Source organism: Semicossyphus pulcher, unplaced genomic scaffold (genome assembly GCF_022749685.1).
Source record: "Semicossyphus pulcher isolate SPU_LCO1_2020_fin unplaced genomic scaffold, fSemPul1.0.p SCAF_21, whole genome shotgun sequence".
NCBI classification, from domain to species: domain Eukaryota; kingdom Metazoa; phylum Chordata; class Actinopteri; order Labriformes; family Labridae; genus Semicossyphus; species Semicossyphus pulcher.
The window spans coordinates 15,737,590-15,857,146 of record NW_027211695.1 but is presented as its reverse complement, the minus strand read 5'-3'; the positions used below and the strand labels follow the sequence as shown (position 1 = coordinate 15,857,146).

The 119,557-nt window shown below is 41.9% G+C and overlaps 1 protein-coding gene across 3 annotated transcripts; it reads left to right on the top strand.

Moving 5' to 3' along the window:
• The first annotated feature begins 9,524 nt into the window (after positions 1-9,524).
• LOC138600522 (phosphatidylinositol-binding clathrin assembly protein) lies at positions 9,525-115,719 on the top strand. Of its 3 annotated transcripts, XM_069671942.1 has the most exons (20): positions 9,525-10,653; positions 35,827-35,969; positions 62,167-62,242; positions 62,570-62,672; positions 64,239-64,332; positions 64,954-65,065; positions 65,449-65,555; positions 71,057-71,098; positions 76,303-76,388; positions 76,470-76,593; positions 84,454-84,587; positions 86,614-86,714; positions 89,410-89,520; positions 99,893-100,030; positions 100,405-100,435; positions 100,844-100,994; positions 103,674-103,697; positions 112,533-112,589; positions 113,623-113,739; positions 114,433-115,719. In XM_069671942.1, exons 1-20 carry the CDS (start codon positions 10,524-10,526, stop codon positions 114,445-114,447), a joined length of 1,896 nt encoding a protein of 631 aa, XP_069528043.1. In that variant the 5' UTR covers positions 9,525-10,523; the 3' UTR covers positions 114,448-115,719. The 3 variants fall into 3 exon arrangements, with proteins under 3 accessions (XP_069528043.1, XP_069528044.1, XP_069528042.1); XM_069671943.1 differs by lacking the exon at positions 89,410-89,520 and having other exon boundaries at positions 113,623-113,799; XM_069671941.1 differs by lacking the exon at positions 103,674-103,697 and having other exon boundaries at positions 113,623-113,799.
• The last annotated feature ends 3,838 nt before the right edge of the window (positions 115,720-119,557 follow it).

Here is a 119,557-nt window from a genome sequence, read left to right as displayed (position 1 = left end):
TTTTATGTAATCCCACGCTTCACCAGAGCACATTTTTTTCCAGTAATCGATACGATACAATACGATACAATACGCTACAGCTTGATACAACTTGATATGATACAATACGATATGATAAAATATGATACAATATGGTAGGATACGATACAATACGATACGATTTTATAGGACAGAATATGATTTGATACGACATGATACGTTACGATACGATACGATGCGATGCGATACGATACAATTTCATAGGACATGATACGATACGACATGGTTCGATACCATATTATAAAATATTATACAAAACGATATGATAAAATACGATACAATACATTACGATACGACATGATATGATAAGCTTTATTGTCCCAGTAGGTAAATTTGTCTTGGACTCACATTCTGCACACATTTATCTGCCTCCACAGTAGTACTAATAAATAAAACATTTTAAAAAACCACAATCATTATAAAAACAAAGAAGCACAAACCAATGAAAACCACAAATGACACATATTCAATTTGGATACTTTGTTTTGGTATGTAGAAATTATTTTTGTCCCAAGATAACTTCTTAGCTTATTTATTATTTATTTTTTATTTTTTATATCAGTTTATTTCTTAACTGAGATTTAAAAATAAAAATGCACAAAACAACAAACCTGCACCATGTGCAAAACAGTACAACAAATGTAACTAAATCTACAAAATGACACATAATAAATATATAATATTAAACATGACAAGTAGATAGTTGAACGATTCTTGAGTAGGTACTGATTGTGGTTTTGCAAATGGTTAATAATAAGATAATGTAGGAAGTTGGAATTTTGTATCTACTGAAGCATCGTCCTGAGTTATTAGTGTTTGTGAACTTGTTGGGTTTGCTAATAGAATTAATGTCAGAGCCTTAAATCATCCCTGGATCTGTAACGTGGGTTTATATTGGCTTGGACAGACTGGAAAGCACTAACTCTGCTCTCTGTCTTTCTGTTTGGGAAAAAAATTCAGTTTTCTGCTCATTTATTTAAAAAAAAAAATCAATCATCCAAAGGTTGCTGACAGTTAAAAGAGGAGACAGGCCTTTCCAATTAGGAGACACTTACATCAAACTGAGTACAGAATGTATATTTTAATTTTAGCTTCAACTAAACGTATAAAAGACACGAGGAAATGAGAACGTTTCATAGAAAATTAATGAGGTCGTTTTCCTTCCCTTCTCTTCAGTCTGAAATGCACAACAGCTTTTCTGTTCCAAGGCCGTCTTTCTATTCATTTTATATAAACCCTCCATAAACAATTAAAGCTCTCTCTCTCTCTCACTCCCGTCTGTATCTGTCTTTGAATAAAAATGACAATAAGGTTACAGATGAGGGATGAGTCACCTCACAGTCTGCGTTCATAATCAAAGCTAAGGCCGTCGAGTTCTGCATCGTAACGGGTCCAGTTACAGCTCACCAAACTCGTAATTCAACAGCCTCACAGCTCCTGTAAACCCGGTGAATGAATACGTGATGTGTGAGAATCCCGAGCAGGCAGACGGCCTCGAAGCAGCGTCAGTGTTTAATGTAATATCTGTGATTTATGCCTGCAAACACGCGTCTATGGTCGCTTTAACAAACATGACGCGCATGAAGGAGCCCGTGTTGATCGAAGGATGTTTCTGAGCGCTGTGGAGCAGAACATAACTGAGGGAACTTTATGATGCTGCATATGAGGACAGCTTTATTGATTCACTCAGTGTTTAACATTTATGACTCATTCAGATCGGGAAGTTCTGCCTGACGTGACTGACGGGGGAGAGAAAACCAGTATGGATAGTTTATTGATTTCTCCATAAGTCCAGGTTAATATACTCCACAAAAACACACAACCTTCTGTATACTGACAACAAAACTTGAGTGGTCAAAAACTGAACCAACACCTGACCTCGACGGTGAACTTTCACCTTTATCTTTACCCACTATTGGCTCCTACCAGGCCTAAGATGTTTTCTATATTCACCTTTTTATTGCATTGTTTGAAACGTTACTGTGGTTCGTGTTGTCTGAAGTTCAGCCGATCCGTTTATTTTTATCTCAAACAGTTGTTCCTCCAAGAAAATAACGTTGGCACCATCAAATTATGAAAAAAACAGGAAGAATATGGCGCATCGGCTTTGCTTACTCCACTTGTTACGAGGAATGTACCAAATTCCAAATACTTTATTTAGGGAAAGCACAAATAATGCGAGGGAAACATTTATTTCTTCCAAACAAAGTTGCAAATAAATACTCATATAAATATGGGAGATAAGGAAGATATTTAAATATATTTCATGATTGATTGAAAGCCAATAATACATCTATTTGATGCTTTGAATACGGTGGCCCTGAGAGCTCAATGCACAGCAACTTAAGAAAACATCTTCATCAATTTGACAACACATGCGCAGCATTTGAAAAACAAGCAACAAATAGAAAAACGACAACAGAAACTGCGGAAACTGTTTCAGGGCACAATAAAAGGTGATGAACTCGACCGCACAGCTGGGACACGTTTGTTGTTGTTGCCATAGTTTGTGACTCATTTCGGCTATTCGTCAGTGGTGTTGGAAAAGGTGCTATTTGCAGCGTTTTTCTATTTGCTGCTCGTTTTCTAAATGCTGCACATGTGTTATCTAATTGATGAAGATGTTTTCTTAATTTGCTTGTGTTTTGTGTATTTGCGTGCGTTTTCTTAAGTTGCTGTGCGTTGAGCTCTCAGGGCCACCGTATTTGAAGGAACAATTATCACACTACCAATGAATATTAGGTTTCAAACGTCAACATTTGCAGGATTTAGTACAACTTCCTGTCTAGTTCTTTTTTTAAAGATTTTTTTTGTTGGCCTTTTATGCCTTTGTTAAGGGAGAAGGCGGTGAATAGTGTTGGATGTGGGGGAAGAGAGACTAGGGGAAGGGGAGGGTGGGAGGTGAGCCGCATCGAGGACTTCTGCTGTGTCTGAAATGCCATACTATACTAGCAGTACGTACTGATTTGGCCAAAATGCATGTGGCATGCAAACAAAAGCAAAATACCCAGATGTCGTACTGATTCAGAGAAAATCTCCAGAATGCATCAGACCAGTCTACCTCGCCTACTGTATCCCACAATGCAAAGCGCTGGAACGTCACAATGGCAGTTAAAATAGCGGACAGCAGCAGCGTTCCCCTTGGCTTTTGTTTACTTCCGCTTTCCAAAACCGGAAACTGGTGTATCAAACTGGCTCCTCCATACTACATACCACCGCTGAACGCAGCATGTAGAATCCGATTTTGAACACAGTCTGAGTCTGGGCTTCAAGATTTAACCGGCGCCCCCACTTCCTGTCTTCTGTCCGAATCAGAGACAGACAGTTTTGTTAGTTGAACAGACACAGATGCAGTGACAGGTGGTGAGGTCTCTGTACACCTGTAGTTGTTATCCAGCCTCTCTAGTTTGATAAAAACTTAGTTAATAACGTTTTCCTGTGTGAAAACCTGCAGGAAAAAGCTTATAACAATTTTTCAGTAAAGTCGGCGACATAGATTCTTCCAACCTTATTATTCATATAATATTATAAAGCACAGTGTATTTAAACCATCTCAGTCACTGAACATGTAAGAATAACCCAAACTAATCAGAGTCTCCTCTGTTCTCCCACAAATCCTGTTAATGACGAGCCGATAAAATCCACTCTACAGAAACAGCTTTTAGTCTTATCCTCTTTAAAGCTCTCGGTGTCAAAGTGCTCCGTTCAGAAATCCAGAACATCAGGAGAGAGACTGGAGTATTAATTTCCTTAAAATAAAATGGATTAAATTTAACAGCCATGCACAGCTGGATTATAGCCGGGCAAAGTGCCGCAGACCCCGAGGATTCCCAGAAGCCCCGGATCCTTTGGTGGCTCAATTCTGTTTAATGTGTTTTACATTTGTGTCCATTCTTTAGTCGCTTTATGACTCTGTTCAGGAATACCATGATTAAAACATCTGTTGGCTGGTTTTCAATGTTTTCTCTCTTTATTTTTTATTGCTTTGCTTTTGTGTCTTTGACTAAAGTTGCTGTTCATCAGCCTCCAACCGTGTCTGTCTGCTGATTGATGCTGAACAAGAAGTGCACGGCTGGTTTTAATACAGTTTTCATCAAAGACTTTTTCAGCCAAATATTACATCGTTGCAACAGTTCTGTCTTACTCAATCAGGCCCATTTATTACTTAAAACCTCTCCAGACATGCTATTCCCCCTCCATCCACCAGATGGCGTCGGATTTTCCCACCATTCCCAGTCGCTTGCCTCCCAAATCCACCGTCTCACGAGTTCCTCATTCCCAAATTCCCTTTAAGTTTTACCTCAAGCCATTACAGAGAGTCGAGGGACAATTAAAACAACACATTTGGGATCTGACAGTCAAACAAGGCGCTAGAACCTTCTAGAAAACATCCGCCTTTCATATTGCAAAATAGTTTTCACAACATTTGTATCATAACAAAACTAGGTCAAAACCTAGTATGTGGCTCACCACATCAGTTCAGTGTGCGCAATGAGGCTGATGACTACGTGTTTGAAAGCAGGTGCGCGCTGCGGATGTAGGTGAGGACAGCAGCGGACGAGCAAAGTATCCAGAGCTGTATAGACAGAGAGTCGCGTCAGTGGAAGTCCAATATGCTCCATGATCCGCCGCTGCGATGTCGCAACTCTCTCTCTCTACGGCTCTGAAAGTAACGTCACTCACTCAGTCAGTCACATACAGACGCGTGTGTAGGGCTGACCCCGGCGGTCACTTACAAGTTAAAGTTGAAGTTGGGTGTTGGGCATATGATGAAGAAGGTGGGTGTAGGAAAGAGGCCCAACAACACATTTCTGCATCCAGGCCTCTTAACAGTTTTCATTAGCCTGAAGATATCCATCCCATACTCCCCTCATTGCCCTACACAGGTGTATACTACCACTCTAATGCCAGATAATCATTTCTTTCTTGTTCGACTTAAGTTTAAGAGACTTTATTTGCCAAAAGTAATCAATGTGAACAAACCTGCTTGAATTCTCTGAGTGATTTAAAGAAGGGAAACAAAGTTTGATTCTCGTCCCTGAAGATTTGTAAATCTGCTCCTTCATCTTCATCAAAAACAAATTATGGATCATTTGATTAGTGGATGTCTTATTGCTGAATGCTGTTAAGTTATTGTCAGATGAATTGTTTGTTCTTCATGTGAAACGTTTTATGCTGCTGTCTCGGCCAGGACTCCCTTGTAAAAGAGATTTTCTTTCTCAATGGGATTATTTCCTGGTAAAATAAGGATAAAAAAACAACAAAAAAATATGTAAGAACAATTATACATCCAACCTATATGACAGTTAAACATTTACAACATCGTAAGTTCACACAAGCTCTGTAAGGACTACATGTTTCGTTTCTTGGAAACAGTACGTGTAGTGGCTTTGCCACAAGAGTGAAAGAAGTGAAATCAGTCTTAGGTTCAAAGGTCAACATTAGTCTCAAGATTTTCAGAAAACAAGAGCGATGTATCCTGGGAAACTACAGAACTGAATGTGCTTAATGATATTAGTAAAATGACGCCCACCTCTTGCACACTAGAGTCGGAAAGCGAAGGAAGAAAAGCATGATTATGGAGGAGCTAAGAAGGAGTCAATTATATAATAATCCTGCGTTATGATCTGATGTATTAAGACTGAAGAACTTTTGATATGTCGTGCAATCATGTCACACAGGAGGGAGTGCGACTGTACCGAATATCAGCACGGCCGTGATGTGGTCACAGTCGCACAACAGCACGATCTGGAGGGTGTTATCTCTTTTATACAACAAGCTGCATAGGAGGAACAACGTGCTCGCTTCTGGGGTATTATGTTTTTATTTTTGTAGAGCAAGGAGACGGAGACGCGTCGGCCATCTTTATATACAGTCATTGGTTTGTTGTGTCAGCCCTGTGATTGACTGGCGATCAGTCCAGGGTGTACCCGGACTCTCACCCCCCTTTTTATTTTGAAAATCAGATAACTTATGGGAACTTGCTTGCTAGAAAATGTGGATTTAATAAAAGGAACATAAAGCTTAAGACACTCAAGAGCTGTTATTATACAGCTCTCCTCCACTCCCCTCCATCGATCGCAACCATGGTAATCACAGTGATAAAACCCCCCCTCCCTTCCATCCTTCAGCCCATTTACACATAACGTCTGAACTGTGAGCACCTTTGGGTCCTCCTTCCTCAGTCTCTGTCTCTGTGTGAGCTGACCCCGCTCTGTCTGCTGCTCCGTAATGGATTTATTCCTATCTCTCCCAGCACATTGGCCCTGGGCGAGACAGCCGCTCATCCCTGTGACTGACAGCTGCTGATGGGACCGAGAGGCTGTTGCCAGGGGCTACAATAGGGGGCTCCCCGCATCCTCGCTGTTGCTATGGAAATAAGGAGTTCAGGCTTTCCGCCTGCAGATGGCAACACTACACTCCGAGTCTGTGACTGGGATGAAAAGAGGGAGGGTAGGTCCGTGGTGTCTGAGAGGTGAAATGAGTACACGGGAGGCAGAGTCAGTGTTTGCAGGATGGAGGTGGGATTTCAGGGTCTGCATGAGTTCACCTGAAGCCCCTTTAAATTACATTCAGGTCAGGTGGAGGCTCTGGATTCCCCGAACACATCACTGTGCCTGTCTGCCTGCCAATCTTTGTTCTGCTGTGCTTCAATTCTTCTCATTTTTACATGATGCAACAAAGCCGTGTGTTCTGTGTTTTTTTCTTCTGCTTCCATCTCACGGGCCCGGAGAAGAACATGCAGTAAAAGAGGGCTTTTATTCTGAAAAGCAGTTGATTGAGCTCAGTGCTGCAGCTGTTCTGGCACATGAAAGCTGTTTTTTTGTTTGTCCTTCGAGCATCTCGACAGTGACATAGAACAAAAACAAACAACACTGCTGCATTCTTCGCTACATTACATTTTGCAGAAATAAGAGAAGAAGCTAACAGTTGCCAAATTTTGCGCATTAACGCTGGTTTTTCCGACCCAGGAAGACCCGCTAATAAATGCTGATTGTCTCTTTTCCCATTGCCAGTGGCGTATACTCCTGTCGGTCTCTTTTCTGCTGCGTCACCGTCTGACGTCAACTCAACGCAGACAAATTTGGAACGATGTTCAAGCGCTGCTCGGACGTAGACGGGTTGAATTTGTAGCTGAGATGATAGCCGAGATTAGCGCGTCGACCCAGGTCTACTGCAGAGTCATTTGACCCGGGTCTGAATGCCGAATGTAACCTTGTAACGCCTAAAAAATCCAGGTGTTAGCGGGTTTTTTGACCAGTGGGAAAGGGGCTTTAGCTTCTATACTGACCAGCTGGCAGCTTTCTCATCTCCATTTTTTGGCAATTTCATCCAAAGCGTTCTCATCCCGGGTTTTCGAATACCGACACTGTCTGTCTTTGGAGAAATGTTGATGTAACTGTATTTTAGCCTGGTGAAAAGTGCGTAAAAAAAGATGACTACAAACTAGACATCAACTTTGAAGTCCTGGTTGGTGCTCACGTTACTTTAAAGCGTGATGCGACAGAAGCTAAAGGGTACCTTGTGTACCTGTATGTGAAAAAAGTGTCTCAACGCCGGTCTTTGAAGTCTTCTTTATCGTATCGATTACCACATGCTGGAGAGTCCTTTACCCTCCTGTCTGGGAGGAGTAGAAAGGTCACAGGGGGTCAAAGGCAGCAGAGGATTCTAGGAATTCACCTGCTTGTGTTTCTTCTTCAGGCGTCAGTGTGCAGAATTTCTCACCCAGGCAGGAAATACTGCAAACTGCAGCGAGGTCTCTGAAACTGAAGGTAACTGTCTGAGAGGCTGACACACACACACACACACACACACACACACAGGCTCTACATGTGTTAGTTTATGGCCTCTCTCTTTCTCTCATAACTCACAATCCTCATGTCCTCGCAGGTCATGTCTTGATAAAATAAGATTTTTCAATAAAGCTTTATTGCATCATGCAGCTGAAATCAATGTGAGCCACTTCACATGTCTGGGAGCAGCAGCGTTGTATCTCATATCATCTCACACTAAGTGTGAAATACAGCCACATATTTGATTTATTCAGCTCTCAGATCCGCCGTGGTACCCACCAGGCTGAGCTCTGTGCCGCACGAGCGTTTCCCCGCTGATTTTCCAGCACACCGTGTTCCACATAGTCTGGAGTCAAACAAGGACACGGCGTCTGAGGAATAATTTAATACGACCTTAAATTTGGATTACAGCGGCGCGAGAGATGCCTATATAAAGACAGGGCGTGGGGATTTAATGAAGTTTGCTGTTGCGTGGAAGGAAAAACGCCTTCATGACGTGAAAAATATGTGAAATTTGACACTTTTGTTTCACAAATTCCGCTACAATTTGAACCGTGACACCTTAAAATCTACTCTCACTCCTCAGGTCTTGTCCAATAGATTAAGGAGGCATTCAAGGGCTATGGGAAATATAAGCTTTCCTTTTTGAAGAGTCTGATTTGAGGAAAAAATTAATATAATTTCATTCTATTTTAGTGTTGCTCTCATTTGTACTGTTTTATTTTAATTTATGGGTCTTTTTTTTTTTTTTACTTTCCCCCGTTTTACATATATATATATTTTTTTGTAAATTCCGTTTTTTAAAATGTGTGATTTAAGAATTTTGGGATACTTCAGGCTTCAATTCCTTCTTTCTTTCATTAAAATTTTTCCTTTTCTCTTGCTGTGTTTATCGCTATGCACCAGGTACAGATGTAAATTTCAAAAATTTTATGTGAAAACATACTTTGCTATAAACCTCACTCTAATTCTGATTAAAGTTTTACTCTAGTATACACCTCTACGTTTACTCTTGTTTAGCTTTATCTTATAAGATGAATCAATTGAAACGTCAAAAGCGCTCAGGGATGTTAAAAGTTTATTGAACCAGTTATTAAACTGTAGTAGCAAACTCTATGTCTTATACAGGGTAATAATAAGCCCAGGCTAAAGACTGGGTTGTCCAAGTTCCTATAAGACTTGTGTCCATCATATGCCATAACTTTCAAAAAACTATAAATATTTCTTTGGGTGAAAACGAATTATTATTTTCACTATCAATTAATCTGTCTGGTTTTTTAATGTTAACAGATTAGCTATTTTATCTAGATTCCATTTAAAACGAAGAAAACAGCTAAGAAGCTAAAGAAAACTAGCCTAGAATAAGCTAATTTTAAGACTTTTTTTGGTAATCCGACAATTATTGATCGATAAATCACTCATTGAATAATCATCTGAGACTTATCAATAATATACAAGATGAAAACACATTTTTTGTTTAGGGGTTGTAATTTAGTTTAATAATTGCAAAGACAACATAAAAAGATACTATTAAATACAAAATCAAGAGGAAGGGTGAAGAAAATGAACGCTTTGGAAGTCGTTGGACTCTAGTAGTCTAAATTCCGAGGCTACCAGATCCACGTGAAGGCAGCACAGTTGTGAGATCAGCTGATTTTTTACGCTGCCATTTTGTCCGGCAGAGAGCAAGCATCCAGTCAGTCCGTTAAGAGAAAACCACTGGCGAGACTTTTTTTAGACAGCAGCACAGGACCGGACGGGACTGTCTGTTCATAAAAAACAACAAAACGAGCCGGTAATGTGGAGCCAGCAGCCGGAGGACAGCACCAACTGAGCCGGAGGGCCGTGAAGGGAGCTACTGGAGCTGTCATTTTGAACTTAACGGGTCCGACCGCCGGCTCGTGCTCTTCCGTCTCAGACTACACGGCACGCGCCCGCTCGTTCATTCGCTCGCTCGCTCGGTTGGCAGGTTAGCTAACCCCGCTAGCTTCTCGGCTAACATCCAGCAGCACCTTCCGTTTTTTCTAAAGGGGAGAAACTACACCTGTCCGGGCTGTCATCTTCTTATCACCCTCTTATAAACTCTTAACAATGTGCTGCTCCATTTTTAACGACTTTTTACACCCGTTGGTGGGTTTAAAACACACTTTTCCAGGCGATTACCAGTGATAGCTTAACAAGCTAACAAGTTGACGTGGAGGAGGAAGGAGATTCTGCAAGCTGTGATTTCACACGGATTACTTTTTTGTTGTTGCCTGATCTAAGGGGGATCCTAAATCAAGATAATCGTCCGTGTTACAAACAAACCAGCCAGTTAGCTATGTTTATTTGTGGCCAGAAAGTAATTTTCAGTGTTTACAACTTCCAAAGTGGGACTCTTTCCTGGTTCGAGTGCTGCAACGGGAACATTAGCTAACACAGACTAGCTCAGATAAGTGTCGTCGTGTTTTGTTTACTAGATAGATAGAATAAATTGTTGCCAAACTACAAAATAAAACTGCAAATCAGCTGTTGATTCTTGCACCTCAAGACACTGCACAGGTTTTCTACGCACCTGGAGGATAAAAAAAACCCCCTCCTATTGACAGTGCAGTCACGTTGAGTTGATCCATTGATCGGATCGTTATTGAGCTATTTTAGCTGATTTAAGGAAAAAAACAAAGACACAGAGAGAGAGAAATAGAAGCAGAGATGTCGGGCCAATCTATCACGGATCGGATCGCAGCAGCGCAGCACAGCATGACCGGGTCTGCCATCAGCAAGGCTGTGTGCAAAGCCACCACACATGAAGTGAGCGGACCCAAGAAGAAACACCTCGACTGTGAGTGTATCCTCTGTTTCTTGAAGCGGTGTTGTCGTCAGATAGGCAGCTGCAGGGCTTGGGGAAAGCAGACAGACCGGTCTGATGCACATTCCTTTACCTGGCTGTCAGTGAGACCATCAGACAGACGGCCAGAGGATGAGGCAGGCTTATAAAGATGCGTGATCATATTCAGACAAATTGTTTAAGACGAACTGTGGTGATCCCTGAGTTGATTATTTAATGTTAAATTTAAATCAATAATTTTGTCTAAACATGCTTTATAAGATGAAATGCAAACCGATGTCTATCAACGCCTAAATAGTATTCTACCAAAGCTAGCCTACACCTAATACATGCTTTCATTAGTGTGTAACCTCTCAATTACTTTTACAATCAGTACATACATTTCTTTACTCTTAAACTATTGGAAAATTGTCAAATAATGTCTACGTTTTTGTGTTTCGCGCAAAGAAAACCTAGGTTTGAAGCGCTCTGGGAAATTGTGATTGTGACATTAATCATGTGAATAATCTACAGATTAATCTATATTAAAAAGTGATCTTAAATGGCAGCCGAACTTGCCAATAATGTTAATAATTGTGTATTAATTTACACTTCCGTATCCATAAAATCTCACACTGTTGCAGCCCTACTTTCATGACTGAGTTATATCTATTTATATATTGAAAAAGAATCAAGAAACACCAAAAACTCAGTATTTTTCAAGGCCAAATCACTAACCATTTGCCAGACAAGTCGTGACTTCCATTAAAAACATCTTGTTTCGGGGCCTGGCAGGTTCCTGTTGTACACACTTCACACACACTGATAACCAAACAAGTGACAGAAGCTGCAGAAGGCAGGTTTTTCATCAGACCTGCAGCCCAGGAGGGACACGCTGTGCTCACCTTATTCTTCAAGGCAACAAGACAGAGCTGTGAGCTCTGGAAACAACATATCTCATTCCTTGGTGGCTTTTATTTTGTTGGAGGGAAACCTCTCAAACACAACAAATTCATGCACGTCACTGAAGAGAACTTCTTTTGGCGGTTGACTCCTGGTTGTCATTTCACATTTTGCTTCGGTAATAAAGAGCAGATAAAATCCTGCAAATTGCCAAGCACAGCCCACTGACATTAAAGTGAGTCATGGTGAATGTGTTGGTGATACGACTGGGACATAGAAAGACAGAATGAGTAAATACATTCATTAAAAATACGAGTCAATAAAGGCCATATGCGTACAAGCTTGTGTCAGACATTACTGGGACAAAATGTGCTGCTCTTCTGTTTCTTGGAATCGGCCTTTTGTCGGCACGGGATGCACATGTTTGATCGATGCTTTCGGCTCAGCTGCCTCGCATCCGTCAACTCCCACTCACTCACAAGGCTCAGCTGCTGACGCTCAGCTAAAGTCATGTATTGTCTCCGCTTCTTTTGTGAACTTGGCCAGACCTTTACAGCCGATACGCCACATCGAGCTTAATCATTGTTGGATATTGATTTCTCTGTGGGAGCGACGACCTCGGTGCCGCAGGGGGAAACGGTCAGCGAGTGGCGCATTGCACGACTGTCCTGGTATTTGTCCCGTTTGATGATTCCCCCATGAAGGTAACATCCGGTGTCGTCAGGCTGTCAGGTTCATTGTTAAGTCAGTATTGTTGTAAAGAAGGCTGGCAGACAGGAATAAAAGCAGGTTATAGGTGAGCTCGTCATTCAGTCAGACGGGTATTCAATTTGTGAATCGGTTAGTGGGCCAGGGAGGCTGGCAGGCAGCGTGTACGATCATTACTCAGTCAACTAGCCAGCCAGCTCGTCCAAACATTCCCAGTCATAATAATCACGGGAAGCAAGGTGAGATAGTTTGCCAGCCTTAATCTTACTGAACAATGAACATAATCCGATCGCACAGCTCCAAGAAGTGCAAATGCACAAAATATGGTTGGGGAAGTCCAAAGGGCCGGTTCAGACAGGTGTAGGAAATGCCCTGTCTGGGGCCTCAGCCCTCTGCTTGTGCACATTTTAGATTGTTTACCAAAACTACAGCCTGAACAATACGGTATTTTTCAGACCTATTACTATTTTAGAAAGGAAAAGTTCAACTGCTACGGCTGAAATAGTAATGGAAATGAACCTTTTCTATGCGATTTGCGCTGATATCACTGTGCAAAGGTGCTCAAATTGTTCTTGACCCTTTACCTTTTTAACAGAATACATTAAATTGTTACATAATGGCTCATTAGATATCAATTACTATCCAGATTCTTCAAGGGAATCCGCACTTTAAGCTTATTTGAATCCAGAATTATGGTTGCAAAAGTCAATTTGCAACTCGACTTATTGTAACAACGTACGCTTAGCGGGTCATGTTTTTGGTTCTGCCTTTTTGTCAGTTGGAAAAAAAGACCAGATTTCCTTTAATCTTAAGAGCCGTCTAATCTAACATTGGCCAAATTGAAACACTGGTGTCAATGGCAAAGTGAATGATGTCATGCACCCATTCTACAGCCAACCAAAACCCCACTTCAGAAAGAAATGTAGCAGGTATGTAAGAAATGCAGGTTTTCCCAAGTTTATATAAGACTTCACTTTTGGCCTTGGTGGACGTCTGCGCTCTTTTATTTCCCGTCTGGTTCTTAGAAGCTTTTGAAATCTGAACTCATGCGGAGTTTTTTTAATAACTGCCAAAGTCTGCAGCAGTACTTCTGAGAATTGCAACATTTTTTAGACAATTATGACGAAGGGAAGTGAAAGTTGCTAACCAAGACACATTTTGAATGCAAGCAGAAGCCAGGGCCAAACTACAGTCCATATTGGCACAATGGGGATACATCTGGAAACAAGATGCTGCAGGTTTGAACAGGATCTATGATGGCAAAGGGGCATTTGGCAGCAGCAGCGAGCCAGATATCTAATGCTTGAGTCAGTTAAGTCCACAGGTTGGAGGATTGTATGCCTGCAGAGCCATTTATCAAAATTAGGAGAGAAACCTGACATTAAAAGGTTGGGTTTTGCTGTTGTTTTTCACGCAGAGGCCCCCTACCCACCTCCATACACAGACGAACGCATGATTTCTCCCACTCTCCCCTTGGCACCATTTCACCGCAAGCAGCTGTGACTGTCTGACAGCAAGCTGTGAATGATCTCACCAGCATATTTGCATCTATTCCCAATAACCGAATAACCCTGGGAGAAGCCTTTTCAGCGATACCGGCCAGTGGCGACTGTTCAAGGGTTCGGAGGTCCACTGTTAGCTCGAGCAGCCGTGACATTCACGCACCGCTGGCAAAAATAAGTGCCGTTTTAAAGCCATTTAGTGTCACGATTGGGACTGTCCGCCTCAATTAACCCCGGCTTGTGAGTCAGCGGCAAATATGACAAGTCCTTCCCATCAGCTCTGAAAAGCTCTTCTATTTATGGAAATTAGCATCATAAAAATCAATGAGGGATGGTTCAAATGTGCTCGAATATGTCTCTGTGTGCTTGCAGTCTGCAGGTTGTCAAGGTGAGAGTTATCGTGTGTTTAATTCAGCCTTTTATAAGCGGCTAACTGATTGCCATGGCAAACACACAATGCACGCTCTGAAGGCCACTTCTTTCTACTTTAGCGCCATTGAAACGCTCGTTGTTTCACCGTCTTACAGCTGTTAAGAGAGAAGTTGTGACATTGAAACTGGAATCTAGTTGCCCAATTCACCGGCACTCTGTTGACATTGCAGCAAACTGGCTTGTCCTAAATGGACTTTCTTTGACGGGAAGTTGGATGGTGAAATTTGCTGCAGCCTCAGCAATGGTAATTGAACTGTGTTTGTTGAGTATTTCTTGAATAAAACTCCTCGAACTTCCAAGGTATCCAGGTAATGGAATATCTAAATGAAAGGCTACCGTGAGATTTACTTTGCTCTCTTGCCATTTCTTAGATTAACCAAATCAGTTGTTGGAATTTCTCCAGCACTTAACCTTGTTAAGGAATTAGCACCTTACTGACAGCCATTTCAGTCACATAAATGGAGGTGTGAATGAACTGATGTAAGTGGCAGCCGCTTAAGGCCATGTCCACACGGAAACGGAGCCGACTTCGCTTTGAAAAAGTTTTCCGTAAACACGGCGCCGTCTCAGGAAATGTTTGCTTCCCCACGAAACCGCTGAAACGCTGTAATATATACAACCGGCCTGTGGGTGGCACTGTAACGCAGCCACACAAATACAACAAACCGGAGAAGAAGAAATAGAGCATGCGTTTAAGTGTAACACAGGCAGAAGACGATGGCGCAAAATATGAGTGGAACTAGAAAAGAGACCTTTGTGTGGACTGACGAACGAGCTCGACACTATAGTCTGCCATACTTGTTGTTGTTGTTGTTGGTGGTGGTGGGGTTAACGCATGCGCGACGTACGGAGGCGGCGCGATTCAAGAAAGATCCGTATAGGCTGTACACACGGAAACGCCAGGGTGGCGTTTAGGGATTTATCTACTCTGGGAGGCGGTTTAAAAAATTAGCGTATACGGGCTCCTGAAACGCCGGTTCCGTGTGGACGAAATGACCATACGACAAAAAACTTTGGCGTTTTCTCCTAAACCTGTCTCCGTGTGGACATGGCCTTAGATTAGCCAAATCAGTTGTTGGAATTTCTCCAGCACTTAACCTTTTATTAGCACCTTACTGTCACCTGATAGGAACTGACAGTCATTTCAGTCACATAAATATAGGTGTGAAGGAACTGATGTAAGTGGCAGCCGCCTAAAACCGAGTGCAATCCCACTCCGTTTGTTCAAGGATGGCTGATCCAGCTTGATGTTCTGTTGGTGGCCTTCTTCGCACCTCCTCCAAACCATCTGTCTTCTCTGTCTAATATGGCTCCTTCCTTGTTTTCAAAGAAGTCAATGAGAGGAGGGAGTAATTCAGAAAAAAGAATCGCACACAAGAAGATCTCTACTGTTTCACCATTTTTAACCAGCATAGAGATATATGATCATACATTTCTTTGTCTATCTAGTCCAGATGTACCCTAGGTAGAGAGTTGAACAAGCTGTGGTCGCAGAAATGTGTCAGGGATGGGCAAAAAAACCTGAAACCACTTCCCCCATTCCCCCCGCAACACATTTGCAGTGTCCTTATCAGAGGTGCGTCGCTGCAAACCGTTGAAACTCTCCGAAAACAGAAAATACAACGAGCCCATGTCATTCAATGATTGGCCAAAGGCAGGAAAAGAAAGGGGACTGGATTTTAATTTCATACCGGAGCTCCATTGAGGAGGGCTCACAGATATCTTAATATTTGTGTGATTATTGCATATGCGCCTTACTTTTAAAGACAGACTTTCTCCACTCCACCTTGGCGTGCAGCAGTTTGGAAAAGCTAAAACACTTGAGGCTGGTTCAGGCGTGGTTGGATGATATGTAATACTCATTAGTGCGTGTTCCTTAAGCTCTGTACAAACAGGGTAAAGTAAATGGCAGAAAAGTCGTCTGGAAGGAGGAACTATTTTTCCGGCAGTTGTATCAGCAGGTATCCTTCATAGTAAAGTCCCTTTACCCAACACAAGGAATCTGTCTTATTACAAACCAAAAAAAAACTCTACTAGGTAGGGCGTTCTTTTCGTTTGTCTTGACCTTTGACCTCTAAGAAGGCAAAAACAGGTTCAAAAAGAGTTTCCCTGATGGGCAGCACTTTGAAAATCGAAAGATACATGTTTGTTGTGTCTCTAATGGGCAGCAGTTCTTGTAGAGTTGCCTCTGTGTTGCATCATTAGAAAGAAAAGTTGTGTTGCCAAGAAACATTAAGTAAATGTTTGAACCCTTTTCTGGCTCTAACTGTTGCTTAGATATACTGTCAGTTTACTGTTCAATAATTATGTTGAAATCGACTTAGTCTAGGCGACCTGAATGTTGATGTTTTATCTGATCATTTCAACCTTATTCTAACCCATGCATTTGCCTGTGTATTGTTTAAACTATGTGTTGTTGCCCTTGTTGGGCAGGTCTCCATTTTTAAAAGGCGGTTACATATAACTAGGCTAAATAGAGTGTCAACTGCTGCTGCAGCTAAAGGGCAAGATGCATTCAAAAACAGACCTGCACACAATTCTATTTATACCTTGTTGGGTGTCTGACTACTTCTGTTTAGTGTTATTTCTGGGCACGTTTAGATATAGCAAAATTACAAATCTTACACTTCTTAAAGCGAAGGTTAAGCGATCCGTTTTTGCTGGTAGGATTTGTTTTTTTATTCTATATCAGGACCTCTAAAAGTTGCTGTCAGGGAAGCAAACTTTAGCGTCTTGTGCTCTTGTACCGCCTTGGTCAAACAGTATATTACCACCTAGATGCCATTCCTCACAGAGGCCTGAGCTCTTGGCAGCCAGTCCTGTTATTGAGGTCATTTTCAGGCTTTTCTCCTCGGTAGCAGCTGAGGTTCTGGTAGTTTAATACAACATGCCACATCGCTTTTACCAGCTGGCTGAGCGGCAGGCCCACACGTCCTCTAACGTCAGGTTGTGTTGAGCCATTTTTAGCCAAACCTTAAAACTAGGTTACACTTACATGACAAATTGATGCGGTGCTTGAGTCGTCCTCTACACTAACACTCAAACTGTCTCTGTCTGGGCCACGGTGTTTGTGTGTCGGTGGGTTAGTTTTGTAGACACACGGGGACACTGTGTACAGTAGGTTATTGAGCTCAGGTTTATGTGGTCTCTGTTTACGCCTCCAGAGAGAGTCGGTGCCCATTCAAACTTTACAGCTCTATTTCAGACAGCAGCCTGTGGGTCACCTTGACGGATCTGCTCATTGTGTACAAATGTGTGTGTGAGGGTGTGTGTCTGTTAGACTTGGATGTGCATATGGGTGTGTAAGGATGTGGCAGTTGATAATTAATAGGCTTTTAAGAGTAATGTGGTGTTCTAACTGTCAAATGAAGGCTTATAAAATTCCCTAAAATTAAACTTAGAAAGCAATGAAAGCGACACATTGCACTCTACCTGACCTTCCTCATTTGTGTAACGTGACACAAGCACGACTGACTGTGCAGGTGCTTACTTAACAGGTGTTAAAACAACATGAAAGAACATTAACATGTCATGGGAATCAATGCTAACCAGGGTCTTAAATTAAATCTTTTTTCCCCTCTTACCTGCTTCTTTAGCACTGCAGATATCTATGTAAAACACCTTCGTATTGTAAACAATGACTCACTGGTACCTGACAGCAGTAATGTGGACTATTATGTAACTTTAATCCCTGACTGTTCTTAAAACCTCTGAAAAAATGAGCTCGAGATATTAAATATTCATGTATTACATCAAAGTTGAGTTTCTCATTAAGCAGCCACAAAAAATATCCCAGTGAAAATTAACTTTCATAACCACTAACTAAAAACATATAGGTTAATGAATAATCAGATAGCTCCCATGTGAATATGCCTTTGATTAGTTTGTAGAAACAATTGCGCATTTTTGTACTGGATGTCAGAGCTTAACCACTGTTACTTCAAGAAACTTTAGTGTTATAGTTTGATTTATTATTTACATTAGACCCTAAATTAAATAGTTGGAAGGCTTTTGTGGATGTGGGTTTACCAACCTGCCATGGTGTTGGGTGAAGCCAAAATTTACCCTGTATTTGGCAGGTAGCAAACCCTTGTGCTAATGTTAGCAAGCTAGGCTAACTACTCGACTCAACTTTATTTATATAGCACTTAAAAAACAACCACAGCTGAAAACAAAGTTCTGTACACAAATAGACAAAATAAAACAGTTAAAAGCAATAGAATAAATAAAATAAAATAAAACAATAAATAAAAACACACCATAAAACAATAAAACAAGAGCAGAGTCTCATGCGGGGTTGAAAGCCAAGGAGTAAAAAAAGGGTTTTAAGACGAGTTTTAATAATGGACATTGAGGAGGCTTGTCTGATGTGCAACGGTAGCTCATTCCATAATTTAGGAGCAGCAACAGCAAACGCTCTGTCCCCTCTGAGCTTCCGTTTTGACCTCGGTTCCTCCAGGAGCAGCAGGTCAGCTGACCTGAGGCACCGAGCAGGAGTAGGTAGCTTCCACTTTCTGAGTATAATATAAGCATAACAGCATGAATGGTCTCCCCAAAGGTTGCAGGTTTTTAAGCGGATGGATGTTTTGTTTTATCAACGTTTCAACGCTAAACTAGCCAAAAACATTTGTTAGCATCTATTGTTACATTTGCATATGTCTAAACTGGTGCTCCTGCTGGAGCTTTCTGGCTTTGCTTTACCATAATATTGAAACTAAATGCATCAGTCAGTAGTGCCAAGAACAGGTAGTTTGTCTTACAAAAGTAGCTCTTAAAGTCAGGTAGATAATTATATGGGAAAACTGCATAAAAAAGCCTAAATGAAAAACTGAATAATATGGTCAATAGCGTCAATTTTACATTATATTAATTCCTCACCCAAAAAGTGTACAGAAAGTAGTTTTTTTCCTACTTTAAAGACCAACATATTCTGACTCCTCCCCCATTTTCAGTGTCTTCCTCCCTGCCATTATGTCACTCCATCCCCTTTCATTCTGTACACAGTGTAAACACATAAAGTGATTCATTGCTGAACATCAATAAAGAAAGAATTCAGGGTATTTAAAAGGTTGAAGGATACACACAGAGCAGCTTTACTTCCTGCCATTTGTGTTACATTGATCCCAGCCCTGATAGACCTGCTGCAGGGTGTAGCTGCTCAGTAACGCGGTGGGGACGCCTGTGTCTTAAGCGATTGTAGGTGAGTGTAATGCTATCTAAACAGAGCGGGACCACCCCTCCCCGGCTGCAGACACGAGATAGGCCCAGTTTAGACTAGCAGGCAGGAAAAAGGCTGACTGCTGACTGTCTGGCTACGTCTGTTTTAAGTGAAACCCGGGGGAGTGCACGTCAAGTACTGAGTGTGTGAGACTGTGTGTGTGTGTGTGGGAAGAGGGAGAGACTGCAGTGGTGTTTCTGCCTCTCTTAAGAGTGCTTCAGTCTCTAACATGCTACACGCTACATAGTCGGTGAATATGTAATACCCAGTGTGCGCTCAAGTAGTGATTGATTGAACAAATATTACTACAGAGCTCACATTAGAGCACACTGGCACCTAGCATGACTAGATCATGCTATAAAACAACGTGTTAGTAAGACTCTTAATGCGTAATTCCTCTTTAAAATATTTGCTACATTAGTCATGTTACTGCTAGATTTTGCCAATGTAATTAACTTTCTTTTACACAATTTTACACCTCATAAACTCCAATTCTTATTGTGCAAATAGTCAATGTAAGCACTTTTGAACACGCATCTTGAACACACCAAATCCCCTCAGTCTTCTTCAGTCATGGCACTTAATGCACAGCAAGAAATAAGATGAATGTGCACCTTTGCAGAGGACACTGCTCCATACCTACCTAAATTATAAATGTGTCTTCGAAGGCAATATTGATGAGCAAGTGGCACGGTACCATTCTGCATAGAATTTGGTGTCATCAGAAGTGCTGCTGTAGAGAGTACTTAACCTTAAAACTTAACCTTAAAGCTGCAATAAAAGATATTTTCATATTAAAAGAATTCAAGGAGTCCTTCAAAACAATAACAAAAGATGTAGTTTGATGTAAAAATAGTGTAAGATCAGGGGGGTTGTCTTCGATCATGTTCCCATGGGTTATAATATCTTTAGATGTGTTTGCGTTACACTTATGTATATTAATGGTTAATCACATCATGAGATTCTAATGCTAAGTGAAGTTAGCTAATGATAACAATTCTCCATCCTCCTTTCTGACTTATTGTTTTGTGTTGGCTTAAATAAAGTAAAGGTTTCTATGGGTTTGAACTTTTTTGGTACCATTTTCGATAATGTACTTAACTTAACATACTTTGTAATATTGGGCTATAGGGCTAGTTTTTGGCTGACCGCCGGGGTAAGCCCAACACATGGGTCTGTATGTGACTGAGTGAGTGACGGTATTTTCAGAGCCGTAGAGAGAGAGAGTTGCGACATCGCAATGGCGGATCATGGAGCATATTGAACCTCCACTGACGCGACTCTCTAGATACGTCTCTGGATACTTTGTTCGGGGAGTAAGAGGGGCTGCTCGACCGCTGTCCTCACCTACGTCTGCAGAGCGCACCTGCTTTCAAACACGTTGTCATCGGCCTCATAAGGACAGTTGTTGTAACACATTGCCCACAAAAGTGCACATTGACCTGACTGACCTAGTCTTGTTTTTAGCAATTTTGAGTGACAAGAAAACATCAACCAACTCAGCAGCCCTGTTTCCCGCAGTGCTTATGGGGCATTTTAGCTCTTTTAGCTCAATGTTTTGGCATTCTGAGCCACATTGTTGCTGCTTTGTCACCCCAGCAACCAGCCGCAGGTGACAGCTTTGAAAAACCCACTGAAGGCTACCTGGCATCTACCAATTAGTGTCAGGCAAAGTTAGCAGCTAGCTGATAAACAAAGTGCAGAATTCAAAAGATGTAAATATTTCTCTCATTAGAAAGAGAAACAGAACTAAAAGAAAATGGACTAGTGGATGAAACAAAGTCGGCGCTTGATGGTCCTCTGTCGTCGGGAAGTATAAATTGGCAATTATTTGCTTCCAAGTGAACCAAAACAACCTCAAAAAAAGATCTTTATAAAAATGTTCTGTTTTCAACTCGTTCTGGGAACTTCCAGCTGCTAGGAAAGTCCCTTTTATGCAGTTTGTTGTTTTAATTTTTCTATAATTGGGTTGAGAAAATTCCTTATCTTTGATCAAAACACTTTCAGAACCAATTGTATTATGTTAAAAATGCTGTTACATTGGGGCGCTGTTTGGCTCGGTTGGTAGAGCAGGCGCCCCATGTACAGAGGCTACAGTCCTCGTCGCACTGATCGCAGGTTCGACTCCCGGTCTGCCGATCATTTGGTGCATGTCATCCCCCACTCTCTACCCAACATTTCCTGTCTATCTTCAGCTGTCCTATAAATAAATCCCATGGTCAAAAAAACAATCTTATAAAAAATCTTAAATCAGCACCTTGAGAAAAAAAAAGTGCGATTCTCTTGAGGGTAGACGGAGGAAAATGCACATTAACCATACATCTTTAATTATTCTGAACATTATCAACTATAAAACAAGCCACAAACTAGCGCTCAGCTAATTTACTCTTTGTAAATATATGCAAGTTTTCTAACAAGCTAGTCTACTTGTGGGACTTTTATCTATTATTTAAGATCTGCTGTGAAAAGTGAAGTAATTAGCACACTTATTTATCCAAGAAAACAACTCTGGACTAGTTGGGGTTAAGTGCCTTCTGAAGGAAACCTTCGCCGTCCCCTCATCTACACAATGTTCTGTACAATACAGGAAGAAGGCTATATTTTCACTTTGCACATTTAGTGTATTAAGTAATGTTGATACGTAGTTTTAAATAGGCTTTGTCTGTGTTTGTGTGCGTGTGTTTGGGAACATTCAGTGCTTCTGTTCCCATCCCGTTTCTGATGTCTGGTTATTTTTAGCCGAGTGATCTCTGGAGCCTTTGGCTGAGTTCAACCGCTTGTTTTTCTTCTCTACCTGTGTGCATGTACGTCTGCCTGCCTCTTTCTGTCGGTGTCACTCTCTTTTTTTTGACAGAGACCCGTAGACACCCCCCCCTCCCCCCGAGGCGTTTGTGCAGAGACACACTCTCGCAGAGACTTCAATCCTATTCACTTGACAAGATTTGCTGAATCCCCCCCACAAAAACACCCCAGTTGGAGTGTGTGCGTCCCTTATTCTCCGTCTGTCTTTCCTTCTGTATGACTAAGAGAGACGGAGACACAAAAAAGAGGAGAAACTGCTCTTATTTAAGAGCTCAAGGGGAGAATTAAAGTTATGGAACCAGAGCTGGTCTATTAATAGACAAACTTCTGGTGACACTTTGTCTTAGTGTCTACACTCCCTGCTTCTCTTCTCTTTCCCGTCCTCATCGAATCATCCCTCCTTTCATCCTGATGTGATACCAGTGCCCTCTCTTTTCTTTTTCAATTTAAAATCTATCTATCTCACTGCTTGGGATCATTCTTCTGTGTGAGGCAGCATAAGGCTGTAACCCCATCATCACTTCTTAACTTTTAATACACCAATGTTCTTTCAAACTTTACTTTCAGGGCTCTTCCCAGCGTTCCCGCTGTCCTGTATGCATTGTAAGAGAATGGTGAGAGCCATCTTTGCAGTTCAAATTGCAGAACAACGAAAAACTGGTTGAGGTTGTAGGTCACAATGAGTATAACTGACGTGTTTTAAAAGCTTGTTGTTGAGTGATTTGAACATGTTGACGCAGGAGAACAAACATTGACCCGAGGAAAAAACCTTTGCTGAGAACCCTTTGAAGTGTCTCCTTAAAGAGTTCTATTGGGGGATAGCAAAGAACCATGGGAACATGAAAACATGGCCAAATTTTTAATTGTTAAAGCTAACTGCTCATGATTAATTTCCCTTGGTAATAGTGTATTTGTTTAGGTGGAAAGATATCAGAAGATTGTAGGAAACTGTCCATCAGGATGCTCATTTTCTGTGAAAAACCCAACGTTCTTTGATCATCACATAGGACGAAGAAAAACAGAAAAACCTCAATTTTTTTGGCAATTTTTTAACATGTCCGAGCTCTTTAACAAAGAGACGAAGTACTGGTACACTGGATTTGTCAAATATGGCTAGAATCTCAATCCCACGTTATCGGTATTGGCCGATATTGGCTTAAAAATGAACTATTAGTATCGGCCAACGTGTCGATATCCGCCGATATAATTAACCGATAAAATAATGGGCTGCTGCATACTTGATTAAATGCTCGACACCGGCGCGAAGAAGACCTGCGCGGTGCAGCGTGATGACGTCACGTGTGTCTACCTGCAGCATGAGAGAGTTAGAAGCCAAAATGTCCGTGGTGTGGAAGTTTTTCAAAGTGTCCGAAATAGATAGCAAAACTGCTATTTGCAATGACTGCTCAGCTTCGGTGATGCGAGGAGGAGCCAAGGCAAAGTCTTTCAACACTACAAACTTGATTAACCATCTCAAGACCCGTCACCCCGACCGTTGTAACAAATGTGATAAGAGTATCACCATTATACTGTACGCTAATTCCAATACAGAAGAGGGTTGATGATCTCTGCAATTAGGTGTGCGGGAAAAAAATATCGGTATCGGTATCGGTAATCGGCTAAATGAGTTGTAAAATATCGGCATATCGGATATCGGCAAAAAATCCAATATCGTGCATCCCTAATATTACCTTTATCTAACAGTAGGAGATTCTGCTATTTGGATATTGCACTTTGGCAATCCATCCATTATCTATACTGCTTATCCTGTTCAGGGTTGCGGGGGGGTGTAGCCCATCCCAGCTGTCATTGGGCGAGAGGTGGGGTACACCCTGGACACTGTGGTCGCCAGTCAATCACAGGGCACTTAGGCAACATTGAGATTTTAATAATATTTTTTAAACTGTGCAGCCCTACTTCCATGCAACCAGTGCTCAGGTATTTCTTCACATTAAGACGCCAGAATTGTATCAAACAAAATAGGTGAATCCCTTCCCCTCCCAATGTGGGCCGGTTGTGCAGCTTTTAATTGGTTTGTTTGTGGCTGCCTAGATACACAATTAAGTGTTTATCTTATGACACATTCTCCTGTTTCGGTTGTCAGCAAACTGACTGATCAACAACAAGAATAAAACGGCACATTGACGGCTCATAAATGTTACCTGGGGACCATGGTAAAGCACATTCACGGTTACACCAAGACGGTCCATCAAATGCCCTTCAATGCTTTAGAAGACATCTTCCAAAACATCTGTCTTCATACAAATGACTGGAAATAAAATGATTTGTTGGTGGCTCATAAACGTTACCTGTTGAGAAATAACTGCTGTGCTGCCGCCCAGAGACAGTCCATCAAATCAATGTTTTATCTCCAAGAAGTTGCCTGACAGCATAAACATAAATACAGATCAGCGGTGAACCTCTCTTGTGTCATCGACTGTATTGGCAGCAAAGTGAGCCATCATAAAAAGTAAACGTTGTGACAGAGATTCACAGAACCGTGTACTTAAAGCTTTGTTTCCTCTGACAACACAACCACACATGAGTGGCGGCTTCATATTCACTTTTTAGAGTATTACAAAAATCACTGGTATAAAAAAAGTCGGCTTAGCGTGATCGTAAAGCCTGAAAAGAAAGGAAAAGATCCTTTTTTCAAATTTAGCCGGCTTACAATTCTTCACACCTCTTCCTCGTTCTTCTCCGTCTGCTATCTGAAGGATTTGAGAGGGGAAGAAAGGCGGAGGGAGGGGTGGACGGGGAATCCTCTTTTGAGGCAAACCCTGTCTGCGGTCCCTAACACGGAGACAGACAGAAGAGAGAAGGAGATTACGAGTACACGCCAGACAAGGTGCTGATACTGCCGAGTGTTAATCTTTAACAGATTGGGGCTGCGCTGCCCCCGGTGCAATCTGTGCCTGGCTTTTCAACTGTGCGCTGTTACTCTGTACCTGTGTAGATTTTGAGTGAAGGTCGGTTAAGACTGCGGCAGTAACTGTGTTCAGTTAGCAGCATGATTACACCTTAATAATCTCAAGTGCCGGGGAGGTGTTGAAGCCGTTACAGTTACAGACGTCGTTCTTTAACAAGCCTTTTTGCCGGCGAGAATTCAGGCTGCAAATGTCCTTGAGCAAGACATTGAATCCCAATGAGCAACAGAGGTCATGCTCTGTAGTGTAGCTGACCTCTGACCTCCACTGGAGACGAAACAAAAAAAGAAACAAATCCCCTTTCTGGTACTGCAATCATGCAGGAATCCTGCAAACATTTTCGTTAGAGATAGACCGATATGGTTTTTTCAGGGTCGATACCGATACCGATTATTTGTAGTCAAGGAGGCTGATAACAGATATTTGAAGCCGATATTCATTTGCAGTAAAAGTGAAAATATTGGCGTCAAAATTTTGAACAATACAAACTCCAACACTTAACTTTGTTTAAATGCCTTTAAGCATGTGCATCAGAGCCAAAATAACCCAGTTTTAAATTGATCTCTTATCGGCCTTAGGATTAAAAAGAAAAAAAAGCCGATGCCGATATGCGTCAAAATGTCGAATATCGGTGCCGATAATCGGCCCGGCCGATAATCGGTCTATCGCTAATTTTCGTTCCCCATACAAATACCTGGCCTTTGGATATCAGCTAATACCCTGTACCGCTCTGATATCAGTGTTAATTAGTACAATGTATGCCTGCTGTGTTGAACATCATGGGGTCAGTATGAAGGGCATCAGGCTCCACTTAAATGTTAAAAAGAAACTGACAGGAAATACGGCTCGACATGTTCTTTGGCATCATGCTCATGGAGGTTCTTGATTTAGTTGGCAGTGCTTCCGCCAAGCCTTTAAAGGTTTCGCAATCTTTGCAGGTATTACAAGTAGCCGCAGAACGTGTTGGCTCCAAACTGTTGAAGCTTAAGCTCCTTTTTTCTGTCGAGATAATCTTGGTGTCATTTTTGAAAATGATTATTGTTTAGCCCTTGTTCAGATACTCTTACAATGATTGTGTAAAGTGTGCCGTTGTGCTGATGCTGTTGAAATCACTTCATTCATGCAATTCTGTAAGAAACTAAATGAAGAAAGCTGTAATGAATGTTGTAGTAACTTCTTGCCAAAGGCTGATTGGACGGCATTGTTCTCAGAGAGGTCACAAGTTCAGTGATTATATTGGCAGTCATCTGTCCGTTCAAAGTATTTAAAAGCAGAACTGTGTCAACATTCGGTCTCCTCCTCATAAGAAATTAAGCCGTAAAGCTTCTGAGATTAGTCCAGATAGATTCTCTCCTGAGACGTCTCTTTAGGAATTCAAAGTATGTGGGCCTGACCTTCCTTTGGTGGTCTCTGAAGGGACTGAACTGGGGAGAGATTGAACACTCTGGAGCTCACAGAGCGATGCGCTGGTGCCTGACCACGGTTTTAAAACATGTCAAGATGGGATTGAGAAGCTGATTGTAGGACTTTTCAAAAAGGGTTAATCCACCTCCCACCAGGGAGGCGGTTGAGTCATCTAGATCAAATCTAAGTGTTCAGACTGAATGTGACCACTTTAATGCACTTAAGGCTTTACCGACTGATGTCAAAGATTTATGAACACCAGACTAGATTGTGTATTGGACAAATTTTAAAAACTACCATTTTTAAATTTTCATCAGTGAGTCACTTAATTAAATTAGCTACGATATTTTTTTTACATATCAAAACAATACCTGACTAATTCTACGTGAAAGTAGTGCTTGTAGTGATAAAGTCCCCTCAGCTCTACAAAGCTCCTTGTGTTGGTTGGTGGCCGACATCAATGGGCCTCATTTACGAACAGTGCGTACGCACGAATCTGTGCTTGAACTGTGCGTACGCACGTTTGACGCACAAATCTGGGATTCATCAATTTGTTCTTACCTAAATTTCTTCGTACTCTGCGAACAAATGTAGAACTCCCTCAGACCATGCGTACGCACAAATGATGAAAGAAATGTCCTAGGAAATGTTAACACACACCATTTTAACTAAATGCATACTGTATTAAAACTTCATTTATTGAAAAACAAAGGCTCTACTAGACAACAATAAATGCCGTGTCATCCTCATAATTTATTGTCATATAATTAAAATCTTCAATAATAGCAGTTGAGTTAGTTTATTAAGTTTACAATAGAGTAGACCATATGAAAATGTTCATATTGAAATGTAACACTTACTTTGTTACAATTGTTTCTTTCTGCTGATGTGAAATTTTTCTTTTTTCCTTTTGAGGCCATCTTTCACGTTCTTTCAGCTTCTCCGTAACACCGCTCTCTTCATGCAGCACCAAACAGATGTCCTTTTATAGAGAAATAGAGGCGTGGCAGTATGCTGATTACAGATCGCGGACACGCACCTGTCAATTTAGAATGGTTCTGATTTACTAACATACGCACGGTGGTGAGAACAAAATTAGCCGGTACGCATGTGTCATGAATCCGACGGTGATTTTGCGCATGTACTTATTTTTTGCGGAGAGTACGAACATTTCTGCGCAGATATTAGTGAATGAGGCCCATTGTTATTTTGTTCACTCTCAATGCCCTGATCTTTGTTTTTGACTGCTGAAAATATCCACTGTGCTGACCTGTCCTGCTCAAAACGACAGACAGGCACAGGTTGCGATGAGCCGATGAACATAGCGTAGCTAAATAGCCAGATATGCCTTCCCCAGTTGGTTGAGACCAAAAATGGAGCTAAAAGATGATGAATATAGGACTAATGTTATGTAGAAATGATGCCTTGCTTGTTGCAACTGGTTGCTTAAAAATGATAAATAAGTTGTACTCTACACATTTTGGAACATAAACATAATAAGAACACACGTGTAAAGAAGTTAAAACAACAATTGGTTTAGACGGTTTATAAGAATTCGATGTAGCCACACAGTTTTCCGCCATTGGTTTGTGGACTTTCATATTACGGCCTCAATTTGGAATTTTGGCCGTCGCCATCTTGGTAATTTTCTAGCCAGATGTGACCATATTTGGGGATTGACTCGTTTTTGGAGCCAGCCTCCAGTGGCCATTTGAGGAACTGCAGTTTTTTCATTTTGCTGCTTGGATATACTACATCCTTATGGAATAAATTCTTTGATTATGTTGTTATCCACAGTGACTATTTGATCGGGAGAAAACAAATAACACTCTAGGACTCTGATATTCTTCATCAATAACAATAAAAAGAGCATGCTGTTAATACTTACAGTCCAAGCATGCTCTGGTGTGGTGCCCTTGTGATCTGAGCTCTTGAGCCATTTTTGGTACTTTTGTGTGGTGTTATAGTGGGGCATTGGGTCCCCTGTGGCTGAAATGGATTAACTAAAGGAGACGGAGAGCAAAGGGAGAGAGGGAGGGGATTTAAAGTGTTAATCAGAAAGAGAAAATTGGGTCAGGAGCAGGAAATCAGTGAACTAATTTTACACTAGTAACACATGAAACTGGAGAAAAACAGAAAATAGTTGTTGATGCAAAAAAGAGGATAAGAAATGGAAAGAGAGCCAGGGACTGGAGTTCAGAAAAGGAGATGAAAGTGGATAGAAAAGCAGGAGTTGCTCTGTGTCTGTGTGTGCGTGTATTGCCTGGAAGCGGGTGGATATGGGGGACTTAAAGGTGGATGAAGAGACGAGAGGGGAGCACAGATAGACGGTAGCCAGCTGGGCCAGATGTGATCTCTGTCTCCTCCTTCTGCCCTTCTTCCCCTGCTTGATCTGACCACCTGCTTTCTCTCACAAACACACAAACAGCTCAGATGCTCACTGGCACGCCTGATAAAATAACCTCACCAAAATAACAACCATGGCACAGAATATTGGAAACTTTCTCCTGGTTTGTCGCAGCTCTCACTCACCGGTCCCTCGGTACCAGGAAGCCTCTGGTCCATTGTGGTCCAATCAAAGGCCACAGAGGTCAACAGATGACCAGTAACAATGGACCTCAGATTAGATAGCAACAAAGACGGCCACTGTTGGGAATGAGATCACATCTACTCAGCATTCAGAAGATTTTCCGATGAGGAAATCTAAATGTAAGGGAGAGGAGAAGGCCTAAACAAGAACGGTAGAAAAATAGAGACACAAATTAATACAGACAGTGTAGACACATTTCAATTCAGAATACTTTATTCGTCCTTCAAGGGGCAACTCAAGGCAAGCCAGCATGCAAACAGAATTACAAGTAGACAATTCAGTTATGCACATCTGAAATCACAATATGACAATGTTACGAAGAGTTTAAATACACAAGGATTAGGTGTAAAGCAGTGGCCCGTTATGGCTGGATGTAATACCTAACGACATGAAGGCACCAAATATGTTAAAAGTGCAAAAGCAGTAATCAATCCATACATAGAGTAATCGGACCATCTCTGGTGATATTGCTGTTCACAAGTATAACGGCTTCTGGAGCAAAAACTAAATTGAAAGTACCGAGCTTATTAGGGTCCATATCTGCTTTTTTTTCTTATGAAATAAAAAGGATTTCTCCTACTACTCCTGGATGATGGCATCCGAATACGAGATCTTACATCCAGCTGGACTCTTTATTCCTGTCAGAAATGGTTACAAATTGGGAACCACCAACAGTCTCCAGAGGCTACAGTCCTCAACATACTGATCGCAGGTTTAAAACCCGGACTGCCGATCATTTGGTCAATGTCACCCCACGTTCTCTACTCCCCACATTTCCTGTCCTATATAAAAAAAGGCAAAAAGCCCCAAAAAATATCTTTAAAATAAAGACAAACTACCAATCCATATTGTCTACGACTGCCACTGAAGCTAGCAGGAAGTTAGCTTAGCATAAAGACTGGAAATTGGGAGAAACACAACTTTGACATATCTATGAGTACAGATGGAAGAAAGGAAATAGAACATTTTAGTGATTAAGCTTTAAGGTAAATTTTGTTTTCGGACATAGACATGCTCGTTGTTTTTGTTTATGCTAAGCTAACTAGCTGCTTGCTATAGCCTCTTATTTATCAAACACACTTGAGTGTGGTGTCAATCTTCTCAGCTAATTCTCAGCAGTAAAGGGAAAAAATGTGTTTCCCAAAATGTTAATGTGTTCTTTTAAGATCTAATCACATGACAAATAAGTGATTTGTTGATGCGCAGCTCTGTTGCCAACAATAAACTAAATGTATGTTAGAACAAACATAATGACGGTTGACATAATGAGTGCTCAAAATGAGCCTATAGCAATGGGGGATAACGGCATAGAATAGAAAGCTTTATTGTCAACTGTATTAAACACAATGAGATTACGAGTGCATTACGACAGACTATTCATCCAAGTTAGATAATTATTAGTAGGCATTCTGAGAATTACCATGCAGCTTCATGTAATGCTTATATCTCTGGGTACAAAAGCCATGTATTACAGAATTAGCCATGTTGCCATGTCTTATACAAACAGTACTAGGTTCGACTTTATGCATAATAGACCAATTATATCCATCCAGTACAGTCACGACCCTTCAGCTCAGCGTTGAAGCCCACTTGTAGCGAGGACAGACTTTTGACATTGAGTTAAATTTTCTCTACAACATGTTGTTTAACTATCACGTAATGAGTCGGCGTCAATTTGCCGGGTCAGATTCCTTCTGCAGCTGTTGTGCAGGTAATTACTCGCAGTACGTCGATGTGTCGGTCAGGGCCTTGCAGTTGAGGATTAGACTGACTCGTATGCATTTTTTTTCCATATCTGGTGAGAGTAATTGCTCAGGCTTCGCTTTAAAGAAAAAAACTGCTGCAGACCACGCCAGGAAGGAGAGGAGAGATAAAAAGAGGAGAGGACGCTTGTCGAGCCGTGTGTGGATTCCTGCAAATTGACTGGATGAAGAGACTCTCATGTCTCACGTGTCACATATGACTATCTCCTTCTCCTTTCCTCTACTCACGGTCACCTTTCTCTGCCTCTGTATTTTTATCTAAGTTTCTTCCTGCTCTGTTTGACTCATATCCTTCCTCATTTATCACTCTTTACCTCTCTGTTCTCCTTCCCTCTCTTTACCCTTCTTCTTTTCTGTGCCATATGTTTGCCTCACTCACCTCGCCTTCCCCTTTTTCTCTCCCTGGTCTGGGATCAGTGGCATCTAATGCTTTCCACTCTGCCTGATTAAGTCAGCGCATGTACCCTCTTTACATTATCACCCTCACACACACACACACACACAGTCGTGCACAAGCGTCCCCACAGACCTAATCAGTCCTTCTCTTGGTTCTCTCCCTCTCACACCACTCCAGACCTAATGAAAAAACATGAGCTCTGTGAAAAAGAAGCAGAGATGGACAGAAGGAGGGTGGATAGAGATAAAAAGGAAAGGTAGCGAGAAAATAAAAGAGATGGAGAGGATGAGTTTAAAGCACAACAGGAAAAGGAAATTGATTTGTTAACAAAGCCACCAGTAGCTTTTAATGCCTTTTTCCAGTTCAGAGACTCAACATGTTCCCATACCATTTTCCTTACTGATACAGAGACTGATACCTACACTTGAGTATTGGCTGATACTGAGTCAACTGCGATACCGGTGCGATAAAGAAGAATTATTGTTATTTGTACAACAACTTATTCCGACCAAGTAATTTAATTGGACAAGAGAATTCAATGAGTGCTGAACTGGTATTGTGCTATTAAAGGAATACCACACCCTAAGTCGTGCTGTTGTACTGAATAACAGCACAGCTGTTCTGTTATCTTCCTATGAATCACAGCCGTGCCGATATTCAGTTCAACAGCACTGCCTCCTGTGTGATATTGAGTAATGAACCGCTGTAGTGCTAGTAAACTACTAACCCTGTATGGATGGGATATGACTGCTATCACTGTTGTACGGCCTGGCGCAGTACAATCCTTACCCCCCCAACAAGTTAAGCTAACATTAGCGATAGCTCAACTTGCGGCCACTCCTGACATCCTGTGTCCGGGTTGGCAGATTTTTATTTTTTTTATTTTTTTACATAATACTGCTTTGATTTTTTTTATATTAACTGGTTTACATTATGCTTAATTAAAAAATACAGCAGCTGGAAAACACATATTTTTGCATTTTTGCTAGCCAACATTAAACTCTTTGCTAGCAGCTCACTTTTCTTGTTTGCTGCTATAAAACAGCAGTTGCTAGTAGCAGCGCTAGGCTACTGTTTTGAAGAAGAAACATGTAGTTTGTTTAGGAGGCAAATTAAGCATGGCATTGGCTCAGTGCATTTACTGGTGTACTCGCAGATATCGGATACCGCATTTTAGGTGGGCTAATTTCTGATACTGCTATTGGTATGGGAACAACTCTATCAGAAATATCAATTGCGTCTAATTATAATTGCTAATAAGATGTAAGGACGCAGTAGGAGCGGAAAAGAGTTGCAGATATTCAGTTAATTATCTAAGCTAAAAAATAACAGCCTTTAAATGTTTAATTGCAAGACACTGTTGACATTTTAGCTAGCCTTTTATAACTTGTATTAATCCCTCAGCTAGCTACACGCGGTCCTTTTTTTGGTGCTCTAAAACACATTTGAAAGTGGCGATGCTAATATTATATAATGTTTTGGAGAAGAAGAAACAATTTTAGGGGGTTAATAAATTATATCAGATCGATGCTTTGACCAGCATAGCCTTTGCTAGCGCTAAACTCTTTGCTAGCAACCTCTAAAACAGTAGCTGCATGTGGTAGCACTAATATTTATTACTGTTATGTAGGCTTCTGTTTTGGAGAAGGAGAAAGATTTTTCAGCAGGCTAATAAATAATGGTACCAGTTTGGTGCATTGGCTGGCTTACTCTCAGATAATGCATTGTAAGCTGTATCAGAGGCATTTCTGATGCTGGTGTCAGTATTGGAACCACTTTAACAGAGAGGTTAATTGCTTCCAATCAGCATTAGTAATATCATGTAGGGGTACAGTAGGTGGGGAAGGAGACAAAGACGAGTCTGCTGTTGAACAGCCTCAGTCAACATGCTGATGCACTCATACGGCTGGAACATTTCCTAATAGGCATGAAATGCTGTGATTTATCCTCCTGCCACTCTGCGTGCTGAAAACCGCAATTCAAAAGCACTCAGTTAGCTGCTAAACGTCGTTCTGGTCGGCTGTCGTTCACACCACTAAATGGATGTATTGTGCTGTAATGTACCTTGTGTATTACATTACTCTGCAGTCATTTGTATCGACTAAACAGCCCGGTATGTGAGTGAAGGAAAAGAGCCAACATGGGCTTTATTGAATGTGCGCGTGCTCGTACGTGCACGCACGACTGATTATGATGATGAAGTCTCCCGACGGGACTCTCCCTGCTACAGTTTGAGAGTGCGTCTAATGAGAAGCTGTTTCCGTAGTTACCAGGTGTGAGAGCCGGCAGCCCATAATGTCCTGTGGTGAGGAACAAAGGATGGGAAGAGGAGGTGGATGAAGGTTAGAAGGAAGGGGGGGGGGGGATGCTGGAGAAATGAAACAAACAAAAAAATATATGTAGTTTCAATGATCAATGTGTCTGCGTGTGTCCGTATTGATGTTTGTGCTTGAGAGGATCCCTGTGTGTGTGTGTGTGTGTGTGTGCGTGCACTACCTGTTGTGAGTGAAGACACTGAATCTTTATAATAAGCTCGGGGACCTGAATCAGTTCAAATCAATCTCTACTAAAGTGGGGAGAACAGCGAGGCGGGGCCAAGCTGTTAGTATCTGCTGAGATCATATCGGCCACATTTGGAATGAAGTTGACTTGTTGTAGATGAAAGAGGGTTTCATGTGTTCACTGCTTTGTCTGCGTGTATTTGTGAAGGAGCCGGTAATCATTCAGTCACATGTAACCGATGTTTAGCTTTTAGGACAAACTTGATGGAAATATTGTTATAAAAATTTGTTTTGATCAATTCTATGTACGATAACAATTTGTAGTAAATTTTGGAGATATTGCTACCTATGTGCATGCCTACCCATGCCAGTTAGTTTGGAATATATCGGTATTTATTACTTTAAAGTTTCCCTTATAATTTTAGTTTTTGCGTTAGGGCTGAACGATTTTGAAAAAATGTCTAATTACGATTATTTTGACTTTTATTGCAATCGATATGGTTTTACGATCATTAATCTTTTTTTCATTCAAATGATTACGATCATTCTTGCGGGGATCTGTACCAAACAAACATACTTACCTCTGTGTGTGACGTGCCGGCCAGAACATCATGGTGCATTTCACCTTTAACAAACGCTGCGCCTCCCGCGATTTGAAAATTGCATCATATTGCGATTTTGGTAAAATTACGCTTAATTGTTCAGCCCTATTTTGAATATTGTCATGCCAATTAAGTATTTGCGTTGAATAAAATTTATGAACAAATCAGACTTTTTACAGAAGAAATCAGTTATTCCTCGGTACTTAAGAAATGTATGCATCAAAACATCTCTACTTGACCCAAAGGCAATCCAGAGTTAAAGATTGATGTCACAGAACACACACAAAAATATTTACCTTTGAGAAGGTGTAATCCCTGAGGTTTAACTTTTTCTGTTTTTAAAGTGATTTTCCTTTAAATAAATGTCTGTTAAGTCTCTATCTATCGCCGAATGAGGCAACACAATGGTGATTGAGCCTGTGGCCCACTGATGAAAGCCTTTGCATTTGCAGTATTACAGACTGGGTGTCTGTGGCGACCCAGTTAGTGACGCGTTTTCCATCAGCCAGCAGTGGTTGGTCTGCCAGAGAGGGTAGGCGGAGCTAAGCGGCTGCTTTTCCGCTCTCTGCAAGTGTTGCGAGTAAACAGTAATCTACTATGGCTGAACAAACAAAGAAAAGATGGATGACTACAGATACAACTTCAACAATAAGTGCCAAGCCAAAGAAAAAGAAACAAATTTGGCGCTTAGATGACCATCAGCGAGGAGCCGTTTATCGCCACAGGTGGCGCCAAAGAGAACAAAGCTGAGATCTTCGAGATTACCACTTTAAAAAAGTACTTTTACAATTAATTTGTCATAAATAAATGGCCAACAAACTTTAAGTTAATCATGATTCGTAGAACTGTTAAAAGCAAACCTAAACAATGCTGAAACCACTTCAGTAACGATGTGAATAACTTTAAAAGGATACCATAAAGGATTGACCTAACACAACATTAAAAACTCGGCCGTGTCACCAACCTTAATGCAGATAAAATGATGCACAATTTGGTCGCTTGCTGACATTTAATCAGTACACAGAGAAAATGAACACCTGTTTGCTTCTGTATGACAAAAACCTAATAGCATCTTTGCAAGCCGTCCTTATCTCTGCTTTCTCAGGCTTCTGTCTTTCGCCTGAAGGTTCAATTTTCCTGCAGGTTCAGTAAGTGAATGACACCTGAACTTCTGCAGAAAACAGAACAGAGCGAGGTGCAGCAGCCGAGTGGAGGAGGAGGTTATAAAAAAGTTCCTGCAGCTTAGAATCCGTCCTTCACACTTCATTTCAATTCAGCTGAAGTGTGTTTGTCTGTCCTTGGTGTGTCTGTGTGTCTGAATTTCTCCGACTCTGCGCGAGGAAAGCAATTTGCCGTTGTTGTCGATCAGGGTTATCAAACCTTTTTAAAAAGCTTTCCTGCCGTTGTGTAACTCCGTGTCTTTCTTTCTTCTCCGCCAGATCTGATCCACTGCACCAATGAGATGAACGTGAACATTCCCCAGCTGGCCGACACGCTGTTCGAGCGCACGGCCAACTCCAGCTGGGTGGTGGTCTTCAAGGCCCTGATCACCACCCACCACCTCATGATGTACGGCAACGAGGTAGGAGGCTAACAAGAACACACGGATTCCCACACACAAATACGCCTTCAGGGCAGTCAATGGAGGCCGCATCAATAAATCATGTTATTACTGAAGTCTGTGTTGCCCACACGTCCATAAATACAAACATACACATTCGGATCATTTATTCATGTTTATATCAGCGTCAGGATCAACATACACATTGGACACATGGAGGGAATAATCGAAATAGCTGCAGAGTGCGGAGAAATTAATTAGCTCAAGATAGGGGACAAGGATAGAAGCGAATGAATAATCAGATAAATTAACTTTGTGAAAAAACACAGTTGAAAGCTGGAAGAGTAACACGCTCCCTCCTTGGATTTGAAGTCTCTCAAACACAATAATTGGGAATTAAAATTCAACCAATCCCTGCAATGTTTTTTCTGAGAACTTTCTGGATTTTATTAATTGTGATTTCAACCAGACGTCACTGTTGTTTTTTTGCACGAAGAGGCCTGATCGAAACCCGCATCAGCAAAATGTCTCAATTTATATGCAGCAGCATTTCAAAGGGAGCGGAGAGATGAAGTCAGATGGAGTTGTATTAATTTCTAATGTGATAGAGAGTGTGCTCTGCTCTTTAAGTAAAGCCTTGTAGGACTTATTCCCTTCAAACACAATATATTTTTACATTAGAATACACTTTGATATTCAGATGGACTGGTGCTCTTTGCTATACTGATATATTGTTGAATGTATATTTAATGAAAACAGTCCCGAGCGCCTTGTGCTGCTTTGTTGTGACACGTTTCCTTTGATCCAAACATACGATGTATCAAGCGTTCCTCGAGTGTTTGCAGTTAGTTGTGTGACGTGCAGTTTGCTTACAATGACCTAACTCGCGATGTTTGCTTTCTTTAGTACAGCCGACTGCAATGTGAGAAACACTTTTACACTGTCAAAGGGAGGGAGGTCAAGACTGGAGATAGAACCCTCACTTATGGTACCCACTAAAATTAGCAACATGAATACTACATGACGATATCTAAACACAAACACACTGTAACGTAACACTGTACACTGTAACACTTAATTAAAAGCAAGGCATATTAGCTCACTTCCTTAGCAATAACATTCGGAGTCTGCCCCAGTGCATGCTGGGAAAATACCGGAAGTACTCCGGGACGTTACACTGTACTTCTTTTTGGCTAGCTAGCTACTATCCGTAAGCTTAAAGCTCCTGTGAGGAGCTTTTGGTTTGCGTTGATGTTGGCGCCCCCTATGGACAAAGCCGTCCCTCTCATCTCTTTGCTTAAGTGGTGGTTTGTTAAAGAAAGCAGGATGAGATTTTTCTTAAAGTCCTATGTGTCACTCACTTTAAATTTCTGCTCTGGAAAATGTAAACAAAGGCAGCGTGAAGTTAATTGCTTCGTCTGACACCTTCCCCCCAGCAGTGTCAGGCATTAAAAATAACTATATACAGTATGGTCTGGTTTGCTTTTGTAGCTCATATAGAGTCATCAGAATAAATTCAATCTGTTTCATAACCAGCGAAAAACTCCTCACAGGAGCTTTAAATAGACATACAAATAAAAATAAGCAACTCATTTACTGTAGATTGTAGCGATTTTTCAGCCATGTCTTTCACCTAACAGCTGTTTCATGTGGCATCACTATGACTCTAAGGACACTGCCTACAGTGAGCAGCTACTATCTGCAGTGGAAAAAGGAAGGCGGGAAAGTACAAGAACATGTCCACAGCCAGTAGAGTCAAGTAGAGCAGATATAATGCAATTGGAATAGAGCCTGACCAATATCAGATTTCTGAGACCGATACTAATACTGTTGCTAGGTAGAGGGGTTTCACAGATTACCGATATAACGGCCGATAAAGTGAATTTTTGAGCTTTAATTTGCATCAATATGACTCTTTAAACATACAACTTTGTGAAGGGATGGGTCATTATTCTTGAATATCAAATAGTTATGTTTAAACAATCAAAAAGTTTATGCGACTATCTCATCTTAGAAATAAATTTGTTCCAGTGTTTTTACCGGCGCCTGGTTGTAATGAGGTACTGTCGCAGGTGGTGGCTGCAGCGGCTCTGAAAGCTGTTTGCTAACCACCACCACTAACCACACCCAGTTCCCAGTAAATATTGAATGGTATTTTTGCTTGAAATGGCCATCCCTAATGCTTCATTATTGTACATTATCAGCTATTTCCTGTGCGGACCACCAGCTGCTGCTGATGCTCTGCTACATTTGCTGCAGACAGCTTTGAAATCACCTTAATTATTGTTTTCATAATCAAACTGTCAAAAAAGTTTTTATATCAGCGCATAACTGAAAACATATACCGATATCAAAATATCTGTAAAGGCCTGTATCGACCACCGATATCGGTAGACTGATATATCTGTCAGGATTTAGTTAAGAAAAGGTGTAAAACTGAGCATTTGTGTTCCCTGCAACCAAAATAAGGCAACGCTATGAAGTAACGAGCAATAACGTTCATGTGTACATATACATTGTGTACCAGTACAGGTCTTGATTGCAAAGATTGATACACCGTATCTTCTTGTACACAAACACACCCACAGCAATCAGACGACATCCGAAAGGCGCCCCGCCCTGCGCCACATTCCTCTCTAACTTCATTAGAAAAGAGAAGCACTGCTTCCTTGTTTAGTCCAGAATCAGTTGTGAGGACATTACGTAACGCTTCCTGCTGCTGGTTCCTTGTTTGTTACGTTAATCTAAACTTCCTCTCAAAAGAGGAAGGCTCGGGTGTGAGATCATTGTGCTTTGGCGTACGAAAGAATCTGACACCAAAACAGCAGCCCGGCTGATTTCACTGCTGCTGAAATGGTATTTTTAGGCGAAGAGAATTAGTCAAAACCCACTAAAATTAGATGGCATGTCGGCGGTGTAGGTGCATAAGAGATGAGCTGGCACCTTCGGTAATGAGACTCTTACATAAGCCGAGACCTCACACGCAGTTCAAAGAGACATCAGGTCATCAGATGACTGAGCGCTAAATGTTTTCTCAAGCTGTGGAAAATCCCGCAACATTTTTGAAGAAGCCAAACATGCTAAGTAGGTCACAGCAGAGCGGCAGGAAGTGGTGTAGAGGTATTCCCAGGATACACAGGCTGAGTTTTTCACTGTCAGATTGAACCTTTTTGATGTTGTCGAGTGACTTAACAGTGACTGCAACATTACGTTAACACACAGCTTCTGCACGGCAGCTGTGTAAACTCTAAATAAGCTAAGAGCAAGACAGACCTTTTTTATATTAAAGGAGCTTTATTTTATTGCCTGTAAAATAAAATATTATTAATGTGCTAAGCAGCATCTTATTTGTGTTTTGTAATTTAGAACAGAAGCAATTAAGGCCTGTTATTAGATTGTATTTTCCCACAATGCCTGTAGCGAGTAAATAAGTCAAGGATATAAAATGTGAATGCTACACAAGGTAATCTTGTTGCTTTAAACACAGAGCATGCTTCGCCTGCTATATTGAAGCTGCTGATAATTAGTGCAGCGGACATTTATGCAGTGTTTTATTGTCAGTCTGCTTCCGTTTGCAGGTTGTTAATTGCAGAAACTACCACTGTAATGTGCAGTAATTGAAAAACCTACACCTACAGTGCCGCATTCTGCTCGAGCCCCGCAGAGCGGGTCTCCAGACGCTCGTAGTGTGCACTCATCAGCCCGCATTCATCAGGCCTGTCAGGACGGCGGTGCTGACTGAGGCTCGGGCGACCAGGTGTCCCCGCTCCCTCACGGCCGTCCCATCCATTACGGTCAGAGCATGAGAGAAACCTGGCCGTAAAATTAGAAAGCACGGACCCACAGAATTGGGGTCAATAGACTGTACGTTCCTGTTCGGATCAACACGCTGACCGCTTCCAGCTCGGCCGGCGCGCTGAGGACGGCCTTGTGAGAAGTCTGATAGTAAAGAACATTTAGCGACTGATGTAAAAGAAAAGCTTGAAGGCCTTTTGCAGAACTCTTAAAAATCTTATGATGGATATGAGCTTTCACAGGCAGCTGATTTGTGTCACTTTATATAAAAGATATTAGTCTACCACTGATAAGTTGAAGGCTACCTCCTGAAATGTTATTATCTCGGGTCACCCTGCCTTAAAGAGCTGCTAGGCCTGATGTAATTTCATTTGTTTAGGATTCAGTGACAGTGTCTTAGTCTGCCAAGGACTCTGAGCGCCGCTTTCACAGGCTTTTCTACGCCGATAAGAAGAAGCTCATCAGGAAAAACTGGATGCTTATTGCAGAATAAAAACAAAAGATTAACATTGATAAATTGTATAGTGTGTTTGAGGAGAGAAAGGGAGAGGAGGTAATGAGAAAGAGAAGGAAGTGGAGAAACAAAAGAGAAGAAAAGGAAGGGGGTTACAGAAGGTAAGGAAAAGGGAGGTAATCGATAGAGCAGCCAGAGAAGGAAGCATGGTCGCTAAAATAGGATGTGAAGAAGCGAAAGACAGAGAACGACAAAAAAGTAAGAATTAGGGAGGAGGAAAGGAGGAAGTAAAAGTGGGGAATTAAGGTAGGAGATAAGGAAGGAAAGGAGGATGGAGAGAAAGGGAAAGAAGGTAAGAAAGTAAAGAAGAAAGTTGAGTAGGAAATGGAAAACAAAATGGGTATAGGTAAATGGAAAAGGAGGAGGTAGGAGAAGAGAAGAAAAATAAGAATTAGGGAAGTAATCAAGGGCATAGGAAATGATAGGAGGATATGGAAGTAAAGGAAAGGAGGAAAGTAGTTGGAAGTACAGAAGGAAAGGAGGTATAGATGGCAAGAAGCAGGTTGGAAGTAAAAGGTAGGTAGGAGGTTAAGAAAGAAGGAAGTGGAGAAACAACAGTGAAGAAAAGGAAGGGGGTAACAGAAGGTAAGGAAAAGGGAGGTAATCGATAGAGGAGCCAGAGAAGGAAGCATGGTCTCTAAAATAGGAAGGATGGGAAGAAGCGAAAGACGGAGAAGGACAAAAAAGTAAGAATTATGGATGAAAACAAGGGTGTAGAAAAAGGATGGGAAGGAGGAAAGGAGTTGGAAGTATCGATGGAAAGAGGGAGACAGAGAAGGAAAGGAGGAAGTAAAAGTGGGGAATTAAGGTAGGAGATAAGGAAGGAAAGGAGGATGGAGAGAAAAGGGAAAAAAGGTAAGAAAGTAAAGAAGAAAGTTGAGTAGGAAATGGAAAACAAAATGGGTATAGGTAAATGGAAAAGGAGGAGTAGGAGGTAGGAGAGGAGAAGAAAAGAATAGGAGGATATGGAAGTAAAGGAAAGGAGGATGTGAAGGAGGAAAGTAGTTGGAAGTACTGAAGGAAAGGAGGTATAGATGGCAAGAAGCAGGTTGGAAGTAAAAGGTAGGTAGGAGGTTAAGAAAGAGGAGGATGGGGAGAAAGGAAAAATAAGGTAAGGAAGGAAAGATGAAAGTGGAGTAAGATTGGAGGGGGAAATGGAAAAGGTATGTAAGAGAAAAAGAAAAGGGAGGTAGGAGAAGAGAAGAAAAATAAGAATTAAAGGAAAGGAGGATGTGAAGGAGGAAAGTAGAAAGTACCAAAAGAAAGAGGGAGACAGAGAAGGAAAGGAGGGTAGAGAAAGCAAGAAGCAGGTGGGTAAAAAGTATAAAGAACGCGTAGAGAGAGAAGTAGAAGGAAGGGAGGAGCATGAAGAAAGAAGGCTGAAAGTTGGGAAGTAACGGATTAAGTGGTGAAGGAAAGGTCATGGAGAAGCTACGGAGGAGGTAGATATGGGAAGAAGAGATTTAAAGGAGTTCTTCAGTTCAAAAGTTACAGGTATCATCAGCTTCCACACCTTTAGATTTTACCTTTAAGTGCTGGACTTCTCTGCACTTTGTGACATCACAAAGAGCTGGCCAATCGGGAGAAAGCAGACTTGTAGGGGCGGGGTTTCTTAAAGAGACAGAGTCGTTTCAGGCAGAGGCTGTATGAGGGCCTGCACAGAGCACCAGTGTGAGAAACATGAGGAGTTTTTTAATTATGCTAAGCTACTAGGAAATTAGCGTAATACCCTCCCTTTAAAATGTCACATAACAGACATTTTATCAGTCAATGAACAGCAGCCATCTCTTGACCAATGACAACAGGAATACACATAAACATTTAGATGCTGTAACATGGATAAATAGATATTTATGGTAGCGTAGGTTTGTTATTGTCGCTATTTAAGTCGTCAAATGAGTGAAGACAGCAAAATATGCACTGTGTGATACACATCACACATGGCTAAACTCTACAAGGTGCGGCCTAGTTCAGGTTCGTAGCGTTTTGCCTTCAACTCTGTGGTCGACAGCTGAATGTGAATCAGCAGACTGTAAAATCAGAGCGTATTTATATTGAGTCTGCTGTTTGCATTCATTGTGAGCCGCTCTGGATGTCAGCAAAATCCAGCCGTTTTTTAAAATGCATTCCTATTTTGTTCCTGGTGATATATTCATCGCATGCTTTCAAATGAAACGTGGGAATTTACCATTCAGAGGCGGTGAATTACGTTTTAATATTTCTTCTGCCATATTTGTCAAAGGGATTGGGATGGTGATTGGAGTAATAGCCCACTTTATATATATATGTGTGTGTGTGTGTGTGTGTGTGTGTGTGTGTGTGTGTGTGTGAGGAGACAGTCGACAGGCCGGTATTGAAAGTGATTCAGTTCCTCACCTCCGTTTTTTTCCTCCCTGCCAAGAAGCAATCCTGGCTCCCTCCCCGGTGACACTCTGAATCTTACGAGCGATCAAGAGTCGGTCAATATCTCTGATCGGGATTTCACTTTTGTGCTGGTACAAAGCCACGCGTCAAAGACACACCACTGCAGGATCTGGGGTTTGCATTGCTTCTGGGTGTTCGCTACAGATCAGAAAGTGCGTATCTACGAGAAGGGGTGTGATTAGTTCTGACTCCTCGTCTAGCCATTGTCTCTGTTGTTATCATTTGCCAGCGTGTGCGTCTCCTTCCCCGCCTTTGTACGATAGGCCGATATGACCAACAACAATCCAGCAGGAAACCCAAAACAATGGCTGGGAGAGCCGTTTTTCCACCCCCAGCCTCTTTCTGCCATCCCTCCCCTCTTTGAAGCCCCATCCTTGGACTCTCCCATCGGATGGGGCTGCTTCCACGACCCAATCCCTGAGCAAGGTTGTATGAAAGTAGAGAAGAGGTGATGGATAGGAAGAAAGGAAGGTTAATATGCTCGGAGAATTAAGACAATTGGGGGGAAAATGTTCCGAATGACCGTGCAAGAGATGAGTGTTCGAGTAAAAGGGGTCATTTTAAAATCGATGTTTGCAAGGCTGAAAGCAAATCCTCCTGAATTTCTTCTGTTTTAGAGGATTTTTGATTCTCTAGGACTTATTGATCCCTAAGTTTCAATATCGGTGTTAATGGTGTCTTCGGTTTGGTTTCCAGTGAGCCTTTTTCACAGTAAAACATCGATAATACAAATCCCTTAAATAAAACAAGATGTCAAATGATATTTTCCCAACAGGCACTGAGAATCATCTCGCGTAACTTTATAAAATTCATTCTAAAAGCCGGACTGTGCACGAGTTTCTTATCCGTCCAGGGAGGAGGAATTTACTGAGTTACACATGAGCCAGATGAGTTGCTAAACGGTTGGGAAAAAATCTAATATTTCAAACACATCGAGGCCACAAGTTTCAAATTTCATTGTTCCTTTTTCCAATAAATGGTTTGGTAAATAGAAACAGCTGTCAAAAGTAGACAAAACAGACCCGAGAGAAACTGGACTGAAGAGATTGTCGGAACAACTCTTCAAACGCGGCTTCAGCAGCCCACAGTCATGCTAGCAGCTCGTCCTCGGTGTGTTGTGACTTCCAGGAATGTCACAGCCCAAAGATTTGCCAGCCAACAAGCTACAGTGTTCCCCTTTTGGGAGTTTGTTTTCAAGGTCGTCGGGTCCTCATAAACCACTGTGCTTTCCTCTTCAGCACAGGATAGTTGTAAGTGTCGACAGGGGAAAATTACAGTCTGATTGATTGCGCCGAAGCACACCAGGAATCGGGATAAAGAGCAGTGACTGTACATCAAAACTGAATGCAAGCAGAGGATGGAGTTCATTGGAAGAAATGTGGTCAGGCGAGGGAAGGAGAAGATTGAGAGAGAGAGAGAAAGAGAGGAGGGAGTCATTAAGGACATGAGAGGAGACGGGGACGGTCTGGCGAGGACACTGGTGAAAGTGCTGACGGTTGCAGGACGCCGCTTTCCTTTTTCTGTCCGTGCATGTGTGTTTTCTTTTTTGTGTGTGTGTGTGTGTGTTTGAGGTACAGTAACGTCCCAGATTGCAAACGGCCCATTTGTTTCAGTGACGTCACCCCGAGCACTCTCATCACTACACTCCTTCGCCTCCTACGGGAGAGCGAGGACGCAGAGAGGGGCAGATTGAAGCTGCAACGACACGTGTGTGTGTGTGTCAAATGTATTACAGAAATGTGGCAGCGCAAAAGACGACAAACGGGGAGCAGAGAAGTTAAAGGAGAAAGAACACAGAGGGAGAAAAGAGGAGCGGAAATGTGCTGATTCAAGCACCGCTGTGTCAGAGGGAGCAGGGACAGGGAGGATGTTATTTGTGTGGATGTGTGTGTGAGGTCACCCTGGCTCTAATAGGGGTCACTTGTGATAATCTGAAGTGCCTGGATGCACACACACACACACACACACACACAAAGTCGTCACACGTGCTTCCTATCAGCTGCTGCCGAGGCGAACATAAAGATGATTAGTGTAGAGGCAGATTGCAGTGCATGAAGGGTGTGTGTATGTGTTTGAAATGTAACTTTAAGGATATATTGCAAAGAATTAAAGCCAAGATCAAGTACATTTAGTTGCTACTACTGCAGTCCTTGGTGCGTGCAGCCAAGAAACAAACTGTTATTTATTCCTTATATAGTTGACCTTGGTTATTTTTGTAATATTTGTATCAGAAAAATCTACAGAAAGTAAGAAAGTCTGCAGTAACAAACACTCATACAGTGAACAAGACTAAGTCAAAACCTAGTATGTAGCTGACCGCATCAGGTCAATGTGTTACAAGGACTGTCCTTATGGGGCTGATGACGACGTGTCTGAAAACAGGTGCGCGCTGCGGATGTAGGTGAGGACGGTGGACGAGCAGCGGAGGAGCAGCCCTGCCTACTTCCCGAACAAAGTATCCAGAGATGAGTAAGAATTAGGGATGAAAACAAGGGTGTAGTAAAAGGATGGGAAGGAGGAAAGGAGTTGGAAGTATCGAAGGAAAGAGGGAGACAGAGAAGGAAAGGAGGAAGTAAAAATGGGGAATTAAGGTAGGAGATAAGGAAGGAAAGGAGGATGGAGAGAAGGTAAGAAAGTAAAGAAGAAAGTTGAGTAGGAAATGGAAAAGAAAATGGGTATAGGTAAACGGAAAAGGAGGAGGTAGGAGAAGAGAAGAAAAATAAGAATTAGTGAAGTAATCAAGGGCATAGAAAAGGAAAGGAGGATATGGAAGTAAAGGAAAGGAGGATGTGAAGGAGGAAAGTAGTTGGAAGTACCAAAAGAAAGAGGGAGACAGAGAAGGAAAGGAGGGTAGAGAAAGCAAGAAGCAGGTAGGTAAAAAGTAAAAGCAGCCCCGCCTACTCCCCGAACAAAGTATCCAGAGATGTAGAGACAAAGAGTCGCGTCAGTGGAGGTCCAATATGCTCCATGATCCGCCATTGCGATGTCACATACAGACCCGTGTGTAGGGCTGACCCCAGCGGTCAGCCAAAAACAGGGTACAGACGGTTCAACAGTAAGGTCCCCTCTTTGATAGGTAAACAAACCTGCAAGTCCCCACTTGGTAACTTCTAAATAAAACGCATCGTAATATAATGGTAAAAAAACAAAACACAAGATACATTTTCTCTTTGATTTTTGCTTTTTTTAACGACCAGAAACAGAAGTCCCCACTTGGTTGGTATAGCATCATAGTCCACTCTTTGTATGGTAGGAAAGTATGTGTGTGTGTGTGTTCCACAAGGACTCCTGCTCATCCGTGATATCCAAACATCCTATCTGAAAAGTAAAAACTCCAGGGTGACCCACGATGAGCGGACACACTCTCTACACATTTCCCTTAAGCCACCTCAGGCAGATAAACAAGTTTTTCCAACCCAAGTAAATTGGCTGCATCGTTGTGATCAATAGATGAAAGTAGCATGTGTGTGTGTGTGTGTGTGTGTGTGTGTTAGCGGTGTGTTTGTGTGTGATGCCTACTGGGCTCAGCAGGCTCAGCCATCCAGAAACTTTCAGGGTACAACAAGCTCAATAGATTCTCCCAGGTAGGGATGTCTGCCTCTATTTCAATTACTTTATTTTGTCTTCAATACTGATTTGGGTTATTGATTTTGAGTATGAGCTGACACATGACTGATCTCATTTATAAGGTTGCAGGTTGGTTTCTTTTAGCAGCCTTCTATAAACCAAAAGGAATAGATGTAAGATGCAATTGTTAGCATGGTCTGCTATCTAGCTTACAACCAATATATGCGATTAAGCCACATCCTCACTATTATATTTTCATTTTAAAACAGTGTTTCAAATCTGTCTACATGAGCTTTTTAGCAACATTTATTCTACTTGCTAGAAACATATGACAAACTGATAGAACTTCTTTACAAAAGAATTGTCGCTAATTGCTTAAATATTAGCTTTCCTCCGGCGTTAGTTTCGTATTAGTATCATAAAATGCAAAATTGAAATGCACAACAGCAGCTAGAGACAACAAGGTCAGCAACACCTGTATTTGTTATGCTTGTTGAATAAACAGCCTGTAGCTACAAGATTGTTGCTTTAATACAAATCAACTAGAAACACGAAACAGTCTGCTAGTGAAAGCATTTTAAACCAACTCATGGAGCTTCTGTTAGCTTTCAGTCAAGTCAAAGTTTATTTATATTGGTTGACCAAAGTGCCGTACAAGCTTAAAACAAAATATCAAGTAACAGAACAAATATGAGTAAAACTTAACAATAAATACACAATAAATAAGAGTCAAATATAATAATAAATACTGGAATGAAAGCCAATGCAAATAGGCACTGATTTTTTATTTATTTTCACATTCTGGGACATGTTAATGATTAGTGGCAAAACTAATTTTATGGCATTTTTTTGTACAGTGTCAAAAAGTTAACAGCTTTAATTTTCGCCAAATCCTGATCTAAAATGTCTAAAATTCATCACCTAATATTTTGAAAATGACAAAAATTTTATGCAACGTAGCAATAATTTGTAAAGGGGTTAAACTACAGTTTAATTATAGTTTATAGTTAGTAAAAGGTTTAACGATGTTAATACATGTTATGCATGTTTTCTGTAATTTATCCCCCTTTTCTATATTTGTATATTTAACTTATGCTGGTGATATTTTGCTGTAATAAACTTTGACCTTTACTTAACAAAGGTTCATTTGAAAAAAGTATTTACTTTTATACAACATTCTGTACATTAAAAACTACAATAAATTCAGTGAAATAAAGCTGGTTTCTAGTTTATATCTGCAGGAAAGCCCAGTGTGGTGACATCTTTCGTGAAATACATCCTCATCCCTTTCTGTACTTCTGAGGGAGGACAGTGTCTGACCGTGTTTAAAAGGCAAACTATACTGTAGCTTCTAATGTTCCATGAAATTAGAAAATCCCACATTTCCCCTCCCCCGAAAGCTTCCGGTCACGCCAGGCAGCTAACTGAATAACACTTCTCTTATTTAGTTTTTTTCTTTTTGGCTTTTTGTTATGAAGTAATCTTGTTTTTACAACAGCTCCTCTAACGTTGCCCCCCTTTTACTCACTCCCTCTTAAGAGCCTGAGAGAAGTCGTTTTACTCCTTCCACTACTCTCTCCTCAAGTGCCAGGTTTAATTAGTAGTACTGTAATTAGCTCGGCGGCTTCCAACCCTCGATACAATAGTGCTTAAACCATTACAATTAGCTGTTTCACTGCATTTGATCTCTTGCCTAAAGTAGTAATATAAAAGTCATAGCATTGCAGAGTGCAGAAAAAAGACTCTCCATTTGTATCTTTTTAAATTAATGAAAAAATGATTGAACATGGCGTCATCAGGCTCAGATTCAGTTGACAATAAAGTTTCAAATCTTTTTGATCAACAGAGACGCACGTGCTAAACAGATGTTTCTAACCTTACGGCGTTATCAAACACCTGGGTGTTACAGCCATATTTATGTCAGGCGACGCTCATTATTTAGGAATGTGGTTTCTGATTGGTTGAGTTGTTGGCTTGTCAAACTTAGGAGAACATTTTGTTAAATCAAGACACAGAGTCCCAGATTTGGAGAACCTGCTTATGCCAGATTTTTAGAGGAACTTCCCATTTGAAGGTCCCTTTCCTCAACATACAAACTTGAGATACTCGTGGATGATTGATTTTTGTTGTATGGTATTTAAGTTCTGTTTTCGGGTTGGGGTCTATTTGTTTGCAGCATGTAAGAAAAACTCCTGGCCCTACTTCATGAAAGGATAAGGCTTGGGCCAATGGAAGAACCATTACATTTTGGTGTGGCAATAATAGTGGAATCTTACTCTCAAGGGTCAATAAAAGAAGTCAGTATTTTTCAGAGGCAGAAAGCACTTCAGAAATGCAGTCCATTTACTATTTAACAAATCCAGCCCTCTTCCACACTTGGAAGTGGGACAGATCACTGCATCATAGTAGAGAATTTAAAAGTGAACTGCTTTAAAATGTTGAGTTGTTTGGTGTTGGCGCTGCTAAAGCAAAAGCTTGTACTCTGCAGAAACATGGTAAAACATTCAACGCTCCGTGATGAGAGGCTCATTCCTTAAATGCTCTTTGAGAGTCGGAGTGAACTTCTCAAATGAAGCTTTTATGAATACAGACTTGTACCTTTTTTGACCTTTTATCACAGAACCAGATATTTTCTAAGAGTCACTTTGTACAGTTTCGGTGCAAAGTTAGATTTTCTCCAACTTCCAGTCACTAGAGTTTGTATTTACGAAATCCTTTGATCTTTAATGCCTAGGCCATTAAATCTCCTGTGAGACATTCTGTTTGTGTCAACTTTGGAAACCCCTGTGGACAAAGTGTTCTCTTTGCTGATCTTGTGGAAAATGTAAAAATGTCGTCTGACAACGACCTACACTTAGCTTAAAAATAACAAGCATTGAATTGAATGGGTGCGATCAACTCCGGAGGTCGCGGCGCACACGGAACGTGCCGGAGACGGATCCTGTGGGATTTGAGGGTTAGGCCCTGTGTCCAAATAGCACCTCTTCCTGGCAGAAACGCTCTGACAGAGTGCTGGGGAGCGCTGGGACAAAGCACTTGGGCGGTCAGAGAAAAAAATGCTGCACGCGTGTTTTGATTCTATGACAACAAGAAGTTTTAGGAGATAAAAGCACAACGCTTACCAGCAACATTTAGTGTCCGGCCGATCTGCTCCCACAAATTGGCTTTTTCGGTCTCTATTGTGATACTGTTTGTTTGTCTTATCGTACAGCTACGGGTAAACAGAAACAGCCAAAACAAGTTGCTCCTCCATGTTTGGTGGTAGCCAGGGTGAGGAGTGGCGCCTTGTCTGATTGGTTGCCTGAAAAAAGCAGCGGTGATGACACCAGCTCGGAGAATTCAAAGATTTTCAACTCCAAGCGCAAATGCTCTGGTATGCGCTATGTGGACACGAGGCCTTATCCGCTGAGCTGAACTGGTGCCCCCAAAATTTGACATTTTAATTACTGAAATCTTCTAAACATTTAACACAATAACAATTCTTTAATTCTTTTTCATCTGATAGATCTGTTGACGTATCGGAATCAGCTTTCTTGGCCAAGTGTGTGGGCGCATACGAGGAATTTGACTCCGGGTTTTCTGTGCTCTCAATGTACAGACACGCATACTAAACAGACACACTAAACTTAAAAACAAGGACAGGTTAGACACTAAAAGCTAAATCTAAAACTACTACAGACCTAGACAGGAGACAACAGACATCTAAAAAATGATAATTGAATTGATATGTGGATCCATATTGATAGATGGTTACATAAACGACATAAAGAGCTCTAGAAGACTGAAACTAACAGTTTGAACCAGTTTTTTTTTTAACACTTTATAAACTAGATGATTGATTGTGAAATACCCCAAATCTCTGCATCCTTTAATGGCACTAAAACATGATCCTGTGTAGTGTATTATCGTCGTAGCAACGGGGCAAAGTTACGGATTATAAAGCTGGGTAGATTTACTACGCGACTCTTTGCACTTTTAATTCTGACAAATATGTACAAAGGCACGAGGATCATTGCACATATGGGAAAAGACTATACTAATACTGTGTGTGTGTGTGTGTGTGTGTGTGTGTGTGTGTGTGTGTGTGTGTGTGTGATGAGTCATGTTACTCGGCTGCATCATTGACCTCGCAGACACACTCATCCACCAGCAAGACACAACTGCTCCCCTGGGAGAGGGAGCCCACACACTATTAGCCTTGTCACCTTGTAGCTGACACACACACACACACGCACACACATATTGCAGACGCAGGGTGTGCTCTTGCAAAAACCTTTTTAAACGTCGACATATTTCTTTAATCCTATCACTCCCAGCGTCTGTTAGCGACTCTTTCACGCTCGGATCGGATTCAGGAGCTAAATGGTTGATTATGTAAGAGGAGGAGAAATACTACGAAGGATAGAGGAGGAGAAGGAGGAGAAATGGGAGAATCCCAGGCAGGATTTAGGCTGCCAGGAGAAGGAAGTTTTGCGAGTGTTATGTATCTGTATGTCTCCACACGCCTCGCTCCCCTGTCCTTGTGTGTGTGAGATTCTGTGCTTGCATAAGAGCTGCTTTCATTCAACGCCGCCCGATCACGACTCATTCTTCTCGTGTGAGTCATCACCTTTCAGTGGAGCTCGGTCTGCAGTCAGTTCTGACGATTTTGTGCATGTGTGTGTTCGAGGGGGGAAAAGCAAAGCCGAGCGCTGCAGCCAAAAATAAATTCCCATGTGGATTTCCTGGCCCCCGTTTGGAGATGAAAAGACCTCACTGAGTCTTTTTGAGTCCCTGTAAACATTACGCACAATATGTGGAGACTTTAAGGGAATAAAGGAGGTTATTTTCAGCGTCCTTGAGAGAGTGAATCTCTAACAGTTCTGTCAATAATTCCTGAGCTGGTAGACGTCCTGGTTGTTCATTGGCTCCGTGTACACGCTGGCAGGTCCGAAGAGGGCCGAGCGGGAACTGATTCAACTTCCCAGATAGCGTGTAACGTGACGTCAGTAAGCTGCACACAGCACACTCATGTCTACCAACCAGGCAGATTTTTTTATACCAAAGGGAGGAGATGAAAAAGATCTGAAGTCAGTGGGTTCAGCTTTCCCCGAGCAGCTTACGCACGTCTCTTTAAAGAGCAGTTCAGCCTTGTGTTACCATCCATTACTTCATGCTGCTAGAAGAGGGTAAACTTTTTGCACCGCGCTTATTTGCATGCCTATTGCTTGTTTATTAGTGATCTAATTAAGGGCGTTTTCTATGTAAATAACAGTGTGAGTTCACATTAAGCAGATTGTACATCCTGTACAACATGTTGCTTACTTACTTCCAATAAGCAGTAATAAGGTGGTTAAAGAGCAACTCGCAGGTTGGAGACCCCCGTGAATCGATGTGTAGGAAAATGACTTAGCTATAATATTTAATTAATACACGACAGCGACTTCTGGAGCCATTTTTTGTACGTTTTCTTTCCGCTTCAAAACAGACAACCGGATGTGACGTAACAGAAGGGAGTCCCGCCGGTTAACGACGGATGTAACATGAATAAATACGGATCTAAATGCCAGTGTTGTCACTTAATTATTATGCATACGACGAACCACAGGCTTATAATTATGAGCCTGTTAGGCGTCAAAGAGAGCAGGAACAGGCCAGGATGAGGGGAAACAACGGCCACAGGAGAAACACTGAGTTGTTGGAGACCTGGGCAGGTGTCGTAATGAAGTTTATCACATACCAAAGGCTATTACAAATCATGAGTAGTAGGGAGCATTAATACTTACCCATTACAGTTACTGGGCGAGTGTCGGCTTGTATCAGTTGTATTTGCCTTCTATACGTATCAGAGAGAGCGACTGATACTTTGTTTGATAGGTGCCCTGAAGTCTCGTCTCTTCGCCTGCGCAAAACGCACCCAGGCACGAAAGCTCGCTCCGTTCCTCTTCCTGTCAGGAGAACAGCGGCTCCGTGTCCCGTCAAGCTGGAATTGTTGCAACCGGCACAAACTGCAAAAATTAACCATCGCAAGAAGTGGTGAAATGCAACGATAGACTTCCGAAATAATAATCTACACGATGCGACACGACCGCTCAGACTCACCACCAGCTACTTCTGCATGTTGAGCTAAGGCAGAGTCGGACACCGCGAGTCCTGTCTTGTGACGTAATATGACGCCATGTTGGCCACGTTTTCCTCTAAACTTGTGCCCTTATGTCTGTAAATCATATGAAAAAAGGGACAACAAGATTGAGTTTTAATGTAGTAAAACATTTTACCTATAAGTCTATATGTCTTGCCTCATAGTATTAGAAAAATTAGCTTTTTATGATTGATAACAATCCAACATGCTGCTAATATAAATGCTAATAGGCAACTAGTTAATGGTGTATATGTACCTTAATATAAATTGTTAAAAAGCAAACTGTAATTTTATTTATGAGGGTTTTTATGCTTCAAAAAAAGATGTTCTCATATGGTTCAATGCTGTTGGAATTTGGGGGCTGTGTCCGACTTCGGAAAGCAACAAATAATCCCCCTTCAAGTAGTGATTGGCCCGGTGTCTAGACATGAAAAATCAAGCAAAGGTTTTGACTCTCTTCCCTCTTTGTTTCTAACTATTTCTGTCCCTTTTCCTCATGTCAAACGAGTGCTACAGCACGGATGCCTTTGAGGACAGACTGACCTTACATTTATGTCGTTATCTCCGTATTTAAACAAATATTGTGTCTCATCTCTCACTGTACTCCCTTTCACACGCGCGCGCTGCAACCCTGTACTTATCTCCACATTCCCCAAAGAAATGCAAATGTTTTTATCAGCCGGACTGGACATTAAACAGACTTGAACCTGCCTGCTACCTCGCACAAAGTCCATGTAATGTCCGAGTGAGCCGGCGTTTGAGGAGAGCCGGTCATGTCCCTTTCACCCACAAAGGTGTTTGATGATTCCGAGGTCATCGCTCCGCACAGTCCGTTCGAGTTCAATGGGAAACTTGGGAAACCATTTTCCCAAAGTTTGAAGCCTGCTCTTGTGAAAATGAATGCAGAGGGTTGTGGGGTAAAAAGTTGAACTTGTCATGAGAGCGACAGTCATCCTGAGCAGTTATATCCTTCTTTATAATGTGATACAGCGCTGTTTAGTGCTGCAGCGTCAGATAAGCCTTCAAACTCGGGGATCTGTTACTCAAAGTGGATTTCCTGGATTGCAGTTTATAAGCCCACCTGTGCCTGAAATGCATTCTATTTTAAGGTGTTAATCTAATTCACAACACAATACAATATTATATCTTTTCTTTAGACAATAATATAACGTCTGCTAATATCATCAAATCTAACGATACGATTCGAATGTATGTGAGAGACCTGTGATTGATATGAGACGTGCGATACAAGCATATTTAAAAATCTGCTTGAATCTTTTACAACATTTACGTAATTACAAAACTCTATATCCTTTAAATAAAAACAAATAACAGGCCTTTTCAATTCATTATATAGTGCCACATTTCTCCTGTTTGTTACGTGCATGGTCTGGCTTGTTGTGGGCTTTGACCCATCTTTTTCTATGAAATCCACAATATTTCTTTACTCCTATTTTATTCCACTGAGGAGAGTAACTTCAAGAACCGGGCCGATATATTGGTCGGCCGATAAAAGATAAGAAAAAAACTGTATTAATATAGAAGGAAATTCTTGTGCCAAAATAATAAGTGAAAAACAAAAATAACCATTGAGCTAAGCTTTTACACACACAAGCACGCAACCCAACGTGCTTCACAGATGAACATTGACAACAACAGAAAAAATGAAACAAGAAAGAAAGAAGAAAGTAGTAAAAATAATAATTAATTATTCATTACAGTAATTAATTTAAAGTAAGTAAAAGTTTTAATCAGACAAATTAATACCAGGGATAAAGCAATGATAAAAACTTTGACCAACGCTTTAAAACAACGTCTTTAATTTCCCTTTTAAAACCACAATACTCCTGCACTATATAAAGTGTATATGGGTTAAATGTATGAGACAGTGCCTAACATAATAACACAAGCACTATTAGTTACAAAAGGTAGCTGTTATCAGGCTTTCCCAGGTAGCTTGCAATCTACCTGGCATATTTAAATAAAGGCATACCTTGAACATGTGTCAATGATATGGACTCCTAATCACATTGCATTTAAATGTACGGCTGTTTTCCACTATTGGCACTAGGGATGGGCATTTCCAGTTATCTCAATATTCAAGTAACCTTATGAACGAGTAATCGAGTACTCGTTTTTTTACAGTAAAACACGTCGGACACGAACGAATAGTCGGCTATATGCCCGTAAGAGAACATTCCTATCTAACACTTTCACATTAATGTAAATAAATAGCCAACAATGGAAAGCAAGAGCAATTTCAAATGTATTTATTGAACAACCTTAACAGGCTCTTCAGTTAACATTGTAACTTTCCGTTGTCAAACGTCACAGTGGTAGCGGACTGTATGGACTTCTGTTCTGTGTTGCTTCACACGTAACTCGAAAACAAGAGCAGAAATTCCAATTTAAAATAAATATTAAATTAAATTAATTTACGTCAGTTTTAGCCTTAAAATAAAAAAATGTCATGTTTTCCTCATAGTGCATGTTTTCCACTCTCGTAGCTGCTCTCCGGCGTGATGGTGGCTTGTACTCACTAACCCACCAACGGCATCAGCTCACGGAAGCCTTCTCCTTCCACAACACGTAATGGGAGCGTATCCCCAGTCACCATGTCCGTTCTTAGCAGGCTAATCTTCTCCGCTCATCACAACGACGTGTGCTAACAGGGCTAGCAAATGATGTGATCGTCTCTGTCCGCTGGCTTCTCCTTGTGCTTTAAGCGCGTGTGGTTAAGCATCAAACTAGTATTTCTATGACCTACAAGTTTAGCACCACGTATCTTGTACAGCATCGTCGTTTTTTTTTTGTCAAAGTTCCAGACATCACTTTTCCTGGTCACAGCTGACGTGGTGCATGTAAGCTAGCTGGGTTAAACTACGTTAGCCGAAAACAACGCATGCGCAGGTGCGCTAGTAGTGTAACGTGACTCAAATAATGACATCAACAACGAGTACTCGAGCATTCGTCCCCATCCCTAATTGGTAAGTGTACAGCTAATTGGACCGTTAGAAAATAGCTGACCTGTCTGTGTGATTCTTAACAGAACTTAACGCAACATGTTTAAGGTCTTTAAATTCTGCTCACAGCCTCACAGCCTCAGCTTCTCCTCCACGTAACCTGACTTCATGATTCAAAAAAAGGGAAAAGAAGAACCTCTTCAGGTCAGCACTGGTGCCAGGGTGTTCTTTTACTACGGAAAGCACCAACTTGTGCACTTTGAGCGAAAGACGTGGAAGGAAGGAGGAGGAGAAACTGAGCACCAGAGGGAGGAAGAAGCCAGAACAAAGCTGGGTTCTGTCTCTATGTATAGCTGTGTTTCAGGGAGTAGCCAGGATCTAAACGTATCAATAATACATGAGGTTGTTCTCCGATATGCTAACATGAATTATTTGACAAGCCGAGCCCGACCTGCTTCTCTCTCCATCTCTGCGCATCTCGTCGCTCTCTCTTCCTTTCACTCTCACACGTTTGTTCACGATCTGACTCTCCTCTCAGAACGGGATCCTTTTCTTGGAACCGTCTTCGCTGAATTATCTGGAGCTCAGCGGGTTTCTGAGCTTCCCTCTCTGCGCTCGGCTTTTTTCCTGCCCCCTTTTATAGATTTTTCTTTTTAACTATATCCATGCGTTTTTGTGTGGGTTCCCTCTGCCTCCGCCTTTTGTTTCTGAGGCGGAGGGAGAAACGAAAGCTCTCGTCAGGCAGACTTTTGATGAGGAAGAGAGCAGTCTGCAGAGAAGGAGCTTATGAAGTGTGTGAGCTCTTACTGTTGCCATGTCTCCCTCTTTACCTCCTTTTATCTGTAACCATCTCGGCTACGTCTTAACCTCGGTTCATTTTTAACACAGGAAGAACGCTAGAGTCACCATGTTATACTCAGTCTGTAAAATTGAATGCTTTTGTGCCCTACAACTTGAACATTTTACCACCTCTTGTGTCATGTCCTTAACGGGATTGTACACCAATTTCACGGGTGTACACCTGTAGATGTTGCTATTCTTTCACAAGAGCCCTCATTTGACGTAGTTGATTTGGAGTCTCAGCTTTCACTTGTACTGCAAACTAGCTATGAAGCTACGCTGCTAACGGTGACAATAGCATCCAGAATTGAAGCTCAGATGTTTTAATGGATGAGGAAGCATTTTACTGTGTACCCACTGACGCAGATATTCAGTCTTATTCATTTGAGTATATGGCTGCATAAATGCAAAAGAGCGAGGCACAGGCCTCGGGTCTTTTGTTCGTAATGCATCCTGGTACATGTAGGAACTGCCAGCAGGAGAACTCAACTTTCTCCTCTAACAGAGCACCCACTGAGGAGGTTACCTGTGCCATAAACACAGATTGAATATCCATATAAAACACATATACTTTAGTTCTGTGAGATTGTTTCCATTAAAATGCAGATCTGAAGTCACGGTTGATGGATGAATTGTCACTAATCCAACACTGACTCATGCTAGTGGATTGGTTAGACTCTATTTACCCACGCTGGTGCTTAGAGCTCTATGCTAACGATTGCATGCTAACATGGTTTATGGCTGGTTCTTTTTTTGTTTCCACAGAGGTGATGAAGTCCGAGCGGCCTCCAGCTGTGTCGATTCTTTTTGTTCCACCACACTTTTTAATTCTGCCCGAATCTGAGTAGTCTGGCTCTGAAGTTCGGCAGACTGTCGACGCTTTTTCCTGCTTTTTTAAATCTTGTTTTATGGACTCAACTCGTTTTGGTCGCCAGCCGTACATTAGCGCTTTCATCTTCTGCTGGGCTTCGCCTCCGTCGCCAACATGTTGCTTCCTTAGGCTTTTTTCGACATATTTACTCAGCAACCAACTTTTGTATCGAAGTGCGTGTAGTTTTAAAGGAGCAGTATTCTGGAATTAGTAGTTCCTGTGAGGAGCCCAACAAAACTGCGTCTCTACATGGCGCTACAATGGTCACTAGCTTAGTTTTGTTAGCCTGCTAACATTTGCTATCTAGTACTGAATGCAAAGTACCGCCAAGGTTGATGGAAAAGGTGTTAATTTTTGAAGGTATTATGTCAAAAAAGTATAAGAAGATGTATAATTTCACCTTGTAAATCATCACCGCAGGCTCCAACAACTTTTGATAAGCACTTATATCCTAAAGAAGTCAGTAGATGAACTTGAAACTTAGTGCTTAGTTAAAATTTCTCACATGCATCCACCCCGACAATAACCTCAAACTGAACTTAGATGTAACTCGAAAGGTTTTTAATTGTCTCAAAAGTCTTAACCCTTAAATCAATGGGACTAAGTGTGTGTCCACAGATGGGAGCTGAATCCCGTCATGAGACAGCATGACAGAGTTTTGTCTCCACAGCAGGAGCAGACGCACAAAAAAAAGGACCAGAACAAAATCAAATTCTTTATGCCTTTTTAAACAGTCCCAGAGCCCTTGGAAGCGAGTCCGTGCAGCTGAATCCAACACACATGCCCGCAAGCATATTTGTGCTCCCCAACACACACACACACACACACACGCACACACACACATTCTTAGATGCTCCAACCAGCCAGGAAGGGCTGGTCCTCTGCCAGATCGAGAATTGGCACGATGGCAAATCTCAGATCATTTTAAGTCAGTTGGACAGAGACCGCCTTAACTTTAAGATGCTTTTGGGGAGCCCGAGGCCTGAGTTTCCCAAACTATGGACGGCGGCCAGGCCTTATTCCACAGCAGCCTGTTACTGTGTGATGTGCAGAAGATGAGATGTTCACAAGGGACCACGTGCGAGTTCAGGGCTGGTCCTTGGAGACTCAGTCTGGGTTAAATCTCCAGGTTTTACAGTCTTAGAGTTCAAAGCAGGTCTCTGGTCTCCCTCTGGGTTTGAATTGGCAACAAAATGACAATAAATGTTTCGATTTTTCTGCAAAACATTTAATCCTTTTTAGAAACAGATGTAGAGGAAACACAATCCTGGCTACCACAAAGCACAGTACTCATTTCAAGTGAAGTGAAACACACAACACATCTCATGTTTTAATGTTGTACCTTCATAGAAATACAGTCACTCAAACAAGTCATGGCAAAAAAAGACCAGCAGGTGGGAAGAATTGTTAACAGATGGAGAGTACATTATTTTCTACCATTAGATTTAAGCTAGCGCTAATCTTCCTACATCTGTATCACATGAAACATCTGATTTGCTAATGAGCAGAACTGCATTAAATAAACACCATAACTGCAATCCAGTTAGAGAAATACAGAAGGTGTTTTTTTTCACTAACTGCCTTACAACTTTGCAAATACCACCTGTCAGAAGAAGACACAATATTAACTTATAAAACACTCTTTAAACAACATTAAGCAGCAAACCAGTACGCTACACTTTTAAAGTAAGACGTATTTAGTAGCATTGGCTCAACGTAGAGTTAACACTGTCCCTTTAAGTTGTGTTTTCTGGGTGTTAGTACAATTGCATGTAGCTGGAGTCTTCTATTTACAAAGTTCTTCTCCATTGCCCAAGGTCTTTGAAGTCCTACACATCAAAGGATACATCTTAAACAGAATGCATAAACACTGCTGAGACCATAACAGTTTGTTTTGTTTCAAAGCACCTGTGGCTGACACCTGCGCACTGAGTCGTTTAACAGTGCCTTACTAATCTGGCTAAGAATTGGATGCAGCCACAAAGACGTTCAACCATTTTGAAGCCTCGATTTGGCCTCGTTATCTTGGTGTTTTTGGAGCCAGAATGGACCATATCTTGACGACATGACGGATAAGCGTTATTATGCCTTTATCCTGATTGACAGTAGTAGCCATGCCATAAAGTACACCCTGCTTTTTTACGTATTTGAGTCTTAATGGGACCATAATTTACAAAATGACCATTGTGCTGTAGTGAAGAACACTTCAAACAAGTGAATAAGACCATAAACTCATTAGGGAAATATCTACAGAGGTAATAAATCAATGGAGAAGAAGGTTTCATACAATCCAAATTCTTTGTGCAGTCGCCCCCTGCTGGCCAGAATGCAGCTTTGCGCCACTTACTTCATTTTGAAACCCAGACACCTCTCCCACTTCTCATACACAGTCCATGGCCTACAGCGACGAGTTGCAAATCATGTCTAAAGTCGATTTATTCCTAATTCAATTCCCTCACACTAGTTGCTGACTCAAATTTGGTTGCCCATTTCTGCTAGCAGCACCTGCTCAGGGACCCGATATCTTCTCTCAAAGCTCTGACTACAGACTGAATATCCAGCTTCAGCCAGAAAACCTTGGCTTGAAAAACTGAATAAGTAAAGCTGTTCTTTATTAATATCTCAACATTGAAGTTTTCTCAAGTAAGGCGAAGACAGCTCTCAAGAGAGGAGAGAATAAAGATATAGCACCCTCTCAATGGCTACCAGTGGAGTACAAAGGGCTGCATTGGGCCACTCCAAGGTGTGTACATTTTAAAGCTAGATGACATTGGGAAAAAAGTATATTAAGCTTACCTAGAAAATGAGCAGGCTCTTCTAGCCCCAACTAATAACTAGTGTTGAGTTTGAAGTAAAAGAAACAGACAGATCAAGTTTCTGTTATGTCACACAGCTGCTGAAAAATGTCCAAATAACAAACAGATGTCAGAAAGTCTGGAAATAACTGGGATGACATGATTCATCACTTTCTGGAGGCTAAGTTTTAGCTTCAGATTTGATCTCATTAACATTTCCACAGAGTTATTACATAATAATTTGTTATATTGTTCTGCCAATCTTCTGCGTCTTCCAAAAGGTTAATTAATTTTTTTTTCTGACTGCTTGCTCTCGCCGTTTCCATTCCACTCGCTAGTTCTGTGGGAGCTGCTCATAAGGAGTCTTAACAAATGAGTGGAAAGAAAGCAGCAGGAGGGAAAGTTAATTTTTAAACATTGGCAGCTCCAGCCTGAGGTGGGGAAGTGGCCCAGGTTAAACCATCTAAAGCAGCAGGTGTAGCAGTAGGGATACATCGGCTCCATCCTAATTCATGCTGGTGACTTAGAGCAACAAACTAAACCCCACCAGCTCCGCCGTTGCTGTTCTCTAACTGACTGTGATCTCTTTGTCGGAAGGTAAACAGACACAAACGACAAAAAAGGACGATTCCTAAGAACGTGAGATTATTTTATTGTCACGGTGCGTTTAAAAGTCTTAACAGATTACGCGTAGCTGAGAGAGTTGTGTGCTGCATTTTAATAGAGACTTAAACTCATGTCAGTGATGAATCAGATCATTCCTTGTTATTTGCTGTTGGCTAATGAGCACAAGCTTTCACCATTTGTCAGACAGTGTTCTTGTTTTGTCTTTTTAGTGTTCTTTAAAAAAAGAGAAGAGTAATTGGCCAAGTAATTGGCAGGGCACTAGGGATGGCAATGTCCGTCTGTCGGTTGGTCTTGACAGAAATATCTTGGCGTGTGTTGGGATGGATTGCTACACCATTTTGTACAGACATTGGTTATCCCCAGCAGGTGAATCTGACAGAATTACTGGTCCCCTAACCTTCCTCTTAAGGCCTCTAGCAGGTCACTGCATCTGAGTACGATATATCTCGATATCTACAGGATGAATTGGCACAAAATGTGTTCGGACCATTCATGTTCCCCAGAGGATGCATCCTAAAGACTATGGAGGTCCCCTAACTTTTCCTTTCAGCCCCACTCTAGCAGGTCAATGCTTTCGATTATCCTATGATATATCTCAACATCTTCTAAACGTACAGGCAAAATGTTCAGACAGTCCTTGTCCCCAGAGGATGGATCCTTAAGACTTTGGTGGTCCCCTAACTTTTCCTCTTAGCCCAACCCTAGCAGGTTAATGCTTTGGATCATTCTAAAATATATCTCAACATCTACTCGATGAACTGACACAAAAAGGTTTTGAAGTTCATGGTCTTTAGAGGATAAAACCTAAGGACCACTCAAGTAATTGTGTTAAAAATAACATTTTCAAATGAAAACCGTCTGATGGATTACCGTAAAATTTGTTACGAACATTTGTGCCCTCCTCAAGATGAATTGTAAAAACTTTGGTAACGTGCATCTAGTGCCATAGTGATATCAATACCCTGCAACGCTCTGGTTTAAGACTAAAAAAGTCTAAAAACTAGAAGGGCCATCAGAGACATACGCCAAGGCCAATAGTCCAGTCTTCTTTAATATGCAAATCTGCAAGCACAACATGGGTTCCTACCTTGGTCCATCCTACACCATTCCACCAAAGTTCACGTAAGTTGGGCCAGTAAATATCCCTTAGTCCTGCTGACAAACAAACAAACATCAAAGACACAACCATTAGCGCAGAGGTCATCTCTGTGAGCGCAAGCCAAGATTTTGTGTTTTGGTTTTCGTTGGTAGTCCAAGCTGTATTTGAAAAACAACTTTGGCGAGGCTTTGGTTGCATGCAGGAACATCAGCTATCATGACTATTTAGCTTTTTATTAATCTCTGCGAAAATGCGGGTAACCTCAACTGGAGCTGTTGGGGGTTAAGTTCCTTGTGTTGCAGCCTTGTGTGGAAATCAAACTGGGCATAACACAGTTATAAACCTACTTGCAGACTTATCCAATAATATCTAAAATATCAAAAGAATCCATGGAGAATTGTGTTGCTGCAACTTCAGCTTTCAAATGTAGCTTTATCCACAAAGTTTCACGGGTGAAAAATCTTAAAATTAAATAGTAAAACCAAATAGAATTGAGATTTGTTTGAAGGCTTGTTTGTTTGTTGTATTACGTTTTGTTTCAGCCCCTCTCAAACCTTCATCTGATCAAGCATTCATTTCCCCTTTTGTCTTTCTTATCGCAGCGTTTCATCCAGTACCTGGCCTCCAGAAACACTCTGTTTAACCTGAACAACTTCCTGGATAAGGGAGCTCTGCAAGGTAAAGCACACAAACACTCGCCTCTCTCAGCAGTTGTGTGAAAATAATTTAAAAGCATTTTGGTTTTGTTTGAATTAGCTTTGAAAGAACCAGATGGGCTGGATTTGCCTCAAAAGACAGTACACAAAGCACTTGAAAGTTTGAGGCAATCAAGGGGAACTATTTAAAACTCAAGATTGTTGTCTATGTGTGGTTGACTGAAATGTAACTGATGCAGTGCACAAATACAGTAAGATACACTCAAATAAATAGACAGTTTATAGGAAAATTGATAGGAATCATGATGTATAACACATTTCCCTCCTCCTGACTCCTCTTTCCTCCCAGGCTACGACATGTCAACCTTCATCAGGCGATACAGCCGTTACCTGAACGAGAAGGCCATGTCCTACAGACTGGTGGCTGTGGATTTCACCAAGATGAAGAGGGGGTAGGAGACACACGCACTAAATGACAACCCAAGTCATCATTTCACACTCAGCTTGTTGCACTCCAGGAGACGGGTGAAGAACGGTAGACGAGAGGAACTGACACAATCCTTTATTTTGAAACATTGTTCAGTATCTGTTTCAGCAGAGCATCGTCCAAAGATCCTCATGAACAATTAAAGAATGTTTAACCTTTATTGCTTTCTCTCCGCTGTTTTCAACTCTTCTTTTTGTCCGTCTGTAAACAAGCAAACATCAAATTCTTTTGGTGGATTGATATGATGACAGTTAGTCCGCTGGTTTGTGTAATTAGAACCCCATCCCTAGCAACGGTCTGTTCTACATAGCAACGGTCTGTTATCGAGAAACAACAGACCTCAGAATTCCGTATTTAAACACCCCCTCCAGTGAAAATCTCCATGTGGTGTTTCTCATGTGCTACAAGACATATCAGGGACAACATAAGCAGTCGTCTCCATGGCTGGGCCTGTCTGCTTTTAAACTGCAGTGTACCAAGGACAGGCCGAACAACACGTTTTCAGATTGGCAGGCTTGAGACATCACAAACCTGAGGAGCCAATCCCGTTAGTGGACGGGATGACACTACACATATCATTATATGTAACCTATGGCAACCACTTCAGCGATGCGCGAGCCAGCTGTAACCGTCATCGTCATTTTTGCAAATTGACTACTAACGTTACGACTACTAGTTACTACATTTCAAGCCAGTTAAGTTTCAACAAGTTGCCACTAAACGATTGCAGAGGCGTGTTTTGTTTTCGTGACGGAGGTGTGGTTGGAAATGTGCATAGTGGGCGGGGCCTATGCAGATTCAGGGAATATTAATGAGGGAGAAGGAGGAGATGCCTTGGGAGGATTTTTACAAGGTAATTAAACGTATTTTGCAGAAAAAAACATACCAAACAAAATTAATTATTTCAAGCAGAGCATCTTATACGTCTTAAAACACGACTGGACCTGCTCTTTAACCAATCAGAATCAAGTATTTAACATAACTGTGTAATAAAACTTGATAATTAATGAGCTTTAGAATTGCTAATATCTGGGATGTGTTACCTTTTGAAAGAGCTGGGCTAGCTAGTTGTTCCTCCCTGCTTCCAGCCTTTATGCTAAGCTAAATGTGCTAGCGATCTTCTCGTCTAGCATAATTATTCCTTTAATGTCAGCCATTGCAATACTGGAGATAGAGCTGTGCTGGAGTCTCCTGTGTGAAAGTGAAAGTTGGTGCATCATTTTTTTTTAGTTTAGTTTTCTTCTGGAAGATAATTTTAATTTGAGAAAGTCTGACTGTCATGAAACAACACTGAATCCTTAACAAAGCGTCTCCTGCTGAGCAGACTTTCATTATTTATCTGCAAAATTTAGTTTTCTCAAGTAGCTGCTAAAACTTTGCATCACTGAAGGAGCCTTTGCATGCAAAACATTTGTTTTTTCTTCACTTCTCATCATTTCTTTCCCCCTTTTTTGTGCAAATTGGAATCCAAATTAGCATAAGATTTTTTGCGGCTGCTACAATAGTGTGTGTGTGTTTCCTGTTTCGTCAGGATCGACGGTGTGATGCGTACCATGAGCACAGAGAAGCTGATCAAGACGCTGCCCATCATTCAGAACCAGCTGGATGCTCTGCTGGATTTCCAGGTACTGTGTGTGTGTGTGTGTGTGTACTTGTTATGCATGCTTGTGGTAGTAGCGGATTCACTTTCCACTCAAAATGTAAATTGTAACAACAGTTTGCAAAAGTTTGAAACCTTTTTTTATTGATTGAGAGTAAAAGGCATGTTAAGGTAGCAGATGTCAGGTTTTAGCATTTATGTGTGTGTGTGTGTGTGTGTGTGTGTGTGTGTGTGTGTGTGTGTGTGTGTGTGTGTGTGTGTTATGTGTGTATGAGCGCGGAAGGGAAAAAGGACTTGGGTGGGGATTTTCAGAAATGTGGGTGAATTGTGGTTTGAGCTTCAAAGAGCGATAAAAATATTTGGTGAAGTTTTCTCATTGGAATGCGTGTGCGTGTGTGCGTGTGTGCGTGTGTGTGTGTGGTGTTTTTCCCACCTAGCTAAACTGAAAGTGTGTGGTGAGGTGGTGCAATTCCGACAAAAAGATGTTTGTGGAAATCTGAAGGAGACATTTCATCAAAAGCTTTGGAAAGACGAGATAGAGATGTCTCCTTTACCTCCCCTCTCTCTCTTTCTCTCTCTCCCTCTCTCTCTCTCTCTCTCTCTCTCTCACTCTCTCTCTCCCTCGCTCTACCTCTCGTCTCTCCAGGCCAACCCTAATGAGCTGACCAACGGAGTGATCAACTCAGCCTTCATGCTGCTCTTCAAAGACTCCATCAGGCTGTTTGCTGCTTACAATGAAGGGGTCATCAACCTATTGGGTAACACACACACACGCACGCACACACACACTTTCCTATGCCCACTATCCTGCATGTGTCAAAAATAAGTATAGCTGCAGTTTGCTCTGCGTGCACAAACACACACGCTCATGTCTGGCAGAGATGGAAACACAGTTCAACAACACGCACACACACACACAGCATATGTGCTCACAGTCTGGTTGTCACGGCAGCAGAGAGGGTTTTGACAAGCTGTCATGTAGCTGCTAAGTGCTTCTGTTTGTCCCCCCTCAATCATGCACTGATGCCTCCTGCCTCCCTTCCTCCCATCCTTCCTACCTTCCTTTCCTTTTCCTTCATTTTAAATCTTTATTTCTTTTCCACCTTTTCATCCTCTCTTCCTCCCTTCTGTCTCTCCGCAGAGAAATACTTTGACATGAAGAAGAACCAGTGCAAAGATGCTCTGGACATCTACAAGAAATTTCTTTACAGGATGACGAAGCTGTCGGAGTTCCTCAAAGTGGCCGAGGTACACGCACACACACACACACACACACACACACAAATTACATGCACACAATCGTCAGGGATAAGATTTCTTTAGTGAATTATTTTGTCGTTTTTTCCCCCAAATTTTGTTTTTTCGGAAGAGAATTTGACCCTTTTTCTTTTTTTTTTACCTTTTCCCTCCTTTACTTCCTGTCTCTCTCTTGTCCCGACCAGATCCCCTGAACACTCGCACACACACACATTTACAAGCTATTTACTTGGGCTGCCCCCTCAAAAGGATCATTAGTCAGTCAAATAGAAGTTCGTCACTCGCTTTTATTTTGTCCCTCCATCAGCGATGCAGGTGCAGCAGCACGGCAGACTGTGAACTTTACCGACTCATAATGAAATGATAATTTAGTATTCATCGTGTTTTACTGGCAGCAGAATTATCCACAGGAGTCTCCTCCTCTCCAGAACAAACAGACCAACTGATTAACTGTTAACGAAACACTGAATAAAGCCGTTTCATCTATAAAGAGTTTCTCAGATGGTCTTTGGCGCACAGGAACTCAAGAGGGCAGCAAGCTTCCGAGGGCCTTTTTGTTAGGGTAGGATTCTTTCAGTGTTTATCCTCAAAGACTTTTCCTACCAGTCGAAAACAAACCGACCAGGTAGACCCTTTAAATAAATCAGTTTTATGTTAAAGTGGTAATCTCGAAGATCTCAGTTTCGCTCTCTTTGGCGCCACCCATGGCGATAGATGGCACACTTCCCAGATATCCAGACAGTGTCGCATCGGTGATGTCCAGCCATAGTAGATTACTGTTTACTCGCAACACTTGCAGAGACCGGAGAAACAGCCGCTTAGCTCCGCCTACCCTCTCTGGCAGACCAACCACTGCTGGGTGATAAACGCGTCACTAACTGGGCGCTGCTTGTGATTTGATTGAGAAATAACAGACATTTATTTACATGAAAATCTTTGAGATTATCATATATATATCAGTGTCTTCTTGTCGCTGCTTCAGGAGGCTGTGAGCTGAGCTGCTGCTAACTTTAGCTCAGCTTGTTTCTCTGTTTCTAGATGGCAGCTGACTAAAATCTAGGGACGCAACTGAGGATTGTTTTCAACTTCGATTAATCTGCCAAAAATTTTCACGATTCATTTCTGAAATCTTGTCGTCTAAAATATGTCAAAAAATGGTGGTAAAAACCTTTCTGTGAGCCCAAATCAGTGATTTTTGGCAGCTATTTTGGATGTAGTCTTTAGACAAAAATATGACCCGGCCTCCAGTGTCCCTCCCCTCGTTTACACCTGTTTCCTTCAGGTAAAATTAAGACTTTAAATGTCAGCATCTCAAGAGAACTAACATCATCGCTTCTCATATAAATTAAAGTCTGCCTGAAGCAGACAGCGGACGATCGCTCCTTTTTGCGTGGAAGAAGCTTCAACCGACGTGTGAAACGCCCGTTTTTCTGTGAGCGCGTTCAGAGCCTGAAGCAGAAAGAACAGAGAAAGTTCACAACTACCTTCATGATACCTGTTATCTCCCACTGGTGCTTCAGGCTTTAAAATATCACAGACAGCGCACAGCTAACATTTTAGTCCCTTATCGTTTATGAAAAGAAAACAAGTTAAGCTTGTTAACGTCTCGTCTTCGTCGTGGAAAAATGATCACTGACAAACATTTCCGTTAACAAAATGAACACCGGCCCAAAGTGCCATCTCCAATTTGCTTCCTTTATCAAACAAACTGTCCAAAACCAGAAATATTTCCATTACTTTTCATAAATGAACCAGCAGATCCTTAAAAATAAGACTCTGAAACCAGGAAGTGTTTGACAAATGACCGTTGCAGCTCTACTAAATGTTCTTACACTCTAAAATAATATAGTTAAACACAGCTGTAACCTTACTTGAAAGATTCAGAAAGTTAGCGTCCATCCTGGTACCATTCTGCTCCCACAGCTGCTGTACTGTATGCAGACATGTACCTGACTTTCCCTCACTGCCCCACATTTGCTCTGCGCACACACACACACACATATGGCACATACACACCCAAAATAACCCTAAGATGGAGGATGTGGTTAGGCGCTCCGTTAAGTCCCTCTCCCTCTGCTCCCCACACTCCTCCATCTAATCCTTTCTTCCCCTCGCTCTCCTCCTGACAAAGATGGATCCTCGTGAGGCTCTCCCTCGCCCAGTGCCCACAGATCATCCCTCTTTTTCCCCTCCTCTCGTGCCGTCTTCCTCTCCTCCCTGTTTTTTTTGTTTTTTTCCAGCAGGCTTGAAACAGTGAGAATCAGCTACTTTGCTGCTTTATGTTTTTCACATTAATGAACATTCAAATAAAAACTCCCTTTGTCTTTTATAATTAGGTTTTAAGAAGCTCCCCGGACAGTGAAGACACAATTAATTAAAAACACACATTCAGTGGAAAAACTGCTAATGAGTTTTTCTTTTATTTACACTTCACGTCTCAAACATGTCAAGGCTTTCTTAAAGCTCATCTGGAATCTGTCTCCTGAATATATTCCATCTATCCACTGTAGAGTTACCAGGGTCAGGCTGTCTTATACAGTATTTTAGGGAACATGAATATTTAGAACATCGATCTTAAAAGCACTCAAACATGTTGGGACACTCACTGTAACAGACGTACGGACAGGTGAAGGCCCTCCCCTTCCAGTCGATCACCATGGGAACTTCTTTTGGAAGAAATATGTGCAGCAGCTGAGGGACTTTATTTTTTTAATCTTGTTTGAATTACACATGATATTTAGCATGATTTCAATCGAGTTTAAGACTTAAGTAATTTTATGTTTGTCGCGTGTTTGCCCCAGTGACCGTGTATATATAGATGGACGACGCGTCTCCATCTGCTCCCATTGTACGAAAGTGATGCCAAAATAGCCCCTATGATAGGCGCTTTCATCTTGTGATGCTGACGTCATATGGAGCCAGAGACTGCGCAGTTGAGATCGGCGCCGTAGCCACTTCCGCTAACCAGAACACACACTTAACTTACAAAAACAGCAAAGATCCCGCATGCCGGCGTGTTTAACAGCAGAACAGCTTCTCTGTGTTGGTCTGAGGTTAACGTTAGCAGGTATGGAAACTTCAATGACTGTAGTGATTGTTTTAGTTATGTTTCCTCTCGATCGTCCTCTAGTCTGCTAATCCGGAACTGATCGGCTGCAGGAGCCGGATTTGTCAACAGAGCTGTCAATCATCATTTTTACAGCATCAAATAACTAATTAAAACTAAACGTGTCAGAAAAATAAACACTTGGACATAAACCAGCATGATAAGAACTGACTATAATGACAGAAACCATGTTTGAGAAAAATTTATTTGACGTGTATTTTGATTTTATAGTTTGACTCATGTCCCATCTGTTAACATGGAGGAGGCGGGCTTTATGACCTATACTGCAGCCAGTCAGCAGGGGCGATAGAGAGGGTTTGGCTTCACTTTTAGGGAGCTGTCATGTCGTCCATCTTTTTATACAGTCTATGGTTTGGATTCAATGTTATCATTTCGCACGGTTTTGCACCTGCCGGGCAGAGGCAATCTCCTAGCAATTCAAAACTCCAATTCAAACGTCCATCACAATTAATTACTTTTACAAATTTTAGGCCTAATTTTAAAAAAAAAAGAGAACTTAATAATTCAATTCAAATGGGATCAGAACATTTTTTTCTCTTGCCATTGACTACTGCACACATTTTCTGAAATACATCCCATGGTGTCCACTGGAGAGGGAGGGACCTCTCCTCTCTAAACTGCATTCCGTCCACGAGCTGACGACACGGCACTGAGTATGTGCAGAACTTTGCACAGTGCTGCAGGTAAACAGGCAGCTACATCTGACCTTTCACTTTCCACCACCCACTGAACTGCCCACAGGATGCTCCCACGATGAAGAACTTCTAGAGGCTGGTAGTGACATGAAAAGTTACATGAACATAAAATGTTTGTAGAGATTTCTGTAGATTAATGTCTGGTCTTTTTAGGAAGGAGAACAACTTCAAAACTTAAAAAAAATGTGTCTTTGTCATCAACAAATTGATAAATCTATAAAAAGATAATCATCTAAAGACTGAAAATGGTCCCCCTTTTATAATTTAGATGGCTTGCACCAATTCAGGCATTACATTTAAATGTTTTGAGACTAACTTTTTAAGAAGATATTTTTAAAGGTTCACTCATTCTGTTTTTTAGGGCTGGGTTTAAAAATTGGATTTTTCCGATTCGAATCAATTCAAATTTGAATGACCCAATATGGATTAATAAATAGTTTCTGAGCGCTCCTGAACGCAGCACGCCCCATTCGAAGTGCAGTGAGGGAGACGTGCCCGGACATGTTTACTGCACCTACTATGGAGACGTCAGTGATCGCTGACAGACTGATGTTTATGTTACTCTTTGTTAGCGTCGGCTTTGGCTGGGAGTGTATTTTCGGCATGTTGTTACACAGTATGCCTTTCCCCATAACTCTTAGTCTCGTGTGGTTTCGTTCTTTGCACTATCCACGAGATCTCGTGGCCAAATCACGCACAAGTTGAAGCCCAGTTCGTTTAATCAAAACCATGAGCCAGATGTTCAGACTGAAAATCTGAACCTGTCTAATTCATACAATTGTTAATATTGTTTTGACAGCTGTGTGTTGGTCATGTTAAATCAAAAGTACATGATGTACTTTGCTGCATTAATAGGTGCATTGATATTGTAACTGAAATACCCCCGACAAATCGAATCGAATTGAGAATTCCCGATCGTTACCCAGCCCTACTGATTTTGATTACTGCAAATTTCCCAACTCTTTGGGGAATTTGAGGTTTAAATAGGAAAAATACTATCAACATGATTTATCTGAGCTTGCTCCTTTGGAATAGATGCCTCTACTATGCCTCTATTTATTAAATATCGCAGCTTATTGAATATCTAAACATTACAGCATAAAAGCTGGAACGAGACGACTCGAACATCTTTTCAGAAGTGGGAGTGCACTATTATCAACCATTCATATTTCTTCAGATAAATCTGAGGATTAAAGTGTTTCAGCAACTGTTTGGACAGAAGTCAAAGGTCATGTTGATGTTTATGAAGAACATCCAGGACTGAATGTTCTCTATCTGTGTCCTGAAGTCAAAAACTGTCCGAGTTCAACGTTGTTTTCGAGACGATTTCGGCGTACTTTTATAAATGTGTTCATTAATCATCAGTCGCCCATGATCGCTCTCTTTCATTGGTTTATCACCGTCCAATCACCATCACTCACTGTCAGGATTGGCCGCTGGATGAGCCAATCCAGATGTCGAAAACTTTTCCTTGTTTATTTCTGTTGTCGTTTATGTTGACACTGCATGAAGTAATGATTCCCCTGTTTTGTTTTCTTTTTCTCATCTTTGTATTTCTTTCCAAACGGATCCTCCCTCCTTTTTTTTTATTCCCCCCTCTCTCCATTTTATCCCACCTTCCTTCCTTTCTCCCCTTTTTATTTCGTTGATTTGTTTGTTTTTGACGACAGCAAGTTGGAATAGATCAGGGTGACATCCCAGATCTCTCACAGGTCAGTGTACATCTCACCTTCCACTTCTTCTTTTTTCTGATTCTAACATCAATTTCTCGCTTCCTCTCCTACCTCCTGGCTTCCTTTTAACTCTACATTAGGTTTCACTGCTCCCTCTGAGCTTCCATCCATCGACTGACGCCTTATTTCACCCCTACATATACCTGTGTTCCCCTCTCTCTTTCGTCTCTCTCCACCCACTCAATTTTATTTCAAACAACCATCTCGTCTAACCTGATCTCAGTCAAAGCCAACTCTCCTCTGGTTTGATTGATTTCCTGCTTTCACTTTCACTTCTAAATGCTCGTTATAGATCTGGAAACAAGCTGAGGTGTGTTCAGTTTCCTGCTTAAACAACTGCAGGTTTCATCACGTGGATTTAAAACCCTCAGACACAATGAGCTTTAGACCTTGCATCTACTAAAAATAATGATAATTGCTATAACAAAGGGCTTAAAACAAGACAGCATAGCTACAAGGGAATAGACTCAAAGATTTCTGTTTTTAATTGTCAAGGATAAAGCTGCCTTTGTCTCTAATTCTGAATTCAGAGGAATCGCTCCCAGCTTGGTTTTTCTTCCTCCTCCTGATGGTTTATTGGAGGACATAAGAGAGGCTGTAGATATCCCTGGTTAGGCTGGGACACATGGAGTTTTACATTCACTGTCTCTCTTCTGCGTCCGCCACAGTAGACCAGCTTCATTTTGAATCACAAAAAGAGAGTAAAGGTTAGGTATTAGAAGCAGAAATCCCTACTTAAAGGGATAGTTCGGTTTGTTTGAAGTGGGGTTGTATCAAAAGTAAGTGTACTACATACAGTGGATGCCGGTCAGCACGGCCCCGGTGTTTAGGAACCGGGCGGAGTGCCGCTGCAGATAGGGTCAATTCCACACGTAATTTATCCACTTATAAGGCCGTCCCGCCTAAAAATCAATTGTGGTATCGATTGATATTTGAATAATTGTGTTTCACTTTTCAGTAAGAACGCCTCTTTATTTGGCACTACTTTGTGTGGACCGCAACACATAGGTGTCGGATCAGCTGATCAGCACGAAGGAAAACAACTTCCTTTGGTCCCCACTGTGAACGGCACTTTGTCGTCTCCATAATATTGTATTTTCTTTAGTTTGCTTCTACAAACCACTGACACAAACAGCTGATCCGACACCGTACGCTGCAAGCGTAGTAACACGTGTGTTGCGGTCCACACAAAGTAGAGCCAGATAAAGAGGCGTTCGGGGCGCTGGTTGAGTTCAGTTGGTAGGGCAGGTGCCCCATGTATTGAGGCTGTAGTCCTTGACGCACTGATCGCAGGTTCAACTCCTGGTCATCCCCCACTCTCTACTCCCCATATTTCCTGTCTCTCTTCAGCTGTTCGATACCATAAAGGCAAAAAGCCCAAAGAAAACAAATTGTTTGAAGTATTCAAATATAGGGTACAGTCAATACCACTATTGATTTTTAGGTGAGACGTGGATAAATAACGTGTGGAAGTGACCCTATCTGCAGCGGCATATAGCCTAGCTTCCGTGCAGGCACTCCGGCCGGTTTCCAAACACCGGCATCCACTGTATGTAATACACTTACTATTGATAAGTATCTCATACAACCCCACTTCAAACAAACCGAACTTTCCCTTTAAAACTGAGTGGTTCATCAATATGAAAGGACATGGTTAGTTGCATTAACTAAACCACAGTATAGTTTTGAAAAGTTGGTGCTTTTCTGCCTCAAGAAATCTTGACAAAGATCTCCCACACTCGGATACAACTGTAACGTTTAACAGCTTGGATGGCTTGTGCTCCTGCATCACTAAAAGTCATTACAGAGTGTAAAGCAGGAAGTTAACGGCGTGTGGACCGACTGTGTGGGTGTTGAACTCGTAGTAAAACTGAACCGTTTGCTGTGGTCGTTAAACAGACCTTTTCTCTTCTCCCTCGTCTGTCGCAGAAAACAAAAGGATCATACATTGTAGGTGGTGGGTTGCATACTGTACTGCTTACCCCCTCCTTCCCCTGTTCCCCCTTTGCATGAACATCATATATGCTGAATGTATGATGCATATGTGTGTGTGTGTGTTTGTGTGTGTGCAACCTCGCACACTTACACCTCACACACTCCTGGGCATGCTCTTGTTATTTCTTCCCCGTATTGAGCGACAGGGTGTTGACTGATCACAATAAGAGTGTGTTGGCCTCAGGTGGCTTGCTTGTAGCTCTCAAACACACACACACACACACACACACACACACACACCAACAGATAACTCTGGCACGACAAGCAAAAGGCCATGAAACCTCATGAATAGAAAATGAGGCTTCACCTCTCCGTTTTTCATTTGCATGAAAGAATTCCTGCACCACGTTTCCACTCGCTCGTTTAAATCCCCCCCCCTCCTTAGATGTTGTTTATTTCATGTTTGTCATGCACAACATCTTTGCTTCAACATGCATGAAGGTGCTTTAATAGGGAATAACCTGAATATTATCCTGTAATGATAGTAATAAAGGAAACATGAGAGAGGAGAAAAGGGGAACACTATCTCTTGAGTTGGGCGGTATCTTTAAATTGGCATATGACGATGTCCAGAGTTAACGTCCGGACGGAAATGTCATTCATCGGTATGGGGGTTTATTTTTGGCGGACCGCCGAGGTCAGCCCTACACACAGGTCTGTCTGTGACTGACTGAGTGAGTGACGATACTTTCACAGTCGTAGAGAGAGAGAGTTGCAACGTCGCAATGGCGGGTCATGGAGCATATTTTGGACCTCCACTGACGCGACTCTCTGCCTATACGGCTCTGGATACTGTGTTCGGGGAGTAGGCGGGGCTGCTCCTCCACTGCTCTTTCGCTCTCCTCACCTATGCCTGCTTTCAAACACGTTGCCATCGGCCTCATAAGGACTGTCCTAGTAGCACATTGCCCACAAAAGCGCACACTGACCCGATGCGGTCAGCCACATGCTAGGTTTTGACCTAGTCTTGTTTAGGGTTTCTGTCCGCCCCATTTGTGAAGGCAATATCCCAGGAACCCCTGAAGAGAATGTCTTCATATTTGGTACACATGTCCACCTTGATCACCAAAATCTTCTCAGTTCATTGTCGAGTCCAAGGTTGCTGTTACCTGTTGACACCATTCTCTTGTACGCCACATCTCAGCAACACCAGGAAGGAGACTTTATTACTTTTGGTTTGTTTCGATTTATTTTATACGTCCAAGAAAACTCTGGGAAAATTAGAGGACGATCTCCCTGTGCACTGCCTCTCAAATACCTTTTCAATCTGCTGTCTCGACAAGGGTGTACTTAGAATCACTGCTCTGCAGAGAGACACAGAGAGACAGAGAGAGATTCTCTCGTATTGAATCTGTTACGGTAATGTATTCTTTCAAGTATTTTCAATAAAAAAGTATGTCCCCCATCCACCGTTTAAGCCAGAGTTGTACCAATGAATGTAAACAGCAAATTGATGGGTCGGTGGAGGCGTGCAACCACAAGGCAGTAATTCTAGGTGTAGTTTGTTCTTGCACAATGCAGCAACAGCATGACAGGCTTTTAACTTTCCAAGCTGGGTCTCAGAAACGGCCTCATACGGGGCACCAGTTTGGTGGGTAGAGCGGGTTCCCCATGAACAGAGGCTACAGTCCTGGACACATCCACTGCAGGCTCGACTCCCGCCCTCGGCCCTTTGCAGTGACTTCCTCCCCTGCCTTCTGAGATGTCTTGTTACGTTAGGATTTTAGGAATTGTTGCATTCAAAGACTTATGTAGGAGTTGGGAGGGTTAGGGTTAAGTGTGTGGGAGTTAAGTGTGAAGCTGGATTGGATAAAACTAGGACCTATAGTCACAAACACAAGCAGAGGGCTTTTAAACTACGATGTGACAATTGTTGAAGGCTCCAGGGTTGATCACTGTAAGCCACTGGCATCGCTAATTGCTCTGGGCTCACTTCTCTCTTCTAATTTTTATTGAGGATGTCTTTTTATCTTCGCCTTCCAAAGTTCCTACGATGAAGCAGAGTGCCTTAACAGTACATGAATAGACAGCCAAGACATGAGGAGACACCAGTGCTCACTGTGTCAGAGCTAACATTGACTCTGCAAACACAAGGTCTTCCAGACCGTTAAAGATGGCCTCTTCCTCTCCTGCCAGTCGCTGTGTCTTTAACAACCAGGCAACAGTTTGGCGAGAAGCCGCTGTCTAGCCAAAATCCTCCCAAATGTGTGTGTCTGTGTGTTTGCATGTCTGCACACTTTGCATTCTTGTGGATGGAGAGGCAGACGTGACGTTCTCATATTTTCTCAGTGGAAGAATTTCCTCTCCTCAGCCAAAGAAGCTGATCTTTTTTCGAACTGTTAAATTGCAGATTTTTTTTAAGAGACCCAGTGTTTGTCCACTTAGTCACGCGGCTGTCTCGATTCCTTTTTGCCCCCTTATTCCGAGCATTAATGAGGCACCTAACGAGCACTTGAAGCTGTTGTGTTGTGCAATGTGAACAATTGGAGCTGAACTTGAATCTGCAGCTGTTTTCCTGCTGTAGCGTAGCAACGATCCCCAAGTAACCTGCCTCGCTGGCGTGCGCTCCAGAAAGCTCAAGTTTAATGCAGCTGCTTTATGTCATCTTACAACAAAAAAGAGCATTTCCGAGTCATTAAGGGAAGGTAAAAGATTAGAGTTTTATCTCACTCCCCTCATGGAATAAATGTGCAGAGATTTGTCTAAAAACTGGAGCGCAGACGTCTCATCGTGCAGGTGTGACAGGACCTCACTGAGCGGGTGACACGGCGAGATAAGAAAGACAAAGCGGTAAAACACAACACAAGGATACTGAAGGAAAATATTAAACAGCGGAGAAATTATCGCCCTCTGCTCACGCAAAGTCAGGAGAAGAAGTGTCGCGACCTCTCCTCCGCTCTCCACCTTTCCCTCCCCCCGTTCTTTGTGTCTTAGCCTCCTCCTTTGTTCTCTCTCTCTCTCTCCTTTGAGTCTCCTGCTAACCGTGTGAGTGTTTGCTGCATGTTGCCATGGCTATTCTTGGAGCCTGATGCACTCTGTTACCTTCCTGTGAGACCAACTAACTCTGGGTGCTGCTGTGTGAGTGTGTAACTGTATGTGTAGGCGGGTCTTTCTGTGCATATGAGAGACAGAAAGTTCAAAAGGTACCAGAAAAGTTGAGTTAATGACTGAAATTCTCTTGTTCTCAGGCCCCCAGCAGCCTCCTGGAGGCTTTGGAGCAGCACTTGGCCTCTCTGGAGGGTAAAAAGACCAAGGAGTTAAATGCAGACACCAGGTAGACATCTTAATTTTCCAGCAGTCACCTCAGGTTTTCTTCAGACACCAGATATATTTAAGTTCTTCTCATGTCTTGCAGAGCGTCCACCCTGTCCAGCGCCGTCTCGTCCCTCTCCTCCACCGGCATGTCCTTCAGCCGCATGGACGAGAAGGAGAAGCAGCAGGCCCTGGAGGAGGAGCAGGCCAGACTGCAGTCTCTTAAGGTAACAGATTTCGTGCTTTTGTACCAAATCACCTCTGAATGTGGGGGTCAGACTCGCTGCTGTGGCAGCAGAAATGCCAGCTGCAGCGATAGCAGGTCTTGTAGTTGCTGCTCTCACCTTTTCCTCCCTCTTCACTCTGATTCAAGCAGCTCAGAGTCCCAATTCTCACAGCGCTTCTTTGGTGTGTGCCCCATGTACAGCAGGCATTAAGGTGTGATTTGGATCTGGATACTGGCCCTTTTTACACTTTACATACTTTACACACATTTTGCTGCTGCTGATACCTTTTCTCGCTCCTCTTCTATAAAACCCACAGACCTAATCTTTATAAAGTTCGAGCTTTCCTCGACGGGCAGATTTCCCTTTAATTTAATCAAAGTTTAACCCAACGATACACTCTCATCGGCTCCTGCCAACGCCGCAAAAAGCTTTAGATTATGGACAGTAATATGTCTTGTTTGGGAAACAAGGTTGGGATGGTTTTTCAAGGAAAGTTTAGAAGTTGTGTACACGCCGTTCGTATGAGCATCACTGCATGCACCAGCCTGTGTGTCCGACTGTCAGGTGAGGTACTTTATAGTTCCACTGCCCGTGCATCAGGCCATGTCTACACGTACACGGGTATTATTCTAAACGTGCCTTTCCGCACAAACGCCGAAAACGGACCTTTTGTAAAACTCCGGCCAGGCTTAAGACTTTTGGAAACTGTTTCCACAGAGACGTGTAGACGGGGTAAACAGCGTTTTTGGCTCGTGACGTCAGGCTGTGCGCCGTTATCTCCTTTGTGAGGCGTCACACATGAGGCGACATTCCTTCCAAAATGACTTATTACATGTTTATATATATGTGCAGTTACTCGCCCACTATATAGAGGCACAGAGGCGTCAGGATGCACTACTTCCGGCATTAGATTTTTTTCAGACTTTTGATTGGCCGTGATTTTCTTCTTCTTCTGTGCATGACCGGATTATATCGCCGCCTGTTGGTGTGGCATTGTCATGACAGCGTTGTGATTTTGCGTTTTCGTTTTTTTTTTATGACCGTGCTTGTGTGGACGGGATTTTTTCTGGAAACGCAGGAGGGACAAACTCCCGCATACGTGTAGACATGGCCTTAGTGTAATGCTCAAAAACTAAGGGAGCCACGCATCCTCGATGTGTGATCCAAACGAAATCCACAGATTTATCATCGCGCTTTAGCAATATTTTCACACTCATGCTGGGCTGTTAAAACATCTTCAACCTTATCAAAACCTACAACTACATTACCCACAATTCAGTCTGAGAGAGATTCATGTGTGTTGTGCTAGTAGCGGCTAATGTAGCCTTGATATATATATATTTTTTTTTCTACCCCAATAACCCAACCGACGCTGACTCAAGTGACATCACTCGAGGAAATGTATCACACATTAGGCAGCTGCTTCTGGAGACACAAAAGGCTTGATCTAACTTGTTTCACATATGCAGAAAGACTCTACAACACCTGTTTAAATCCAGTGACAACATGTTCTTTATATCCAGATGCAGATCTCCTCCAGTGAAAAGAACATTCTCTCAGTATCAGTGTTTATCCTCGTCCAGCTTCGATCTTTGTGTAACTGTGCAAATATTGTCGCTGTATGTTTTTGTTTGCACTGTGAAAGCACACAGAGAGCTTCTCAGAACCAAAGTCGATTGTCATGTTTGTTTCAGGATGAAGAGCAAACAAACAGGTTCTGATGTGACTCTGAACACTTTCTGATGGTTGGCCTTTGAATCATCTTATAGTTGTTTTTCTGTCAACCCCGAACACAACATTTGAGTTTATTTCTTGTCATATGAGTGTTATTATTGGGTCCAGCTGTTTGGACAATTTAGTGGTGCAGAAGTCAAAGGAAGAGTGTGATGCAGAAAGAGGAGAAGAACAGAAGCTACATTTTTATATACAGGAATTTCATATAGACATCAAAGGAAGTTAGGATGTAGCTTTCACTTAAGTTCACGCAAATTCAACCAATTGCCAAATTAGCCACTTCCTGGTGCCTTGTGTTGAGCCTATTGATCAATCAAAGACTGTGTTCTTAAAGTGGTGATCTCAAAGATCTCAGTTTCGTTCTCTGTGGCGCCACCTGTGGTGATAAACAGTAATTGCGGGAGCACACTTCCAGATACTCAGATAAGACTGTTTGTCTTCATCTGAGCGTCAAATTTGTTTCTTTTTCTTTGGATTTTCACTTCTTGTTGAAGTTGTATCTGTAGTTATCGATCTTTTCTTTGTTTGTTCAGCCATAGTAGATTACTGTTTACTCGCAACACTTGCAGAGAGCGGAAAAGCAGCCGCTTAGCTCCGCCTACCCTCTCTGGCAGACCAACCACTGCTGGCTGATGGAAAACGCGTCACTAACTGGGTGCTGCTTGTGATTTTTCTTCCACTAAAGTCGCACCAGACACCCAGTCTGTAATACTGCAAAGGCTTCCATCAGTGGGCCATAGGCTCAATCATAATTGTGTTACCTCATTCAGTGATAGATAGAGACTTAACAGACATTTGTTTACATGAAAATCTTTGATATTATCACTACCACTAACCAGAGGCGGAGGATGTTTGTGTTAGCTCAAAGTGTTTGCAGAGCGAGACAGTAACCCCTCTGTCTCTTGTCAGTTGTCTTACACTGCTGCAGCAGAAGAAATAACGAGCAGCACAGTGGAAAGGTTATCGAGAACATGAAGTTTTTTTGGCATCTTGACGCGGAAATCAACCGGAAGTGACGTCAGAGGACAAACGATAGATGCCGTTTGTCCCAGTCGCTCACAGTGGGCGTGTGATGTCTATCAATCACAGAAATACACCTGTATGTCCTTAACCGTTCATCTCTTTTCTTTATGTGTCTTAAGTTGTATCTGCCGACCTCTTATCACTGATGCTTTCGGGTTTATTGTACAGTAAACATTTCTGTTTAGGACTCAAGACATTTAAGACTCCAACCCTAAAAATCGTCTCATCATAACGGGTGTGACTGCAGCCATTGCCTTAGATTTAACAGCCTACTGTGACAGAGCCAGCACAGCCACAATAAGGTTAAAGTCTGTAACACTTGAGCTCTGACGAGTGGCACAAATTGTTCATAAAAAAAGCCCAAAAAGCTTTTATGCTTCTCCACTTTTGTGCTGTAAAAATCGGACTTATTCTGCTGATAGATCGTTCTGCAACTTTTTCTGCTCTGTGAGTTGTGAGCTGCGGTCGAGGATAAAGGCCAGGAGTCTCGCAGCCGAAGGAAAAGTCAAGTGTAAAATGTGTTGACATTTCTAGCTCGGGCCCGGGGAGTCCTGCCTTACAGCGAGCTGTAATTGAGTCTGTGCAGAATCTGTGTGTGTTTTAAAAGCGTGCTTACATCCGCGCTGCAAAGATACAGTAAGCGTCTGAAGCATGTGTTCATCCGGGCAGATTAGGAGCTGCCCGTGCGTCTCTGCGTGTTTGTTTGTGTGTGCGCTTGATTGGATTTTCGCACCCTGTTTACTCGGTGCCCTAGGCTGGCCCGTTCCTGCCGAGGTCGACTGATTACCTCCGAGTTTAAGTTTGAAGACAGGGCGAGCGAGATCATAGCAGAGAGAGAGAGAGAGAGACGAGGTGAGCAGAGGTCGTGTAGATACGCCAGTCCAGCTGTCTGCGAGCTCTGGTGTCCATATGGACTCAAAACACACACACATATACACACACTTGTATAAAAAAAACACTTACACACTCAGCTTCTGTCCAGCTGGGGCCGCAGCCCGAACAATAACAGCAGCTCCCATTTGTTCCTCTCCACGCCGTCAGAATACGAATGAAGAGTCGACCACTACAGCAGCAGGACGGTCTGTTTATTATCTGAACCAAGTGCAAATGGATTGTTTGGATAAAAGGTCGTTCTGATACAGATACCGGTCTCCAAATGCCTCCAATACAGCCTGAAATACAGGATCGGGTGACGACCAGTACACTGATTTAATAAGCCCTGAAAACGTCTCCTGTTTCTGCCACCCTGGATGTACTATGGCTGCCGCTACTCATTTAGAGCCTCAATAAAGGCTGGTGCAGTGGTTAGCGCTGTTGCCTCACATCTAAAAGGTTCCTACGTCGAGCCTAGGGGCGGCCCTTCTGTGTGGAGTTTGCATGTTCATCCCATGCATGCGTGGGTTCCCTCCGGCTTCCTCCCACAGTCCAAAGACATGCTCGTTAGGTTAATCGGTGACGCCAAAATTGCCTATGTGTCTCTATGTGTCGGCCCTGAGATCAGTCCAGGTGTAACCCCGCCTCTCGCCCAATGACAGCTGGGATAGGCTCAAGCCCCTCGCGACTCTGAACAGGATACTATCTGCACGATAATGGATGAATCAGCAGCGCTAGCAGAGAATTTAATGTCAGTCAGAGGCAGCTAACTGTCAGTAATTTATGTTACGCTGCCGCTAACATTAGCTTAGCTTCACTTATAACACGCTCTACATTTGGTAGACCAGGCGCCCACACAGAGGCTACAGGACTTGACTTAGTGGCCGCAGGCTTGACTCCCGCCCCCGGCCCTTTGTCGCACGTCATCCCTCCAGCTCTTCTCCCAATATTTCCTGCCAAAGGAAGGCAGAAAATGGCCCATAAAACTAATCTTAAATGTTTTTTTAAAAAAAGTCTCCCTCTCTTCAAAAACACTAACAATTAAAACCTGTAAAAAGTAGTAGTTTCTGTTTTGTTATTTAGCAGCAGAAGAGAGAGGGACATGCGTCCAAAACTATCCCTCCATACATTATTTTTATTTATTCCCAGATTTATTTATGTTCAGTTCAGATTAAATATGTGTACAATACTGTAATAATATAATAATTAGGGATAGGCCGGGGCGATTATCGGCGCCGATATTCGGGCCTTTTTTTTATTTATTTTTTTTCGACGGCCGATAAGAGTTCATTTCTTTGCAAATGTTGTTTAACTTTGTTTTATTTACTTTATAAAACTTCAGGAAGTTATTTATTTATTTATTTAAATTTTCAGTTAACTTTATAAGAGATGCTGCTGACCCTGGGAACTCCCTGCACTTTTTGTTTGTTTGTTTAATAAACATATGCTTAAAGGCATTTAAACAAAGTTAAGTGTTGGAGTTTGTATTATTCAAAATTTTGACGCCAATATTTTCACTTTTACTGCAAATGAATATCGGCTCCAAATATCGGTTATCGGCCTTTTTGACTACTAATAATTGGTATCGGTATCGGCCCTGAAAAAACCATATCGGTCTATCTCTAATAATAATAATGTGCATGTTGTGCAAAGGGTTAAATCTAAGGAAAGCCAATTATAGCAATCATCACGTCCATACTGGGTTAGAAGCACACAGCTGTTAAATAACACTGAGCAAACTAAGTACATATAAAGCAATGAGTCCCGGGAAGAAGGAGAATTAAAACACCCGGGCGGCCATGTTTGAATAAATCCCACAAAGGCGCCATTATAAGCAGCGTGTCTATTCCCACTGCAGCAATCCAGGCTGAACATCACCTTTTGTTGTCCTGTTAATGACTCTCCATGTCGCCGAACGGCAACATTCACCTGTAATTTCCCTGAACATGTTCCCACATGATACGGCACCAATGTATCGATCCCAGTGGAGATATCAGGTCAGTGCAGCAGCAGCAGTAATGGGATCCGGCGGGAAATAATACACACATGGAACATAAGCAAGAACGATAATATCAATCAGCAAAGCAATAAAAGGTAATGTCATCACCTGTGGGAGTTTACAGGAACAGTGTGGATTGTTCACACTGCATCTTACTTAGATTTACACTCCCATCATGCTGGGATTTGTTGTCACATAACATCAGCTTAAGCTACAAAGTGATAGGAGCAATTTACCCAGCATGCATCAAGCTGACCCCGAAGCGAAACGTTCAAATTCATGCAGGAAATGAGAAGAGGAGCGGCGAACGTGTAGGAGCAGCTTCAAAGTAAACGTTCACCTTATATCAGCAGGGAAATAACTTGTGGTGCTTTCACTGTGTGTGGTTTCATACCAGAGCAGGCCAGACTGATCAATAATGATAATGAGTGTTTTCAGTGTTGTGTTTTCGGGATCAATCGAGTAATTGTTTGGCTTTAAAATATCCAAAACATGTGAATAAACGGTCAAATTGAAGTATTCAAATTGCTTGTTTTGATCAACAAACCGTCTAAAACCCAAAGACTCTTCATGTTCTACACTGTTTTACACAAAAATACAAAAAGATGGAAGCACAAGAGGCAATAAAAATACATTTTAAAAAAAGCACGTGTTGTTGTCGTAGAAACATGAATGAAAACCACACCCAAAGAGAAATAAACAGTCAAAAATAACCACCTAAAAAATGAGTGTTAAAAAAGAAGATGAAAAGATGAAAACTAGAACCAAACTATCATATTGGTCTGAATATAAGACAGGTTTTTTTCCCCTTGCGATACATCTGAAAAAGTGGGATCTCCTTATATTCAGGGTCTAGACTTTTAAATGCCAATACGTGCCAATTACCTGTAAAGCGAGTGTTCCCCTCATGACTGAGGCCAGCCGTCACTCACAGCTACAGATGAAAGACGGAGCGACACGGTGATCGTCTGGAACAAAATTGCTCAAAAGTCGGCCAAGTTAACCGACAGCTGAGGCCGAGTTATGATGTCAAATATAGAGTGTAATGTCCAAAAATTGTGAGCCCACAAAGACCACGCGGGCCACCGTAGCGCTGCGTAGCCCCTGCCCCATCCTCCTGTGCTCTCAGTGGGCTTAGCCCGGCCCTCCACACTTTGTTCAAACATATAATAAGTAGGATTTTGACCTTGCGTTTTGTCAACAACACATTCAAACGGGGCCCCTCCTCCTGGGCTCTTCGTCACCAGAAGCTCATCCTCTCTCGTGCGAGAACAAGCCTCATGACAGCATCACGGTAACCTTTGCGCTACCATGCTAACCGCCGGTTAGCTTGTCCTACCCGGTTTGAGACACTTACCTGTCCGACAGAAAGAAGGCCAACTCTTGTTCGCCGGTCTGAATGGGGCCCAGTTGCTAATTTGAACCACTCCCACTCACCTGTACGCTGTGATTGGCTCAGGGAACCACAACAGCGCCCTGCCTGAAAACGTCCCGTCCAAAGCAAAACAACAGAGTAGATGCAGAAGGAAGGGTCTCACAAGGGACTGCACACACACTCACCAACACACATAAGTGATGATTTAATTTTAAAGTGACCTCCTACACGATCACATCAGGCTTCTTATCTCTTGAAATAATCCCCCAAATTTCAAAATAAAAGCTTCTTTATTCTTGACTTTTATTCCCATCTAAAAAGCAGCGCCCGCACTCTGCTGATGCTCCTTTTTTAGGACGTGCTGAGGTTTCCAGCTTCACCACCAAACAGTGCTAAAGAGTTTTATTATCATTAGAAACCATTATCATTAGTTTTAAAGGACTTTCACTTCGCCGGCCGTCGTTGCTGTGTGTTTCCTGAATCCCACAGCACCAGGCCACCCTGGCAGACAGATACCAAGCAATTAGAAGTTTAGTTGGATGAACGCCTGAGTTTAAAGCTTTAATCCGAAGCCAAGAACTATTTCAGTATCACCAAAGAACACAGATTTAACTTTTCCCTTCATGTCTTCACTCTTAATGACTCAACATTGGGCTTGTTTGCAACGAGATGCTTGGCAGAGACGTCATATAAGAAGGCAGACGGGCCGTGAACACGGAAAAGTTACAGGAGGACAGCGCGAGGAATATTTAGGGTTCCTGTGAATTTTATTTTTATGTTCCAAAGGGAAATGACTGTTTAACAATGTCTTCCTGATCACATGATGTTTACTTTCTGTTGTGTGTTTGTGTTTCAGGACCAGCGCCTGAAGGAGATCAGCATGCAGACTCCGCCCTCTGCCTCCCCCAGCAGCCAGTCGATAGGCAGCGCCAACAACAACCACATCACACCGACACCAGAGCTGTTCACCTCTGCGCTGTCTGCCAACAGGTGGGCACACACACACACATGAACACACACACGTTAGCCTAAATGTTTGAAATCAATAAGGGTTATTTCATACAAAAAATCCCAGAATCCTTAGAGCTAACACTCTCGTGTATCCGTTTAAAGAGCCGCCAAACAAGCTTGTATTGTTCTAATAATAAAGTCAGTCGTTATTAAGCCTTTTTCACGTCATGCCAACTCATTTAAGTTTGATTTAGTCGTTTACTTAACAGAGAATAAGCACCATGCAGCTGTTAAGCAGACCTAGCTACAGTGCTAAAGCTAATGAGCTAATTTACATTTGTAGCTAATGGTCGGGAAACTCTTAAGAAGCTACAAAGACAGTCAAAACAGCTAAGCGGGCTGATCTCAACGAGCAAAGATTACATGCAGGCGCGTGATCGCACGTTACACCATCAGCCATGACATTAAGACCCCTGACAGGTAACGTGAATAACATTGATCACAATGTCGTTGCAATGGCACCTGTCAGTAGGTGGGATATGTGAAGCAGCAAGTGAACAGTTTGTCCTTGAAGTAGATGCGTTGGAAGCGTGAGGATGTGAATGACTTTTCAAATTGTGAGGCTACCTAGCTAGCAGGGAACGTTCCAGTAACACCGGCTAACATTACTTACAAGTTCTAATCAAGTTTTAATCTAGTATTTAAAGAAGGTTTTAAGGATGTTTATCATTTCAAATAAAGTTCTTGTAACGTTTAAACTTAACCTAAGACAAAACGTTTTAACTGCAACATTCTGAGGATCTTTTCAGGATGTTAGTACGGCCTGAACTATCAGAACGTGATTCATCAAACGTCCCTAAAATGTGAGATACATTCTCACTGCAACTCTCTGAGAATATTTTCAGACGTTCTCCTGCTATTAAAAGGAACATTCTGGGAACCAAATAAAAACTGCCCGCTCCAAACATTACCAGAACATCGCACGTAACGTTCTCAGAATGTTCTTAGAACAAAAACTTTCCAGCTGGGTAGACGACCTCCAAAACTGCAGCTCTTGCGGGGTGTTCCCGTCTGCAGTGATCAGTAGCTACCAAAAGTGGACCAAGGAAGGAAGACAGGTGAACTGGTGGTGAACATGGGGAGCGCAGGCTGGCCCGTGTGGTCCGATCCAACAGAAGAGCTACTGAAGCTCACATTGCTGAAGAAGTTGATAGGAAGCTGTCAGAACACACAGAGCATCAGTTTGTTGAGCGTGGCAGGGTGGCAGGTGGTCATCATGTCACGGCTGATTGGTGTATACTTTCTTTCCTGCAGAATCAAATGTATTATTGTAAAGAATATTCAATCAAATCTTTATTAAGCCTCGAGAAATCATTGGTTTCCCCCATTTGCAAAGATGTCAACAAAGAGAAAGTCTGCAATTTAAACAACCAAAAGAGGTTTGATATCTTTGCCTTGATTCGTCCGAGAGAAATTAGATCAAATAAATACACAGATTTGCTTCTGTGAAAGAAATAAAGTGCATAAATATGTAGTAAAAGGTATAAATGTGGGGTAAGCAATTTCTTTGAGATTATAACCGGTTGTGTTGAAGATAAAAGCCGATCTGAAAATCGATCTTCACAACGGTTTAAACACAAAAAACCACCTTTTGCCTTTTCAGCGTGATGTATGTATATTTGTTTGCACTTAAATACCCTCCAATAAATCAAACCCCTGCATCACACCTTTAGTTATTCCCGCTGTAATCGAGCTTCTTAGTAAGAGAATTTATTCTTTATAATCAGCACAGAATTCCTCCTCGACATGCACACGGTGTAACGCTCTGAATTTACTGCTGCTAACTGTTTTATTGCTCGTTGGAAGTTTTTAGGGCTCTGCAGAGAGCCAGGATTCATCTCTATCTGTGACAAACGAACACTTTTAGTGGCTGTTTAGGCGAGATTGATTAAATATTAACGCTCGATACCCGTCTGTCTGTCCATACTTGTCTCTTTTTTTTCTCCTAATCTCTTTCCTCCTTCTTTCTCTTTTCTTTATCTCTCTCCGCTCTCTCGCTCCTCAGCGTGCCCAATCTGAACAGTGACCTGTTTGATCTTCAGCCGGCCTTCATCCCCGCTGTGCAGAGCACTCCTTCAATCTCCACCGCCAACAGTGCCTGGGGAGGTACGCTACCTACACACACACCTGCACACACACACCTACATTAACACATATATGAAAGCAGCAGCAGGGATGCAGACATGCAGAAAGGACAGGCTCCTACCTGCAGATAAAACACACACAAATGGATTTAAACCGTATTTCACAGTGTGTGCGTCTGTCCGTCCATCTGTCCGTCCATTATTCTGCTTTATATGTAATCCATCCATCCTCCCACCATCATCTCCCCTCTTTTCTACAAAAGATAATATTGCATGACCCAGCCCGTGTCTCCTGCGCTGACAGACCGTTAAACGAAAAAGGATGCAGGTGTTGTTGTTGTAAATACTCTGAGGATTACGTAATAATAATAAAAACCTGTGTTCACACTCGTACGCACAAGAGGAAGAAAGAGACGGTGGCTGAATCTGAGCTGACATTTCTCTGGGACTGGTTTACAGAGAGGAAAATGTTGCTGCGGCAGAAAATCTGTCATGAAACTTTACTGGAAGTCTCTATATGTGAAAAGTGGTGACATTTCAGCCCAGAACCAGCGAGCTCAATTCAAAAAGTAGCACAAAGATGCATCTAGACGCTCCGTGGCAGAGGATTAAACCGCACTTAAAGAGAGTTGGCCACCTTTCAGAGTCAGAGCTGCTTCTTAGCTTATTTATCTGTCTTTTATGCCATCAGCGGCTCCCACACAGGAGCTGAGATAACTTCCTCAGATATAGCTGTAAAAGATGGAAACGCAGGTAAAGTTCAGTGAGGCAGGAGAATGAACAGTACAGTTTACAGTTCAACATTTGAGTTATTATGCTTTGTTTGTTTCCTGGCTCAGAGTAGGATGAGAAGTTTGCCATCTCATAAAAAGGAAGCTACAGCTAGCAGCCGGTTAGCCTAGCTTAGCGCAACTACTGTAAATAGGGACTAGCAGCTACCCTGGCTCAGTCGGAAGCTAACAGAATTCACAAAGCAGCACTTCTAAAGCTCACTAATTAACATTTTTATCGTCTGTATTTTAATTTGGAACTGTTGAATCAGTACGAAACCAAAGATGGAAGATGTTACTTTGTGCTAGACGGCCGCTAGCTTAAAATGCACCTTGTTAGCCTCTGATTACAACATCATATTATGATTTGCTCTGTGTTTAAGGGGTTACGTCGTGAGGACACCACTGCTAGTTACCATGGATGCCGAATTTTGTTACTTGTCTGTCTCTAGAAGCCGCTGAGGCTAACAGTTGAGCAAGCTAGCATGAGGGTAATGCAATGCAGAAAATGCTAAACCCTAATGGCAGAAGAAAAACATTAGAGCATTGGTGATGAATAACACAAAAGGCATGCTTTCATGTACCCCTCTCCCGCCTAAATTTAGCTGGTTGACGCAGGTTTTTTAGACCCGGGAAGACCCGCTAATAAATGCCAATTGTCTCTTTTCCCATTGCCAGTGAAGTATACTCCTGTCGGTCTGTTTTCTGCTGCGTCACCGTCTGACGTCACAAACGCACCCGAAGCAGGGTTAGTAAAGAGTGTTGTGTTACAGTGGTTAGGTCTTTATTGTATCTTTTACTCATTCAGTCTGTTTATCAAACTTGGCGCCGACAAATCTGGAACGATTCCGGAGACTCAGAATTTGCATTGAATTGAATTCACGCTGGAGAGGGGTAGAAGATTAGTGTGTCGACACAGGTTTTGTATTCCCATCAATGCCGATCGGAGCCGAGGCGATAATTACCCGGGTCTACTGCAGAGTCATTTGACCCGGGTCTGAATGCCGATTGTAACCTTTCCCACTAACCCAGTGGGAAAGCGTCTATACAGGCTGAACACGTTAAACCCAACCCCTTTTGACGACACCATATTTCTAGGCTATAAGCAACCAGTAGGGTCAGCAGGAACTTACTGTGCATTGCCATAAATTGGTTTGGTACAAAACCTACTTGTTGTTTTTACACTTTGGCTTTCATACAAATGAAACAAACAAGATATGACATGTTGTAAGTGAGCTTAAGACGTGCTGGAAGGTGGATTTTGTTACCTTTGACAAAGCCAGACTAGCTGTTCCAAGTGTTTGTGCTAGGCTACGCTAATCAGCGACTGATTCTTCTCATATCAGTTAGTGTTACACCTGATATGTACGGAACAATCCCTTTAAAAATGTGACTTTAAATGTACATGAAGGGTTTTACTCTCCTCGTGACCCATTTTGTATCCGCCACATTTAATTACCGTGAATCTCAGATCATCTTTGTGAGTCCCTGTTGTGTTTCCTGGAAGGTTTGCTCTATCAGCCACGTCGTGTTTATTTATAGGCGTTGGTGGCGTACTGTCTCTCTTGTGAATTTTGTCGGGTATTCTTGTTTCTTGGACTCCACAAAGACAGCCGCTCTCTGAGAATTCGAGCCCTAATCCCCAACAGGGATGTGGATGAAGACAGAAAAACAAAAGGTGTGTCGGTGGATTTCCTCGTGCACAGGCTTAACGCTCCTCTGAAAGCTCGACATTCCCCACAGCCTGCACACAATCCCGAGTTACTAAGACACAACAATGGCTGCTCGCTGGAGACTGTAATGTTCCTAATCTAATGGGATTAGTTTGGTGGGAGGTGGAGGAATCCTAACTAGAGCACAATCTGATGTTTAAATCTGAAGTGTGTGCCGACAGTATGTAACAGTTTAAACAGGTTTTAATGGCTCATATTTAACTGCCTCCCTCAGGATTGGAGAGCCAGCCTCTGCAGCAGACCACAGCAGCCATGACTGTAGATTTCGATGCCGTGTTTGGGAATAAAGCCACGCCAAGTAACAACGGCACACAACCTGCAGCCGGTAAAGCCCGCTCTGTCTGACTGTCCAGACAGGGCCAGACTGAAAAACTAAAAACCTTTTGGCTTTGCTGGCAGCACAAGCGTAGCTTTTCACTAACCTTCTGACTACTTCCAGAAACTTCTCTTGCTGCTGGGCGGGTGTCTGTCGCTTTTTTTTTTTGGCTCTGTCACGAAGCCTGGTGTTTGGGTTCTTGCAATATGACCTCTATTACTGCTATGGCAGTAAGTTCACAACAAGCGATGGCGATCAATTAATTAAAATTTCAGTTAATTCAAAAAGGAAAAGATGTTTCCTTTATATAAATTCAAAGCCTCTGAAAAGTTTCTGTCAAATGTCAAAGACAAGTCGATTTTATGGACTAAAAAAAACAATAAAATTTAATCTTCAGATAAAACTGTTATTAAGAGTTTAAAGTGGTAATCTGGAAAATTTGCATTTAAATAAATGTCTGTTAAATCTCTATCTATTGCTGAATGAGGTAACACAATGGTGATTGAGCCTATGGCCCACTGATGAAAGCCTTTGCATTTGCAGTATTACAGACTGGCTGTCTGTGGCGACTTTACTTCACAAGCGGCGCCCAGTAAGTGACGCGTTTCCCAGCAGCCAGCAGTGGTTGGTCTGCCAGAGAGGGTAGGCGGAGCTAAGCGGCTGCTTCTCCTCTCTCTGCAAGTGTTGCGAGTAAACAGTAATCTACTATGGCTGAACAAACAAAGAAAAGATCGATGACTACAGATACAACTTCAAAAATAATCCAAAGAAAAAGAAACAAACTCGACGCTCAGATGAAGCAAACAGTCTAAAAAGGAAAGTGACCGTCAGCCAGGAAAATCAAGAGATACAACTGGAGCCAACCGTGGACGTCACACATGCAACACTGTCTGGATATCTGGGAAGTGTGCTCCCGCAATTACCGTTTATCACCATAGGTGGCGCCAAAGAGAACGAAGGTGAGATCTTCGAGATTAACACTTAACTCTCAAAACTCTTTCATTGAAAACACTGGCAACAAGCCCATGATTACATCTGATTTCGACTCAGAATTTGCTAAATCCTGATTGGTGCAGGGACATTTGTGACCTCACGTTCTTCCATCACAGCCCCGCCCACTTAAAACTAGTAAGAAAGGGGAAGAAAAAACTGCAAAAATACTTTTTTCCCCTGTAAAACGACCACAATTGGTCTTAAAATGTGTAATTCACTAAAAGTAAGAAGCTGTTTTGAAAAAAAAATAGCATTCAGGGCCTCAAAGGATTACACATAAATTCTTTATGGGTTTTATTTGATCCAAAAGTTAACAGATCCCATTCCAGATTTTACTCAGTAAGTCAACTTTCTCTTCAGAGGTCTGCAACTTCTTCCAATATGAGCAATAAACAGATATTTCCGGATGACGAAACCAGGACAATAAATTAGTTAAATACTCTATTGAAGTATTATCATCTTGTAGATTTGCTCTCATTTTATTTGAATTATTTCTTGATTTATTTTAACTTTTAATCGCCAACTTAAATCTTTTAATCCAGTGAAAGATAGAACATCTAGAGATCTTAAATCAAATAAACAATGTGTAGGAAGCGTCTCCCCCCAGCTCCTCTTGTTGTGGTTTTGCTGCCTGCTCTGCTAACAGCTTCAGACGGATGGCTTAAGTGTTGCAGGTCTGGGGCTTTGGCTCGGAGCCCTCTTATTAGCTTACTTTCTTTTAACCTCTCAGCAGCTGACACAATCAATCTCGGTGCTTCTCAACCCTTTCGGGTCCCGAGACACTCCTGCGAGGCGTATAATTTTAAGGCACGGCGAGTTATCGACAGCTCCAAAGGCACAGCAGATAAGAGCGACTACCTGCAGAGGTCATCTGAAGACTATTTTCATCATACGGGGAGGAGGAAGTTCAGAGAGAAGTGCGGCTCTAGACTGAACCAGCTCACAGGAAGTTAGAGTGTGAAACTTTTGCTTTTTGAATATTAAATTTCAAACAAGTTAAAGTGAAAGTCAGATATTTATTCTTATTGTTCCCATCAAAAGGCCAAACCAAAGGAAAACTTTCATAGTTGCCAAGAAACTGTGAAAAGCACGTCAGTGAGTCATGCTGTTGCCGTGGGAGACGTGTACCTTTAGCATGATGAACGTGCTCTCTGTAGGTTTATTTTTGGATTCAATCCCACATATACCTTGCTATGAATCAGAGTGTTTCATTTGCTCAGGCAGCCAATCACAGCAGTTTATGGAGCACATTACACATGATAACATTTTAGTAAACATCCAAGATGGCTGCCGCTTCTATAGAATGTTCACATTCCCTTATAGCATCAGTGTTAACAAGCTGGATGGTCATTGATGTTGCATGCTAATGGTAAGGGTTGGCTACTTATGTCATGCCAAACGCCTGTGTGTTATATTAGCCATATTAATTGAATGGAGGTAGCCACCTAGCCTAGCAGCTAACCGCTACATCAGAGGTGTCGTTGCTCTCATTGGCTGTAGGTCTACCCAATTGCAACCATCGTCCGCAACGTTTAGAAAATGGAAATGAAGTGATTTGCAAATTGATCTGATGTTGTTAATTGTACGTTAATTGACCCTTCGCCAAGTCCCGCCCCCTTTGGTTACTGTTGCTACGCCTGTCAAGCTTTCGCACAAGCATGTAAATATTATGCCGTTTTAATGTTTAATTATGACTCCTTATAACTTTTATTATCTAATATATTTTAGCCCATTGCTAGCAAAACTAAAAGATCCCACTTTTTCATGTTGTTTAAAGCGCGTCAGGATATTGCTCGCATATCGTGGGCTTGATCCAAACACTGGATCTCCTAAAGACACAGCAGGAAAGCCCAACAAAATCCTGAGTTTGCCACAACAACGGCACAAAACAAGGGGTGGTAAAATAAAGGCTGTGAAGGTATCGTCAGGGGTGGTAGCGAAGGCCTTGACAGGGATCGCAAGCGGAGTCTTCCACAATCTTTAATCCATGTCCGACATCTCTCCTCTTGACACCCCACTCTAAACTTCGAGGATATCTGCTGTCCGACACGGTTTCGGCATTTCTCCTTGTTCTGAAAGCTTGACAGGCGCCTAGTTACGGTTGCTAACGTAGGATTGGACAGAGGCTGTTCACGGGAGGGGCTTAGCGAAGGGTCAGTTGTAGTTGTTGGCTAACATGTACCGTCCATGCTGCTGTTAATCCTTACTAGCAAACCACATGTGTATTAATCTGCTATTCAAATATATTAGACTTAAAGTAACGTTGGCTAAGTGCGAAACTGGATGAAGAAGTGATTGAGCCCTACAGATTCATGTCTTCAGTTGGACCTACCGCGCTTAAGTGCCAAACACTCTACTCGCTTGGATTGTGGGAAAATATTGAGAGAAGTTCCTCTGGGTTGTTGGTTTTGGTCTTTTCATGGGATTTTTTGGCAAAAAAAATTGGAATATTTCAGATTTATGGTTCAAGTTTCAGTGGAAACCTTTTTCCGAAAAATGGCATCACTTAATCCTATGTTTACACAGGTGCACACAGCCTTCCGTATAGCATTTTAAGCTAATTAGCCATCATTATTTACCAATAATTAATCAAGCAACTTTTGTTTCTCTTCTAACTACCGTTCACTCCAAAGTGAGGTCTCACTCCTGTTAATATTCCAGGTCCAAACTTAATATTTTCACAGCGACAGCACCCATCAATCAGCATTACTGGTAGTTTTCCAGGTTTAATCGGCCAGCTGTTTTCACACCAGCAGCTCAAACTCGTGTATGAAATTATGATCACACAGAGCTCGATCATTCGATCTTTTGTGACGTTTTTCTCTCACTTTATCATCATCTTACGGATTATTAGTTGCATTTGTACAGCTGTAGCATTTCTTCCTCAAACATTTGCCAGACAGAGTAAATGTTTAAAGAGTCAGAGTGCAGATTGTGCTCAGGGCCCGCTGGTTTCTCGCTGTAATCTAGTTTAACCCCGCCGACGTCTTCTGCTCCGCTCGGTGGTAACAGTTGGAGGCTTGTGGCTCCGGTGTGCCGCCTGGTTCTGGCTTTGGACGCACTAACTTCCTTCTATTAATAGTTCCTCTGTGTCGAAGCTGACACTACAACTACCAGTACACCATCTGGGCTACTGGCAGCATCTCACTGAAATCTGTGTGTGTGTGTGTGTGTGTGTGTTTCCCCACGTCCACATGTGACTTTATATCTGTCAGTGTTTGTTTCTGCGTCTGTTCGCACCTCGTCTGTCATTTTACCTCCGTCCCATCTGTCTGCTTCTGCTCGTCTGTGTTGTTTGTTGTCGTTCACACCGTTCCCTCCTCCCTCCTCCTCCTCCCTCCCTCCTTTTATTTCATCTCTCTCTCTCTCTGTATTTGCCTCATCGTCTCCCCATCACACTTCACAAGGCAAGAATCACCCAGGCAACTCCTCTCCATCTGCTCTCCTCCTCCTCCTCCTCCTCTCTCCTCACAATTCAAAGTCAGTCCTCTTCGTCCGTCTCCTCGACAGAGTCTCTTTTCTTTATCTGATTGTTTTGTCCACTTTTTAACTGATATCTTATTTTGTTTGTGCTTTGATGAACAGACTGTTTGATGCGGGGTTTCTTCTTTTTATATGAAGATTTATCTTTTTAAAGCAGAGTCCAACGCTGAAGCTGTTTTTGTGGTTACTTTCTAATTTATTTAAAATTTTCCATCGTGGATATTTCTTTTATTTTTAACAGTCTTTGCAGTTACTTTTGTCCTTTCTTTCCAGGAAGACTCCAATGTTTCTGCTAGTTTTTAATGCAGTTGATGGAAAAGTTGTTCTTCCTAACCAAGCTGTATTTGGCAGCTTCTTCCTGCCCAAACCTTTGGGCGCAATCTCTGAATTTTAGTTGGTATTTAACACCAGATTTTATTGTTTTCATCAATAATTTGCTGCATATTTTTTTCTCGTTCGTGTCTCTGCACATATCCATATCATTTTATGTCTCAGTCTCTGTTCATGGTAAACCTCATTCTCTGTTAGCACCCAAATCACTTCACATAAAGGCACAGAGTCGGTCTTACTAAGTCAGATTGAGAGACCAACTTCCAGGAGCAAGAATGAAAACAAACAACAAGAACGTAGCGTTTGATACTGGCTCTCTTGTGTTTCAACACAAATTCGGCCTTTCGTCTTTTTAACCCGTTCTTCCTGTCGGTACCAACAACAAAATTTGGTCAATTTCAAGGAAATTGTTGTAGAAGGCGGGAAAAAATTGACCCACTAGTCTGTTGTCGGGAATTCTCAAGGCTTTCCAAATGTAGAGTGGGTTGTAGGGCTGTAACTTTTCAATCAAAATTCAATATCGTTCGAACCTGGTGAAATATCAATAGTTCCAACTGTAATGATGTGACACGCTGCCCAAGAACAAACTAGTAACCTGCTCTCCAGAGTCCCAGAGCCCTCTCACGTTTAAAGTACCTTGTATTCCAACAGATGGTGATAACACGCTGCCTGATACAAACCAATGGAGGAAACTAATGAGCCGAGATGTTGTTAACCTTTCCTGCTTCAGCGTCCCGACCGTAGTCAGAAAGCACAGGGGAGACTTACTGCTCCGCTCCAGGGCCGAAGCTGCAGCTAGCTTCAGGGCTAACGCCGTCACTTACATTAGTTCTGTTGTTTATACAGCTACCGATCACTCTTTTCTCTGCTCTTTAGCTGCTCCGGTCCCCGACGCTTCTCGTAACTCGTGCACACACACACTTAGGTTCTCGCGCACTCGCTCTACCACCCCACTCTCACGCACTTCGCCAAAACAGAGCTACGCTTCTAGTAAAGGACCGAGCTACAGAACTGATCATGTGAACACCAACGCACCTCAGAAGCGCCGTGTGTACAGCTACGTACAGGGGATGTTGTTGAGGTTACTGTGCGATATAATTCGAACAAATTTACCGGCATACGGAAGATTTTTGGGAAAAGTGTTAAACTTATTTATCTAGTTTAAAGAAGCCCCTTGCAGGGTGGGACAAAATATCGATTCTGCAATATATCGTCGTCCTGACTTATGCAACACGCACCGTTTATTGTACAAGTTTTTGACTCACCGTGTCACTACTTCATGACCCCTCGTGGTGGCGCTGATGACATGAGGATGAGGATAACGTCAACAAATATTTATGGGCCAAAGAAGAAGAATCCGATGTATCGTTATATTATCGTTATCGGGGGCCACTTTTTGTGTATTGCGTATCAAATCATAAGTTGCCCTGCGATTCCCACTCCTAGCCCCTTGGCAGGTTTAATAAGAGCTACAAAAGGCACACACTGTACGCTAATACTGTACATAAAGCGAAGTGCTTCATTAGAACACATACACTACTATAAAACAAGAACACATAAACGTAGTGTTTTAACCACGATTTGAATTCTTAACACGACCTCTGTGCAGTAACAATAGTGAAAGGTGTGACATCTTTCAGGTACAGGCTGATATCACTTCGTTTGAACCCGGCGTCAGGTCACGAAAAGCCATTTCGTATCCCAGCAGTGTTACCTGTGCGTCTGAAGGGCTTTAGATAATCCACCTTTATACATTTCTGTCTCATTTAGCAGAAACGGACACATTTCTCCCTCTCAGTCTTTTTGGAATTGAACCCTTGACATGGATTTACTCTTTCTTCCCTTTGATCTTAAACTCTATTGACTGTCAAATCCTCTGCTGAAACACCTAAGCTAACACTGATAGCCTTACTCTCCCTGTTCGATTCCACGCTCGCTTCATCACGTCTCCCAATTCCCTCCTTCCCTGTTTTCTTCCTCCTCTTTGTGTGTGATCTACTGAGAGAGCTTGTTTTCCCCTCCCCCTCCCTCTTTTTATCTTTTCCTTTCTTCTTCTGCGCTCTTGATTCATTTTAATTCTCTCGGCTTTACTGACACGCCGGGTTAAGAAACGCAGAATCACCCACGTTGCCAACGTCTTTTATCGTAGCTGTAACAACAACAGAAATGCCGACAGTGGGTGAGAAATTAGAGAATGAAAAAGATCAAATCTCGCTGTCTTTAACTTTCTTTTCTCTCCTCCTCCCTCTCTTTCCGTTTGCTTCTTCTTCTCCGGCTCCTTTTTTTTTTTCTCTCATCTGCTTCGGCTAGCAGGAAAAGTGTTTTCTGAATCTCTTGTGTCAGCACCACTGTCAGACCTACACACCGCTTCCTAACTAAATATTATTCCTCCTTCTTTTTTTCCCACCATCAGCTGCTTCTCTTTCTTTTTTTTCTTCCTCCGCCTCCTCCTCCACCTCCTCCTCCTCTGTGTTTTGTAGGAGTGGTGTACATTTACAGAGCTGTCTTGCATTCACATTTCGTCCAAGATTTGTTGCTCCTGTTTTTATTTTGTCACTTCTACTTCTCCTCATGTTTTCAGTGTTTTACCCCCAAATCATCTGCAAAGTACAGAATTAGGTAGTAAATCTTAAGCTTAATATAAAGGGTATTATGTACTCACCTTTCTACTGCTACTTCCCATGTACACTGGATACCTTATTATGTGTAACAGATATCGTTTAGTGTAAGTTTTAGTACATTTTAGGAACATATTGTAGCGTTTCTGTGTCTAGTTTTTTGTGCTTAAATGTTTTTATGTTCAGTTTTATATGTGGTGTCATGACTGTGATTGTAGCTGCTATAACAGAGTCATTTCCTGTAAAAGATTAATATAGTATGTATCTATTTATATCTATCTATAGCCCTTTTAACACTGTGGTTCCGCCGTAGCGGCGTAACGAAGCTCCGCCGTTATTCTGCCTTCGCCATTTTACATCGACCCAAGCAACACCGGCGGGGGGCGACACTCCGCCTGCGTACCCGCTCGGATCACGGTGTCTCACTCCGCTCCTCATGTGAATAAACAGGCACACAAGCGCTCTGCGAGTGAACGTCTGACGCTCTACACGTGGCTTTTGCGCACTCCTGTACCCCTGCCGGGACAACAGCTAACGTAACATAAAGCCGGGCTTAAGTTAAAACTACGATGCATTACCTGAAACATCTCTCATGCAGAGGCCTTCCTGTTAATGTCCCTGTCATTGTTTAGAATGTGGTTATAAAATTCCGAGAAGTCACACACAGCAAGGATCAGTCTCACATCCATTGTTTTTCCGGTCACTTCTGCGCAACACGTAGAAAAAAAGTTCAGGAACTTTCAACTGTAGCGGCGGGCGGGCGTTTGTGCGTGACGAGCACGACCGCGGCAAATTCACGGGATCGCGTCCGCTTGTCGCTCCACCTGTCAGAATGCCCGTGCCTCCCGAACTGAACACTCACCTCTCATTGAAAATGAATGACAAGGCGTGTCAATCGCCCCCCCCCCCCCCAGTCTGAAAAGCCCATCAAGTCGCCTGAGTGTGATCCGGCTAGCAGAAGCAAACAAAGTGTAAATGAAAGGTGTGTTCTTCAAATACTGTTACTACCTCCGATGCCGGCTTAAGGGCGGAACGATTTCACCTCACCATTCTGCGTTTTACATTAAAGATGAGGCCTTACAGAGGCGTAATAATCCCGCCTTGAACTGGCAGTGTAAAAGGGGCTTATATGTATCTATGTTGACCATTTCTCCCAATGAAGGAAGTGGAAGAAGTACACACAATCTTTGTTTAAGTAGAAGTACATATACTTGTACTGATTCAGCTTTTTTACTGAAGTAAATGTAAAACAAAGTGCAGGTATAAAAGCTGAAATGCACTTATGGATACACCAAGGGTTATTGTCCCTCCATTTAGGTTAAACTGTGTCTTAATAATGGGAAGGCAGCCCATAGTGATACAAGCTTAAAACAGCTGACAAATTAAATCTTTAAAGCTAAAGTAATAAGCCTGTACTTAAAATGCAAGGAGTTGAAAGTTGAGAAATATGTGATAAAATGTCAGAGATACAAGTAAAGTACAGAAACTGGAAAACTCCAAAGTACATAAATGAAGTATTTGTACTTTACTTCGCACCTCTGAGTAAACACACATACATATAAACACATAAACACCTCCAGCAGAGTAACACTGAGCCATTAGCTGAATGTTAGCTGACACAGGAAGTTGTTAACAGCAGCACTTTCACATAAAAAAAACAACAGGAAATGACCGTCATTTACAGCTACCAGCCATGGGCACACACACACACACACACATGTTAAAAACGAATCACTGTTGGGAGTCGGAGTGTATACATGACAGATAAATCAATCATCTGCAGAACAAGTGCTGCAAACTACTGAGTCAGGGATTATCGTCTGCTGCTGATAGAATGAGGCTGCTGTATGACGGTAATGAAACGTCTGAGTATATCTGCTTTATGCAGGAGTCTCTGAGCATGTAATGAAGGTAAATGCTAAAAATAGAGCAGGAATAATTCAAGTATATTAGGTTCACATTAAGGATGTACAACTCAGCAATACAACTCAGATCAAAACCGTCCAGTGCTGCTTCATTAAAGTGGTCGAATCAAAGGAAGTTTAATAAAGAAGTTTAATAAAAAGTTCTGGAAAGTTTAATTGGCTTTGATTAAATTCACGATTAAACGTCGTCTAAAAGATGATTTTCTTTAATGTTCTGTTCTCTCACTGCTTTTCACACTTCAGTGGCTACAATTGAACTGGTTGCTCTCTAAGCCCCGTCCCTTAGTTACAGTTGCTATCTAGCTTGGTACAGCACAAATACAGCTTAAAATTTGTTGTATTTTTGGACAGAATTGCTCCTGGTTTTAATAAAAAAAACTGTAACTAGCACATTACATCAGTTGTAGCTAGCTAGCTATTTAAGCTTATGTTAGCCCCCTGAGTTGGTTGGACAGCCTGAAGTTTGGTTAGTACTAATTCTAAAAGCCTTTAAACTTGTGTGTGTGTGTAGCAAAACTATTACATTAATTCAGTCTTTTTTTATTGAGACCTGAAACTCTAAACTAAATTTAGTTAGCTAATAAAATGCTTACTGCTTTAGCTAGCTAGCTGGTTAACGTTTGTAGCTTACATTAAAAAGCTGACTAATGCTGTAAGGTGTGTTTCTTGACAAATATCTGTCATGTTTTTTGTTTTGGAAAGGCTAAAAAAAACCCTCCAAACTCTTTAAATGACGAGTATTTTTCTTACTACAACCATATTTACACTGCTTCTATGTTCCTAGGTAATTATGCTAAGCTGTGACTGGGCTATCGCTTTTGGGGGAAAGTTGCTAATGGTCAATTTTGTATTCTCTCTGGTACTCCTCAGCACGCACTTAATCTGATACATGTTTGATTGTGCTTCTCTCTGCATCCATGTGTACTAACCTTCATGTTTTAATCTCTGCCTGTATGAAGCTATTAGCTTGTCTTATTTCAAATATTTTTCTTTCTAGGCTTATTTACATGTGTAAGTTGATTTCTCCTTCAGGTTTCGATGCTCTTGGCGACCTGTTGAAGCCTACGATTCCCACACACTCTGCGCCTCCTCCTCCTCAAATGGCCATCCATCCCGGAGGAAAGCTGCTAGCCAACGACCTCGACTCCTCTCTGGCCAACCTCGTGGGCAGTGAGTGTCCAGATATACACACAAACACAGCCAGAAGTATCAGAAAAAGACTTGTTGAAGTATCCGTGAAGCAGTATTTTACTGGTCAAAGATTTATGTTACTGAACATGTGAAATGTCTGGCCTTGAATGTATGTTATGAACATTTAGACATATTTCTTTTCACTGGTATTGATTGAGCGCAGGGAGCTTTATATAAGGAAAATACTAAGACCTTTTTCTTACATTCCTCTCCCTTTAACGAGGTAGTATTGAGCCTATTATCTACTTGGTTGGAATCTGCAGTCATTGGAGAAAAACTGTTATACCCGTCTTTAATTCTCCCTCTTTAAATTGCAATCACTCATTTTTCTCCGTGTTTCTGTCCCTCCACAGATCTGCAGTTTGGCGGGACACCAGCCAAGAAGTAAGTGTCATGAGTTGTGAGGATACCTCGTTGTGTTTGCAGTCACAGCAGCAACACAAATCCCTGCCAGCATTCCTCCCTACAGTCTGCCAACACATACCTTTAAATACGTAGAGTCAAAATCCAATTAATTATGAAGTAGTCAGTTGTTTCTTACTGCTCAGGTTTGTAAGAGAGTGTTTCTGCGGGGAATATATTTTCTGTCGTACTTTCAATTTTGTTGGTCTTTAAAATTCTTGATGCACCTCACAGAAGATGTAAAAAATAAAAGACGGTGAAAAAGAGAAGAATCTACGAGTAAAAAAAGCTAATATTCTGCTTTTTCTACCTACCAAGACATGAGTTCAGTGTTGTTTGAGAAATTGCCTTCGGGTTTGGTTGGTGAAACGGGGAAATAAACCATTACAGTTTCTCGGCCCTATCCAGGCCAGAGATGCAGTGGAACCAGCCCGGGGAGAAGAAGCTGACGGGGGGCCAGAACTGGCAGAATAAGACCATGTCGACCACGCAGTGGGGCCCGGCGCCCATGGCCCCGCAGCCCATGCCTGTACAACACGTGGTAAGGAGACACACATTCAGGGCCGAGATATTAAAAGTGGCCAAAAAAATCTTATTACAACTTGGATCTTAAATTCAGAAGTTTAGGCATCATTTCTGACAGCAATAACACCAGTGAACTAAACATTGTGCAAATCTGGTGACAGCAACAGTGCTAATACAAAAGACTCACTTTTGGATTTCTCTCCAATTAACCTGTTTAGATAATCTGGTTAAACTGTTAGCTTGTTTATAAATGTGCATTATTGCTGTTACATAATGTTATAAATGATGACCAAAGGTATGACAATAAGACCCAGGTTGTAATAGAGCAGAGTGATCCTTAACGGGGCATCATCAAGGTGTCTGTAAGTCCAGGTCTTGGTATTTCATGCTGAGCTTTTGGCTCTTTAAACCTTAAATGAAGCGTTAAATCCTACAGGTGTTTGATATGATATAATCCAGCTTCCTGTTGCTCTGCATCATACAAATAGTTGGTTATTTTGGGAAATATGTATTTGTTTTCTTGACTAGAGCAGGATAAGAAGAGAAAATAAATATAGAGCTACAACCAGCAACCAGTTAGCTTAGCTTAGCATTAAGACATGGAGCCTGGCTCTAAATACAGTTAAGAAAGCTGTCTGCTAGAACTCTACAGAAAAATAATGGACCTTTTATCTTGAGTTTTGCTTGCTGTTAGCCTAGCTTAGCATTAGGGGTGAGACAAAATATTGATACGGCAATATGTTGTCGTCCTGACTCATGCAATACAATTATCATTAGGCTGGTGCCAAATAATTATATTTTAATTTACATATGGCGCTCTTAACCCTGCGATTTTGACTCATCACGTCACTTCTCCATGGCCCCTTCGTGGTGGTGCAGGGTTATCCTTAATGGGGCTTCATATAATCAAGCTTCTTGTTGCATTGCATCAAAGACATAGATGTTTATTTTGGGAAATATATATTTGTTTTCTTGATGAGAGTTGGATAAGAAGAGAAAATACACTCTCATACCGGTACATTTTATATAAAGCTGCAGGCAGTTAGCTTAGCTTAGCATCAAGACTTGGAGCCTGACTCTAAATACGATTAAGAATTAAGCCATCTGCTAGAACTCTACAGATAAATAATTGACTTTTATCCTGTGTTATGCTCTTTGTTAGCCTAGCTTAGCATTAGGGGTGGGACAAAATATCGATACAGCAATAAATCGTCGTCCTGACTCGTGCAATACAATTCTCGATCGGCTGACACTAAGTATAGATATTTTAATTTACAAATATGTGGCGGATTTCCCTGCCAATTTGACACACCACTTCATGACTCCTCGCATTGGCGCTGACATGAATGAGGGTAATGTGAATGGAAATTAATTGGCCGAAGAAGACGTTGACAGCGGGATAAAAGAAGAAGCTGACAGTGGGATTATGTTGGACAGCAGTAAAAAGAAGTTAAGAGATGCGCCCGCCTGATTTGTTTTTACAGTCAATCTTGCAGACTGAAAACAAATTCTGTGACACTGACACCAAATTGCAGTGGATGAATACATAAATGCTGCACCTTACCTTTAAGGGGCATATTGTAATGTATATTGTATTAATCAGATATCTTTCTGTATCATGACATGATTGTCTCGCAACATGATTATCGCAGAATCGCTGTATCGTGATATTATCGTTATCGCGTATCGTATCGTGAGCTACCCTGCGATTCCCACCCCTTCTTCGCACACAGGCTTAGCTAAGAAAGCAAACGCAGCAAGAACATTTCACAGAATGTCGAACTATTTAGTTTCGATTGAAAACGAATGAACAGTTTCACATTTATCTTAACGAGACTTGCAGACACTTTGCTGATAAAACTCTTGTTTCTACACTGAATGCCGTATGTGTGCATGTGGGTGTTGTGCCCTTGTATACATGGAAGTGTATGTGACTGTACTGAATTGACTTGTTGCAGAATACTGCTGCCTGTGCATGCTCTCAGTGTGTGTGTGTGTGTGTGTGTGTGTTTATGTGTGTGTGCTGATCTTGGCAGCTCCTGATTGTCCTCCTGATCTCTGGACAGCGTTTTCTGGCTGACGAGGACAAACTGTCACTAACCCTCCGCTTCCTCTCTTCCTCCCTTTCCCCCCAAATATCTCTTTCTCCTTTTTTTCCCCTCTCACTCTCCTGTTGCGCCTCTCCTTCCTTTCCTTTCCTGTCCTTCGTTCCTCTTCATGCATTTTGCACTGTCATCCACTCGTCTTCCTTCCCTTCTTCCTTTTTTTTTCCAATCACGGCTCTGTTTTGCGTCGTCATCTGCTCGTCCTGTTTTTCGCTTCACCGCCTTTGACATCTGCCCGTCCGTATTTTGACCCCTCGCTCTTTTTTTCTCTCTCTTTATACTTCCCTTGCTTTGCCTACGTTGTGTTTCCCTTCTTTATCTACCTATCACACCTTCTTTTTTATCTTTTCCATCTTTTTTTCTCCTCTCCCTTCTCTTGGTCTCTCACCTCATCTTACCTTTCTTTGCTCCTCTCTTTCATCATCTCCTCATTTTGTTGAATTCTCTCTTCCTGCCTCACATTGTCACTTTCTCTCATCCTCTTCTCTCTCCTGTCTTTCTTCATCTTTCTCTCTCTCTCCCTCCTCCATCCTTCTCTCTGTCTTCTTCTTCTGTCTTTTGTCTTTTTTCCTCGTTGCGTCCTGATGCAGAATGGAATGTTCTATACTAGTTATGTAAGTACTTATCCCTGTTTAGTCAAACTAGTCTTTACCCGGCTGCTTTTCATCTCTTCTTCTGTCACCTTTTCTTTCTTTCTTTCTTTCTTTCTTTCTTTTGAACAATGTTTTAAAACAACTCCATTTTGTTCTTGCTTAATTTTCTGCAAATAACCCGTCACCTTTGTGCCGCTGGCTAATGATCTATACGAGTTATGTAAGCACAAAGTAAACTGACGGATACCAGGAAGTCAGCCTTGTGCTAAGTGTTTCCTTTTCCCCCGACGGCTTTCCTCTGAGATCATCTTTTTAAGATCAGGTTTTGTCATTTTCTGTCTTTGTAAAAAGAAAGATGGATGCTGTGTTACAGTAGTAGGTTGTCCAGACATTGCATAAAAAATATGCAATGTCACAGTAAAAATTTATAAACACTAGAAGAGATAAATATATATATCAAAGAAGAATAAAGTCAACAAATAACTAAATTAAAGTTGGTTTTGATTTTTTTTAACCAGTACAAAAGGTAAAGACCCAAGTATAAACAAAACCAACCATTTCTTAACTAAAGCTAGAAGCCAGCTAGTTAGCTTAGCATGGGGGTTGTCAAACTGAGGGGCGAGATGCACTATAGGGGAGGGATATAGCTGATGGAGGGCATTAGTCTGGCACAAACCTGAAGTTACACACCTAAGCATTCAACAGTGCTCTTATGCTAGCAAGGCTATCTTGCTAGCATCAATCTTTTCTGTATTTCAATACGATTTTACTTACTCATTTATTATTATTTTTATGGCATTGATAGTGATCGATAACATGGGTGGGGGGGACAGAAGAAGAGCTTAAGATGCAATAGCTTAGCATAAGACTATAGCTAGCTTAAAAGTGCTACCATGAAAATGCCTACCCTACTTGAGAGTGGTGTCAACATCCTCTATAAACTAAGTAGCCTTTAAAGCTAAATACTTCAAATGGTAACAATCAATCAAAAGGGAAAAACTGCCGAAAAAATAATCTTTAAAAAAAAGGGGGACCATATCTTGCTTGCTACAGCTAGCAGCCGGCTTGTTAGCTTAGCACAGGGGTTGTCAAACTGGGAGGCAAGAGGCATTATAGGGGAGGGGCATGGACGGTTGAAGGCAATAGTGTGGAACAAACCTGAAGTTACACATTTTTAACTAATGTGGAGACATGCTAGCAAGGCTATCTTGCTAGCATCAATCTTTTTTGTATTCAATAAGATTTCACTTTCCTCACTTATTAGTCATTTTCATGGTATTGCTAAGGATTGATAAAATGGGTGGTTTTTGTATTGGGAGGACATGACAGAACATGAGAACCAATAGCTTAGCATAAAGCTATAGCTAGCTTAAAAATGCTACCAAAACATGCCTACCCTATGTGAGTTTGGTGTCAATCTTCTCATCTCAACTCGCCACCGGAAATGGGACGCAACACATTACGTTTAAAGTAGACCCATGGGAGTGCATGAAAAACTAAACATCCTCCATAAAATAAGTGAAAGCTCTGTTTAATATCTATAGAATACTCTATAACAGAATACACTATAGGTAACATAAAATATGAACATGTACCCAATGACTAAGACAGAAGTTTAGATATCCAGAAAGAGCATGTTTTAGCAGGAGAAAAACAGAGAGAAGCTGGTTTGAGGCAGAACATCAAAGTAAAAGTTCACAGAGTTCCCCGTTGGTTGGAGGTGAGGTGTTTGTCGGGTGTATTAAGTTATTATTTCGTTGCTTTGAGCGGGAAAGTTTCTCTTTATCGGGCCTTTTGACAGCGAGTCAACCCAGTCTGTTAAGTGCTGCCTGTGGATTCCTCTGAGCCACTGACCTCTGTGGATGTCCAAAAACTATTAAAAGTGCTCCTAAAGAGTGACCCTCGCTGCTGCACTGGGTGACAAGTTTCTCAGTACGATATACTTCACACACACACACTGCAGTTTGTTTTCAGTCGCAGCACACAGTGGACTTCATTCTCACTAGAGAGCCCAAACAGTTTAGTGCCATTTTGTTAATGTTTTCTAAAAACTACGGTCCACAGCTGTTTCAGGAAATTATGGAGCCTTTTAGAGAAATTGAGCTACTAATCTTGTATAGATTTCCTTCTGTATTGGGAATAAATGGGTTTGGGAACAAAAGATAACAGCAGGGAAAACAATGGGCCTCATTTACGAACAGTGCGTACGCACAAATCTGTGCTTGAACTGTGCGTACGCACGTTTGACGCACAAATCTGGGATTCATCAATTTGTTCTTACCTAAATTTCTTCGTACTCTGCGAACAAATGTAGAACTCCCTCAGACCATGCGTACGCACAAATGATGAAAGAAATGTCCTAGGAAATGTTAACACACACCCTATTTTAACTCAATGCATTCTATATTAAAACTTCATTTATTTAAAAAAAAGGCTTTTATAGACAATAATTGAATTTACTAATGTATGGACCAAACGTAAATGCCGTGTCATCCTCATAATTTATTGTCATATAATTAAAATCTTCAGTTATAGCATTGAATTAGTTTATTAAGTTTACAATAGAGTAGACCATATGAAAATGTTCATATTGAAATGTAACACTATTAAATTGTTTATTGGCCTTGCTGGAAAGATATCGCTGCCCGTGCACGCTCCGGAACAGTGTGCCTTTTCTGACCTCCACCTCTGCCACAATTGTTTCTATATCTGCTGATGTGAAATTTTTCTTTTCACGTTCTTTCAGCTTCTCCGAAACACCGCTCTCTTCCTGTGGCACCAAACAGATGTCCTTATATAGAGAAATAGAGGCGTGGCAGTATGCTGATTGCAGATCGCGGACACGCGCCTGTCAATTTAGAATGGTTCTGATTTACTAACATACGCACGGTGGCGAGAACAAAATTGGCCGGTACGCACGAGTCATGAATCCGACGGTAGTCCGAAGTAGTTATTTTTTGCGGAGAGTAAGAACATTTCTGCGCAGATATTAGTGAATGAGGCCCAATAAGTACAGAAAAAATAGATCTTGGGTTTAGTGTTTTTATCAGATGTGTTTACAATAAGAATAACAAGCCCTTATTCTTCAACCTTGACACATGAAACACGACACGACTGTCTATAATTAATGTTCTGTGCCAAATATGAAAGAGTTTTTCACCTTTGACTCTCACTGACAGAAATTGCTTATGGGGATTTAATTCAGAAGCACAATAACAGAAATATGAAGTCATTGTTCAGTCAGCAAAACAAACTTAAATGTCTTTGTACCCTTTGATAGAGTCAGAAGTCTCTACATTGTGTGGTCAGCAGTGAGCTGAACTTTAGCAAGACAAGCAAACACAAGGAAATGAATCAGCTTAGAGAGGAGAATATTAAAAGAGCTGCTCCTTATTGTCCCCGAGAAAGAAATGTACGACCCCTGACTGTACACAAACAAACAGCAGACATAGCCTCCATAAGCCAGGACATAATAAATCAGTCACAGCAGCATGTGGCAGAGATGTAAGAGACATCACAGGTGGCAGCGCTGTCATGCATTACGCCTGATAAGTGAAACATCTGAGATTCACGCCAGAAGGGCAAAGCTGCAACACTCTGCATTTGCTTGATACTTAAAATGCCAGACAGAAATCGTGCAAAGATGTTTTACTTATTTAACCTTTACCTCAACATGCAGGTTATAAAGATCAGACTCTGCAGGTGGAGAGGCATTAAAGAGGAGAGTCACCTTTAGAGGGAGACGGTGGAGGGAATAGCAAAAGTTCAGGGAGTGGAGATGTAGGGAGAAGACAGAAACCTGGATGCACGGACAGGGAGGCGCCTGAGACAGAAGCAGACGACCGCTTGAGCATAAAAAGACGAAACAAATGTAAACATGATGTATCGACGGCCAGCAGCTTGGCTGAAAGACAGATGCACAAACACAGACAGAGAAGGTGTAGCGGTGCGTAAGCGGCGTCGCCGGCTCACAGACGTCTTCTTGTCAATCTTTAAAAAATAAAACAAATCATCGCCCCCGGTTATTTTGCACAAGCAGGCATAAAGACAGACAAACTCAGAGCCAGATGTTTGTTAACTAAAGCGTGGTTTCATTTCAGATTAGGGAAAAATCAATACATCTTTAATCATGCTTTCAAAAGCTCAAACCGCTAAGCTATCAGGCACTAAGTCGAGTCTTTGGGCTCTGATTCTTTTCTTTCCTCTCTGGCCGCCGTCCAGCTCTGCTGCTGGAGGAGATCATGTTGATCAATGCTTATGATCAGCTTTCACAGCCGGCTCCCCTGAGGCAGGCATTAAAAGCAGATGCCAGATCAATCACATTGATCACCTCCTGAGATCGGTTCACCAGCCCCAAACCAACAACGCTTAGATCTCTTTGCGGAGAATCGCTTCCTGTCGAGTATCCTTGAAGATTTACTTCTTCCGTTTTATCTTCACTACAAATTGTGGCCTTAAAACTTAACGCAGCAACTAAAAATATATATCTAATGTACTACTTTACCTAATATATCAATTGAGGTGATGGTCATCACAGATGTGGACTTGAGACTTGGTGACTCGGACTCGAGTCACTGTTTTGATGACCCGCGACTTGACTTAAAAAAAAAAAAAAAAAGACTGTTCATAAGTTTGAATGTTAGCTGATAATATAAAATGATAAAATTCCATGTTGTCAAGTTTCTGTCTAACTATCAGGTCTGTACGCAGCGCAAACTGGGAATCATGATTGGACGACTCAAAACGCTCCCAGTATGTGATTGTCATGATTGGAGGACTGGCCGTCAGTCAAACTCCTCGCTACATCAAAGCCCCCAAAGAGAAGCCTCATCAGTCGTACTCGTTACTACTCAATACAGTCTCAGAGCAGACCATCATCACGGCTGCGTCTGTGCCAAGATAATACAGATACAATTCATTGTCATACATTTTGAGCAGGTTATATAGATTGGCCAATAATATCATTATTAGGCGACCTTGTGTTTTCTCTTTATAAAGACCAGATACTGCAGGTAAGAGTGCTGGATCTTGGGTGGAAAAAAAGTGACTTGACTTGCCTTAACTAAGGACTTGACTTGACTAGACTTGACTTGACATAAACTGTGACTTGGCTTGACTTGCCCAAGAAAAAATGGCTCGAGACTTGCTTGAGACTTGGACCAAATGACTTGAGACTTACTTGGGACTTGAGCAAAAATGAATTGGTCACAACACTTTTGGTCATTATCTAAAAAATGCCAAAACACCAGGTACCTAACTCATTAATCTGCAGTGCTTTTTTCATCAAGATTATACAAGTAAAAATGAGAAAAATATATAGTTTAACCTAATAAATTTGAAAATTAAACTCAAGTGCATAGAAGGAAAATGAAGAAAACTTAAATTATATTAATCAAATATACTGTATGGAAGTAAATGTAGATGACGACGTCTTGACTTGAAGCGAAGGGAGACAAAGTTTTGAGCCAAAGATGCTGCGTGAGGCAAATCCTCGATCAAGAAGTGTCACAAAAATAATCAATAACTCTATCAAATGTGAACACACAGACTTCATACACATATTTTTAGGTTCAAGCGCAGATTTTCTCTGATTGCAAATAAAGGTGAATAAATACACAAAGACAAAACACTGCTTCTAACTCCAGAAGCTGCCTGAGAATCGTCACGTTCTGAAGTTTTAATCAGTATAAAAGTAGTCCAATTACAGCTTTGTGTACACGCATGGCAACACAGCAAACATGGAATGCTAATGGCTAATTCGGCGTGCTTTAAATGGTGCCAATTTTCCACAGCGTAAACAAATAGGCCCGACAGCTATCAAATCAACTCTCACCATCTAAACAAAAAGCTACAGTCATGCTGCCAAGCTTAAAAGCACCGAGCAGTAAGACGCGCTTCTGTAGCGAGCCATTTATACATGACAGTGTTTTGGCTGCAGTCAAAGGAACGGAAATGTTTGTTTAACCTTGTTATTGACAAAATATAATTTGTATTGAAGTAAAATAAGACTTCCAGACACATGTAGCAGTGATTCATCGGTCTGTGTGTTTATAATATCCATCCGAACTGTTATGGGGTGTCTGCTCTCTGACGACTGCACACGTGAGTTAGTGTTTTGCACTCTGAATGAAGGCACCGTATTTTTGTCTTTCAAGGTGAGAAATGAGTCGGGCCTCTCCGCACCAAAACAGAGCTTTGTAAAATACTGTACGTTTAGCCTCTTAAATAGATTAACTAGCTTAACATGCTATTTGTTTAAAGCATTGATTAATGTGTCATTGCATAAGTAGCAATTAAAGGATAATGCCACTGTGTTATTTTCCCCCTAAAAAGGCTGAAGCTTCCTTTGTGTTGCCTGATTAATGTAATTCATCATGTGACGTCACACTGCAGAGGTAATATATGATTTCACAGCTAATTACTGCCATTAATGGAACCTTTTTTCACTCGTGTGCACGGTTGCTGTTACTGTACTCCTGCTGCAGAGCGGAAGCACTTTAAATCCTCTGCAATGATTGAGGCGTTATGAAGTCGTGTGAAGGAAAAAATGCCTCGGTTGTCTCATTTACGATGATGGATTAGGTCTGTGAAGGCAGCAGCGTGTTTCTGAAAGCTGTTTTTAATGGCTTTCTGAAAACAGTCGGAGCCTGAGACTTCCGGGTGAGCTGCCTGACCCTCAGCAGAGCAGAACAGTCACAACTTGTGACTGCAGCAAATACTGTACAATGAAATGTGACTGTAGGGAAGAAAACCACACTGGTTTTATCCTGTAACATCTGCAGATGCTTGCAGGTTTTCCCAACTCCCACTGAGAAACCTAGAACATTGTTTGTTATACTTGTGAAAAGTTGTCGGAGTGCCCGCCTCTGCAGTGTGCTCTCTGTAACTCTACAAGCTATGAAATATTGCAGGTAATGGATACACTTTATGAGCAGAAGTCAGTGGTTATCTGAACACCTGTATGAGACTGTTGGACGTTTCGTTCTAAAATAACGGCCGTATATTTGGACTTCCATTTAGCCTAATGAATGTTTGTGAGGTAACCCAATGACGTTGAAGGCCTGGCTTGCAATCGGCACCAGTGGTGGCGTTTCCCTAGCATAGCAGCAAATGTCCATGGATGCTCTATTTGAGGGGCGAGGGTTGCTCAAAATCTCACCAAACTTGGTGGGGTTGGGGTCAGCCAACTGACTTCCTCCTTAAAGGACTTTGCTTTATGCACTGGGGCACGCTCAGATGGGTTTCCCAATCTGTTGCAAGACAGTTGGAAGCGCCCCATTGGCTAAAATGACCCTATTCACACCTGGTATTAACATGCGCTCTTGTGATCTCATTTAACTTCCTTATTCTATATACAAATAAACAAGTGAGCCATTTTAGGACAGTACACATTCTTGTACACGCTACTAGAGGAACATGACCATATGCAACCAAACCAAATGTGGGCTGATCGATGAGTGCGTCTTAAATGCGTCTACGTTGTGTACTTACAGCTGTCCTCTTGCGATCCAATCACCCATGACGCATGTTAATACCAGGTGTAAACAGGGACCTAAAATCCAGCCCTACACCCTTATCGTTCCTCCACTGAACTCTAAATTGAACCTATGCACTCTTGGAGTTAGAGAACCCAGCTTGGTCCATCTAACTGAAGCATAATTAGTCACTCCAAAGAACATGTATCCACTGCTCAATCCGGTAGTGGCCTGCTTTGCACTACTCCAGCAGACACTCGGCCGTGCCCATGGTGACGTCCGGCTTGCTTGCAGCTTCTCTGCCTTGGAAACCCATTAAGTAATCTGCAGTTGCATCCAGAGGCAGTTTGAATCCCTGCAGCGTGTGACGCAACCACTGAGAGGCGATTTTTAAGAAAATCTTTAAAAAATCAACCACTTCAAAGTGGAGCTGTTGTTGCTCATATGTGCTTTCGCTTCTAAACATCAGCCCTTAGACTCGACGGGGGCAGATCTAAAAGGGTAGAAACTTTATAAACTGACTTGTGGCAGAGTTGCGTCCCATAACAGTGCCATGTTTAACGTCATTGAGCTCTTTACAACCTGTTTTAAATGTGTGTTTATAGAGGTTTAATAAGCTTTAGCAATAGCTGTGGCTGAGACACCTGAGCTCAATAAGAAGTTGCGGTGTCCTCTGAGTTTTGGTCATAAAGTGTGACTCATCTTAGCATCTGTTGGAATAAATACTGGTGTATGTTACAGATTGCACTGTTGTGGAAGAATTTCCCTTCACGGCATCTTCACTTCTAATCTTGTAAACTGATTTTCCTGCGGGACGCTCACTGACACCACACTGTAATGCAGCGCTGACACTTCACTCTCATAAATTACCGACGTGTCGAGCAGAAATCTGCTGCTTTGCTTTCAGGAGGATGTGCGTGGGTTGTAAACGACGGCAACAAATTGCCCGTCACGTTGAATTTGAGGCCCATTCAGGCGGAGTGGATTTGATTTGTGGAGTGAGGAGGGCAGGTCTGAACACCGGCCTACTGAGCCGCCTCTTTTAAAGCCGTGGTAATGATTGCTCCCAGCGGGATTCCACTAAGTACCTCTGCTGCATGCTGTGCTGTATCGCTGCTAATGTGCACACACTTTATCAGCATTAAATGTATTCTCCTTGCACATACATTACCCTGTGTGTGTTTTATTTCGAGTCAGACATGACTAATAGAGACGGACGAGATGTTTGTCAGAGGAAGACAGAAACATTTTCTGGTATCTTTTCACATTTCTTATGCTGTGGTGATCACAGAAGCTTTTCCACATGTGCAGGCTGACAAAGCCATAAACTGTTAGTCTCAGGTGTGTTTCTGCTTTAACTGGATTTTTGTTTCTCTTCTAGGCTCCAGCTCCCATGGCTTTTCCCATGACCACACCGCAAGTGCCTGTGTATGGAATGGTGAGTGTGCATAAACCGTACCATTACTCACACATGCGTAACAGGGCTGCAGCTAACAATGGTCATCATCGATTCATCTGAAGATTCATTTATCAATCGTTAAAATGAAAAATGTCCCATCAAGTTTGTCCTCAGTCTGGCCTCCACATTAAAGGGCCAGTTCACCTATTTTCAACCTCAGTCCTATCATGCTATCATGGGGAGCTAACGCTATTATGGTAGGAAAAAAATGCAATTTGGCTCTGTGCCTTTGGAGGACGCTATCTGCCAGGGAGCTTACTAAACTAAACTTCCTCAATCTAGGACGCCCGCCCCTGACGTCATGTCTCGTTCGAAATCGTCAGGTTTAAAATGTAGACTGCAGAGCTGCAGATTTTTTAGACGCTCCACCGGTATAGTCTCGTCGTATGTCGGATTCTGCTCTGATCCGTTGCCTGCAGAGAAACAGTAGTATTTCACTCCAGCGTCTCTCGCCGGGCCGTTCCTTTCAGAGAGAGGGGCGCAATGCATGCTGGGTGTTGTAGGAATGTAGAAGGGGCAAAACCACGAACTGTTTGTACGACTTTCTCCACAGCTATGGCGCCAATTTCAAATATTATTGCTTCTGTCGATTACAGAGAACACCAGCTTTTTAAGTCAAAATTAAAGACCCACCTTTTTCTCTTGCTTTTTGCTGCATCTGTTTCCCCGTTATTGTTCACTATAACCTTAGTTCTAACATTTTATTTCTACGTTAATCAATTATGTATGTATAACTGTATTGAGGCTGTTATTTGACCCATGCGCTGACACTGTAAAGCCCTTTGTGTCGACTTCTGTCTTTAAACCAAAAGATTTTTAGTTAACATGTAACAGATGGAAGCAACGAATCCTCCCACTTTAGAAAGCTAGAAGCTGAAAGGTTATTGTTTCTTTTGGTTGATATAAACAGTACAGAAGTGCCCATGAATAGCTACTTTCATTTATGTCTTTTTGGTTGGTATCTGGCATTATTATTTTTGTGTCATTTTCCTCCATCTCAACCATCCTCCAGGTCCCTCCCCAGATGGGTCAGATGGGCGGGGTACCAGTGATGGCTCCTCAGCCAATGATGTACAACCAGCCTGTTCTCAGACCCACCAACCCCTTCGCACCCATGCCCGGAGCCCAGGTCAGCTACCCTGTCTTTGTGACTTCATACACACAAAACGATTCCTTTGCAACTGAAAAGGTAATGAATTACTAATTGTCTTCTTTATTGGAAACCACTAAGTTAAGTTATTGTGTTTCCATTCCGTTTTTTACGCAGTGGTTTCCAACCTTTTTTGTCTTGTGATTAGTTAAATCCACCCATCATTACCAGTTGCATGTCCCATGTTATGATTTCAGCTCTCCAAACACTTAAACCTGTTTCATCATGTTTAGAGAAAGTACAGTGTCATGCCCAAATGGCTCTTGTATGTCTATAAACAAACTTTTTCTATGTATTAGGTTGTGTAGAGCCCTCTCAAAAGCAGCAACTGCTGAGAAAAGATCCCAAGGAATAAAGTCAAAAGAACATTTATAAAACAAAATCAGTAAACGTCTGAGAAAGTCAACCAAAGAGTGATTTCCACTGTTTTATTTAAATGCTTTTGGAAGCCTTTGGAGGTAAAAAATATTCAGTTATTCAAGAAAAGGACAAAGAATAAAGGGATGTCTGAAAAAGTGCTGCATATATTATGTTGTTTAGCCTAAAGCTGTTTTACTACCTTCCTGTAAGTGTATGTAAATTCCTGTTGGTACCCGAACCCGACGCGTTGGTGAAACAGTCAAAATAAACAATTTCTCTACTGTTTCTTTCACTGTGTTTCTGTTCATTCAGATGCAGTTCATGTAATCCAGTCAGGGGGGGAAGCAGAGTGCCAAAAGCGACAAACAAACAGCAGAAGAAAACACACAAGAGGAACGATCAGATGGACGAATGGAGACGGAGGAGGAGTGATGTTATGAAGCTAAAACGACTCAGAGACAGACGACAAAGTAACCAACCGACACCAAATACCAAGATGGAAAATAGGGGGAGGAGATGACCGAAAAAGAGGGATGGAGGGATGCGGTGGTGTTTTGTCTGAAACAACTTCTTGCATACGTGTGCGTGGTGTGTGTGTGTGTCTCGCTTCTTTCTGTTATACGTTCTGTTTAAATCTGATGGAGTGACGTTTCAGGAGAGGGAATACGGATGAGAGAGAAAGATGGGAGGAAAGATGGAGGAGAGAAGAGGGGATTCAGGAAATCCTACCTCTTGTTTTGAGAGTCCTTGCTGCAGAATTAGCTTTATTTCAAACTGGTGCTAATTTGTCCCCTTTGGGTTACCGTCCGCCTGCAACGGCAACTCGGGAGCACTTCTGAGGGGACAAGAGTTTGTATAGTGTGTGTGAACGTGTGAGTGTACTGTTCAAAAATGCACAGCAGTTGTTTCAGACGATACCTTAGCAGCCGGCGTCCTCTCCATCCCTGTCGTTCGCCGTCTGCGTCCACGGCCGTCCAATCAACGAGAGATTTCCAAGGCGAATCTTCTCGAGTGTGTTAACCGTAATTTTTCGCTCTGTTGGGATATATTTGTATTTTTCAATCTGTTTTCTTCTGCAGCCTCTCCTGAATGTTATCGGGGCTTGTACAGCAATTTGTTAAACCATTTGTTGATAGTAGTCGAGCGTTTGTTGATATGGGTTTTAAGTTAAGTCTTCGTTTCTCAAACTGCATTGATTTCTTCTTCTGAAGCTACAGATACACACAAAGCTAACAAACAGGGTTTAGCGACGGCAACATGCTAGCATTGTACAGAGACTTCTTAATCACCTGTGAGCAAATATTTAGCACATTTTTCTTCGGCTTTGTTACACCTGAAAGTGATACAAAAAAATAAATCCATGTGAGGATACATGCTTCTACATGTAGTAGATACATGTAAAAGCTAACAGCCAAGGACATGCTACCGCTAATCAGTCACTTACATTCTAATTTTCTTTTATGTTCTCTTTACTGTGTCAATAACCTTCCCCTTTGTATTTTATCGTCAAGATTGTACATTTAAGTTCATACAGAGTTGTTAAAAGGAAGGAAGAAACCATTTTCTAGCTAGCTAGTGTTCTAACTAGCAAGCTAACTAGCAGGTTGGTCGCTAACGGAACAAGTTCACACAGTTAATTCAAAACACGTAATTTATTCTACAAACCATTCCTCTTTTGTTGAGCAGTTTATACTCTTACTTGAGGTTAAATACTGGACGCTGCAACCAAGCTAACGAGCTAAGATAGCTTCCTCCATTTCAGATTAGCACTGTCAATATGGCTTTCCTTTGGTCAACAGCAACAATTTGTCTGTCAACGCTGACAAAAGTTGAACTTGACAAGAGAAATTTACACAGATGTACATCCCCATACCTGGTAAATCCACTGATCCCAGCTGTTACGCTAACATGAGCTAATTTCACTCTGAAGTTTCAGTTGTAAATGCTTGTGTGGCATTTAGCCAAACATCATTTAACACTTTATCTTGACATCTTCTGGCTGCCAATACTCTCAGAAGAGGGTAAAATGGTTAGAATCCTTTTTATGCTAGAGAGCCTGCAGTGTTTTTAGCATAATTAGCCTGCTAGCTGCCCGTTAGCTCCTGGTTGACCCTGTGTGTATCTGTTCTTCTTGTCCTCATCAGCTCACCAATGAGATTCAGACGTCAAAGGTTTCTAAAGTAAGAGCTTTTTCATCAGGTCCACCCTATTAGCAGGTCCACATTATGTGCCAATGATTGATGACAGCAGCACTGAGTGAGTGAGTAAAAAGTTACTGAATCAAGTTGAATTCACTTTAAATTGCACTGAAAAAGAGAGTGGCTTTAAGTGCGACTCTGTCTGCACAGAGAGCCAAACGACACTGAACTTTTGGCATCACCCTCGCTCCGTTAGTTCCAGGAATTTTGGGGATCAAATTTGACTCATGTAAGAGGTCATGGCCATTCCTCAGCCAAAGCATCCGTCGCCATGAGTTTGACTGTTGGGTATATGTGTGACTTATGCATTTTAAGTGTGTGTTCACGTGTGTGCTAACACATTTATGTGTTTGTTTTCCATTGAGGGCTATTTTCTGAGGGTCAAATTGTGTCAAACTCCGAGCCAAATTTGAGCCAGCAAGTTTGACACGAAAATGTGCTTGTTTTGTTTTTGTAAAAATCAAATTTTGTTGCAAAATGCACATGCAAAAATTTTGCACTGAAGTGACTATCCTGCCGTAACGGAGCTGTTGCCAGTTTTTCTGGCATGGAAAAGTTGGGAAAGAGATTTGAAGTTTGTAGAAATGATTTGAGTTTTTACAATAAGAACTTTGTCTAATCTACCAGCCACTGTGGCAGGTAACTAAAACTTATTTTCCTGCCATTCTAACAACTTGAAACTTTTTTGTAGTCCTATCCCCGGTCCCAGTCCAGTGTCTACATCCCAATCATCAGTGAAAGTCCCAGTGAAATCTCTAGAATCTCGCTTCTCAACTCTGTCTAGTTGGTCTATCTCTAGAATGCTTTTTTAGCCTGCTTCGTCACTGTTTGGTATGTGTAGATATGTAAAAAATAGAAATAATAACCAGTTTCTGTCTAGATCGTCTGCACCCATCACTGTCGCTGTTGTATAGATATTGCTGTTAGACGCTTCTTGTCGCAGTCTTGTGTTAGCCTAGCCTCTCGTCATAGTATCCTCCCGCAGTAGGTTTCCCACTTCGTCCTCACCTCTGCCAGCGTCTTGTAACTTTAGCTCTAATATCTCTCTTGGTGTCTCTGTCTTTTAGCTGTAGACAAAACCTTTTGGAAGCTCTCCGGCTCAGGCTTTGTGGTTCGCTTTTCGCTAGCTTTGAGTGCGCTCTTTCTTCTTGCTGTTAGCATCGCTCCAGTGTCTGGTAGATAAGGTCCTCGACATTTTTCCCCATCTCGACAACATCCACCATCATCGCCTCTTGTTATGATGTCAGCAGCCTTTAAATAGTCTCTTATTGGACTGTTGAAAGAGCATTAGCTAAATGCTCATGCTAGTAGATTTCAGCAGCAGCATGAAGGTTTGTCTGCTCAACCAGCCACTTTGACAGTCAACCAGCTGTTGCTCAGGGGTACTAATACATTTAATTCAGTGGAAAAAGTGCGGCATGTAGCAAGGAAGTCCATTAATCACTGTTAAACAAGCCCTGGTGGGAAAGAACTCGAACAACGATCGATGTCAATGAAGAGAAAGCTGTACTGTTGATGTCCTAACAAGGACTATCGGGCTTCTTCATCCTCACCCAAGTCTAAAACACAGGAACCTTTTTACTTTTGGATTCCAACTCATAAACCCGAGACGGAGAGTCAGCTAGCTTCGGTATCCAGGTTTTTCTGGGACAAATGAGAGACTCTGTTGGTCCTCGTCCAACCATGTTTGGGAATGATCTTTGGCTGAAAGGGCTAGAAGGTTCTTCTGCTCTACCAGCCACTTTGACAGTCAACAACTGTAGAACAAGGGCCGTCTTCTACATTTTATCAAGCGGGAAGAGTGTTTACAGTAGCAAGAAAATCCACTATTGAATGTTCAGTTCTGAAGCCTGAAAGTCAGGAACTGTGTAGGTTGATGTTGGTTCTCGTGTCCAGCTAAAAGCTCTTCAGAAAACCAAACAGAAAACGGTTGTCAACCTGAACTCTCTTAGTCCCAGCTGATGTCCTAAACCAGGACTTTGTCGAACTTCTCCATCCTCTACGCCCTCGAATTCCAAGACATTAAACCTAGACAACGAATCCAATAGGTCGGATATCCAGTTTTTCTAGGACAAATGAGAGACTTTGTTGGCCATCGGAGAGAGATGTACCGTTCTTTTCCACAACAAGTCAAGTACAGCGTTTGGTCCAACCATTTTGGACATGAGACCTATTTCATTAACCAGCTCGTTTTCTGTTTAAACAAGATCTGACAGCAAGAAACTCTTGTTGTCAACATGAATGCTCTCTGAAAATATTGATGTCCCGAATAAGTACCTTGTGGCGCTTTTCCATCCTGAAAGTCCTCCCCTCCAGGGCCTCAAACTGAAGAACCTTTTTGCATTTGTATTCCAACTCCTTAAAGTATTTTCTTAATGGATGCCCGACGCTTTGGCACCAAAATGAGTTTTAATTATGGTTCTTTATTTTCGGGGACAGCTGTCTTACTGTCTCTAATCTTGTGTGATGAATTGGCACTTCAGAAAAGAGACGCCATTACTGTGGCACCGATCCAGAATCAGATCATGGTCACCCTGGATCTTAGAAACAATGAATCATATCAGGTCTTTACTGCAGATCTGCTCATTCCCGATGTTTGTAATTACCTCTTTAGAATACAAAACGTGTTGGCTTTGGTATGAAGGACAGTGAAGTCAGTGCCAGGTTGTTTTGTCTATATTTGCTTACCTGAAATCAAGCAGAGTAAAAGCTGCGTTCTTGCTGCTTTTTCAGTGAACTTTTTCTTTCAAGCTAAATCTACATTTTGAGTTCTTCTTGGTCAGTTTTTCGCTTCCTTTTCCGTTTCTTTATAAATTTTCTCTGCATGGAATCCCGTCCTGCCTGTTGCAACGAGGTTTTCTTTCTCTGTGTGTCTCAAGTGGTTTGAAAATGGTCTCATTTTTTCGGATAGAGAGAGGCTGCTGTGGTTTCTGTGGAGCCCCATAAATGTTACTGGCTTGTGTCTTCGTCTCTTAAGCGTTGATGTAACTGCCGGTAATTATTACAGCTTTATCATGTTGTAATTTTGTTACGGTATTTATCAAGGGAGGGGTTTTTTTCGTCGAGCATGCAGGCTCCTTTTTCGGCGACTCCCTTTTCCTCAAATTCAGACTCTTTCTCATATTTACAGCTGGGAAATTCCCAGGAAGACCACAGCTTTTTTTTTTTTTGGATCAGCCAGGCAACCTTTAAAAGCTGCTACCACATCTCTTCTGCATTGTTGTAGCATGAATCTAGGA

Excerpts from the sequence above, each read along its gene's own strand:
- LOC138600522 (XM_069671941.1), top strand. The coding sequence starts at position 10,524 with ATGTCGGGCCAATCTATCACGGATCGGATCGCAGCAGCGCAGCACAGC. Across the intron at positions 62,243-62,569 it reads GGATAAGGGAGCTCTGCAAG|GCTACGACATGTCAACCTTC; the intron begins GTAAAGCACACA and ends CTTTCCTCCCAG. Across the intron at positions 86,715-89,409 it reads CGCCAACAGTGCCTGGGGAG|GATTGGAGAGCCAGCCTCTG; the intron begins GTACGCTACCTA and ends TGCCTCCCTCAG.